Below are 139,237 nucleotides of genomic sequence, written 5' to 3'. Positions count from 1 at the left end.
TAAGAAAATGGGACTTTCTGTTCTAGACCAAATTGAGGCATTGAAAATCATTTTGGATAAGCCCCAAAATATCTCTGTGTTCATGTCCTTAGATGATGAAGTGAGAAAAGTGTATGTGGATAACTTGCTTGCGGGCACTGCTAGAGGATCTACCTAACTGCTGCATGAGGATATGTTCTTTTTTTTTGTTTGGAAAACTGCAAGAGTTGCTGCAGTAGCTTATGTTGGACAAGCTCCTTCTTTTGCTAGATTAACATTCATTTTTGTAATTGCTAGATGGAACTTGTGAATGTTAAATATGTGTGTTAGGGACTTGTGAATGTGTAAAAACTAACTACAAGTATGGAACTTTATTAGCATGTGTTGTATTAATAGGTGGACATGTGAATGTGTAAAAACTAACTACAAGTATGCAGATTGTGGTTGCTCTTCTCAAGCTATTTAGTTATTAGATTTCTTCTTGCTGTATATGAACTTTGCCACAAAACAAGCTACAACAGTTTCTCACGTTTCTACAAATTACCAACTTTTAGTCCAATACATAAACAAACATGGGATAGGACTATTTTGACTATTCTGCTCTTTAGTCCTAAGCAGTACCAAACATGAGTCAGATATTAACATAGCATATCCCAAGCTAGAAGAGTCCTAGACTATTATAGGAAATAAGGTGGGGGATAATAGTCCCCCGTAACAAACATAGCCTAAAATCGTTAAATCAAAAGTAATGATATAACATTTGAAATCCAAAATGTAATATACAATTTTCGGATCTCTAGCATATTCCCCCAAATCCCAATATGATCAGATTCCTTGCCGACGAGGCCCATATTCCCGGCCCAAATACCCTTCTCCCGGATCGCACGCTATAAAACCCGCCACAGTTTTTTTTTCACAGTTACTCTTCAACTGTAAACCCTAGAATTTACTCCACATTTCCCCCAAAAATGGGCGGCAAGAAAAAGCACAAGCAAGCCTTCCGGCCACGACCGCCACCCAAGCAAGTCTGGGTAGTCAAACGCCGAAACTGGCTGGAAATCCCGGACGACGTCACGGCGGCGATACTGACACGTGTCGGCGCAATCGGGATGCTGGAGAGCGCTCGGAAGGTGTGCACGAAATGGCGCAGAATCTGCAAGGACCCTCTCATGTGGCGCGAAATCGATATGCGAAACGACGGCACGCACCACGAGATGGAGGAGCTGGAGAATATGTGCCGCCACGCCGTTGATCGGAGCGCCGGGAAATTGGTCGGCATCACCGTCGAGCACTTCGGCACCGATGATCTGCTTGAGTACATCAGTGACAGGTAGTCCGTCACCTTTTGTGTTTTCCGATTCGTATTGTTTGATTGATAGTGAAATTTTTCTGCAGCGGAATTCTGTTCATCATTTTTTTTTTTTTTTTTACTTTTACTTTGTTTGTTTATGATCAATTTTGTTTCGAGTAGCAATTAAAGGTGTATATGTATATTTCTCGTAATCGGAAATGAATTGTGTATATCTGCAGTGGCTGATCATAATTGTAGTGAAAATTCACTCTGTTTCTTGTTTTCTCATCAGTATTGTTTGATTGGTTGATTGTTTGTAATTGTGTTGTGTATTGTGATCAATCTAATGATTTATGCTAGAGGTGTTAACTTTCGAATGATTGTGTGGTTGTACAATCTTTTGTATATAATACTGGAGAACATGACTGAATCGCATGCTTTGTGTTATATGTACCTACCTTTTCATCAGGGGCATGTCATTTGAAGATTTTTTTTATTCTCTGGTATTGTTTAGAAGTTTAGATTGTGTTGGAATACTTTTGCAGAAATGCCTTTGTATGTGCTAACGTATTTATTTAAAACCTTTTGTAGTTCAAGTGGCATCAGACACCTCCGACTGTTGTCTTGCGAGGAGGAAATAACAACTCAGGGATTGGCGAAAGTGGCTTCCAAACTTCCTCTTTTGGAGGAACTTGAGATTACATTGTGCTTTAATATCTCACATGAAGCTCTAGATGTGGTTGGGCGCTCTTGCCCTCTTTTGAAATCATTCAAGTTGAACAAAGAGTGGTGCACAAATTTAGATATGGAGGATTGGTTTGAGGATGATGCACCTTCACAAGTTGAAGACGATGTAGATGCGCTGGCTATAGCAAGATCTATGCATGGTTTACACCACCTCCAGCTTTACGGGAATAAGCTTACAGATGATGGCTTGAGAAAAATTCTTGATTGTTGTCCTCATCTTGAGTCACTTGATCTGCGCCGTTGTTTCAATCTTAATATGGGTGGAGATTTGGAAATAAGACTTGAACAAATTACAAAATTGTGGCTTCCTCATGATTCCACCAAGGGAAAAGGCTTTGCCGCTGATTCTGACCATTTCTGCTTTAAATGGACGGAACTCCCTGATGATGTTACCTTGTCAATCCTGTCACGGGTTGGAGCAATTGATATCTTAGTGAATGCTCAGAAGGTTTGCATGAAGTGGCGCAGAATCTGCAAGGACCCTGTCATGTGGCGCACCATTGACATGCGAAATCGTGGTTATGAGGTGTATGACTTGGGCAAGATGTGTCGCCATGCAATTGATCGTAGCTGTGGTAATTTGGATGATATCAGTATTGACCATTTTGGCACCAATCGGCTCCTCAAGTACATCACTGACAGGTATTTTATTCTATTTTCTTCATTTTTATCTTTGATTTATACATAATGTAGGACTTTGAGCCTAGTTGACACCTTGTCGGAGGGTGATTCTTGGGTTCAACCCCATTGGACTATCTAGTTTACCATTGGTGGGTGACTTCAACCTTCTGAAATTTCTTAGTATTGCGGTTCTACTAATTTCTTAACTTGGCTTATCAATATTGTGCATGTTGTCATCATCAGGTATTTTCTTTGTGTGTTTATTCTCCTTTGCATTGTTAACAATATACACACAAGTAAAGCACATCTACACATTTGTATTTACATGCATGTATTGTTTTCCATATGTTCATCCCAATGAGTGATTAGTCTTCTTTGAGTGAGTTTTGGTCTTTATGTAGAACTGACTTATTCATATAAAACCTTTCAACAGTTCAAGCAGAATCAAACGCCTCCGACTAGCACTTTGCAAGAGAATATCAGATCAAGGAGTGATTGAAGTGGCCATGAAACTTCCGCTTCTGGAGGACCTTGAAATTTCATTATGCCGACTCTCACGCAAATCCCTAGAAGTAGTTGGTCGCTCTTGCCCTCTTTTGAAATCTTTTAAATTGAACCGGCGAACAGATGATGATTATGATGAGTCCATTGCTTTTACAAAGAAAAATGATGAAGCACTTGCTATTGCAAGAACAATGCATGGTTTACACCACCTTCAGCTTTTTGGGAACGAGTTGACTAATGAGGGCTTGAAGGAAATTCTTGATGGTTGTCCTCATCTTGAGTCACTCGACTTGCGATGTTGTGAGAACCTTAATCTGAAGGGTCCTTTGGGAATAAGATGTTCTGAGCAAATTAAAAAATTGTGGCTTCCTCGTGATTCTATTGCTGACTATGACTTCCGTTTTACTGTCCGTGGTTATGGATCCCCACGTAAGTTTACTGTATCTGACCTGTTTGGATTTCCCAGAATTGATAATGATTATGACCAATATGGCTATGGTAATTATGGCGGATGGTGCTCCGATGATAGTGATTGGTATGATGATTTCACTAAACCTCCATTAGAAGAGCTTCTTGGACTTGATGAGGAAGATCTTGAATTTTTCAGACTTGGGAAGGGACGTAGAAGGGATTATCTTGAAGATTTTTATGATTTTGAAGATTATGGAGATTATGAAAGTGATGATGAGATGTTCTATTAGCAGGCTGAAGTCCAGGATCAAAAAGCTTCAAGCATCCAAGTGACTTTTAATTTCTCCACATAAGGCGTTGGTAGTTATAGTTCCTCCTTGGGAAGCAGAGCTATTACTGGAAACCCCTTCCTTTGCAGCATGGCCTTTATCAAACATATGAAGTTTCTATGTTTCATCATGCATGGTTGACTACGTACTTTTAGCTTTTTTAGGGACTTTCTACTTATCTTCGTTATGCACATGTATATGTGCTTTTGCTCTGATATTCTCGTGACTATTTATGCTTTTACTAGCGGTGGGCACTGTTGATCTAAGTTTTGTTTTAGATGAAGTTGTCGAGATCTTCGTTACAAGGCTTTGATCAAATCTTCAGACTTTTATCGTGTTTTTCACAGTTTATTGTCTGAAACAATACCCTTTTTCACAAGGCTTTAGTTAATTGTGTTTGCGGACTATTCTCAGTTATTTTATTGCTGGTAAAACCCATTTTCACCGGTTAAACGGACGAGCCATCGGCGAGATTCTTACGCATTTATCATCTAGTTTTCCTTTGAATTCATTTTTTAAGTACATTTTCTTTGGCAATCATAGTCCTAAATCAAACTATACGTACAAGTAGTTATATATCGTCCTCAGATCCTTAAAACACCAAAATAATACTACAAGTAAAATGTCTGGCTAAAGACTTAAAAGACTTAAAATTTAAAGTCCAGTGACTATGGAAGTTTGACTATGCTAAGTTTTTTCCTTTAACTATGGTGACTTGACTATTTTTCTTGATTAGTATAAAAATAACTTTTAAATTGATTAGTAGTTTTTTTTTTTTTTTTTTTTGTTCTGAATGACTTATTGTATAGCCCATTTTTTGGCCATGTTTATGATTCAGCAATTACACTAAACCAATCCAACGTTCGTACTTAAAACGCGAGAGTTTCACATTTTTAATGTTTATGTGAGTGACTCGATGCGAATCATTTGCTGTGGTTATCCCGTTATGGTAAGTTTATTTTTTGGTCTTGACTCTTGACTCTTGACTCTTGACTATGGTTTGTTAACCATATTAAATGCAACTGCAACTGCAACTGCAACTGCAACACCCACATCTCTAGAAGTAAAACCACGAGCTCTCCATTTTCCCCCAAACCTTTCAATCAAGCTCTCCTCTTTATGTCCTCACCTTCATCTCCAAAACGACCATGCGGAGCCCCGATCCGAAACTGGACGGAGCTCCCGGAGGACGTCACGGCTGCGATCCTCTCCCGTCTCGGAGCCATCGACATCCTCGAGACGGCTCAGAAGGTCTGCAAGACGTGGTACAAAGTCTGCAAGGACCCTCTCATGTGGCGCATCGTCGACTTCCGCGACGATGATCTCCACAAAGTTCATGACTTGGGGAAGATGTGCCGCTACGCCGTTGATCGGAGCGATGGGAAATTGGCTAGTATCAATCTCGATTCCTTCGCCACCGATGAGCTCCTCAACTACATCACTGATAGGTATCCGGAAATGTTTGATGAATTAACTGAAGTGTCATGTTTGAGTGCAAAGTTATGGGTAGATTATTGTGTTTAAGTTTGGTTACATTATTGTGTTTTGACAAACCAATCATGATGCTGATTTGTATTTGGTTTTCCATGATTTTAAAAGAAAGACAGAAGGTGAAGCTGTCTTTTAAAAAAGTGTGTTGCAAACTTTTATGGGCATGAATACATTAAAGAATTTCATAGTAAGATGGTTTTACTAATTTAATAACTTGCATAGCTTCAATGACACCTTCTACCGCTGTAAGAATTATTTGTGAGAGGGATGATTTTGCATTTCCTATTCCCTTTCCTTCCTTATGGCCTCGACTGGGAACACCTATCACCAACGAAATGACATCAATGAATTTCCTTGACCATTACCTGCAATACATTTATGGAATTTCTTGGCATGGTGATTTTACAAATTCTCAACTTGGATTTTACCTGCAATACATTAGATTTGTTCCTTTTCTATGCTTATAATTTGCAAGAGTAAACTGGGATATATCCTTGAGCATTTGTTTTCTCTGGTATTGTTCACAGCGCACACACAAATACAGACCTCACAAATGTGTTTTCTCTGGTATTTGTAGGTCGGAATTTCCATATGTTCATTTTACATGAATTACTATTGCAGAATTCCTTCAAGCCTAATTCCCTAGTTTGGGTAAATGCTAATGTATTGATTTGTTACTTTCAATAGTTCAAGTGAAATCAGATGTCTACGACTTGTGCGTTGCGACATAACAAGTGAGGGACTGAGTGCAGTGTCTTCAAGACTTCCACTGTTGGAGGAACTTGAAATTTCACATTGCTCGCTCTCACATGAAACTCTGGAAGTGGTTGGGGCCTCTTGTCCTCTTTTGAAATCACTGAAACTCAACAGTCGATGGTACAGTTTCGCCCATGAGGAGTGTAACAAGCATGCACTTGCTATAGCAGGAACAATGCATAATTTACGCCACCTCCAAATTTTTGCGAATAAGCTGACTAATGATGGCTTGCGGGCTATACTTGATGGTTGTCCTCCACTTGAGTCACTTGATCTGCGCCAGTGTTACAATCTTAATCTGGAGGAAGATTTTGAGAAAAGATTGGTGGAACGAATTAAACTATTACGGCTTCCTGATGATTCAACTGATGACTATGAGTTTGATGCTACGGTTCTCGAGTACGGATCAGATAATGCAGAGCCTGAAGTCGATTTTTTTGACGAAATGTTCATGGTAGATGATGCAGATGGTGAAGTCTTCCCCTGGAATGGTTTCGTTGAGTTTGAGGATTTCTATTACTTTTTGTGAAACTGGGATCTAGTGCTCTTGAGTTTAAGGATAATTAACAGAAGAGCCTTTATCCATCCAAAGGGTCTATAGTTTCTCTGCAGAAGGCCTATTTCTTTCTGAGTTGCGAAGAACAGAGATATTGTTGCCTTTTTTCTTTTGTGTGTTGTGTTGTAACATGTAAGAGAAAGGTTGCTATTAGCAAATCTGTATTGTCCAGGATACAAAGAGTTTTAGCTTGTTTGATTACAGATTACAGATTTTTTGTTTTTTTTGTTTGTTTTTTTTTTTAAATCCATGCTCATATTTAACCATTATACGCTAGATAGATGTTTCAATTTCCCACAAGAAGCCATCGAAAGAGTTCATCCTCTTTTGGTGCTTCTTTGTTAAAGAGTGTTAGTAATTGATCAAGAAGCTGCCTTAACTGAAGGAGCGTTCCGTTGTCGCAGATCTGTTCAAAGATGGGCTGCTGCACCAGACCCTTTCTTCTTCGACTCATCAGGTGCATCATAGAAGTAGTTAAGATAGCGGTGCCATACATTATTTTCAGCCCCAATTCCATGTGATTTTGGATGAGTAACGTTATAAAAAAGCGGCTATTCTCGAGTTTTCGTTAATGAAACTGCTGAATACAATAGGGGACGTAAAACCTAAAAACCCTTAATTACAATAAGTACCAAGAGAACATCCTGAATAATAACAGCAGCGTCCGCATTCATAGTTCTTTAAGGGTTCGTTTTCCTTATCAGCTTTGGTTTGGGCGAAATTGTAACCCAATACAAATAGTAAACCTATTTTGGGCCGCATGTATCCGTCTAGTGAATTGAATACTCTTCATTCTCCAGCCAAAATACCTTTGGGCTCAAACAACTTAGAGAATATTCAGTATCCATCCAATTGAATCATACAACAGAAAAACGGTACAACCTTATAAAGGCCCATAAGTAACGATAAAACCTCCAAGACACACACACCCCTGACCCCTCCAAAGCAAAGAAACAAACCCTAGCCGCGTTATCAATGGCCGAGTCCTCAAACAAAACCTGGCGACGCCGGCGGAACGTGACTAGGCCCAGAAAAGCAAAGAAACAAACCCTACCGGCGTTATCAGAGTCAGAATCACTGCGAGGAGGCCGGAACTGGATTGACCTTCCGGACGACGTCACCGCTTCGATTCTGTCACGGCTGTCAATGTTCGACATCCTGGAGAGGGCTCAGAAGGTGTGCCTGACGTGGCGCAGAATCTGTAAGGACCCTATGACTTGGCGCGCCATCCACATGGAGTTCCATATTCATCTGCGCCAACAAAAAATTGAAGGAAATTTCACTTCCGCCAAAAGAAAAAAGCATCTGCGCAAATTCCACAACTTCAATGTACATAAGATGTGCCACCACGCCATTGATCTTAGCTGTGGCAATCTCGTAGATATCAGTATCCGGAACTGTGGCACAGATGAGCTCCTTGAGCATATGACTGATAGGTATTTGATTTCTTTATAGTGTTTATATTGTTTTGCATTATGTGGGTCTGCATTTGGAATTTTTATATGTTTATTTCGATGAATAGTTATGTGGACCTAAGTGGACGGAGAGTTTTTTCGAGTGCATTTTGTCTTTTTTGTAACGGCTAACATATTCATCCATAACCTCCTTTCAATAGTTCGAGGGGAATCAGACGCCTCAGTATTGTGTTTTCAGCTTACATAACAATGAAGGGACTAAGTAAAGTGGCTTCGAAGCTTCCGATGTTGGAGGATCTTGAAATCTCATACACCCCACGGATTAGTAAAAGTTTCGGAGTCTTGCGCAGTTGTGAATATTATCTTGAAGTGATTGGCCGTTCTTGCCCTCTTTTGAAATCTTTGAAATTGAACAAGCACCCCGGGGATATGTTCAACAACAAAGACAATGGTGATGCATTTGCGATAGCCAGAACAATGCATGGCTTAAAGAACCTCCAGCTTTTTGGAAATTGGATGAATCATCAGGGATTGCACGCCATTCTTGTAGGTTGTCCGCATCTTGAGTCACTTGATCTCCGTCAATGTAGACATCTTCATCTGAATAGTAAGGGATGGGGATGGCGCGCCATTCATGAAGGTTGTTCATCACATCTTGAAGATTTGACAAGAAGATGTTTTGAACAAATTACAAAACTGTGGCTTCCTGACGATTCTGTACATGACTATGAGCATCTTGCCATTGATAAAACTGAAAACAGACAATACGAAGAGTATACTAAAGATATGATGATCTAGCCTAGATATAGGTTAGAAATATTTTTGACTATGAGCATCTTGCCATTGATAAAATTGAAAACAGACAATACGAAGAGTATAATAAAGATATGATGATCTAGCCTAGATATAGGTTAGAAATATTTTTGAATCATTTAATAGATATTGGTGAAGCTTAATCATGCCCATGCAAGCATAATTTTTTGATGTGAATTTTCTGAATGTCAAGCTCCCTAGCTTGTATGCTTTCCAAGCTGATGTTAAGACTTGCATAAACTTTGGTTTTACTTGACAGATTCAGCTAATAATATTTACAGGGTGATCAATCATCTTAATTTAGGAAGGTATTTTGAAGAAAACAAGACAGAAACTTTGTGGAAGGTTTTCTGATATTACTTCATTACTAAAACTGATTACAAGCTTTTCCTATATATACACAAGGAAGAGAAAGAGAAACAGAAAAGCTGATCCTTAATTTAAGGGACAACCCAACCATAACTTAGCTAAACAACTCTAACAACTAAGGTAAGCTATTAACAGTAAAAAATAAGGATAATGACAGTGACCAGAAATAGCCATGCTGCAACCATACTTCCAATACTCCCCCTCAAGCTGGATCAAGGGGATTCATTGCTCCAAGCTTGCCCAAAATTCTATGAAACTGAGCAGTGGGAAGGGATTTGGTGAAAATATCAGCTAACTGATCATGGCTTCAGGTGTAGTGAGTATCAATGATCTTGGATTGGACTTGAGCTCGAATGTAGTGACAATCAACTTTTAATGCTTATTGTATATATGATATGCTTCATTGATTACCTACAAGGCTACAAGTACGTACTTATTGAGCATTACGTTAGGTTACTTAGAGGTTATATGTTCCTTATATGTTGATCCGGAAGACTATGTTTTTGGACTTTTGAAGAAGACTACAATTTTTTAATGGGATCATTGCAGCCATCTGCTGCTATATTCCTTATTACTCATCTTTTGGTTTTGCCATCAGGGGAATCGCAAACACCATGTACAAAGTCACGAAACCGAAAACGAAATGCTCCTTGTTGCACATGTCCTGATCCCAAACCCCGACGCCCTGCCAAAACTAGGAAACCTCCTCTACCAGAGGGATATGATTATGTTCCTCTGGCAACTTGCCTGGATAAGAATGGTAGCTACTTTCCAAGATTTTCTGATCGTGTTGCTTACATGTCTTGTCTCCGTTGTGGTATGAATGGCGACCACTGGGATCCATTTTTCCCGAACTCGATCAATGATCCGCCAGACTCAGGAGAAGCTGCTCCTGCCCGTAAGTCGTCGTGGAAGTACTATATATTGAGGAATTTCAATCTGAAAGAATATCTTGACAAAAAGATTAAGACTCAAGGTATGCTACTGATACTTTTTCATTTGGTTTGTTGGGTTTCTAATTCTTGCATTGATGACTTTTATTTTAGAATTGTTAAGATGGCATTATCATTTTTTGGAGGATGGATAAACCATGAAGTTCCCAGATTTTTAGTTTACTTCTGTGGTTTTTTTTTTCCTCAGGTTATTATTGTTGATTTGGACTATGCATATCTTACAGGCCAATATCCACCCAAAAGTTTGAAAATTTACTAATACATATATAGTGCGGCAGAGATTGTTTAGTACTTAGAAATAGTAATTGCTAATATATGCATCAACACACACACACACACACACACACACACACTATTAAATTACTCAGTTGAGCAGGGTTTTGCGGCTGAGATGAATTCTGCAAATGATGTTTTCTTTTTAGTTTTTTTTCTTTCCAAGAATTATGCATGTATCAAGTCTGTGCACAAAAATTGTCCTTTAATTTCTATATTGAAAAGTAGTTATGTTGATGGGGTCATTGATGCTGTCTTTGCATCCATCGACATCTAGCTTCCCTATAATATGTTTCGTTACTGCTCATTTGCTTTTGTCATCTCATCATTCCCTGTTTTGTATTTAACAGGGAAACCAGAACCACCACGTAAGAAGGCAGTGAAATCAAAAGCTCCTGCATGTCCAATCCATTGCCGAAACTAAACCCGTGCTAGAACTGAGAAGCCTACTTGACCACAGGCTGCTGCTGCCAGTAAGTTGTCGTACGTGGAAGTATATATTGAGCGGTTTCAAACTTTCAATCAAAATTCAATTAAATTCCTTATTTAAATATGAAGTAGTCCACTAAATATTTTTGCTTGTTATTTGACTTCCCCTGTTATTACTCTTTTTGTAGCTATGCAACCACAGTTTCTCAAAGTGTACTTTCTCAGCCTAATCTGCTTTCTAAAACTCGGTTGCTTGGTGAAATTGGGAATTCTTGTTTCATGTTGGGTTAAATTGCCTGTAAGCACATGTGGTGTTCATATAATCTCCCCAGTACATGAAAACAAGGAAGAACATTATTAAGAATCTAGCACTATTATTCGTATTTTTCATTGAAAACCCATTTTTTGCTCTTGTTTGTCATGCTATAATCATCAATCTTTGTTTTCATCATGCTTTTACAGTACATCACATGATAGAAAATCAATGTGCTAGAGCTTCGCAAACTCTACTGTGTAGTGTCTGAGATCTGTTGTTATATGTTTCTTCTCTTTAGGGAAGAGAAGCATTTGAAGCTCATGAGAGTTTTCTTGGCTGATATGTTCAGAAGCTAGCTTTTTCAGATTTCCGGCTCTTAAAGTTCTCCTGTGCAGAATTTCAGTGCTACACTACAGAATTGAAGTTACTGATGCATTACTATGCAATTCAATGTTCTTCACACCTCAACTGAATAGTAATGGCATTCACTATGTTGCCTCTCTTCTCTGTCCTCCGACTCCTTAAGTCTTTGCTCTCAATTTTTCTCCGTAAACAAACATCGTTGGGATTAATATTCTTATCTCAAAGCATGGATATTGATCATATCTGAATTGCATGGGCACTCGATCGGTTGCTTTTGACTTTACTGATTGTCCTAACTAAATTTCTCATTAAATTGACAATGCAACGACTTTGGATTATGGCTGATCTCATTTCCTCTTGTAGTGTACTTAGTGCTCTCCAACGATATTGTTAGCTTCATAGCCATCAGTGCGGGCAACTCAAACATAAAGACCACATTTTTGGTCACCATCAGTAAACCAGTCTTTTTTTTCCATGACGATGGTGCTGTTTTGTCATAAGGACCCTTTTCCACATTTTTGGTCACAACAAAATATCAAAATGGGTGAAGAAACCGACTAATGATGACCCAGTTAAGATAATAGAAAATTCCTTTCAAAAAAAAAAAAAAAGATAATAGAAAATTACTATGTCTATCTTTTCCCAACCAATAAAGAGTTAATTGAATTATAATTAGCATAAAGATCCAATCTATGCAACTTTAGTTAAAACAAGTGCACACACACACACTGATTCAATAAAGCAAACGCTATTATACATTGTACAATAGTCTTTTTTATTAAAATAATTCACTTTATGAGCCAAAGTGAACGTGAAAAGACATAAAAATCGTCTCACCATATATTTTTTAAATAAATTTTAATAGAGTCCTTATTAAGGCTCCTCACCCTTTTCACTATTTGAAGGAACCAGATAATGAGATAAAAATGAATTGTCATGCTACTTGTCAAAAAGAAAGAAAACAGAAATAAAAGAAAAGAAAAGAAAAGAAAAAGAAAAAGGATAATCCGGCCCAGAAGGAACCAGACCCTACTGACTACAAATAAAACCTCCAACAAGTTTAGGAGGATGTCCCTGGCTAAACAAGCAAACCCTAACAATGGCCGAACCCTCAAACAAAACCCAGCTGGCCAGCTGCAAGACGAAATCAAAACCACCGGAACTGGATCGACCTCCCAGACGACGTCACCGCTTCGATACTGTCACGGCTGGGAGCGATTGAGATCCTGGTGACCGCTTTGAACGTGTGTACGACATGGCGCAGAATCTGCAAGGACCCTAGAAACTGGCGCACCGTCGACATGTGTGATGTTTCGGTTTATGACAAGTCGCCATCGCGCTACCGCTTCGACGTTTTCTGTGCGAAAGCCATTGATCTTAGCTGCGGCAACCTTGTCGATATCAGTGTGCAGAACTTCGGCTCCAATGGTCTCCTTAAGCATATCACTGATAGGTATTGTAATTTTCTGCAAGTACATATGCATGTTGAAGTTTCGGTACGTATTATATATATCCCCAATAGTGAATGTTTATGTCGATTGGGATTTTGGATTTTCTTCTAGTTGGAACCGCTAACATGTTCTTTCATAACCTTTTTCAATAGTTGTAGGGGAATCAGACGGCTCTGTTTTGTGTATTCTGACGTAACAAGTAATGGACTGATTAAAGCGGCTTCGAAGCTTCCGCTGTTGGAGGACCTTGAGCTTTCATACTGCGACTACAGACTTAAATTTTTTGAAAACTTACCCGGGAAACAGATACATGGCTATCTTGAAGTGATTGGCCGTTCATGCCCTCGTTTGAAATCATTGAAATTGAACAAGTACAAAAGTAAATGCCTCTGTGATGAACGTGATGGCGATGCGCTTGCTATAGCAGGATCAATGCATGGTTTACACCACCTCCAGCTTTTCGGAAATAAGCTCACTAGCGAGGGCTTGCGTGCCATTCTTGATGGCTGTCCGCTTCTTGAGTCACTTGATCTGCGTCATTGTTTCAATCTTAATGTGGATCAGCGTCTACCTCATGGTCGTAAACTGGATGTAGAATTGAGAAGAAGATGCAGTGACCATATTGAAAAATTGCGGCTTCCTTATGATTCTAAACATGACTATGTCTTGCCACAGAAAAACTTGTCCACAAGGAGTTCGAGGCTGAAACCAAGAACTCGAGCTAGCTGTGAACAGAGTTTGATTTACCGATATTGGCTTCGTGGAGCCCTTCTTGCTTCCCAATGTGCTGAAGTAATGTTTTGTATGTGTCTGCCTCCCAACATACAAAACATTGCGTAAAATGAGGAGTGTTAAACATAGAGTTATCCTCTATTATTATGGTCGCCAAATAAAGGATAATTGTTGCTATAATATTTCTTTGATCAGAGAATAATTGCGCAAAGAGTAATACTATAGAGAAATGCATAACTAAGCAACGCCGCTTTCTTGAGCGTCGCTGCCCTTATTGCGTCCTGCTATTGCTATACTGCTTCCATGCAGCCGATCAACATCCTTGTGTGGAATTGTAGAGGTATCGTGAACAGAGAAACTCAGCATGCCTTGGTGGATCTAGTCAGAGCGAAGAGGCCGAGCCTTATTTTCTTGGCAGAAACCCTAGCACAACCAAACATCATTGACTCCCTCACTGGGCGTCTCGGATTTAAAGGTCATATATGTTTCGCTCAAGACAACGAAGTTCAGTCTCAAGGAGTGGCGCTGATATGGAACCATAATCTGCATGCTAATCTGCGTTCATACTCTCCAAATCACATTGATGCAGACATCAGCTAAGCACCGGGAGAGCCAGCTTTATGGCGTTTTACTGGAATATACGGAGTTGCATCCCGGACGAAGAGACGTCGCACCTGGGATCTAATCGAATCCTTGGCAGCGGAGCCATGTTCCTTGCCTTGGATTATGGCGGGTGACTTCAATGAGATCATTAGCAATTTAGACAAATCAGGGGGTGCTCCGCGTGCTGAGGCACCAATGCTCCGCTTCCGGAAAACAATGACAAACAGTGGCCTTTATGATATGGGTTTTGTCGGCAGCAGATTCACATGGTCAAACAAGCATACCAAAGAGAGGCTTGATCGGAGCTTCCAAAACATGTTATGGCAAACGTGCTTCCCTTTTAGCCGAGTGATCACTTTGAACCCCTCCGACTCGGACCACATTCCCCTTCTTGTTGAAGTAAAGCAAGATAATGCCAAGCAGACCAAGCCTCCAAGGCATTTTCGCTTTGAGGAGATGTGGCATGGTGATGAAAGATGTCAAAAGATCATTCAACAGAATTGGTCGACACCCCTTACGGGTAATGCTTTGCAACAGTTGAGTACAAAAATCCATGCAACGGGCGTGGAGCTTCTGCAGTGGCATAATGTCGAGTTTGAGAAAAAGAAGGTCGACATGCGTGTGGTGCAGGAAAAATTGAATGATCTCATGAAAGCACCATACTCCCTTGACCAGTATGAAGAGCAGCGAGGGTTACATGTTCGATATAGTCAGATGTTGGCACAGCAGGAACAGTATTGGAGACAACGTTCTCGCTCGTTATGGTTGCAGGAAGGAGACCGAAACTCGGCTTTCTTCCACCGACGAGCCACTAATAGACGAAACCATAACTTGATTAAGGGTTTAAATGATGCGCACGGGGTTTGGAGGGCTGAACCGGATAGCATCCATGATCTACTAGTCGAGCACTACAATCAGGTTTTTGCAACTGGAGGAACGGTTTCTGAAGCAATTCAGGAAATTGTTGAAGCTACGGCCCCAAAGGTAACAAATGAGATGAATGTAGCCCTCCTGCAGCCCTATACTGATGAGGAAATAAAGAAGGCTCTCTTTCAAATGCACCCATCCAAGAGTCCAGGACCGGATGGCATGTCCCCATTCTTTTTTCAGAAGTATTGGCACATTGTGGGCATGGATGTATGTCTGGCTATCCGAAACTTTTTAGAGAAAGGTGAAGCATGGGAGGAGTCAAACTTCACATATCTTTGCTTGATACCAAAGGTACCGGAACCACTTGATGCAAATCATTTTCGTCCTATTGCACTTTGTAATGTCATTTACAGGATATGTTCGAAAGTGGTGGCTAATCGACTGAAGCTATGGTTGCCAAACATTATTTCCCCTTTACAAAGTGCTTATGTTCCTGGGCGTCTCATCTCTGACAACTCTCTGGTTGCCAATGAGGTTGCTCACTTCATGCATCAACTGAGACACCAGGCAGAGGGTTTCTTTTCTTTGAAGCTTGATATCAGCAAGGCATATGATCGTCTGGAATGGAGTTTTCTGCAGGCCATGTTGATGAAACTTGGTTTTGTTGACCAGTGGATTGAGATGATTATGAGTTGTGTTAGGTCGGTCCGGTACGCCATCTTAATAAATGGACAACCTTCTTCTGATATTATTCCAACAAGGGGTATTCGACAAGGGGATCCCTTATCACCCTATCTATTTATTCTTTGTGCTGAAGGACTCTCTGCCTTAATCACAAAAGCTGTGTTGCAGGGTAATATACAAGGTTTACGTATGAGCCCACAGGCGCCTATTCTGCATCATCTATTTTTTGCAGATGACAGTTTCTTCTTTGGGTCCGCCACTGAGGGCGAGTGCCTTAATGTTAGAAGAATTCTAGATACCTATGCCAGAGCCTCGGGACAGACAGTCAATTTTCAAAAAAGCAGTGTGGTGTTTAGTAGGAATGTGCCTCTGGATGAACAACATAAACTTTCTGCTTTATTGGGGGTTCAACGCCGTGATGAGCATGACAAATATTTAGGTTTACCACTGCATGTTGGTAAATCCAAAACTGCAAAGTTCTTGTACCTCAAGGAGAAGATAACCAAGAAGCTTGTCGGCTGGAAATCCAAAATTCTAAGTTGTGCCGGAAAGGAAGTCATGATCAAGGCTGTTGCTCAATCCATGCCCCTGTATGCCATGAACTGCTATCTATTACCCAAGAGCCTCTTTGATGATATTCACCAGCTTTGTGCCTCGTTCTTTTGGGGAGATACTGAGAATAAGAAAAATATACATTGGAGGAGTTGGGAGCGGCTCTGTCTTACCAAGCAAGAGGGAGGCATGGGTTTCAAAAATTTACATGCCTACAATCTTGCTATGTTAGCTAAGCAAGGTTGGAGACTGGTGACAAATCCTGAATCTCTTATTGCTTGGGTTTACAAAGCGAGGTATTTTCCAGATGGCACCTTTTGGGATGCTGAGATAGGTGACTCCCCTTCCTTCTCTTGGCGTAGTATTCTAGCTGGTAGACCCACGCTCAAGGCAGGTATTCGCTGGAAGGTTGGAGATGGATCTCAGATTAATATTTGGCACCACCCATGGATCCCTCACTGCCCCAACTACCTCATTCACCGCCCTAGCAACACTGAACTAGAGTTCGTCTCTAGCCTTATAAACTCAGACCAGCGGTTATGGAACAGTGAGGTGGTGCAATCTCTTTTTAGTCCGGATATTAGTCACAAGATTTTGGCAATCCCTTTAAGTAGACAATATGCTCCTGACAAGCTCACTTGGAGTCCCGAGAGGAGAGGACAGTTCTCTGTGAAATCAGCGTACTGGACAGCGCGCCAATCTGTTATGGGGAATACCTTGGCTTCTTCTTCGACTGGTAACCCTTTTCAACCCTTATGGAAGCAGATATGGAATGCAAAAGTCCCGGGAAAGGTTCAAATCTGTGTTTGGAGAGCCGCAAGTGACTTACTGCCTACGAGGGACAGGTTATGTACGAAGGGCTACGATGGAGACACTCACTGTCTTCTATGCATGCACAGGAGAGAGGACGCACTGCATCTCTTCTGTAAGTGCCCTGTTGCTGTGGAACTCCTGTCCGACCCTTCTTTACAGGTACAGCATACTATAGTATCCTCCACCAATTTCAAAGAATGGCTTCTTGAGTGTGCGTTACGAGTTGGCAACGACACTTTTGAGAAGATAATGATGATGATCTGGGCACTCTGGAAAAATCGAAACACCATGTTATGGGATAATAATTCTCAAACAGCTCAAAGCATGGGCCTGCATGTGCTTGCATGGTTAGCGGATTTTCAGAAAGCTCGATCTAGTAGGCACAGCCCTATCAAAGAATCAAACCCTTACTGGCAACCAGAAGTAAGTACCCGAGTGAAGTTAAACGTTGATGGTGCTTTTGTGCCTCAATTGCCAAAGTGTGGAGTGGGAGGAGTACTCCGAAACTCCCAGGGACAGTTCTTGGCTGCTTTTGCACATATGGAGCAGCATACGGTTTCTGCAAAGCAGGCAGAGCTGCTAGCTATCAGACGCGGTTTGGACTTGGTTAAGGAACTTGAGCTGCAACGTGTCACCATTGAGAGTGACTGCCTTGATGCAGTGCAGCTAATTCTTAACAAAGACCATGACTTAGATGACCTAGGAGCTTTGGTCGATGATATCTTGGTTCTTTTGAGTAGTATGCCGCAGGCACGTATTCAGCATGTGTTGCGAACTAGAAACAACGTGGCACACAGGCTTGCTGCTTATGCTTTTGATTCAACTATCTGTAATGAGGTTTGGCATCAGCGACCTCCTAGTGTTATCCTTGATGTACTGCAATATGACGTTGCCCATATTGCTTAATCCATGATCAATGAAAGCTCTGACATTTATTCTCAAAAAAAAAAAAAAAAAAAAAATAGAGAAATGCATAATATTGCCAAATTACTTATTGGCCAAAGTTTTTAATTTTTAATTTTTTTAATTTTTTTTTACTTCCAATGCTGCTTGTTCTTGTAACAAATGGTCAATCCAATCCAGTATTTTAATCAAACCACTCTGAGAAGAAGAATCATAAATAGTAGACTTGAGGTCCTGAACAACTTGCAGACTATCAGCTGCCTTCAGAAGTGGTTAATTTCAAGATGCAAGAGAAATGAATTACCTTTGTTATATAGCATTTCGCTATTCAAGAGGAGACTTTAATTTGAAGCATTTGCACACATGAAGAGAAATTACATATCCACAAGCTAGTAGGTTGTAGCAATCACTTGATTATAAAAGCGTTTTTTTTTAGCCAAAAAACATTATGGATAGTTTCCTTTGGAATATTATTTTTTTAATTTTTTTTTTTTATCGGAGTGAGGTTGCAAGCCACTTCAGTTTCGTTAGCAAGTTGATAACACACTCTCCCATTCAGTATTCGGAACGAGATTCACTAGGGTATTCTAACAAAATCAGACAAATCTCCCGCCGAGTATCTCAATTTAGTGTTTTTATGCAGTTAATCAAGTTTTACCACTCATATTTTTGGCTTTGCAACAAAAGACAACGTTCTCACTTAATATTTCACAACTGAGATAAAAAAAAAAAAAAATTTACTTTTCTTTACTTTGAATATTAATAGTAGAATTGGTACATGTTGAACAAAAGAGTGAATGGTCAATATTCTTACTCTCATAGGGTAATTGTGATTTTTAACCTACCACAACAAGTGAATAGTACGAATGGTCGAGCCCACGGGTCCTCGAATCGGGTTTGTAATAACCCACAACCCAATACAAAAGCCCACGCAGAGTTTTAGTATAAATTGCTACCAACGGTTTCCTATTCTCTCAGAGTCCCCCGACTCCCAACTTCCCCCGGGAAAAACCCCCAAATCGAAACCAAACAAACCCTAACCTCCTCCGCCATGGTCAGATCCTCAAAGCGAAACCGCCTAAACCCGGCGGAGCTCCCCAATCGAACCCGACGAAACTGGTCGGAGCTCCCCGAGGAAATCACCTTTCAGGTCCTGTCTCGGCTCGGAGCCATCGATGTTCTGACCAGCGCTCAGAAGGTGTGTACGCAATGGCGGCGAATGTGTAAGCACCCGATGGTCTGGCGCACCATCGACATGGCCAACGATCACTTTTTCCACGAAGTTCACTACGATTTGGACAAGATGTGCCGCCACGCCGTTGATCGGAGCTTCGGTCGAGTGGAGGATATCAATGTTGAGTACTTCGGCACCGACGAATTGCTCAAGTACATCACTGATAGGTATTCAATTTGAAGAGATTAAGCTCTCTAATCTTCTTTGTTATTCTATAGCTCGTCGGAATTTATATAAAATTACCGGAATTTTATTATGACTAACTATGTGAAAATGACGTTACGATTTTCTATACATCAGTATATGTAAACTCTGAAATTTTGATCTAGAAAATGAGGAACAAAGGGATTAGTACTGGAGAGGAATGATGAAGTCTTGTTTCCTAGAGGAATAGATAAGTAGGAGAGCCCTTTTGGTATGTTGGATGTTTCGAAAGCGCGAGTGTTTTGGTGAATCCTTCTTTTTAGTTCATGATAGTTTTTTAGATATTGGTTACGATAAGTGTTTACTTACTATTAGTACTATGCATAAGTGTCTCTCAATCATATATACAATTAATACAAAGTCCTCTGGACTCTGGAGTGGAAGAGCCTTGATACTCCAGAGCCTTGATGATGCAGGGCAGATAATATGCTCCTGCATCGCTTGAGGAAAAGAAGTAAAACAATTTAAAATTGAATAGCATACAAATACATATGTAGTAGTAGTCCTTCGCAGTAATAGTGACTGGCTGACTGCAGATATTCAGGGTATATTTAATCAAGTCTTTGTTCTCTGATATCGTTTGCAATACGGTTGGATCTGTGTTGGAAATTCTGCATGGTAATTTTGATGAACGATTATGTTGTAAAACTTAACTAGGGCATTTGTGTGATCACTCATGTTTGTTTCTGAAACTTTGCATCAGTTCAAGTGGAATCAAACGCCTCCGCTTGGCACATTGCCCTAGAATAACTGATAAAGGACTGACTGAAGTGGCTCCGAAACTTCCATTGTTGGAGGACCTTGACATTACGTCCTGCAAAAATATCTCACATGAACCTCTGAAAGTGATTGGTAGCAGTTGCCCTCTTTTAAAATCATTCAAATTGGACACGTGGTTTAAACTACCAGAAGATGGGGTTTATGATGATACAGTTTTCAATATCGAGGAAGGTGAAGACACGGATGTGGAGGTAGAGGCAAATGCCAATGCGGTTGCGGTTGCGGTTGCGGAAGTGGTTATGGATAGGGAGATGGATGCAGATGCGCTTGCTATAGCAGGGTCGATGCATGGTTTACACCATCTTCAGCTTTTTCGGAATGAGCTGACTAATGATGGCTTAAGTGAAATTCTTGATCATTGTCCTCGTCTCGAGTCACTTGATCTGCGCTATTGTTACAATCTCAATCTGAAAGGAGATTTGGGTATCAAATGTGCTGAACGTATTAAGAGATTGCAGCTCCCTGATAACTCCACTGATATTCCTAAAACTGATCTTTTAAAAAAGGATACAGTTTGGTTCACCTACCGTTCAGCTGATGATGTTGAAGGTCATGTGGCTGACGTCATTATTTTCAAAACAATTGATTTCACTGATGATTATGAGTGGTGAGTTGTCATGTGGGAAGTGTTTCTATGATGGATGATTTTACTTTGTTAAACTGGAGATCTTCTAGTTGCTGCAATACTTGGGATCTGGTGGTATTCAATCTGGAGGCGATAAAGAAAACAAACAGATTTCTCCATCAAAAGTGATCGCTGGCATTTCTCTAAAAGAGGCATTTTTATGGGTCGGTAGTAAATTGATCTTTGCTTATTTGAACAGATCTGAAACATTTTGTATGCTTTATGCTTTCATTAACTAAATGAGACAAGTATGAAGTTTCTATTCCATCATGTACAGCATTCACAGTTTTATTTAACTCGACCAATCTAGTCATCTGGGAAATGTTTACTTTTTATCATAATGTTAAAGTTACAGCTTTGTAAGTTTGTAACATAATAGTCTATGGTTGGATTATGTTAATCATCTTATGCTAGGGTGATTGACAGTTTGCATATCTACTTGAACATTACCTAAACATTTCTTTGGTTTTACTCGCCTGCTGTTTTGTTATCCATGCCTCTGTTATTGTCTCTATAAGAAAAGTTCCAATTTTACCCAAGCTTCCTAACCTCACCTCCACGATCCATTGCTCATCTTTTTCTCTTTTGTTTTAAGAATCACCTGGAGCTTAGATCTGCTTGCAGGAGACAATTTAGGTCTGCAAAAAGGTTGGCTTTTATACAAGCCGATTACAGGAATGGGAAACAAACTAAACACCATGAACATTATCCCTAAACGTGATTCAAGGTCTAAGATCAATTCAACCAGTTACAACACTAACAGCACTAACTAAAAACCCCAAGAAATAGGGTTTGGTTATTAACAGAAAACACAGTAAATGAAAGCAGTAAATATAAGAAAACTATATGCTTCACATATCCTCCCTTAAACGGCATTGCACAAAAGTGCAAGCAGTTTACTCCAACTCCAACCTCCTTCCCAGCCTGTCACGATTCTGTTCTCTCTATAGGATCAGATTCTGGCTCGACCGGTTCAGCTTGTGTTCTCTCAACAGGATCAGATTCTGTCTCGACCGGTTCAGTTTGTGTTCTCTCAACAGCATCATATGTATTCTTGCTAGTGACAGCAGCTGTAACCCTTGATTCCAAAGCAGAAGCATTTTCTGGGCACGTATTAGCCCAATGGTCACCATGCTTGTGACAATGAAAACAAACAATGGGACCAGCTCTAACAGCAGGCCCTTCATAGTATTCACCATCCTTCGTCATACCAATGTACATAGGAAGCATTCCAAATCCCTTTGGTACATAAGGTTTTGGCTTACTCCTCGTCTTTGTAATCTCTCTTTTTCTATGGAAATAAGCAGCCTCTGGTTCTTCGGCCTTACTACCTGTTTGGCAACATTGTTAGATACAAAGAAAAAATTCTATATACTTGCAATCCTACACATATGAAAGATATTCCAGAAACAAGAGCAAAATTGAATCCGTGATGAAACATGTCTTGGAAAAACTATGGAATTGATTCCACAAAATTTGACACAAGAGTTTTTCTAATTATATAGCCATCGATTATCCTGTAAGAAACATACAACAATGGGTAATTCAAAAATAACCAAACTGAGCGACAAACTCGAAAGAGTTTCAGACACGCATAAATACTGTCATCCAGAAGCACTCAGAATTGAGAAACGTTTGGTCATCATCGCCCTGTACTATTTAAAATTTCAGAAAACCCCAAAACAAATCCAGATCATATTCCCACAAACCCTAAAACAAAGATCAAAAGCATACCATGAGCCAAACTGCTATCGAGGACTATCTCGTCGAGATCGAGATCGAGATCAACCAGTATCACCATAGCGGCCTGGGATTAAAAGAGAGCAATAGATTGTATAAATACGTTTAGGGCAGGATTCCAATATAAACATTCGTCACGATCCAGGTCGGTTTATGTACGTGGCATGACTAGTGATTGAGCTTCGGACCTGATTTTATTCCCCGATATCCCCCGGAAAATTTTCCCCATTATGGTCGAATATTCAATGCGTATCAAAGGGCCGGGGATGGAAAGTTTTTGTCAACCCTAATGTAAAACAATTTTTGTCACCTTCCCCTCTTGTATATGGTAATCTTTGTTATGATTCTTGATATCGGCTAAGATTCACTTGTATCTATAATGTAATTTTACTTGTGTCACAATTCCAAGTTGAAAAGAAATTAAAAAGGGCTTTTCAAAAAAAAAAAATTGAAAAGGGAAAAAGAAGTACCTTAGATAAATAAATAAAACAAAAAAAATATTTAGAGTAAAGTCTCAGTGTCATTTGGTCTTGTGGAATATCGCGAGTTCGACTCACTATATTGATAATAGAGTAATTGTTATATATGAGTTAAATTTGATCAAAAAAAAAAAAAAAAAGGGGGGGAAAGATCAAGACTTGTTGTCCAAGATGTAATCAGTCTGTCTAAAGTTGAGAGTTAATATTTCTTTCTCTCAAATTTGGCGATGAACAAGTGTAGCGGATGAAATAGCAAAATTGAGTGTAGCGGATGAAATAGCAAAATTAGGTCACCCTGTCAATGAGTGTCTTTGGCCTAGATCAACTGTGACAGTGGCTCTGCTAGGGGTTTTTCTATTTACTTATTTACCCACATCCAATAAAAAAATAAAATTTATAATTATACTCAGCAATTTTTCCAACAATACCCTTAACAAAACTCACACCCAGCAGAAGTCATACCCAGCAAATCTCACACCCAGCAAAACTTATCTCCGCATCGATTTTTGATGTTGATTGTTGCAGACTTGCAGTGTGCATTTGAGCCATGTCCCACCGCCGCTTCTCCGCCTCACTCTCCCTCTCCGCCTATTAATCATCGTCGCGACAACCAAGTCAGTCCCTCACTCTCTTCCCCGCTCCAATCTTTACACCTCTTCTTCTCCATCTCTCCGATTACCCAGCCAGAGTCAAACCCCTAGTTTGGGTCTTCGTCAGAAGAGGTGTTGTAAGGATAATTGGTATGAAGTATGGGGTGTGGGACTTCTTGTTGTTTTGAATTCTGATAGCTTAGTTTCGAATTGCTCTGGCTTGTTCAGTTTCTGCGGTGAGATTGATGAGAATAGAGATGGGAGGTGCTTTTGCTAATCTTCTCAATGAGAAAGGGAAGGGCTCTGGTGAATTGATGGTTGTGCTAGTTGATTTCCGGCTTCTATTTATATATTGAACTTGAACTGATTTTCAATCATGCTTCAAATGGGTTTGTGGTGAAGATGGAAATCAATGAAGAATTGGGTGCAGAACTATCTCAATCTGGGTGTCCTAAACAATTAAGAAGTTTGATCGATTTTCGTTTTGGGAATATTCAATATGGAGAACTTGGGTGGAAAGCAACTAAGCAAGAATTGGATAATTTAAGGTCATAATTTAAGGTAATTTAATGTCTCCCAGAGAATCCATTCCGCCATTAGTCCCGCCTCCGTTTTGGCTCTGGCTTGCCATTTCTTGCTTCTGGTCTCTTCAGCCATCATTCCCAGTTTTGGGTTTTCTAGTAATTAATCTATGCCTCTGGCATGTTGATTTTGGAAAGGTTTGCTCTTGATGCGGAGATAATCCAAGTTTTGCTGGGTATGACTTCAGCTGAGTGTGAGTTTTGTTAAGGGTATTGTTGGAAAAATTGCTGAGTATAATTATAAATTTTATTTTTTTATTGGATGTAATAAATTTGCTGGGTCTATATAGAAATTTGATGGGTACATTTAGAAAGACCCATAATAAAAATAATAATCTCAAAAGAAACACTATTTAAATTGTGATAATCAGTTAAACAGGTTATTTTTTATTTTGTTTTTCGAACAATTTGAAAGGTAGAATGTGTAGTACTTTTTAGGGATAATGACCACTTACCCAGAAAATACCAAATACTACCCCATACACTCCACCAACTTATTTTAAACCCCATTCACACAAAAGTTTTCTCTTTTTCTCCCAACTATTCATTTCACTTATATGTTTATCCCATAAGTACCCCTCTCTCTTATTCCATTTCTTGCTTTTACTATTATTTTCCTTTGATGAAACGTGGTGGGCCCATCTTGAATTTATTTGTCTAGACAAAATTGCAGCTAAAAGTTCATCCTCTACTCGACGGTAAACAGTATTTGACTATTCATAATTTCGATCATTGATAGACTTGAGTTAAATGTTATCTGTAAAAATACTAGCAAAGAATTGCATAAGGAAAGAGAAAAATTGAGAAAATTGAAAGAATATAGAGAAGGTCTTAATAGAGAAACTCCCAACTATTGGGATATTATCTATAGACTTCAAACCAGAATTTATAAATTAGAAGAAGATATAGATAATCTTCTATATATTCTGGAAGAGGAACAAAAACCTCTTGATTATTTGAGCATTGGTTAGATCCGCAAATCACTGGTATCAGAGCTTGTAAAGAGCTCAGCAGGGGAATCCCCAATGGGGACAATGTCTGATTTAATAATAGAGAGACTGAATTCTCTATTAAAATCTTCTGATGAAAAATATCAGATCCTGCAACAAGAAATATCTAGATGTCAAGATCATCTAGAACAAATTCCTGTTATAATCCACCAATTGGAAAAATTGGAAAACAAACTGGATTGTATCAAAGGACTTCCAAAAACGGAAGAAGAAAAGCTAACAAGTGTTAGTAGAAAAATCAATGAACAGCAAAAAACGCTGGATTCTATGAAAACTATACTGAAGGACAAGAAAGTGCCTACAGTAAAAAAGAAAGCTAATGGATTCAAACCATTAGAAAGATCAGAGAATCCTGTTCCAAACTTGATTTTTCTGGATCCTTCAACTAGTTCTACTAGTATTCGGTATGAAAATCCGAAAGAAACTCGAGATGTCAATATGATGAGCATCTTCGGGAAAAAGAAAGGAGTTCAACTCCTAAATGCTGAAGAATTTGAGTACAATGAAATCGAGCATGAGGTAAAAAACGCCTCAATTCCAAAGCTAGATTTCAAACAAATTTACAAAAGGGGAACGTTTGACCTGATGGATAGCCATCATTTCAAATTACTTGAATTCACAACCCCCTCTACAACAGGAGAAACAGATTTACTCCTGATCACTCCTACAGAAGTCGCCAGAGCAAAAGCAAAAAATTATCAATTTATGCATATTGGAGCAGTCCAAGTAGGCATAAAACTTTTAGCTCGAGAAGGCATAAACTGTTCAGTTCTATGTGTCTTACAAGACAATAGACTGGAAGATTTTCAAGCTAGTCTTTTGGGTACCCTTGAAGCATCTCTGTGCAACCAAGTAGCATATTTCAACTGCTTCCCCAACTTCTCTACCAGCTTGAAAGATGCAGCTCACTGTCTCCGACTGAGAGTCAAGACAGATGGCATATCTATGAAAAATGATATGCAAGAATTGGCAATAGTATACAGAATATACTATAAACTGATGAGTACCACAGTAGAGCCAAAGACAAGGATATCCAATATCCCTGGTCTTACTACTGGATTCCTCACCAGTCAGAAGAACCATTCACAACAGATCCACAAGGTTACTTGGAATGAAGTAACGTTTCCTATTGAATGGAAATTATCTGGTCCGAAGCTACTAGCAGAAAGTGCAAAAGCTAAAATTTATGAAAGCAGAAAGACTGGAGAAATCAGTCTAAATTTTGACAATCACAGAAAAAGTGATGTCTGTCCTGAGAATATCAGGATAAACAAAAATCTTCTCAGAAGAAGCTATAGCACTAGAGAAGCTAGTGTTAGTGGTACAAAAAACTCTGAAGAACCATCAGAACCCATCACTGAAGAAGAATTAGAAGCTGATCTAAACAGACCAGTCAATATGCTTGGAGCACAAAAGCTCTATGATCTATACGAAGAAGCAGAATTCTGTGAAAATCCAGAAAGATTAGAAAAACTAATCGAAGAAATGAAAATTTTCAATCCAGGAAAGGAAAGAAAACTCCTTCCCTACTAGGATGTTGAAATGGAAGAAGGAGAAAGCTCCAAAACTTCCATCACCAGAGAAAAGGGAAATGTAAAACTCCCTATACAGAAGGCCCCTACGGGCAGAAATGGAGAAAGAAATTCTCAAAGATTTGTCCCAGAGGACAAGATACCCAGAGTACCAATTACCAATTTTGGTATCTGGTTAGATCTGGATAAAACTCTAGACAAGAGAAAAACTCTTGACCAATGGGTAGACAGCCTGATGATGGCATCTGCTCTCACCTTTGGAAAATTCGAAGCTCCTGATCTTCAGATGTACTTTGAAACTACTCTCACAGGAGTAGCAAAGAAATATTATTTCTCTTTCAAAGAAACGGCCAGAGGAAAAGAATGGCTTGAAGATATCAAAGCTTCAAAATCTCCGTATGATTTTGCAGTACCCTTGTACGATCAGTTCTGTGGAGATTCTGCAAATATGAGTGAAAAGGCCAGAGAAACGGCCAAATCAAATATCTATGCTCTCAAAATTTGTGACATGAGATATTTTGAAGAATACTTGAATGAATTTCAAGAATATTACTGTACAATTGGTGAACTAGAAAGCACTGATCTAGTCAACCTGTTGCACAGGAAACTCCCTGAACCATGGAGAACAGCTGTGCGAGAAAGCATAGCAGAAAAACCAATTGAAAGATTTTCAGTTGGAAGAATTGCCGATAGAATCCGGCAATTACTGAAAGAACAATGCAAAGCCAATCTTAGAGCTAAGATGGCCAAGAAACAACTCAAAGGAGTTGAAAATTTCTGTTACGGAATACTGGATATGCCAACCAACTGGGGATGTCATGAATCCAAGTTCCACAGAAAGAAGAAAGGAAAATATTACTCTAAAAAATTCAAAAAGAGTAATCAAAGAAAAGATTGGAAATTCAAGAAAAGTTCCAATTACAAGAAACAACAGGATGAAGATCCAAAAAAGAAATTCTTCAAGAAAAAGAAGAATACTCATCAACATAAACAACCAAGCAAGAAAGCTTGCAGATGTTGGTTATGTAAAGCTGAAGGGCACTATGCCAATGAATGCCCGGAAAAGGGTAAAAGATCTACTAAAGCTCTCTTCGAAGAATATGAGCATATAGTAGAAACCGCCAACATGAAAGGCTACGAAATAGCCTATACTGATGATGAAGAAGACGACAGGTCAGTTTACTCTGCCTGGTCTGAAGAAGAAGATTCATCTGAGTCTGAGACAGATTCTGAAGTAGAGTACTTCGAATCCAGACAAATGAATGTTTTGAGAATCAAAAACTGGGAAGAAAGCAAGACAGAATCCTTAATGTCTTCTTATCAGGTGAACCCTGGTACATTTGTTTGTGACTACTGCTTATGTCACGAAAAGAATGGTCTCCCTATGTTTTGTGAAGAGTCAAAAAAGACTTATCACAAAGAATGCTTCATAGCTGAAGCAAGAAGAAAAACCAAGAATGGTCTTGTCGGCCAACTGGTTGAACAAGAATATGAAGAATATTTCTCTGAACAAAAAGAGAAAGAAGTAGAAACTTTGTTCCAAGAAATTGTGGAACCATCTTCCTCAAAAATAAAGGAAGAAATCATCGATGAAGAAAAAATCGATGCAGATATTGAACTGGTTGAACAACCACCAGAAATTGTTCCAGAAGAATGTAAACCATTCATTCCAAAGGAACAAGCTCAAGAAAATGAGCTTCAACAATCGAAAGTCGTCTCTACGAGTAGATACAGCAACTACATAGAGATTGGACTAAAATTCCCTGATCACAAAAAATATCATCTACATGCCTTTGTAGATAATGGATCGGGATTTACAGTTGCAAAGAGATTTGCAATTCCAGAAAAACTCTGGAAAGAAGAAAAGAAAACAGCTACTGGTGTTACTTTCGATGGAAGCCATCTCACGATGAATAAAGTAGCAAAAAATGTTCACATCACCATTGGTGGAGGAACATTTATCATCCATAACGTCTGGCAATCTGAAGGCCAAGGCGCAGATTTATTGTTGGGTAATGATTTCATTCTCCAACAGAGATTTATTCAGGATGAAGAAGCAATAGGTTTCAGAAAAGGAGAACGGGTGTTCTGGGTTGATAGGCTTACTCAGGCCAAAAGTATTGTAGGTCCAAACTTTACTACCCAATATCAGAGATCGCAACAGAATAGTGGTGATCTTACCCCCTACAAACCCAAATTTGAACCCATACTCCAAATCAAACAACAAGAAGAATTACTTGTTGAAGAATCTTCTGAAGAAGAAGAAGAAGCAGAAACTAGTGAAGAAGAAGAAGCTAGTTTCATCCACGAGCATAACCTCAAGCACTTTCAGAATAAGCTTGAGTCTTAGAAAATTCCCACTCTTGAGAAAATCAAGAAACTACTCGAGCAGAACATCGATGTAGATCCTCAAAAGTTTTGGGAAAAAGACCCAGTGGTCTGTGAATTAAGATTGCATGACATGAATGCCATCTGTCATGTAAAAGCCATTCCTCAGTACAAAGAGGAAGACCAAAAAGAATTCAGAAAAGATATTAAAGATCTCCTGAACAAGAGATTAATTCAACCTTCCACTAGCCCTCATCATGCTCCAGCATTCTACGTGAGAAATCATGCAGAAACCCTTAGAGGAAAAGCTAGAATGGTTATTGACTACAGAGATGTCAATAAGAAGACTGTCAAAGACGGCTATCAAATTGCTCAAGTACGAGTATTGATCAACCAGCTCAGAGGAGCCAAGGTCTTTTCAAAATTCGATGCAAAGTCGGGGTTTTGGCAGGTCAAGATGCATCCTGAGAGTGTACCTCTCACTGCATTTGGAACACCTCAAGGACATTACGAATGGTTAGTAATGCATTTTGGTCTAAAGCAAGCTCCCTCCATCTTCCAGAGAAAAATGGATAATATCTTCAAACATATTGCGGAGTTCTGCGTCGTCTACATAGATGACATTCTTGTCTTCTCCAAAAACAGAGAAGAACACATGAAACACCTCCATGAGGTTGTAAAGCTGATAGTTCAGCATGGAATTATCCTAGGAGAAAAGAAAATCTTCTTTATCCTTGATGAAGTTGATTTCCTAGGAATAAATATCAAGAATGGAGTGATAAAACTCCAACCTCACATCCTTGAGAAAATCTGGAAATTCCCAGATAGAATTCCTGATGCCAAAAGTCTAGAGAGATTCCTTGGTGTCATAAATTATGGAAGAGATTTCATCCCCAAGATCTCAGGGTTAACAGCAATGTTATCGCCTAAAACGAGTTCCAAAAGAAAATGGAACTTCATAGAAGATGATGAAAAAACTGTGAAGCAGATAAAAAATCTCTGCAAAAACCTCCCTCCGCTTCAACAACCCGAAGAGAATGACGAGATTATCCTCCAAATAGATGCGAGTGATAATTACTGGTCCGGTGTAGTTCTGGCGAAAGCGCCTGGAACTAACATTGAAAAGATCTGTAAATTTTGTAGTGGCAAGTTCAGCCCTGCAGAACTAAATTATCCCACAGGGGAAAAAGAAATTTTAGCTGTTAAGAAAACTATTTTAAATTCTCCAGCTTTTCTTGGAAAACCCTTTACTGTCCGCACCGATTGTGCCAGAGTAAAGAATTTCAAAAATTTTAAACTTGATAAAGCTGCTGATAGAGGAAGATTAGCCAACTGGCAATTATTTCTTAACCAATACGATTATGTTGTTGAATTAATTGCAGGAAATAAGAACTATCTTCCAGACGCCTTAACAAGAGAATTAGCCATGTTCAACAGAAGAGATGATGACGACAAAGGTCGCAATCCCAGAAGTAGAAGAGCTGGGAAAGAACATGAAGATCCTGAGGATCACAAAGAAAAAATCCTCAAAAGATTCTTGCTAAGTCCAAAAGGACTAGCCACAACTGATCAATCCCAGGGTAAAGGATTGGCTAGCCCGTCTCAAACGGCAGACGGTAAAGGCTCATCAAGACCGTTGACGGCTGTTGCTTTGCCAAAAAGCAAACCTACTCCAACTGGAGTACTAAATGTCTTTAACTATGAACTTCGAACCTTCGATACTCCTGTGTTCAGAACTGGCAGGAGACTTGCTTACCACCAGAAGGCAATTCTAGATAACCTTTTATTTGCCTTTCAGGAAAGAAGCAGTGGTCTAATGTTTCCAGCTCTCTTTGCCTTAGCTGAGGAACTATATGAAAACGGCAGGCCACAGTTCGAAGAATTACAGCAGAGTGCTGTCAAGAAAGAAAAAATTAACTTCCTTGAACATCCAGAAAGTGCTAGCTAGGGTCCCTATCATGGCACTCAATGAATCAGATTGGCATGATTTCCACAATCTGATAGGAAGACACAATTCAGAAGACCTTGTTCCTCCAACCCTCTTCATTGTCTCAGGAGCATATGTTGGAAGATACCTGGTTAATGTTCAGAGTGAACATCCTCAAGAACACAAGCTTTGGCTTGTTGAAAATGGTTTTGTCCATAATCTATGGAGCAAAACAAATGATGATCTAAAAGGTTTGCCGCCCATCATCTTCAACACAGTCAAAAATATCAGAAGAAATGACTGTACACTTCGACTGAAGTTCAGATCCACTCCTCCAGAATGGATCCAGAAGGCAAACGGTGAGGTTGAATATATTCCTCCATATCATTATGTGAGAATTATTCAAAGAAAATATCTTCAACCAGCCTGTGTAGCATACAATGGCCAACCAAACTCAAGCATCCCGTGGATGAAGGCCATGGCCTTAGACTACATCAAGAAGATCATCTCTGAAGATGTCAACAATACCTTCCTGGCAGCAGGAGAAAAGACAATCATCACTGCTTACGATCATCCTGACGTAGTCAGCAGTGACCTATTCCTATCTCTCACCAGAAAAGAGATAGACTCGACGATGGCATGCATGGAATGGGTGGAAAGACTTGAAAATGACAACCACTACAAGATGTATGTTGATACAGACGTCGAGGACAATGCGACAACCACTCGTATGGCCCAGGCAGACAACAACTCCTTTGTCTTTGGCCACCACTCTGAAACAGATGAGAACATGTGAAGCAACAGGTGAAGAATCAGCACCAAATTTGCAACTGTAGACCTTTAGACTTTTCTAAAAGCTACTTTTGCTTTGTCCTTTTTCAAAAAAGGAACAAGTAAAAAACACTTCACTCCTCACCTAACTTCCTTTTGCTTTTCCCGAACGACCTCTACCAACAAGAGCACTCAGAAAAGCAGAAGATCACGGAGTTGTCCTGTACATTTTGTGTTTTGAATTCTAGTTTGAGTTCCGCTCTCTATATAAAGAGCTTTAGTTTCATTTGTAAGGCATTCGAAAAAACGGAGACATCAATCCGAGATTCGAAAAAACGGAGACATCAATCCGATATTCGAAAATCTCCATATCAGTTCTAAATTCGAAAGTAGTATAGCATAGCAGTGTGCTTCCTTCCTGTTTAGTGTGAAGTAGCGTGCTTTCATTACAAGTAAGTACTGTAACTCAGTCTCATGGATAGCTAAACAGCTTTTAGCTGTTTACCTGAGAATGAGGCTCTGGATTCTTAGCTTGTGATTATGTTTATATAAATAATTTCAGTGTGTTCACCCACTTCATCAAATTTTTAATTTCAATTTCAACAAAGTTATCCGTTATCTGTTGTTTTACTAATTGTGATCTGCCATTATCATATACTCTCTTTAGGCTCAGATTTCCTTTAGCTTAGTAAAACTTTGCCACAGCTTTGGATAGAAACAAGCAGCAATGATTCCGCCTGTTAAAGTAACCGTTAGGTGAAAAACTTAGGCATGTTGAAGGCTAGTTTTGTTTTTCTCAGAAGTTGGAACAGGGTTTTCTAAGAAAAAGTGAATTTTGAACCCAAAAGTCAGCATAAGATATAGTAGGCACTACTTTAGAAAGGACTATCCTTATGAGTCTTTTCCCCTAAGAGTTGTGTAATTGGGCAAAATACATGGATGTTGGATCAAATGGGCAAAATACCATGAGTTTTTGGGCATACGGGCTTAACCCCTACTTTTTACTTTTTTAGTATTATTCCTGTCATCTTCAGCTTTGAAAAGTATATACATTACCAGATCTGTGTGTCCTTATACTTTTTCCATGAAACTCTAGAGCTTGTTGTCTGCACCGTGGATATATATCGACTAGATTTTGAATAAGATTTCCACCATATACATGTTCTAAATGAGAACTATCTAGCGCTTTCTCTTAGCCAAAATCTGTTAACATGCAGCTCGTCTGTGCTCATTTAGTACACGTATGAAACAATTTTCGAAGAGTACGTATTCAAGAAGGGGCATATGACAGTCATATATTTGGATTTTTTATCTTCGCAGAGTATCAGGATCAAAATGCGTTTGAGAAAACCAATCAAGCTAGAGAAGGGGACAATCGATATCACTCTTGCTTTTCCATTCAAGGAAGGCATTATGATTGGGGTTGATTCTAGAATCACGCGGAAACAAACTATAGGTAAGTAAACTCAAAATTTTTTCTTTGTTTTCAAGTATACTCACCATGAGTTTGCACTTGTATACTTAAAATCCTATCTCATTATATTTCATATTTTCAGTTTCAGACAAGAAGCAGAAGTTTTTTGAAATATCATCTAACATATTTTGTACAATGATGGGGAGAGTTCATGTCTGGGAAACCATGGCCCTATATGTGCAGCAAAAGGTAAAGGCACTTATGATTGTCCAGCTCTAGAATTTGACTTAAATTTTGAACAAAAACAAACCAAGTACTGGCTTGATACAATACAGGTAAAGAGCGAAGAACGTCTTCGCAGTGCACCTGCAACAGTTTCATATGCAGCAGAAAAGGCGCTTGAACATTTAGAGTATGAATTCAGTGACTATGAATATATGGAGGATGATGAGGATTTAGTATTTGGCACTATCATCGCTGGATGGCAAAAAACAACGGTAACCAACTGAATTAAGAGTCTCAGTTTGTTCATTAATTTGTAATGATTTAACTTTTAGCCTTTTTTGGGTGCAGGGTTTTGAACTTTATAGTGTTAACCTGGATGGCAACAGGGCTTGGAAGACAGACTGTAAAAGTTCAAGTTCAACAATACTAGGATCTGGTGCTAAATATGCTTTTTTTTTTTTGGAAAGCTGGAAACATCCATTAAAAGACCCGGAGAAAACCAAGGCCCAAGAAAGCAAATACAAGGAAAATATAAGGCTTTAACAACTCCACCTAGTTCACTAAACCAGGGAGTAGAGAGTTAAGACCAGTCCAAAACCATAACTGGAAAGTAACCGAGAGAAAAATTACAAAGCTGGAGGGCAGGGGAGGCCATCAGACTTGAGGACATGAAGCAGAGATGGTGGTGGCGTGCTTGCCCATCTGTGAAGACCCACCGTCTCTTTGGCAAGCGAGGCCGCCGTGTGGGCAGCTGCATTCACTTTTCGGGGAATCCAATCCTAGCTGATCTCACTAAATCGGAGACTCTTTCTTCTAATTTCTTCAATCAGAGGGTAAGTCATCCAATTTTTGTTCTTCCTTTTTGATTGAATCTCTGAAACCACCTCTAAGGCATCAGATTCCACAATCACCTTAGTAATGTCGTGCTGCAAAGCATAATTAACTCCATCTAAAATTGCTTTCGCTTCTGCAACCAATGCAGAGCCACACATATCTGATCTGATAGAACCACCTACTACAGCTCCCGGGTGATCCCTAAGCACAACACCTAAACCACAGGCTTTTGAGGCATCGGACCAAGCTGCATCAACATTGATTTTTACAATACCAGGAGGGGGTGGGATCCATTTGGAGGAGTGAGAGTGATTTGGAAGAGGGAGGCGTGAAGCAATCCATCTCTTTGCTTCCCCAAACTCAGAAGCCAGATTACTCCCACTCAAGATAATCGACTGAGGAAGTATCGGCTTCATTTGATAAATGAACTCACATCTAGCAGTCCAGATCTTCCAGCAGAAAAAGCTAATCAAGGTAAGCAACCACTTTCTATCAGCAGCTGTAGAACTCGAACTGTGAATTTCTTGTAACCATTTATCAAATTTTGAAATTTTTTGTTTATCAATTCTTATGCCTAGAGGAGATCCAAACCACACCATTTCTACCCATGAACAAAGTAGCAATGCATGTTCTATTGTTTCTTCAAAAACACCACATATAGGACAGATGGGAGAGAGAGAGAGATTTTTCTTCTGTATAGGTTTAGAAAGGTCGGAATGGCCCCAGACAAAGCTCTCCAAAAGAAGATTTTGACTTTTGGTAGAGTGTCTATTTTCCAAACTAGCTTCCAAACCCGGCTCTCCACAAAGTGTGATGTGTGGCTAGTGCTTGGTAGAGCTCTGTGCCGATAAGAATGAATCCAATGGTACCCGGATTTAACAGAGTAGGTTTTGGACTCAGTGTGAATCCAATGGTACCCGGATAAGAATGAATCCAATGGTGCTAAATATGCTGAGCATGTTATGGACTCAGTGTAAGTTTTTCTTCAAATGTACGCACACAAACACTTCAGTTGCACTGGTTAGCCGGCCTATGTTTCACTGGTTAGCCGGCCTATGCATGTAAGAATAGCAATTGCCTGCGATAATGAAGTTCGATCGATTCTACTAACGTGGGCTGCTTTTATATGCTAGTAAGAACTTCTACGACATGTCTAGTGAAGATGCTGCCGACTTTGCCCTAAAAGCACTGTTTATGGCAACCTTTTATGATAAGTGGTGTGGAGGGACTCTACATGGTAACAGATCGATCTGTATCTTCTCTTTAAATCGGATAAACATATGAATTCACCCCTCACATTTTTTCACCATCTTTTTCTTGGTTTTGTGTTTCCATCCAGTTTATCATGTGCATGAAATGGATATCAAGAGAAATGCAGCCTCGATGCTTTAGAAGTCTACTCGCGATATTACAACATTTACGACCTTTACACATATGAACCAATGACGTTTTTGTTGCTGTATTCTACAGATTACCAACCCATTGCTGGCGATGATCTCATAAACCTCGGGTAAATATAAATCATAATCTTTCTTCCCACCGTTTAGACTTGTTAATTCATTGAATATCATCCTCATTTTTAATTTTAACAGATCAGATGAAGGGCTTATGGCAGCTCATCTTGTAGCAAAGAAGCGAGACTTTAACATCCACCGCCTCGTGTTCAGCTCTGAGAATGAGGCTTCAACAGCATACGAAGCTATTGCTAAAGTTGAGCCTAGAGGTGCATCTAGGTTCCCGCGTCTGCAAAATTTTCGTCTTTGTGAATTAAAAATAAAGAGTAAAAGAGTTCCAATATATGTCCAAAAAAGCTCAAGCGAATTGTTGCAAAGCATATGCGAATTGCCTCCAGCTCCAGAGACCAACCAATGTTGGCGGCCACGCATAATCAGATTGCCTTCATGCTTGGGGTGTGCATGAGATACATTAGCTGTCTACCATATTTGAATAGCCACCTGCCCACTTCCTAATATCCATCGTCGATCAAAGATCTTCTTAAAAATAAAAAATAAAATCTTCGATCAAGGATGGATATCAGGAAGTGCGCAAGCAGTGTTGGAATGATATTTGTGTAACATGGTGAAAATTAATTTAAAATCTATAATTTCAAAATTTATCCGAGTTGTGCATGCTAAATTGCTAATTAAAATTTCGTGCATTACTTAATCTCGAGTCTCACACCCATTCACACTCTAAACTTCTCTTAACTCGGTACTATTTGGTCTGGTCTCATTAGTCTCTCATTTGTAAGTAAGAGGTGATGAGTCGAACTCATGAATAAGTAGTTCTGAGAATATTAATGTAAGAAAGAACAAAAGAATATATATCGAACATAATTTTTTTTCTTTCCTTTCTTTGTTAGTTTCAAGTTTTTTGCTCCGTTTAGGGTTGCTTCGCTTTAAAAAAAAAAAATTGTCTAAAATTTTACATTTTTTTGTGTTTGGTAAATAAATAAAAAATAATTTTAATTAGAAATTATAAATCAGTGACAGCAGATTTTAAAAGTAATCCAAATGCTACTTTTAGAAACTACTTTTAATTAGAGCATAATCTGAAATTATTTTATATACTGACAATACTTTTAAAATGTATTATTTACCGATGCGAGCGAAGTAAATCCACACTCCCTCAAGACCGCTCACTCCCTTCACTTCTCCATTTTCCCTGAAACAAACCGCGTTGTAATCCCCAAAACCAAACCACTCAGAAACCCTCAAACCAAAGCAATGGCCGAATCTGGCCGGTGTAGAAAGCGAAACTGGACGGAGCTCCCCGATGAGTTAACGGCGGCGATTCTTTCACGGCTGGGAGCGGTGGAGATCCTAGAGAGCGCTCAGAAAGTTTGCATGAAGTGGCGCAAAATCTCCAAGGACCCTCTCTTCTAGCGCAAAATCGACATGCGCAACGATGACTGGGACTATGAGTCCATGTTCCGCCACGTCGTTGATCGGAGCTCCGGCAATGTCGTCGATATCAATATCGAGCACTTCGGCACGGACAAACTACTCACCTTTATCACCAAAAGGTACTTCATTCTTTTCCTATCAAATGCTAGGGCTTTAGAAATTTGAAATATTTTTTACTCAATTTCGAAGTATTATTATCCTGTGGTGTTTTTTATGTGATGATTAAACTGGTTTAAGGCTTTGTATTACGGTAGAGTAATCATAGCTCTGTATTTGATTAAATCTGTGTATTTGTCAATTTCGCACATTTCTTTGGGCATTTGTTCACTGTCATATAGTTCAAAGTACAAAGATGAGATATATGTTGAATTTTATGCATTTGCATTGTGAGGAGTTATTATGTTGATTTATAGTTTTGAAGGTAGATTTTCTGGATTTGTGCAACAGCTAACATGTGTGTGTAATATTTTTCGATAGTGCGAGTACAATCAGGCGCATCCGACTATTTTCTTGCGGTGAGGTATCAGATATGGGATTGAGTAGAATGGCTTCGAAACTGCGGCTGTTGGAGGAACTTGACATTTCATTGTGCGCTTGTATCTCACATGAAGCTGTAAAAATGGTTGGGCGCTCTTGCCCTCTTTTGAAGTCATTCAAACTCAACAAGGAGTGGTGCAGATTCTCTGATGATGAGTCTGACTCTGATGAGTATGGGTCTGACTTTGATGTGCATGACTTTGATGATAGTGATGACGATTATGCACATGCTCCTTTTGCTCATGCTCCTGTTGCTCATGCTCGTGTTAGAAAAGATGACAATGCAGATGCACTTGCTATAGCAGGAACGATGCAAGATTTACACCACCTCCAGCTTTATGGGAATAAGCTTACAGATGATGGCTTGAGAAAAATTCTTGATTGTTGTCCTCATCTTGAGTCACTTGATCTGCGCCTTTGCTTCAATCTGAATGTGGGGATAGATTTAGAAACAAGATTGAACGGATTAAAAGGTTGTGGCTTCCCCATGATTCCACAGAGGGAAAAGAATTTACCGCTAGATCAGATGGGTACTGCTTTAAATGGGTTGAACTCCCAGATAACATTACTATGTCAATACTGTCACGGCTTGGAACAATTGATATCCTGGAGAGTGCTCAGAAGGTATGCATGAAGTGGCGCAAAATCTGCAAGGAACTGAAGTGGAACACCATAGACATGCGCAATGATAGTGCTCCTGACATTTCCTTCGACTTGGATAAGATGTGCCGCCATGTTGTTGATCTTAGTTGTGGTAATTTGGTCGATGTGAATGTTGAGGATTTTATCTCGGATGAGCTCCTAGAGTATATAACTGATAGGTATGTAATTTGCTGCTTTTATTAATGCTTTGGTTTCTTAGTATTAAGCTGCAAGTCGGACATGGAATTTTATTTATCTAGTTTTGTAGTATGTATAGGTTTAAATGTTTATTAATAAGTTTACTAGAACCCTAAACCCTAGATGTTCTTCACTGTTTTTGTGGGTGCAATATTTCATAGCAGATGCAATTGTGCATATAGGTGAGTGGATTCCATATGTAATGATTAAACTGGTGGAATGGCATATATTTGGTATGATTCATTAGATGTCTTATTGATTTGTGAAATTGAAGAGTTAGAGGTAATCAAATCTGTGAAGGTGTACATGTAATGATTTAGAGAAAAAAAAAGACCAGGAAATATTTTTAATAGGACTACTAACCTCTGAAGTCATCCCTGTAGGCTTCTCTACTATTAAAGTAATATAGTATATATGAAGTGAATCATATAGAAAGGACTTAAATCTTACTGTTGAGTGAAAGCTTAATGTTTTTAATAGGGAACCCAGGTTGAAAAGAAAATACCAAATATCTATGTTCATTATTTGGTATTCTCTTTTTGAATTCGGTTCTCTCTTAAATCTGTTGGATGCTCCAAAATTTTTGAAGGGATGAGATTGATTGGGAAAGAAGAGCATTGTGAGAAATAATTTTGTGCAGTGAGCTGTTACTCATTGTATCCTCTACAATATAGTTTTGCTCTTAGTTAATTATTTATTGTGCAGTGATCCTCCCAAGCGGAAGTGCTGGGAGAAGTGTTACAGAAGTTGAAAGAGATAGCACATGAAAACAGAGTATCCCTCCCTGTAAATGCATAAGACATTGTGGACTGTAGATCATCTAGGATGTCCTGGAGCTTCTTTTTTCTCTAATATTGTTCTCCGCCCCACACACACACAAAAACAAAAAAACAAAAACACACACATACATATATCTTTGAATTTATGTCAGTTCCATATTTGTGTGTTTCTGCCTTTTTGCTATTGTTTAACACATTCCTCTTCAACTTTGTAGTTTGAGTGGAATCAGACGCCTGCGACTTGTGTGTTCTTATTACATATCAGATGAGGGATTGATTGAAGTTGCATCAAAACTTCCGCTGTTAGACGACCTTGACATCTCATTATGCGAAAATCTGTCAAATAAACCTGTGAAAGTGCTTGGGCGCTCTTGCCCTCTTTTGAAATCATTCAAATGGAATAAAAAATGGCACTACCATTCAGACAGCTTTTTTGAAGAGATTATTGACGATGAAGGTCCTTGGAGTAAAGATGACGATGCACTTGCTATAGCAGGAACGATGCATGGTTTACACCACCTGCAGCTTTTCGGGAATCAGCTGACCAATGATGGCTTAAGGGCAATTCTTGATAGTTGTCCTCATCTTGAGTCACTTGATCTGCGCCAGTGTTACAATCCTAATCTGGATGAAGATTTGGAGAAAAGATTGGTTGAACGAATTAAAATATTACGGCTTCCTGATGATTCAACTGATGACTATGAGTTTGATGCTACAGTTATCGAGTACGGATCAGATGTTGCAGAGAATGAAGTTGGAATTTTTTACGAAATGTTTATGGTAGATCACGAAGATGGTGACTTCCCCTGGAATGGTTTGGTTGAGTTTGATGATTTCTATTACTTTGCGTGAAACTGGTATCTAGTGCTTTTGAGTTTAAGGGGGATTAATAGAAGAGCCTTTCTCCATCCAAAAGGGTCTATAATTTCTCTGCGGAAGGCCTATTGCTGAGTTGCTAAGAACAGGGATATTGTTGCCTTTTTTCTTTTGTGTGTTGTGCTGTAACATGTAAGAGAAAGGTTGCTATTAGCCTATTAGCAAGGATATTGTGTTTCTGTATTGTCCAGGACTACAAGGAGTTTTAGCTTGTTTAATTACAGATTACGGAAATTTTTTTTTTTTTAATCCATGTTTATATTTAACGATTATACGCTCGATAGATGTTTCAATTTCCCACAAGAAGCCATCGAAAGAGTTCATCCTCTTTTGGTGCTTCTTTGTTAAATGGAATTAAGAAAAGAGTGTTAGTATTTAGTAATTGATCAAGAAGCTGCCTTAACCGAAGGAGCATTCCATTGTCGCAGATCTTGTTCAAAGATGGGCTGCTGCACCAGACCTATTCTTTTCCAACTTATCAGGTGCATCATAGAAGTAGTTAAGATAGCGTTGCCAGACATTATTGTCAGCACCAATTCCATCTGATTTTGGACGAGTAACGTCATAACGTCCCCTTGTTATATCCATCATCATATAACAACAAAAACGGTACGACCTTATAAAGGCCCATAAGTAACGATAAAACCTCCAAGACACACACACACACCTCCAAAGCAAAAAAAAAAAACCTAGACGCGTTATCAATGGCCGAGTCCTCAAACAAAACTACACAGTAAATGAAAGCAGTAAATATAAGAAAACTATATGCTTCACATATCCTCCCTTAAACGGCACTGCACAAAAGTGCAAGCAGTTTACTCCAACTCCAACCTCCTTCCCAGCCTGTCACGATTCTGTTCTCTCGATAGGATCAGATTCGGCCTCGACCGGTTCAGCTTGTGTTCTCTCAACAGGATCAGATTCTGTCTTGACCGGTTCAGTTTGTGTTCTCTCAACAGCATCATATATATTCTTGCTAGTGACAGCAGCTGTAACCCTTGATTCCAAAGCAGAAGCATTTTCTGGGCACGTACTAGCCCAATGGTCACCATGCTTGTGACAACGAAAACAAACAATGGGACCAGCTCTAACAGCAGGACCGTAGTATTTTTCACCATCCATCGTCGTACCAATGTACATAGGAAGCATTTCAAATCCCTTTGGTACATAAGGTTTTGGCTTACTCCTCGTCTTTGTAATCTCTCTTTTTCTATGGAAATAAGCAGCCTCTGGTTCTTCGGCCTTACTACCTGTAATACCCCGAAAAAAATCCAAATTAATTTCCGTGGATTTTTAGAAATGATTTCACAATAGTGGGAGCGAGTACGAGGCTCGGAGAAGTTGTGGAATTAGTTCGAACGATTAATTTTCGAAAACGTACGTTATTTAGGGGCACGCGAAAATCGACTTTTTATATGTATGGAATTTTGGAAAACTCCCTTCATGAAAGTTGTAGAGCTCGTCGATACGATCGCGTGCATATGTAGAACGCAAAAATCGGAGTTCGTATGAATTAGTTATGATTTTTTGAAAAAGTTTCCAATTTAGTATAAATCTTCCATTTTCGGAAATTTCCGAAAATAATTTCAGAAACTTCCAAAAATGGAAATTGAGCTGCAGCCCCTCCCCCGACCGGAAATCGCCTTCGATTTTCTTCCGGCTATTTCTTCCTCCTCCGGCCACCGATCCTCACCAAACTTCTTCCATTGGCTTCGTATGGTCCTTGCGCACCTGTCTGTGGCAGCCTTGCACGGTGGCGCGGCCTGTAGCGGCGGCGGCAAGCCCGGTCCGATTTGAGTTCGATTTTAGTCAACGCCGGTTTTCTCCTAGCTCCGGCCACCAAAACTTTCGATCCTTAGCTCTATGAACTCGCCTCAACCTGCTGATCATCATACTAGAAGGATCGCACCTGGAGTGACCGGTTTCACGTTCGTCGGAGCTCGGTAAGTTTTCAATCCGAAACGAAAATCTTTCGATCGGTATATCTCGAGCTGTAGTGCATCGTTTTGATTGATTCTTTTTCCAGTGGGTTCCCCTTGATGTTATTAACAACTCTCTAGAAGGAATCGAGGCCTGAAATTGAAGCTTTGACGTCGAAATCGAGCCTTGCCGGATTCTGCAAAATTCTGGAATTTTTCCGACCACCGAAGCTTTCGATCGGTATATCTCGAGCTACAGACCATATTTTTCTGTGATTCTTGAACCAGTGAGTTCTTCTTGAGTTTCTTAACAACTCTTCAGAAAGAATCGAAGCCTTAAATTGACGTTTTTACGTCGAACTGGAACTCGCCGTTTTCTGCAGTTTCTCGCCGGTTTCTGGAACATTCCGGCCACCTTCATACTGTTCAAGGTAATTTTCGACCCCTTCTGGTCATTTTCAGACTTTGTGTTAGTTATGAAAGTTGTTAAGCATGATGAGAGGAAGAAGAGCAGCCCGGCCCCGACACCATTGGTGGTGGTCGGCGGCGGCTCTGCCACTAACTCCGGCGGCCCTTTCCGGCCACCTCCGGGGATCAAAAATATGGTTTCTGTACATTTTCAGATTCTATATTTCAATACGATCATTTCGATATATTATACGCAATTTTTGGATATCGTATGATTAAGTTATGAATTTTTAAGTTTAGATCGATTTCGATCGTTAGATTTGTGATCTGTGAAGTTAGGACCGTCAGATGGACTTGTAGTTTTGATATGATGATCTTATGACTGTCCCAGTGGCTTTGTGTGGTCATGGGCGAAGATCCGACCGTTGGATCTTCGTATAAATGCAAAACAGTGATTAGGAAGGCGATCCGTGAGGATCCGACCGTTGGATCATCATTTAATTTCAATCCGACCGTTGGATTGTCGTTTGATTATGTTTTTGAGTTATTGGCTAAGTTAAGGTCATGTTTGATTAGGTGATCGACAGTTTGATTTGGCGGACGATTCGTGAAATTGTATTTTGAGCTGTTAAGAAGACGCAGCGGGAATTTAGAGGTGAGTAAACCTCACGTGGTTCATATTACGAACCGAATAAATTTAATTACCTTATTTTGTCGTAATTGCGTGAAAATATTTATGGAATAAATATTTGTTTTAAAATCATATGGACTTGATCAACTACGGTCCATGGGTAAGTAAAATGATTTTTACGATACAAATGAATTTCTCGGTTTTATTGCATGTGAACTATAGTTGGTATTAGTGATTATCCCTGAGCGGATAATTACGTATATATATATTTACGTGATTATATGTGAATGGTGTGACATTGAAGAGTGTGGAAATTGGGATGATTAAATTATTATGAATTGACATGTGACTTACCATATTTATATGTGATGAACATGATTGATGAGTTCTTGTTAATATTCATGATTTACATTGGAGGATGTATAGAGTTAGAGAATGTAAGGTTCTGAGGATGAGGTGTCCGAAGTTCGACGGTTAAGGATAACCGGAGTGTTTGTGTGCTGAGGACGGGGATGTCCAAGGTGCGACGGTTTATTATTAACCGAAGTTGTGTGCTGAGGACGGGGATGTCCAAAGCGCGACGGTTTATTATTAACCGAAGTATATGGTGCTGAGGATGGGGATGTCCAAAGCGCGACGGTTATAGTGTTAACCGAAGTATTTTTGCCGTTGCTTGACCCTAGGCCAAGGTGTCAGAGGTAACGAGGCAGTTAGAGCTCTAACGTGTTATTGGGATGGACCAGAGTGGTGTTATGTGGGTTGGGTGTTTGCAGGACCAGTGTGGTGTATTATGATTTGAGGATTGTGAAAATGTATTCCTTGTGGTTTTCCATGAGTGGTTTGATGTCTCTTTGCAGACGTAATACTGTTGAATTTTACTTGAATTGTAATTTAATAAATCAACAGTTCTTTCTTGTTTACTCATACTGGCTGTAAAAAGCTTACCGGGTTTTGTGTTGTTGCAACTCCCGGTACACTATTCAAATTGTGTAGCGGGTAATCTTACAGGACAGGAGAACCAGGACGGTGATCGTGCGGTTAGAGCAATGATTATAGTTTTACAGCAATTGTAATAGTGAGGCGAGTTAAGCTCATTTGAGCCTTACAATTTGATTTGGTGGGAGTGTGCTGTAATAAATAACTTGAGGAATTGGGTTATTGTAAATTTGAGAGTTGTGAAGTGTGGTTGTTTGTGAGAAAAAAATTCAGGATGTTAGTTGTAATTTGTTATTATTCATGTTTCGGATTTGAATTGATTATTCAAAATTCGGGGCGTGACAGTTTGGTATCAGAGCGTAAGGTGCATATTTGGTGATAATCAGTACTCCCCGAGTGATGGCCCGTCTGCAGCGGATCCCCATCATATACTCTTCGGTACTGGTATAATCATTGGGTATGTCTTAGTATGGGGTCTAGACAGTGTGTAAGTCCGTAGGACGGTAGAATGGCCTGGTAGGTTCGTTTTAGAATAAGTTTTGCTTCCGTGAGTTGCAATCTTCGAGGAATGGAAACCTCCGGATTTAACTCTGATGAGTCGGTGAGGATTGTTTATGGAAATGAGTTTCTTTTGGATGTTGAAGTGTTTGGTTGAAGGCATGATGTGGACCTATGCACGTACCTAGTGTGGATACGAGTATTAATGGATAGAAAGTTTGTCTTCTTAAGTTGGACGTACATATGTTTTTGGATGAGATGTACATGTCAAATAATAGATATCTTGTTTTGTAACGAGATGTCTTAGTGGGGTTTTGGTAATTGGCATGGGTGATGTGTTTTAAGTGACTCTGAGGCAACTATGCTGACTTTGTGTGAGATTGAATTCTTAGTGTAGACTAAGAAGGTTGTGTGGTGATTCTATATACACTACGTGATGAGCTTTTAGAAGGAAACGTTATGAGTAAAAGTATGGGTTTTTCCTGATGTCTATAGAAGACTTGTGCATATGGCAGCCTTTGTGGCAGTGCTTGTAGTGCTTTAGTGGTAGTTTGTGTGATAAAGAATTTTTTGGGGGCTAGATAAAGCTAGACCTTATCTTGATTGTATTCTAAAGTGGTAGGACACCTGTAAGCAGGGATTAGACGATCCATTGATATCGTGATAGGGTTTTGTGTAGGGACAGGATCCTTATATGTAGACAGTTGATGATGAGGTGGAGGCTTCAGAGGTTGAGTTGCCTGTTCCACCTGTAGTTGATGTGATGGATGTTATTCTCGGTTTGAAGTCGTGAAAGAGATTGAGAATCTAGGAGTAGTTGGAAGGAGAATTGATTTCACGAACTCAAGATGATAGGAGTGTGAGAGATTATGAGACAAAATTCTCAAGACTATATTGGTTTAGGAGATAAATGGATGCAAAGAGTTGACCATAAAGTCTCAGCTGGGGCTGGATACTTCCCTTTAGCATGACGTAACCATTTAATAGAACTTGTTTTGGTTAGGGTGTTAGCCATTGAATAGGATTCTTGACTTATGTGGAGCTTGTGAGTAGTGTTGCGGTTAGGGAAGAGATTGTTGTGGTTTTCGAGCTTAGTGATGTAAATATGGAAATACTTATGTTACCTCTAAGGAGGGTAGTAGAGTTTGTTATCGAGGTGATACTAGGTTTGATACCCATATTAATGGCGCCTTATTGGATGACACCAACTAAACTTAAGGAGTTGAAGTTCAAGGTGAGAGTTTACTTGAGTGGAGATTCGTTAGAGCTAGTACTTCTCCATGGATCGAGATTAGGGATACCTACTAAGACATGACGTACGAACGCGGAGAAGAAGAAGAATATAGTTATATCTCATCTTTAAGGTGAAGCATGACCATGATGAGATTTGGTACTAAGGATATGTTAGTGTTCTAGTTCTAAAGATCACGAGTGTAAGAGGTGTTAAGTTTGGCGCTCTATAGATGTTTTTGAATAGGAAGTGTTTAGCTTTATTAATCCCTGACTCTAGCGACGAAATTGTTTTGTGTTTGGTTTGACTCAGATGATGCTAGCTAGACTTCTGTGTGACTTAATTGATTGTTAGGTTTTGATTGATTGTTTGTGATATATCATTATGAAAGAGGCGTGCAGCAGAGTTGGCGAAGGTTTTGAAAGAGCAAGGAGTGACCAAGGTTCGACCCTTGGTGTCGTTGTTGGTTTGTTTTAAAGAAAAGACTACCACATTCATTCAGTCTTATTACAAACCAGAAGCAAAATAAAGTTATTGTCCAACGAAAGTAAAAATGCAGAAAAAGAAATACAATAATTAAATGATGAATTGTTTTTACTTCTTCCCCTTTGATTGGGAAAGCTCAGCAATCTCCTCCCTGAGTTTGGTGACTTGATCATCGACCTCTTCACTGCCCTGCGAGTCACTACTAGTTGAGTCACTACTGGTTGAGTCAAGAGCTTCCCAAGGAACATGAGGAGCGGTGCGCGGGCGAGTGGCAGCCCTCTTGCTGGTTTCAGCCTCAGGAGGAGGGTCCTTATGGAGTGACGCAGCAACGTCCTTGCAAGGAAACCCAGGAGGATGACCTTGCATGTTATTGACCTCCTGAGCAAGCTTGTTCATGGCGGTCTGACAGCTGATCAAAGAAGAGTTCAGGTCAGAGATGTAATCGATCATGCATGTGACTCGCCAATCCGTCACCGTAATACCATCACGGAGAGAGGAACGCAGAGCATCAATTGAGTCAGACAAGCTTTCCAGGGTGGCCACAGGTCGAGAAGCTCGAGCAGCCGAGGAGGAAGGGGACTCGCTAGGATGCAGTCTGGGAGAGCGACGAGGCAGAGGAGGGGGACTGCGGCTACGCTCACGTATAGGACGATGGTCCCCAGGACGAGTGAGGCCAGCGCGAGTGGCCGCTTGACGACCTTCTTCTTCTAGAGAGAGAATGCGGCGTTGATTGACGCCCATGCGAGAGGTAACCTTGGTTCGAACCATGAGGAAAGAGAAGGAGAGAATTGAAGAACGGTGATGATGAGTGTTTAAGAGAGATTGCTGTTAGAAGGATCGAAGTTGATGAAATGGTGTTGGGGATTTGAGTTTATCAGATGGAAGAAGAGATTTGAGTTATCGGATGGAAGAAGAGAATTGAGAGAGAATGGCTAAAACTCTGGGGAAATTTTCTTTTCTTTTGTGTGAACAGTCTCTTCCCCAGAATACACCTATTTAAGGAACAAGGCGTACAAATCTCCACCGTTGGATGGACAATCTCAGAGATTCAAACTACGCGTTGGATTAAAGTCGCCCTAAAACACGGAAAAGTTGTTGACGCGTGGAGGGCGCGTGAGGGAACCGAACGAATCTCGAGGTGCTGTGCCAGGCAAGCTTTAGCCGAAAGTGAATCTGATTTCCGTAAAGCACGGAAAAGATAAGTCGTGGCAGGTGGACCGTGCAAGGCTTGTCTCGGATCAATGCCCTCACTGTAGTTGTGGGTGGAGGCCCGATGGGCTGGATTTCTGAAATAGTTTTGGAGTAATTTTGGGCCGGATTGTTGAAACAGTTTGGTTTAAATAAAAGGATTTGTATGGATAACAATGAGAGCAGCTTGTGCTCGAGTGGTTGAGAGCGAAGTTCTTGAACAAGAGGTCTGAGGTTCGAACCTTGCCTCCTACAAAAAATTTTCTTTTTTTGGATCGTGTATATGCTCGGAATACGGATGTATATACGGACAGTACAGTATACATGACAGTATGTAAAGCTTCATACTGTAGCCGAGTCGAGCCGAAGGTTGGTGGGCCGAGTTTTCAGCCCAAATTGGTTTGGGCCGATTCGAATAGCAGTTGGTTCAGTTTCTTTGGCCCAAACTGCTAGCCCTAGTGCTTAGCCCAAGGATTGAGCAAGCCCAAGTCATCATCACTGGGTGACATAATTTATTGGCGTGCTTTTGGGGATGATTTGTTTTGTGTGATGCATCTCTATGGTTGTGAAGAGTGGTGCATGCTTAAGTTTTACTATGGAGATTTACCGTGATGCTAATTGAGTAGCGAAACACTTTGTGGGAGTGTTTACTGTGCTTGTATGCCAGTACAGAGTGATGATCTATGTGAAGATCTATGTGAGGATCTATGAGATGATCCATGTGACGATTTTGTGTATTTGATGTGGAGTGTTGTTGAACAGTTGTTGTGTGAGTTTACGTTTGTGATGAAAGGATTTAGTGGCCATAGAAATGTATTTTTATACAAAGGGCTGAGGCTTTGTAGATTACTACAGATTTGGAAAAGATGGAGATTCTATGGTTAGGTCAACCTTAATCAAGAGGGATTGACTTACGCTCAAATTTCGGGACGAAATTTCTTTAAGGAGGGTAGATTGTAATACCCCGAAAAAAATCCAAATTAATTTCCGTGGATTTTTAGAAATGATTTCACAATAGTGGGAGCGAGTACGAGGCTCGGAGAAGTTGTGGAATTAGTTCGAACGATTAATTTTCGAAAACGTACGTTATTTAGGGGCACGCGAAAATCGACTTTTTATATGTATGGAATTTTGGAAAACTCCCTTCATGAAAGTTGTAGAGCTCGTCGATACGATCGCGTGCATATGTAGAACGCAAAAATCGGAGTTCGTATGAATTAGTTATGATTTTTTGAAAAAGTTTCCAATTTAGTATAAATCTTCCATTTTCGGAAATTTCCGAAAATAATTTCAGAAACTTCCAAAAATGGAAATTGAGCTGCAGCCCCTCCCCCGACCGGAAATCGCCTTCGATTTTCTTCCGGCTATTTCTTCCTCCTCCGGCCACCGATCCTCACCAAACTTCTTCCATTGGCTTCGTATGGTCCTTGCGCACCTGTCTGTGGCAGCCTTGCACGGTGGCGCGGCCTGTAGCGGCGGCGGCAAGCCCGGTCCGATTTGAGTTCGATTTTAGTCAACGCCGGTTTTCTCCTAGCTCCGGCCACCAAAACTTTCGATCCTTAGCTCTATGAACTCGCCTCAACCTGCTGATCATCATACTAGAAGGATCGCACCTGGAGTGACCGGTTTCACGTTCGTCGGAGCTCGGTAAGTTTTCAATCCGAAACGAAAATCTTTCGATCGGTATATCTCGAGCTGTAGTGCATCGTTTTGATTGATTCTTTTTCCAGTGGGTTCCCCTTGATGTTATTAACAACTCTCTAGAAGGAATCGAGGCCTGAAATTGAAGCTTTGACGTCGAAATCGAGCCTTGCCGGATTCTGCAAAATTCTGGAATTTTTCCGACCACCGAAGCTTTCGATCGGTATATCTCGAGCTACAGACCATATTTTTCTGTGATTCTTGAACCAGTGAGTTCTTCTTGAGTTTCTTAACAACTCTTCAGAAAGAATCGAAGCCTTAAATTGACGTTTTTACGTCGAACTGGAACTCGCCGTTTTCTGCAGTTTCTCGCCGGTTTCTGGAACATTCCGGCCACCTTCATACTGTTCAAGGTAATTTTCGACCCCTTCTGGTCATTTTCAGACTTTGTGTTAGTTATGAAAGTTGTTAAGCATGATGAGAGGAAGAAGAGCAGCCCGGCCCCGACACCATTGGTGGTGGTCGGCGGCGGCTCTGCCACTAACTCCGGCGGCCCTTTCCGGCCACCTCCGGGGATCAAAAATATGGTTTCTGTACATTTTCAGATTCTATATTTCAATACGATCATTTCGATATATTATACGCAATTTTTGGATATCGTATGATTAAGTTATGAATTTTTAAGTTTAGATCGATTTCGATCGTTAGATTTGTGATCTGTGAAGTTAGGACCGTCAGATGGACTTGTAGTTTTGATATGATGATCTTATGACTGTCCCAGTGGCTTTGTGTGGTCATGGGCGAAGATCCGACCGTTGGATCTTCGTATAAATGCAAAACAGTGATTAGGAAGGCGATCCGTGAGGATCCGACCGTTGGATCATCATTTAATTTCAATCCGACCGTTGGATTGTCGTTTGATTATGTTTTTGAGTTATTGGCTAAGTTAAGGTCATGTTTGATTAGGTGATCGACAGTTTGATTTGGCGGACGATTCGTGAAATTGTATTTTGAGCTGTTAAGAAGACGCAGCGGGAATTTAGAGGTGAGTAAACCTCACGTGGTTCATATTACGAACCGAATAAATTTAATTACCTTATTTTGTCGTAATTGCGTGAAAATATTTATGGAATAAATATTTGTTTTAAAATCATATGGACTTGATCAACTACGGTCCATGGGTAAGTAAAATGATTTTTACGATACAAATGAATTTCTCGGTTTTATTGCATGTGAACTATAGTTGGTATTAGTGATTATCCCTGAGCGGATAATTACGTATATATATATTTACGTGATTATATGTGAATGGTGTGACATTGAAGAGTGTGGAAATTGGGATGATTAAATTATTATGAATTGACATGTGACTTACCATATTTATATGTGATGAACATGATTGATGAGTTCTTGTTAATATTCATGATTTACATTGGAGGATGTATAGAGTTAGAGAATGTAAGGTTCTGAGGATGAGGTGTCCGAAGTTCGACGGTTAAGGATAACCGGAGTGTTTGTGTGCTGAGGACGGGGATGTCCAAGGTGCGACGGTTTATTATTAACCGAAGTTGTGTGCTGAGGACGGGGATGTCCAAAGCGCGACGGTTTATTATTAACCGAAGTATATGGTGCTGAGGATGGGGATGTCCAAAGCGCGACGGTTATAGTGTTAACCGAAGTATTTTTGCCGTTGCTTGACCCTAGGCCAAGGTGTCAGAGGTAACGAGGCAGTTAGAGCTCTAACGTGTTATTGGGATGGACCAGAGTGGTGTTATGTGGGTTGGGTGTTTGCAGGACCAGTGTGGTGTATTATGATTTGAGGATTGTGAAAATGTATTCCTTGTGGTTTTCCATGAGTGGTTTGATGTCTCTTTGCAGACGTAATACTGTTGAATTTTACTTGAATTGTAATTTAATAAATCAACAGTTCTTTCTTGTTTACTCATACTGGCTGTAAAAAGCTTACCGGGTTTTGTGTTGTTGCAACTCCCGGTACACTATTCAAATTGTGTAGCGGGTAATCTTACAGGACAGGAGAACCAGGACGGTGATCGTGCGGTTAGAGCAATGATTATAGTTTTACAGCAATTGTAATAGTGAGGCGAGTTAAGCTCATTTGAGCCTTACAATTTGATTTGGTGGGAGTGTGCTGTAATAAATAACTTGAGGAATTGGGTTATTGTAAATTTGAGAGTTGTGAAGTGTGGTTGTTTGTGAGAAAAAAATTCAGGATGTTAGTTGTAATTTGTTATTATTCATGTTTCGGATTTGAATTGATTATTCAAAATTCGGGGCGTGACACTACCTGTTTGGCAACATTGTTAGATACAAAGAAAAAATTCTATATACTTGCAATCCTACACATATGAAAGATATTCCAGAAACAAGAGCAAAATTGAATCCGTGATGAAACATGTCTTGGAAAAACTATGGAATTGATTCCACAAAATTTGACACAAGAGTTTTTCTAATTATATAGCCATCGATTATCCTGTAAGAAACATACAACAATGGGTAATTCAAAAATAACCAAACTGAGCGACAAACTCGAAAGAGTTTCATCTATTTCTTTTTAAAGGCTCAGACACGCATAAATACTGTCATCCAGAAGCACTCAGAATTGAGAAACGTTTGGTCATCATCGCCCTGTACTATTTAAAATTTCAGAAAACCGCAAAACAAATCCAGATCATATTCCCACAAACCCTAAAACAAAGATCAAAAGCATACCATGAGCCAAACTGCTATCGAGGACTATCTCGTCGAGATCGAGATCAACCAGTATCACCATAGCGGCCTGGGATTAAAAGAGAGCAATAGATTGTATAAATACGTTTAGGGCAGGATTTCGTCACGATCCAGGTCGGTTTATGTACGTGGCATGACTCTAGTGATTGAGCTTCGGACCTGATTTTATTCCCCGATATCCCCCGGAAAATTTTCCCCATTATGGTCGAATATTCAATGCGTATCAAAGGGCCGGGGATGGAAAGTTTTTGTCAACCCTAATGTAAAACAATTTTTCTCACCTTCCTCTCTTGGATATGGTAATCTTTGTTATGATTCTTGATATCGGCTAAGATTCACTTGTATCTATAATGTAATTTTACTTGTGTCACAATTCCAAGTTGAAAAGAAATTAAAAAGGGCTTTTCAAAAAAAAAAATTGAAAAGGGAAAAAGAAGTGCCTTAGATAAAAATAAATAAAACAAAAAAAAACTCTCAGTGTCATTTGGTCTTGTGAAAGATCGCAAGTTCGACTCACTATATTGATAATAAAGTAATTGTTATATATGAGTTAAATTTGATCAAAAAAAAAAAGATCAAGACTCCTTAGAGGATAAGTTTGTTGTCCAAGATGTAATCAGTCTGTTTGGCCTAGATCAACTGTGACAGTGGCTCTGCTAGGGGTTTTTCTATTTACTTATTTACCATCCACAAAAAAGGGGGGGGGGGGGGGGGGGGGGGGTTTGTATTTACTTTTTTTTGTATGTTTGTTAATTGTACTTCTTATCCGGTGATCAGGTAGGATCCTATGTATATTCGAAAAACATTTTTGTTATTGAGATATAGCTGATGAAGTTCTTCAGACTATATAGATATACAGCTATACACACACACACACATATATATATATATATAATAAAAAAAATAATCTCAAAAAACACTATTTAAATTGTGATAATCAGTAAAAACAGGTTATTTTTTATTTTGTTTTTCGAACAATTTGAAAGGTAGAATGTGTAGTACTTTTTAGTATTATTCCTGTCATCTTCAGCTTTGAAAAGTATATACATTACCAGATCTGTGTGTCCTTATACTTTTTCCATGAAACTCTAGAGCTTGTTGTCTGCACCGTGGATATATATCGACTAGATTTTGAATAAGATTTCCACCATATACATGTTCTAAATGAGAACTATCTAGCGCTTTCTCTTAGCCAAAATCTGTGAACAGCTCGTCTGTACTCATTTAGTACACGTATGAAACAATTTTCGAAGAGCACGTACTCAAGAAGGGGCATATGACAGTCATATATTTGGATTTTTTATCTTCGCAGAGTATCAGGATCAAAATGCGTTTGAGAAAACCAATCAAGCTAGAGAAGGGGACAATCACTCTTGCTTTTCGATTCAAGGACGGCATTATGATTGGGGTTGATTCTAGAATCACGCGGAAACAGACTATAGGTAAGTAAACTCAAAATTTTTTCTTTGTTTTCAAGTATACTCACCATGAGTTTGCACTTGTATACTTAAAATCCTATCTCATTATATTTCATATTTTCAGTTTCAGACAAGAAGCAGAAGTTTTTTGAAATATCATCCAACATATTTTGTACAATGATGGGGAGAGTTCATGTCTGGGAAAACATGGCCCTATATGTGCAGCAAAAGGTAAAGGCACTTATGATCGTCCAGCTCTAGAATTTGACTTAAATTTTGAACAAAAACAAACCAAGGTACTGGCTTGATACAATACAGGTAAAGAGCGAAGAACGTCTTCGCTGTGCACCTGCAACAGTTTTATATGCAGCAGAAAAGGCGCTTGAACATTTAGAGTATGAATTCAGTGACTATGAATATATGAAGGATGAGGAGGATTTAATATTTGGCACTATCATCGCTGGATGGCAAAAAACAACGGTAACCAACTGAATTAAGAGTCTCAGTTTGTTCATTAATTTGTAATGATTTAACTTTTAGCCTTTTTTGGGTGCAGGGTTTTGAACTTTATAATGTTAACCTGGATGGCAACAGGGCTTGGAAGACACACTGTAAAAGTTCAATAATACTAGGATCTGGTGCTAAATTTGCTGAGGAGGTTATGGACTCAGTGTAAGTTTTTCTTCAATTGTACGCACACAAACACTTCAGTTTCACTGGTTAGCCGGCCTATGCATGTAAGAATAGCAATTGCCTGCGATAATGAAGTTCGATCGATTCTACTAATAACGTGGGCTGCTTTTATATGCTAGTAAGAACTTCTACGACATGTCTAGTGAAGATGCTGCCGACTTTGCCCTAAAAGCACTGTTTATGGCAACCTTTTGTGATAAGTGGTGTGGAGGGACTCTACATGGTAACAGATCGATCTGTATCTTCTCTTTAAATCGGATAAACATATGAATTCACCCCTCACATTTTTTCACCATCTTTTTCTTGGTTTTGTGTTTCCATCCAGTTTATCATGTGCATGAAAATGGATATCAAGAGAAACGCAGCCTCGATGCTTTAGAAGTCTACTCGCGATATTACAACATTTACGACCTTTCCATCCAGTTTATCATGTGCATGAACCAAAGACGTTTTTCTTGCTGTATTCTACAGATTACCAACCCATTGCTGGCGATGATCTCATAAACCTCGGGTAAATATAAATCATAATCTTTCTTCCCACCGTTTAGACTTGTTAATTCATTGAATATCATCCTCATTTTTAATTTTAACAGATCAGATGAAGGGCTAGTGGCAGCTCATCTTGTAGCAAAGAAGCGAGACTTTAACATCCACCGCCTCATGTTCAACTCTGAGAATGAGGCTTCAACAGCATACGAAGCTATTGCTAAAGTTGAGCCTAGAGGTGCATCTAGGTTCCCGCGTCTGCAAAATTTTCGTCTTTGTGAATTAAAAATAAAGAGTAAAAGAGTTCCAGTATATGTCCAAAAAAGCTCAAGCGAATTGTTGGAAAGCATATGCGAATTGCCTCCAGCTCCAGAGACCAACCAATGTTGGCTGCCACGCATAATCAGATTGCCTTCATGTTTCGGGTGTGCATGAGATACATTAGCTATCTACCATATTTGAGTAGCCACCTGCCCACTTAATTTCTGATATCTATCCTCGATCAAAGATGGATATCAGGACGTGCGCAAGTGGCTATTAGAAAAGCAGTGTTGGAATGATATTTGTGTAACATGGTCAAAATTAATTTAAAATCTTAGATTTCAAATTTTGTCCGAGTTGTGCACGCTAAATTGCTAATTAAAATTTGGTGCATTACGTACTTAATCTCGACAACAAAACCATTCGAGTCTCATACCCATTCACACTCTAAGCTTCTCTCTTAACGTACTCAGTACTATTTGGTCGTACCATTTGGTCTAGTCTCGTTAGTCTCTCATTTGTAAGTACGTAAGAGGTGATGAGTCGAACTCATGAATAAGTAGTTATTATGATTCTCAGTTATTAATGTGAGAAAGAACAAAAGAATATATATCGAACATTATTTTTTTCTTTCCTTTCTTTGTTAGTTTCGAGTTTTTGGCTCCGTTTAGGGTTACTTCGCTTTAAAAAGAGCAATGCTACCGCCACCAAAAAATTATACCAAAAAGCAATACCAAATGACATGGTGTCTGAGTTGGCGTCTTACGTGTCATGACATTCAATTTAATAATTTCTAGCAAATTTCATTGATTTTATCTAGAAAACTAATTAATCAGCAAAAAAGAATAACGTGATTCACCAAACAACCAAATCTCCTACCACCCTTCCTCAAACAAAACAACCACATCTGCAGAATCAAAAGAGCAAGAAATCAAGTGAATAGCGCAAAGAAATTACATCAAATCTGGACGACTGTATATATAATAGTACAACTATTTCTTTCTCCCTCTAACAATATGAGAATTCATATTAAATTCATTTAAAACTCATTTGAAACCCAGTAGAGATGGATCTGGCCATCAATTAAAAATCACCATTTCTCATTTACTCCATCACTATATATCTCTATTTCCAGCCGGATGAAACCCACCCCCACTAACAGTATATAATAGATCATAAATAGAACTAATGAATTAAGCCATACACAACTTTGTATTCTATTTACTCTGTTTGGTTGATGGCATTTTCTTACCGTTGCATGTTAAAGTCTCCATGATTTAAGGGAACGTTTAGGTTCTTCATTCCGTTTGTTGTTGTTTATCATATACATTTTTTTTTCTAATTAAACAACAATAACTTTTACTTATTGATCTTTCCATTTTAAAGAATAAAAATAAAATATAAGAATACATGCTAAAAATAGTTTGATGATATGGCACCTGCCACATCATTTGGTATTGATATTTGGTATAATTATTTGGAATCTCAAGCATTTTTGCTTTAAAAAAAATAATAATAATAATAATAATTGTCCATTTACCCCAATTTTAGAGATTTTTTTCCCACTTACTGCATTAAGTTTTTTTAATTCCCCCTTACCCAAAACACTCTAAGGAGGTCTTCCTTGATACCCAAGTGTTTTTTTTTTTTTTTTTTTGTTATTTTATTTATTTATTTTTGAGACTATGTTACCCTCACCTCTTTGTTATATATATATATATATATATATATATAGAGAGAGAGAGAGAGAGAGAGAGAGAGAGAGAGAGAGAGAGAGAGAGAGAGAGAGAGAGAGAGAGAGAGAGAGAGAGAGAGAGAGAGAGAGAGAGAGAGAGAGAGAGAGAGAGAGGGGCCATATAAGACTTCGCCGGATTCAGATCACCGATCGCCGGAATTCGGTCACCTGCCATCACCCACGGGATTTCTCTGAAAACCTCGCCGGAGATCCCCAAAGAGGTTGTCGGAGATCTCATATGGGGCTGGAGAGGTTTATTACCCCCTGAATAAACCTGTATTGCCCCTCAATAAAACTTTCAGTTGCTGGAATGAAAACTAATTTCCGTAAAATTAGACAAATAAAACTTTAATTAAGGAAAAAAACGAGGAGATTTCATTAATTCAAAACATTTATTGCCCCCCAATAAACTTTAATTTTGAACATGAATACATGTAGAGCAAAATAGACCTAAAATCATCAGTAACAAAAATCTGTTGTTTTCCATTGTCAATCATAAAGCAAAAATAGTTGCAAAACAAAACAGCAACTAAACTTTATTACCAGAAATGACAGTAGTAAATGGTAGGCCCAAGTAGTACTAATAAGGTCAAACTGTCACAGTAATTAACATCACTAATTCAAAACATAAGCCTGTACTATTTTTTTTTCCACCAAAGTTAGTTGATTAATTGAGCAAACAATACACTCAACAGAATACTACCCGCATCGATTGCTGTAATTAATATCTAATTATGCCTCCTTACATTGAATAATGAATACCTGAGGTTCTTGATGCACTACCTGGTGCATGACATGACTTGAAGCTATATTCTTTAACATTCTTGTTGGGCACGGAGGACCTGACGTCATCGATCTTCACCGCCAACACAATGCAATCAAGTATCGCCAGACTCAATTGAGTCTGATACTCTCTCAATTGATCTGCCAGACTCGATTGCGTTGTCATCTCTTCCAATTCCTTCGCTTTGCTTCTTCTATCTATTTCTTTTTTAGAGAGATCGGAGTCGGAGGTCTTCTTCAACGGCAGGAATTGCACGTCGCTGTCCGCCGGAATTCAACGTCGTAGTGTTTCACAACCATCGTTGGCTTCACAACGGAATTAGCTTTTATCTAAAATTTTAAATTTGATTGTGTTTAGTAAATAAATAAAAAATAGTTTTAATTAAAAATATAAATCACTAGCAGCAGCAGATTTTACAAGTAACCCAAATGTTATTTTTAGAAACTGCTTTCAATTAAAGCATACTTTAAAGTTGTTTTATATACTGACAACACTTTTAAAAAGTATTATTTACAAAGGGAGTGAACTCCCAATTTTACAATTCACACTACCTCTTTTCTTTTTTTGATACCTTAAATTTTGTCTTTAGTTACTTGAATTTTGTCTTTTTATGAGAATTTGGACCAAAGAAGGAAAAAAAAAGAGTATGGATTACAAATTATGAAGTGTGGATTTCAATCTACTTTACCAAACACAAAACTGTTTTAATTCAATAAGCTGTTTTAATTCTTACAACAAAGCAATAACGATTTTTTTTTTTTTTTATAAGTCACGACAATCTCCAAGGACCCTCTCTTCTGGCGCAAAATTGACATGCGCAACGATGGTGATCTTGATGACCGGGACTATGAGTCCATGTTCCGCCACGTCGTTGATCGGAGCTCCGGTAATGTCGTCGATATCAATATCGAGCACTTCGGCACCGACAAACTACTCACCTTTATCACCGAAAGGTACTTCATTCTTTTCCTATCAAACACCAGGGCTTTAGAAATTTGAAATATTTTTCGCTCAATTTCGGAGTATTATTATCCTGTGGTGTTTGTTTGTTATGTGATGATTAAACTGGTTATAAGGCTTGTATTACTGTGGAGTAATCATAGCTCTGTATTTGATTAAGTCTGTGGATGTGTCAATCTCGCACATTTCTTTGGGCATTTGTTCACTGTCATATAGTTCAAAGTACAAAGATGAGATATATGTTGAATTTTATGCATTTGCATCGTGAGGAGTTATTATGTTGATTTATAGTTTTGCAGGTAAATTTTCTGTATTTGTGCCACAGCTAACATGTGTGTGTAATATTTGTTGATAGTGCGAGTACAATCAGGCGCATCCGACTATTTTCTTGCGATGAGGTATCAGATAAGGGATTGAGTAGAATGGCTTCGGAACTGCGGTTGTTGGAGGAACTTGACATTTCATTGTGCGCTGGTATCTCACATGAAGCTGTAAAAATGGTTGGGCGCTCTTGCCCTCTTTTGAAGTCATTCAAATTCAACAAGGAGTGGTGCAGATTCTCTGATGATGAGTCTGACTTTGATGATAGTGATGACGATTATGCACATGCTCCTTTTGCTCATGCTCCTGTTGGTCATGCTCGTGTTAGAAAAGATGACAATGCAGATGCACTTGCTATAGCAGGAACGATGCAAGATTTACACCACCTCCAGCTTTATGGGAATAAGCTTACAAATGATGGCTTGAGAAAAATTCTTGATTGTTGTCCTCATCTTGAGTCACTTGATCTGCGCCTTTGCTTCAATCTCAATATGGGGATAGATTTAGAAACAAGATGTGCTGAACGGATTAAAAGGTTGTGGCTTCCCCATGATTCCATAGAGGGAAAAGAATTTATCGCTAGATCAGATGGGTACTGCTTCAAATGGATTGAACTCCCGGACAATGTTACTATGTCGATACTGTCACGGCTTGGAACAATTGATATCCTGGAGAGTGCTCAGAAGGTATGCATGAAGTGGCGCAAAATCTGCAAGGAACTGAAGTGGAACACCATAGACATGCGCAATGATAGTGCTCCCGACATTACCTTCGACTTAGATAAGATGTGCCGCCATGTTGTTGATCTTAGTTGTGGTAATTTGGTCGATGTGAATGTTGAGGACTTTATCTCGGATGAGCTCCTAGAGTATATGACTGATAGGTATGTAGTTTGCTGCTTTTATTAATGTTTTGGTTTCTTAGGATTAAGCTGCAAGTCGGACATGGAATTTTATTTATCTAGTTTCATAGTTTGTATAGGTTTAAATGTTTAATTAATAAGTTTACTAGGAGGTGCTATTCTAGATGTTCTTCACTGTGTTTGTGTGTGCAATATTTCATTGCAGATGGATTTGTGCATTTAGGTGAGTGGATCACTAAAAGTGGATTCTATTTGTAATGGAATGGCATATATTTGGTATGATTCATTAGACGTCTTATCAACTTGTGGAAGAGTTAGAGGTGATCAATTCTGTGGAGGTGTAAATGTCATGATTTAGAAGAAGAAAAAAAAAGACCAGGAAATATTTTGTAATAGGACTACTAACCTCTGAAGTCATACCTGTAGGCTTCTATATTAAAGTAATATAGTGTATATGAAGTGAATCATATCGAAAGGACTTAATTCTTACTGTTGAGGGAAAGCTTAATGTTTTTAAGAGGAAACCCAGTTTGAAAAGAAAATAGCAAATAATATATTGTCTATGTTCATTATTTGGTATTCTCTTTTTGAACCCGGTTCCCTCTTAAATCTGTAGGATGCTCCAAAGTTTTTGAAGGAATGTGATTGATTCCAAAAGAAGAGCATTGCAAGAAATAATTTTGTGCAATGAGCTGTTACTCATTGTATCCTGTTTTTGTTTGTGGTTAACTGGTTATTGTTTACCTCTACAATATATTTTTTTGCTCTGAAGTTAATTATTTATTGTCTTTGATCCTCTGTATCGAAAGTGCTGGGAGAAGTGTTACAGCACTTGAAATAGATAGCACATGAAAACAGAGTATCCCTCCCTGTAAACTCATAAGACATTGTGGACTGCAGATCATCTAGGACAATCTAGAGCTTCTGTTTTCTTTGATATTGTTCCCCACACCCACACACGTACATATATCTTCGAATTTATGTCAGTTTGTATTTGTGTATTTCTGCCTTTTTGCAACTGTTTTACACATTCCTCTTCAACTTTTGTAGTTCGAGTGGAATCAGACGCCTGCGACTTGTGTGTTCTTATTACATATCAGATGAGGGATTGATTGAAGTTGCATCAAAACTTCCGCTGTTAGAGGACCTTGACATCTCATTATGCGGAAATTTGTCTCATAAGCCTGTGAAAGTGCTTGGGCACTCTTGCCCTCTTTTGAAATCATTCAAATTGAATAAACAATGGCACAAATATTCAGACAACTTCTTTGAAGAGATTATTGACGATGAAGGTCCTTGGAGTAAAGATGACGATGCACTTGCTATTGCAGGAACGATGCATGGTTTATACCACCTGCAGCTTTTCGGGAATCAGCTGACCAATGATGGCTTAAGGGCAATTCTTGATGGTTGTCCTCATCTTGAGTCACTAGATCTTCGCTATTGTTTCAACCTTAATCTGGAGGGAGATTTGGGAAGAAGATGCACTGAACAAATTAAAAGATTGTTGCTTCCCAAAGATTCAATTGCTGGATATGGATTTCTGCCTTCTACTGATTGGCAATCTCCCAGATCACCTAAATATATTATTGATGGGCTTTTCTCCTGGTTATGAGGATTGTGAATTGTCATGTGGGATTGATGAAGTGACACCCTCTAGCTGCTGAAATACCTGGGAGATAGTGGTCTTGAATTAATTTGAAGGGGAAAAGAAACTTCATCAATCCAACTGGTTTAGACCTCCTCAGCGTCAGGCGTAGTTCTGGGATAGTACTTCAAGACCTTTTGAATTTTGTGGTTACAGCTGTGGCTGTAGGCACTTTCCTTGGGAAGGAGATGAGACTAGTGTTTTCTTTAGTGCTGATTCCTTTTGTAGTTTTCTGACATCTCTCCCTTGTATGCTTTGCAGACTGTTTAATGTTAAGTTTTCTATTCCATCATGAAAGATTTAACTAAATTTCATATAACTTGGCATATTTAGCTTTTAGACATTTTAGATGATGAAATGTTTTATGTCTACAGTGCTATTGGTGTCATATGCTCATTAGTCATGACTAAATTCTCTGAAGATGTACCTGTTCAAGACCTAAATGATATAGCTTTATAAAGTAACTATACTTTTGATTTTAAATTTTTGAAGAACAGTGATAATTCTTGTTTTTTCTTTTACTAATTTTGAATTGTTTGCTAATAGTGATAATCTCTGTTCGGGAATTTATCCCACTAAATTTTTAAAATTTTTGAAGAATAGTGATAATCCTTTTTTTTTTTTTTTTTTACTAATTTTAAATTATTTGCTAATAGTTTTAATCTATGTTCGGGATTTTATCCCACTAAGTTTGACTCAATTATAATTTTTTGAGAAATCAAATTTTTTCTTTTGGGTCCTTGACCCAAAGCACCAAAATTGGCAAAAATTAGCCCACTTACCCCAGCAACAGTTTTTTATTCCCACTAACCCAATTATAAATGAAATGACAGCTTTGCCCTTAGCATAATTAAGAAAGCACAACCGAGTCCCTCCATCTGCAGATGCGATCCTCTCTCTCTCTCTCTCTCTCGGCTAGAGCACAGCCTTCAGCGTCTCTGGTCTAGATGGCCGGCGGCGAGACGATGACGTCAACGGAGAGTTTGTGCAACAGTGAAGGTGCAACCGGCGATCGTCCTGAAGACCAGAAGCCACCGCCTGAACCCGAATCGAAACCATTTTCGATTACTTTCTCCGAACTCTGACCGGAATCTCTCTAGATTGCGATCTCGATCTGAGCTAGAGACGAAGCTCCGGTTCAGCAGTCACCGCGGCGGCGATCGGATAACCGATCATGTCGTCGAAGCTCTTCCTTACTCCAACAAAGATATCCACAGCTTGAGATCGGAGCTTTCTTCGCAGCTAGCGTCGTACGCAGCGGAGGAGAAGATGAGGGCCGAGGTTGTGGCGGAGGAGAGGATGAGGCCGGAGGTCGTGGTCGACGTAGATGAGGTAGGGCGGCGCGTGGCCGCAGGTCTGCTCGTAGGTGACGCGCTTGACGACGCCGTCCGGGTTGAGACGACGGTGAAAATGGGTTGTGGCCTGAGTCGAGCATCTCTGCCGGTGAGATTGGTGATTGGGTGCCCAGAGCTTTTCTCTGGGTGCCCAAGATGAGTTTTTTTTGTTTTTTTTTTTTTGTGGTAAAATGCGGCAGAAGCCCAGAAAGAAAGAAAAAAAGGTTTTATTGAGGGGCAATAGATGACTATTGGGGGGCAATAGACGTCTATTGCGGGGCAATAGATGTTTTAAATTGATGTAATCTCTTTTTTTTTTTCATTAATTAAAGTTTTATTTGTCTAATTTTAGGAAGATTAATTTTCATTCCGGCAAACGAAAGTTCTATTGGGGGGCAATAGACGTCTATTGGGGGGCAATACATTGCTGATAGTCGTCTATTGGGGAGCAATACATGGCTGATAGTCGTCTATTGGCCTCCAATAGACGTCTATTAGGGGGCAATAGACGTCTATTGGGGGCAAAAAAACTTTCCGGTGAGATTTTCAGCAAATTCCGGTGGGCGGCAGCCGGTGACCGGAATCCGGCGAAAGTTGGCCGGTGACCGGATTCTGGCGGCCGGTGACGGGCTCCGGCGAAGTTTCCTATAGTTTCTCTCTCTTCCATTTTCTCTCTCTCTCTCTAAGTAACAAAGGGGTGAGGGGTAAAATGGTATTAAAAAAAAATTAAAAACAAAAAAAAAGATCTTAATGGGGTATTAGGGAAGACTCTCTTAGAGTGTATTGGGTAAGAGGGAATTAAAAAACACTTAATGAGGTAAGGGGGAAAAAAATCCCTAGAAATGGGGTAAATGGACAAAACCCCTTTTCTTTTTTGTTTTTCTCAATCAAATAAAAGAACTTTGGCGCCAAAAGCCCATGGGCCTAGAAGAAACCAAACTAGTCCAGCCCAACACACCAAAGTCCAAACACAGCATTCAAAACGTCTCACCCGCTCATTCCTCCTCCATTTACCAAACAGTGAAACCCTAACCCCACCATCACAATGGCCAAATCCTCCCGAAGACGCAAGAGAATCTGCCGAAACTGGACGGAGCTCCCTGAGAAAGCTACGGCGTCGATACTCTCACGGCTCGGAGCGATCGAGATCCTGGAGAGCGCTCAGAAAGTGTGCATGAAATGGAACTCTGCAAGGACTCTTTCATGTGGAGCAAGATTGACATGCGAAACGATGGTGAGATTAACTATGACTTGGAGGAGATGTGCCGCCACGCCGTTGATCGGAGCTCCGGTAATCTTGTTGATATTAACATCGAGTATTTCGGCACCGATGAGCTTCTCGAATACATCACTGAAAGGTACTAATCTTTTTGTTGGATATTGTGATTTATGTCTGGAGAACAGTTCAATTTATCTATGTATCATGTATGATGTTGATTTTCCGGAGTTGTTCTTCATTCTCTGTTATAAATTGTAAAACCATGGAATGGGGGTCTGGTGATTTAACTGGGTAAAACTTTCTTTCTCATTCGCAAAGTGTACTGTTAACGTCTGCAGTGTCACCTGTCATGTATTGGTTAAACTGGTTACATAAGGCCGACATTGTTTTTTGAGTAAAATGACTCCACCGTTACATTTATACTTAAAGATGTTTGAGGTTTGAATTTGACCCATTTCGAAGCCATACCTGTAAAAACCTCTTATTTTACAATTCTATATGTGTATTAATTGGACAGTTTTATTTGTGGTTGTTTTCTATGAACACAGAAGTTGTAATGTTGTAAGGCTGCAGATAATGGGGGATATAGTCTAATGTCATTCAAAGCTTGCATATGTACAGTTATATATAGATAGGGTTCATCTAGTCACTTGGTCACCAAGGAATATTTCTTTGAGCAGATGTTCTCTCTGATATCATTCCAAGTACGTGAATATTTACATTCATTTGCATCTAGGGTAGTGTTCACGTGGTCACTTTTGGATTTAATATCAAGATTGAGATTAAATGATTATATGTGTTATAATCTAACTCTTGATATTAAAGTCCAATGATAAGTGTTTAATATTATGTTGATGTTGAATTTCTTAGACTTCATTTATGTATGTTTAACAACTTACATAGTTATCTAACGCCTTTCTTAGTTCGCGTGGAATCAGACGCCTCCGCCTATTATATTGTGATGACATATCTGATGGGGGATTGAGTAAAGTGGCTTCAAAACTTCTGTTGTTGGAGGAACTTGACATTTCTCTATGTCAGAATATCTCGCATAAAGCTGTGGAAATGGTTGGGAGCTCTTGCTCTCTTTTGAAATCATTCAAGTTCAACAAAGAGTGGTGTCAGTTCTCACATGATGGACGTGGACCTTATGAGTTTCATTTCAGTAATCATTATCCACGTATTCTTAAAGCTTACCGGAAAAGAAATCAAGTAACTTTTCATGGGATTTTAGATTACGATGCAGAGGCACTTGCTATAGCAGGAACCATGCATGGTTTACGACACCTCCAGCTTTTTGGGAATAAGTTGACAGATGATGGCTTGAGAAGTATTCTTGATTGTTGTCCTGATCTTGGCTCACTTGATCTGCGCCATTGTTTCATTCTTAATATGGAGGGAGATTTGAGAAGAATATGTGATGAACGAATTGAGAAATTGTGGCTTCCCCATGATTCCACTGAGGGCAAACAATTTGTTGCTAGATCTGAAGCTTATTGCTTTAAATGGACAGAACTCCCAGACCATGTTACAGCGCTGATACTGTCACAGCTGGGAGGGATTGACATCCTCACCTCCGCTCAGAAGGTCTGTTCGAAGTGGTTCTGAATCTGCAAGGACCCGCTTATGTGGTGCACCATTGACATGTGCAATAATTTTGATATTAACAACTACAAGCCCTTCTTCTTCCATGAGTTGTGCGAACATGCAATTGAACGTAGCTGTGGTAAGATGGTCGATATCAATGTTGAGAACTTTGGAACCAATGAGCTCCTTAAATATCATATCGCTGAGAGGTATTTCATTATCACCGGTTTTGGATTATTTATAATAATGATAAGTCTGTAGTACTACATTTTAACATGATTCTGGGGAAGTCTGTTACTTTATTTTTAGTTGTTTGGTCTAGATGTTGCTGAATGGTTGATTGGTCTTGCTTAGTATTCTCCTTATGTTGATTGGCTGTTAACAATTACTACTAAACTGAATTTGCCTCAAATTCTAATTAAATTTTTTTTGGGATAGCTTAGAAAGAAGTTGTGTTCTGGGGTTCAATCTAAAAGACATTTTAACTGCTAAAGTGCATTAGAAATTTGAAATTACATCAGCATGTTAAAAGATGAATGTAAAATGCTTCAGTGTTTATTTCCTTATCGAAAAGTTTTTGCGGTAGGCATGAGTAACTCATTCACATCATACATAGGTATAAACATCCTCCGCAATGTTGACAAACTTTTAAATTTTTTCCATCTCGTGTGTAATTCTTTGGAATTAAAACTGAAATTCATTTCTGAACTTGCAACAGTTCTACTGGACTCAAACGCCTCAGGTTAGTGACTTCTTTTAGAATAACAGATGAAGGATTTCGTGAAGTGGCTTCAAAATTTCCGCTGTTGGAGGACCTTGACCTTTCAATACATGAGGATATCTCACATGAAACTCTAGCATTGGTTGGACGCTCATGCCCTCTTCTGAAATCATTGAAATTTAACAAAAGGTGGTTTGATGAAGGCCGATATAATAACCGGTACAAGCTTGAGCGGAATGACTGTGCACTTGCTATAGCAGGGATGATGCATGGTTTACACCACCTCATGCTTTTTAGGAATACACTGACTAATAAAGGTTTGTGTGCCATTCTTGATGGTTGTCCTCATCTTGAGTCGCTTGATATGCGCCAGTGTTTTAATCTTAGATTGGGAGGAAAGGTGGGAAGAAGATGCGCTGAGCAAATTAAAGAACTGCGGCTTCGCCATGATTCTGTCGATGACATTGACCCATCATATCAATTTTTCTTTGATCAGTAGGGATTTTGTTATTGGGATAGAGATGTATTCATGGAGATGTATTCAGAGTTGGAAACTTTGTGTCCTCTTATGCTTTACATGGTGCTGTTTGTTCAGGAGACAAATGTTAGTTTCACATTTTCCTCATGGTAATATGATCACTACATACATTTATGTTATTACTACAACGATTTAGCTATATGATAATTCCCGTTTCTTATTCAATATAATATATATGATGATATGATCTATTTTCTCTATTATATACATGGCTTCTTTTGTCATTCTCAATTTCTCATGATGACAGTTAAATCATTATTTCTTTGGAGCGATGATAATCATCTTCATTTCAGTCTTGTACCGGAATATTTGCTATTATGGTCGTCTTCGAGGAAAAATGCCTATATTTTCACTTTGTACTGTCTTAATGATTAGAAAACCATGAATGAAAAAAGAAAAAAAGGAAAGAAAAAAAAAACAGTTTATTTGACCGAGTTGTGGATGCTCACACAATATGTCAAATAAAACTGAAAATGGTGATATGAGAGAGTTCAAGTACATGACATCTAAAGAGAGTTCAAGAAACAATTTCTCTTCTCCACGCAGAAGTTTATATAAAGAGCAAAGTGAGTACGAAGGTTGGAAGTTCTGATCGTCATTCGTTTGGTCTCATATGAACTGTTGTTGGTCCCGGCAGCAGATTTTGATTTCGTGTTTTTTTTTTTTTTTTTTATCAAATCAAACAACTCATATAGAGTAACTAGCCTATTGTGAGTCAAACTTACGACCTTCCACTTACAAAAGAAAATTTTATGCCACTACACCAAATGGTACTGGATATTTTGATTTTGTTTTTGGTCCTAATTATGGAGTACATTGATCCCGATTCGGATAATGTCAAAGCCAGTGGGTGAGACCATAACAGTTACAAGTCATAACAGCATAATGAGTAGAAGGTTTTGCTTGGTGGCCATTGCTATCCACACCCATTGTGCAAGAAAAGTAACCAAGTCCCTTTGCATTCCTTTTTAAAGGAGGAATCTCCTTGTTTCTGTTGGTTTCTCCGGTGTAGCCTGACAAAATGCAGTAGCCGTTGACTGACAAGAAGATGAATTCGGGACCTTGTCAAAGGAAATACACAGCGTTAGAGGTATAGACCGAGTTGGTCGGTTTATCCATCTCCGATGCTTAAGTAAGGCTATGTATGTAATTTGATAGAGTAACAGTAAAAGATTTAGAAGTTATTACCTTTGTGAAGGTGGTTGAGCTTTATTTATATACTCCCAGCAAGGGAAGGGTTTTTCCACATCTTCGATGTGGGATGCGGTTCCCCTATTTGATAGGTTCTGGGGATGGTTCTGATGCATACTTTGGGGAGCCCTACTGGGCTGAGTGTTGCTCTGAATCACTCAAGGTGCAGCCCTTTGTGGAGAGCACCTGGCTAGGTATTGTTCCGTCCCCTAAACCTGGCATTTGGGTAATCCTACGGGGTCTGGTACTAGTAAGAAGACTATGTGATAGTCCAAAGTATGTGCTGGTATGTACACTCCTTATTAAGACATTCATGAGTTCAGTAACAATGAATGATGAGACTGAGAATGAAGGTGTCAGGATGTAACTATAAATGATGAGATTAGGGCTGGGCGTTTGAGGCCGAAAAATCGAGGAACCGATCCGAAAAACCGAGGAACCGACTGTTCGGGACGGGCTGTGTAGTCACCTTTTACGGTCCGGGCTAGAGACCGAACCGATAACATCAACTACGGGCCGGTCTCGGTTTGTAACTTCTCTAAGTTCAGGTTATCCGAACCGACCCGATTATACAGCCTTGTATACGTGTCAGTGTGCCATTGGCCCATAATTATCCCAAACACCCGAGTCAAAGCACGACTGATAGGAGCATTTTAAAGTGGTATTTTAATAGTTAATTCCTCACATTTTGCTTAGTTAATTCCTTAACGAATCGATTTTTAACTCAATTTCTATTTTCTTAGGTACATTGGAGTAAATGATGGTGAAATGAGCATTAGGTCCACACTTACCTATAAATGGTGGAGAAAAATGGAAATGTACTAAAATGTCAATTTTACACATTTTCCTACTCCGGCTAGGAAAAACCAAGCCAAGCAAGGAAGAAGGAGCGGCCGCCGGACCAAATGAACTTCAAATGAGCTGAAACTTTCCAGATCCATTCTACACATCCTAAGGATCATTTCTTATGAAGAGTGCCAAAGCTATAATTGAGTGGAAGGCCTTCAAACAGTCAGCCCAATTTCCTGCAGAAGCAAAACTGGAAAACTGGATCTGTAAGAGGTCCAGCAGCATTTTCGGCCCAACCACATGGAATAAAAATCTGAAATTTTACCAGGGTGATCTACACTCATAATGGAACATTTTTTATGAAGAGGTCATAGTGAAATTGGGAATGCTTGTTGGAGAAATAATTGAAGGAATAAAGGGGCAGAAACTGATCTAAAAACAGCTCAACACCACATGTTCAAGTTTCCTACCCACATGAAGAAAGCTAGATGCTTTTCTCTTTTTCCTTGGATATATTTTTCTGCTCCAATAGATCATCATCACTTCCATACTTCTACACCTTCATGCCTTGCTTTCATTTCATCATTACTCCATCTTTTCCATATTTTACAAACCACTTTCATTATTTTTCTTCCATTTATCATTTCACTCTTCTTTTTCTTCCCTATATAAACACCTTCTCCTCTCACTCTAAACAACATTCCTTCATCCATTTCATCTTCTTTGTCTCTCCATTTCCATTCCATTTTTCTCTCCATTCTCTAGTTGCAAAATTCTGCGTTTTCAAGTAAGAAGAAGAAGAAGAAGAAGGAGCCGGGAATATCATATCCTCCATCGTCCACCTTGAAGGCTTGCTTCCAAGATTCAAGATTTCAACGTTTCAAGCACTCCATCTCCATCTCCAACTCACGGTGTAATTCATTCTTTTTCCTTATTTAATTTCGTAGGAATTTGTTTCTAGTTAACAATAACATTAAGGGCAAAGTTTAAGCCCAATTTCTATGTTTGAATAAAAATTGTGATTTCTTTATGTTGATTTTTATGTTGCTTATGTGAGATTGCTTAATTGATTTTGGATTATGGAAAACTTTTATATGTATGTGTTCTTTGATGGCCAACTTAGGATATATGCATGTAATTGGTGCTAGATTTAAGTAGTAAAGGCTTTGGACAAAAGTCGAAATCAATTAAGGAGGATTGCAAATAGATGGACTTTTTCATACTAGGTTGTGCACTTTGGTTGACATCCTTTCTTTGTTCTTCATGCATTGAATGTGTTCTTGATTAGCTAGTTTTCTAGACTATGATTGCATGTTCAATAGGTTTAATTTAGGTGCTTTCACTTAGATTAAATATTCAAGGAAAGTAAAATATGGGAAATCATTTGCTTCGAATGTTTCACATGGTCAACTTATTTCTCATGACATAGATAATCAACTATAGGAATTGTAATTGGATTTCATTCATATGATTGTAGTTTTGATCTTTGTTTCTTGTGTTCCACCCTTGTATATGTGTTTTTACACTTTCTTTATTTCATTTAATTTTAATTCCAATTCTATAATCTCAAAACCCCCCTTTTTATATTAACTTGTATATATTTTTATTCTTTATTTTATTTTTGTACATAATACTTTTTACTTTATTATTTTAATTCTTTATTTGTTTTTGACAATGACAGGTGTACCCTCAATCCCCGGAATAGAACGATCCCTATTTGCTTATACTACTAACGATGTTTTCAGGGTTAAATTATGCGCTTGCTTTGAGCGTATCAACGACCTCAGCCTCATTTTGCCTCATTTGTTCGATCAGAACCCTAGTTCCCAATCTTCTTCCCCAAATTCCACCTCAATCAGTTAGTCCACCAAAAGAAACCACTGACCCCGATTTCTTCCTTCCATGAGTTCCATCCACTATCATTCTCTGATTTCTAGTTTCTTGATTTTCTTTCTTCCATCCACTGACCCCGATTTCTTCGACCAAAAGAAGCCACTGACCCCAATTCTCTGTCTCTCTGATTCGCATTCTCCGTTTTCTTCCTTCCATCCACTGACCTCGATTTCTTCTTTCCCTCAAATCCTCAATCCACTGACCTCCGATCCGGCAAGTTCGCTGCCAAGCATGACCTCAGGTGAGACAACAGTCAAATCAGCAACAAGCATGGCTTCGGGGGGGCGTCGGAAATGCTATAGTTCCGGCAACTTCAACAGCGGAAGCAAGCCAATCCATTCCGGCGAGTTCAACAGGTATACCACCTGTTGACCCAAAAGGGAATGGGAAGAGGAAAAAGGGTGACAAGGCTGGAAAGTTTCGATCCGAGGTTTGGCTGCATTTTGAGAAGATTGAGAAGTCAGTGTTCGAAACAGTTGATGGGAAGATGCAGCAAGTTCGAACTGTCACTCGTGCCCAATGTAAGTATTGTTCAACTTATTTGGCTTGTGATCCATATGAAAATGGGACTAGTTCTATTAGGAGACACATTCAAGATGTCTGTAAGAAGTATCCGGGTAGGGATAACATAGAGAAAGGGCAGACGCTATTGGGTGGTGATGGGAGTGTAAGTGTTAGTGGTGAATCTAGTCCAGCTGTTAAATTGTGGTCGCAGGATCGGTGTAGGGCAGCTGCTGTTGAGATGATTGTGATGGATGAATTGCCATTCAGCGCAATTGAAAGAAAGGGTTTTAGGCATTTTTGTTCAGTGGCTGTCCCAAAGTGGGATATTCCATCTAGGAGAACAATAGTGAAACTGTTTTTGAAGATGTATGATGCAAAAAAAGTGGAGCTGAGGAAGGAATTACATAATCATAGTGTGTGTTTAACCACTGATACATGGACATCAGTGCAAAACATAAACTATATGGTGCTAACTGCACATTTTATAGATTATGGATGGAAGATGCACAAAAGAATTCTCAACTTTTGTGTAATTAGTAATCATTCGGGCAATAGCATAGGGAAGCTTATCGTATTATGCTTGATTCAATGGGGTATCGAGAGGGTTTTGACAATTAGTGTCGATAATGCCGCGGCTAATAAGCATGCAATTGATTATGTTAGGAAGAAAATGGTAGATTGGTCGAAGAAGCCGGTTTTAGGAGGGAAGTTTCTGCTTGTGAGGTGTTTGGCTCACATCCTCAATCTCATTGTGAGATCAGGACTCAAAATGTTAGATAGGTCAGTGGGTTCTATTAGGAATGCAGTTAAGTATGTTAGGAGCAGTTCATCGAGGCTTGAGGTGTTCAAGAACTGTGTTGAGAAGGAGAAGCTGGAATCTAAGAAAATTTGTGTCTTAGATGTCCCAACTCAGTGGAATTCGACATTTATTATGTTGGAGACTGCCCTAGAGTTGAAGAAAGCCTTTTATAGGATGGCTGACGAAGAGGACAGCAAGTACGATAGCTATTTTGATGAACCTGAACCAGAAGACAATGAAGCGGAGCTTGAGGATGGTTTTGTAGTGGTTGATCCGAAGACCAGAAAGAGGATTGGACCACCAAATGAACATGATTGGGAGAAAGCTGCAATATTTGTGCAGTTCTTGAAGGTTTTCTATGAGGTAACCTTGAGGGTTAGTGCATCAAATAAGCCTACCTCACATCGAGCATTCCATGACATTGTAAGCATTCAAGCTGAGATAGAGGACCTGTTTGATAAAGATGAAGAAGATTTTGAGCATGAAGCACATCGAACCCTTCAACAGATAGCTGTGAAGATGAAAGCCAAGTTTACAAAGTACATTGCCAAGTTGGAGGACATGAACCAGCTTCTTTTGGTAGCTCTCGTGTTGGATCCTAGGTATAAGCTTAGGAATTTTGGCAGTACTTGTCGGGATATGCTTGGATATGATGGTTCTCAAGTAAAGAAGGCATCGGAGGAACTTAAGGAGTTAGTTGTGCAGCTTACTGACCTGTATGCATCTTCAAATGGACCTCAGAAAGGTAGAACCAGTTCAGAGAGTTGCATTACTGGTGGAAGGACTGGAAGCAACAGCTCTAGTACAAGGACCTTGAGAGGTAAAAGAGCTGACATGTTTAAGAAATGGAAAACAGAGTTAAGGGAATCAGAAGAGGTGGTTGTGCAACATGAAGTGGACAGATATTGTCTTGATCCAATTGAAGATCCACCTGAAGAAGAGGATTGGGATCGACATTTTGATGTGGTGGAGGCTTAATGGAGTGAAGTACCCAAATCTGCAACTTGTGGCCAAAGATGTGCTTGCTGTCCAAGTTAGTACAGTGGCTTCCGAAAGTGCCTTTAGTACTGGAGGTAGGGTAATTGATCCTTATAGAAGTTCAATGACTCCAAGAACTGTGGAAGCCCTCATATGCATGCAAAATTGGATCAATTCTACCAGCATATCCGAGATCGAGTACTTTCCAACTACCGAAGAGTTCGAATTCTATGAAAGAATGGAAAAAGGTGCTCGATTGTTTCAAACTTTCAGTACATTGCTTGTGTAGTTTTTGTTTTTTGTTTTTTTTTTCCTGCATTAAACTATTAAAGTGAACTAATTGTGAGTACTTTTGATGTAGAACATCAACTTGAGGATACTGCCTCAAGTGAAAAGGCTCGTGCAGAAAAGCTCTCAAAGGCTGCAAAGATAACAATCGATTGTCATGCAGCAGGGGCTTCAAATACTTCATCTTGAATGCTTGATGCAGGATTGCAGGTTACTTACTGTGTTTATTTTTGTTAATTTTTGTTGTTGTTGAACTGCATTACTGCAATGTGTGGACTAGCATTCTAGCAATGTATTTTGCTCTGGAACTGCAATGTTTTCAACTTGTATGTGTTACTTTTTAATTGTGAACTTTGTTAAAGACAATGTGTTCTGAAGAGATTCAAAAGACAATCGATTCCATGACAATGTGTTACGTTTTAATTCTGAAGTGTGTAATGTTGTAGAACTGCAATGTGTTAAGGGAATTCATAATTGAGATGTGTTGTAGGCTTGGAGCAATGTGAATGTGCTTGCTGCATTACTTGTCAAGACAATGTGAATGTGCTTGTGAAGTGTGTAATGTTATGTTACAATGTCATGTGTTACAATTTTCAATTTTGCAGGCTGTTGGAGGCTTGGAGCAATGTGAATGTGTTTGCTGCATTACTTGTTTGAGTGTTTGTTGTTGCTGGTGGAGATAGTAAAGTTGTTGTTATGTACCAATCCTTTGTGCCTATTGCTTCTCAATTCTTCCTGCCCATCAATTGATTTAATTCTATTGGACAATTTCAGTTTGTTCTATTTTTTTGTTTTCAGTTCAAACTTGTAGAGTTGTAATAATTTGCTTTCTCAATTTCTGAGTTTGGAACTTGGATTATGGAATGAGTTCAGTTGCTGGAACTTCGTGAGTTTACCTTCTCAAATTATGGTATTCATGTGCTGTGTAATAAACTAATAATCTCATTATGAGTTTTGTTATGTTATGTATCTCATTGTGGTTGACTGATTGTATTACATTGTCACAAGAAGATGTTGGAAAACAGGAAAAGGTCATTTCCCAGAAGGCAGTGGCTAGAAATTTGGTGTAATTTGTGTTAAAGGACCGAGAGCCCAAGAGCCCGGACCGATTATAAACGGTTCGGGTTGCAGTCGGTTTTGGTATGAAAATACTGAAGCCCGAACCGAGACCGATTAGTCTGGTTCGGTCTCGGGTTCATACAAATTCGGGACCAGACCGACCCGCGCCCAGCCCTAGATGAGATTGAGAATGAAGGCTTGATATAGTTGCAAGTGTTTTGTAGGATAAAATGAAAATTAAGTATTATCTCCAATGGTAATTTTGTAATAGAGTATACTTTAGTCTTGGTTTAATAAATGAGGTATACGTAAGGTAAATAACATATTTAGTAGGGTGGCAATAGCCGTACTTTAATAAAATCATTAAAAAAAGTAAAGAAATTATTTAAAATTCAGTCAAATTATGATTATTGAATTCATTAAACTAAGTTAAAGTTATTTCAAAAAAAAAAAAACTAAGTTAAAGTCAGTATGAAAGTAATAGAATCCATAAATTCTGCAAAATTCATTAGAATTATAAAAACTAAATACAATCTTTTAAAACCATTTAAATTGAATTCGCGCGCCCGTTTAGTTTTCTTTCGGTAATTTATGTTGCTTGTGATATCTTTTAGACAATTGTTTTATTTGATTTCTTTTAGGCGATTGAAATTGGTACCCATCTTTTAGAAATAACACCCCCCTCCATGAGTAATACAGTCGAGGGGTGCTGGTTTCAACTTTCAACATTCAACTCCCTTTTTGATCCCTTTATGTTCAAAAATACACTTGGGGAGAAAAATTGCCGCCCAAATATCTATGGGCCGATAGCCCAAAAAAATTAAAAAATATATTGCCCAAATTAGGCATTATCGGGCCCAAAATCGCTCAGACCCCCAATTTAAAAGCGAGCACCCGCTCACTTGCTCTCTCATTTCCCAAGAAATACCTTTTGCTCTCCCCGAACACTGAAACCCTAAGTCCCGCCATGAGCGTATCTTCTCATGGAACCACCCCTGGACGAAAGAGGATCTCCCGAAACTGGACGGAGCTTCCTGATAATGCTACCGCGTCGATACTCTCACGGTTGGGAGCGATCGAGATCCTGGAGAGCTCTCAGAAAGTGTGCATGAAATGGCGCAAAGTCTGCAACTCTGCAAGGACCCTCTCATCTGGCGCAAGATTGACATGCGCAACGATGGCGATCTCGAAGACATAGACTACGACTTGGAGGAGATGTGCCGCCACGCCGTTAATCGGAGCTCTGGTAATCTGGTCGATATTAACATTGAGTACTTCGTCACCGATGAGCTGCTTGAGTATATCACTGATAGGTATGAACTTGTTTGTGTTGGATGTTTTGATCTGTTTAGAATTTCTTGGTGAGTTTGATTGGATTTTTTGTTTCGGGGTTCCAAATAGTTGGAAGGGGGTTTTCATAGTTGTTGTTGCTGATATGTATCTGTTTTTGTTAAATGCATTTGGTGATTTAAGTGGGTGATTGAAGTTTTTGCTTGTGAGCCTGTGAAAATGAGGAATTCAAGGTTTGTATCTGATGATGTCAGTGCAGAATCCCTCCCTATAAAGTTGCAGGACATTCTATTTGACATCTCATGCCATTTATAAGTGTGTATGGGAGAACTTTATAGTGACCTCATAGTTTTTTTTTTTTTCTTTTATTCTTCTTTTGTGAAAATAGAATTACAGTAACATACAAGTTGATGAATTTACTGATATCCTTGACTTTCTAGCATCTGTCCTCTCTGATATTGTGTAAAATAGACAAGTTTATACATGTAGTCATGTACAATATGTTTCTTCCAATTAATTATTATTTTCCTGTAGAATTACTTTGAGTGGATTTTTATATGCGTGACCATTTAACACATGCATCTAATACCTTTTATAGCTCGAGTGGAATCAGACGTCTCCGACTGTTGTGTTGTGATGACATATCAGATGCGGGATTGAGTAAAGTGGCTTTAAAACTTCCATTGTTGGAGGAACTTGACATTTCTCTATGCGATAATATCTCGCATGAAGCTGTAGAAGTGCTTGGCCGCTCTTGCCCCTTTTTGAAATCATTCAAGTTCAACAAAGAGTGGTGTCAGTTTTCACAAGACTGCCGCGGGCCATACGAGTTTCATTTCAGTGATTATTATTCACGTATTCTTGATGCTTACCGAAAAAGAAATCAAGTACCCTTTCATTGGAATGTGGATTATGATGCAGAGGCACTTGCTATAGCAGGAACCATGCATGGTTTACGACACCTCCAGCTTTTTGGGAATAAGTTGACAGATGATGGCTTGACAAGCATTCTTGATTGTTGTCCTGATCTTGTCTCACTTGACCTGCGCCATTGTTTCATTCTCAATATGGAGGGAGATTGGAGAAGTACATGTGCTGAACGAATTAAGAAATTGTGGCTTCCCCATGATTCCACTGAGGGCAAAGAATTTGTAGCTAGATCTGAAGCTTATTGTTTTAAATGGACAGAACTCCCAGACAAAGTTACGGCATCAATACTGTCAAGGCTTGGAGGGATTGACATCCTCACTTCCGCTCAGAAGGTCGGCTCCAAGTGGTTCAAAATATGCAAGGACCCTCTGAAGTGGCGCACCATTGACATGCGCAATAATTTTGATTTTGACGACTACAAGCCCTTCTTCTTCCATGAGTCGTGTGAACATGCCATTGAGCGTAGCTGTGGTAATCTGGTTGACATCAATGTTGAGAACTTTGGCACTAATGAGCTCCTTAAATATTATATCGCTGAGAGGTATTTCATCATCACCTATCTGAGATCATTTGTTAGTACTACACATTTCAACATGATTTCATTTTTCGTGACGTACAGTTGTTGTAGGTATCTTAAACGATCTCCATTAAATGGTGTATTTTATGAGTGGATTATTATTAATAAGGTGGTGTCTTTGTGAGTGAAAGAGACTGTTTGCAATAATCCCAAATTAAGTCTTAAACTCTAAACATATCCAACCAGTGTGGATTCAACACATCTAGGATTTTGGCTCTTAGTAATTAGTAGTTGAGTAGCAAACCTCTAACTGATCAACCTCGATCAGTAATAAATACAGTATATCTTCTCCATAAAGGACTTCCAAAAATTGACTTAATAATTTTATTTTACATAGTTGGGATTGGGGAAGGAAATGCACGAGTCTCTGAGGCTTTGGATTGGTAGAGTTGAACTATTTCTGAATTGGTCTTGTTCAATACTCTCCTCCTGTTGATAGTCATTACTCTGCTGTTATAGTATTTTGAGGCCTTAACAATCGCCTCTAAACGCTCCATGTCCAATACATCTCAGAATCATCTATCAAACAAATCATTCAAGCTTCTGTTTACTTCACTTGATTGCTTTTAAAATTTTGCTTTCAAAATTAAACAAACCATAAAGTTTACCCTTCCATATATATCACCAACTGTTTATAATGAAATATGATTAACTGCGAAAGTTAGTTATTAGGGGTTCAGTTTATTTGTATGACTTCTAACTGTAAAAGACCAATTAAACTTGCTAGCTGTACGTATTTGGCCAAAAATAAAATTGCAGAACTGTATTACAAAGTTGAGATTTAGCATGTTAAAGTAATGAATGCTACAGTTTATATTATTGTCATAAAGTTTATGGAGCATGTTGAAATCTCATACACCCCACGGATTAGTGAAATTTTCGGAGTCTTTAACAGCTGTGAATATCTTGAAGTGATTGGCCGTTCTTGCCCTCTTTTGAAATCTTTGAAATTGAACAAGCACCCCGGGGATATGTTCGACAGCAAAGACAATGATGATGCATTTGCGATAGCCAGAACAATGCATGGCTTAAAGAACCTCCAGCTTTTTGGAAATTGGATGAATCATCTGGCGTTCTTGTAGGTTGTCCGCATCTTGAGTCACTTGATCTCCGTCAATGTAGACATCTTCATCTGAATAGTAAGGGATGGGGATGGCGCGCCATTCATGAAGGTTGTTCATCACATCTGGAAGATTTGACAAGAAATTCTGTACATGACTATGAGCATCTTGCCATTGATAAAATTGAAAACAGACAATACGAAGAGTATAATAAAGATATGATGATCTAGCCTAGATATAGGTTAGAAATATTTTTGAATCATTTAATTAGATATTGGTGAAGCTTAATCATGCCCATGCAAAGCATAATTTTTTGATGTGAATTTTCTGAATGTCAAGCTCCCTAGCTTGTATATATGCTTTCCAAAAGCTGATGTTAAGACTTGCATAAACTTTGGTTTTACTTGACAGATTCAGCTAATAATTTTTACAGGATGATCAATCATCTTAATTTAGGAAGGTACGTATTTTGAAGAAAACAAGACAGAAACTTTGTTATGTTTGAATAGTAAGGAATGGTCGAGCCCATGGTTTGAACCCGGGTCCTCGAATCGGGTTTGTAATAACCCACAACCCAATACAAAAGCCCACGGAGAATTTTAGTATAAATTGCTACCAACGGTTTCCTAATCTGTCAGAGTCCCGACTCCCAACTTCCCCCGGGAAAAACCCCCAAATCGAAACCAAACAAACCCTAACCTCCTCCGCCATGGTCAGATCCTCAACAAAGCGAAACCGCCTAAACTCGGCGGAGCTCCCCAATCGAACCCGGCGAAACTGGTCGGAGCTCCCCGAGGAACTCACCTTTCAGGTCCTGTCTCGGCTCGGAGCCATCGATGTTCTGACCAGCGCTCAGAAGGTGTGTACGCAATGGCGGCGAATGTGTAAGCACCCGATGGTCTGGCGCACCATCGACATGGCCAACGATCACTTTTTCCACGAAGTTCACTACGATTTGGACAAGATGTGCCACCACGCCGTTGATCGGAGCTTCGGTCGAGTGGAGGATATCAATGTTGAGTACTTCGGCACCGACGAATTGCTCAAGTACATCACTGATAGGTATTCAATTTGAAGAGATTAAGCTCTCTAATCTTCTTTGTTATTCTATAGCTCGTCGGAATTTATATAAAATTACCGGAATTTTATTATGACTAACTATGTGAAAATGACGTTACGATTTTCTATACATCAGTATATGTAAACTCTGAAATTTTGATCTAGAAAATGAGGAACAAAGGGATTAGTACTGGAGAGGAATGATGAAGTCTTGTTTGCTAGAGGAATAGATAAGTAGGAGAGCCCTTTTGGTATGTTGGATGTTTCGAAAGCGCGAGTGTTTTGGTGAATCCTTCTTTTTAGTTCATGATAGTTTTTTAGATATTCGTTACGATAAGTGTTTACTTACTATTAGTACTATGCATAAGTGTCTCTCAATCATATATATACAATTAATACAAAGTCCTCTGGACTCTGGAGTGGAAGAGCCTTGATACTCCAGAGCCTTGATGATGCAGGGCAGATGATATGCTCCTGCATCGCTTGAGGAAAAGAAGTAAAACAATTTAAAATTGAATAGCATACAAATACATACGTAATAGTAGTCCTTTGCAGTAATAGTGACTGGCTGACTGCAGATCTTCAGGGTATATTTTATCAAGTCTTTGTTCTCTGATATCGTTTGCAATACGGTTGGATCTGTGTTGGAAATTCTGCATGGTAATTTCGATGAACGATTATGTTGTAAAACTTAACTAGGGCATTTGTGTGATCACTCATGTTTGTTTCTGAAACTTTGCATCAGTTCAAGTGGAATCAAACGCCTCCGCTTGGCACATTGCCCTAAAATAACTGATAAAGGACTGACTGAAGTGGCTCCGAAACTTCCATTGTTGGAGGACCTTGACTTTACATCCTGCAAAAATATCTCACATGAACCTCTGAAAGTGATTGGTAGCAGTTGCCCTCTTTTAAAATCATTCAAATTGGACACGTGGTTTAAACTACCAGAAGATGAGGTTTATGATGATACAGTTTTCAATATCGAGGAAGGTGAAGACACGGATGTGGAGGTGGAGGTGAATGCAGAGGTAAATGCCAATGCGGTTGCGGTTGCGGAAGTGGTTATGGATGGGGAGATGGATGCAGATGCGCTTGCTATAGCAGGGTCGATGCATGGTTTACACCATCTTCAGCTTTTTCGGAATGAGCTGACTAATGATGGCTTAAGTGAAATTCTTGATCATTGTCCTCGTCTCGAGTCACTTGATCTGCGCTATTGTTACAATCTCAATCTGAAAGGAGATTTGGGTATCAAATGTGCTGAACGTATTAAGAGATTGCAGCTCCCTGATAACTCCACTGATATTCCTAAAACTGATCTTTTAAAAAAGGATACAGTTTGGTTCACCTACCGTTCAGCTGATGATGTTGAAGGTCATGTGGCTGACGTCATTATTTTCAAAACAATTGATTTCACTGATGATTATGAGTGGTGAGTTGTCATGTGGGAAGTGTTTCTATGATGGATGATTTTACTTTGTTAAACTGGAGATCTTCTAGTTGCTGCAATACTTGGGATCTGGTGGTATTCAATCTGGAGGCGATAAAGAAAACAAACAGATTTCTCCATCAAAAGTGATCGCTGGCATTTCTCTAAAAGAGGCATTTTTATGGGTCGGTAGTAAATTGATCTTTGCTTATTTGAACAGATCTGAAACATTTTGTATGCTTTATGCTTTCATTAACTAAATGAGACAAGTATGAAGTTTCTATTCCATCATGTACAGCATTCACAGTTTTATTTAACTCGACGAATCTAGTCATCTGGGAAATGTTTACTTTTTATCATAATGTTAAAGTTACAGCTTTGTAAGTTTGTAACATAATAGTCTATGGTTGGATTATGTTAATCATCTTATGCAAGGGTGATTGACAGTTTGCATATCTACTTGAACATTACCTAAACATTTCTTTGGTTTTACTCGCCTGCTGTTTTGTTATCCTTGCCTCTGTTATTGTCTCTATAAGAAAAGTTCCAATTTTACCCAAGCTTCCTAACCTCACCTCCACGATCCATTGCTCATCTTTTTCTCTTTTGTTTTAAGAATCACCTGGAGCTTAGATCTGCTTGCAGGAGACAATTTAGGTCTGCAAAACTCATTAAATAGTATGAAAAATGGCAACATGTTAGGAATTGTAATACCAAATCAGAAGACAGTTTTGAGGATGAAGCACACTTTTATTGAATTGCAAAGGTTGGCTTTTATACAAGCCGATTACAGGAATGGGAAACAAACTAAACACCACGTTGAACATTATCCCTAAACGTGATTCAAGGTCTAAGACCAATTCAACCAGTTACAACACTAACAGCACTAACTAAAAACCCCAAGAAATAGGAATGAAAGCAGTAAATATAAGAAAACTATATGCTTCACATATCCTCCCTTAAACGGCATTGCACAAAAGTGCAAGCAGTTTACTCCAACTTCCTTCCCAGCCTGTCACGATTCTGTTCTCTCGATAGGATCAGATTCTGCCTCGACCGGTTCAGCTTGTGTTCTCTCAACAGGATCAGATTCTGTCTCGACCGATTCAGTTTGTGTTCTCTCAACAGCATCATATGTATTCTTGCTAGTGACAGCAGCTGTAACCCTTGATTCCAAAGCAGAAGCATTTTCTGGGCACGTATCAGACCAATGGTCACCATGCTTGTGACAACGAAAACAAACAATGGGACCAGCTCTAACAGCAGGCCCTTCATAGTATTCACCATCCTTCGTCTTAAAAATGTACATAGGAAGCATGTCAAATCCCTTTGGTACATAAGGTTTTGGCTTACTCCTCGTCTTTGTAATCTCTCTTTTTCTAGGGAAATAAGCAGCCTCTGGTTCTTCGGCCTTACTACCTGTTTGGCAACATTGTTAGATACAAAGAAAAAATTCTATATACTTGCATCCTACACATATGAAAGATATTCCAGAAACAAGAGCAAAATTGAATCCGTGATGAAACATATCTTGGAAAAACTATGGAATTGATTCAACAAAATTTGACACAAGAGTTTTTCTAATTATATAGCCATCGATTATCCTGTAAGAAACATACAACAATGGGTAATTCAAAAATAACCAAACTGAGCGACAAACTCGAAAAGAGTTTCATCTATTTCTTTTTAAAGGCTCAGACACGCATAAATACTGTCATCCAGAAGCACTCAGAATTGAGAAACGTTTGGTCATCATCGCCCTGTACTATTTAAAATTTCAGAAAACCCCAAAACAAATCCAGATCATATTCCCACAAACCCTAAAACAAATATCAAAAGCATACCATGAGCCAAACTGCTATCGAGGACTATCTCGTCGAGATCGAGATCAACCAGTATCACCATATAGCGGCCTGGGATTAAAAGAGAGCAATAGATTGTATAAATACGTTTAGGGCAGGATTTCGTCACGATCCAGGTCGGTTTATGTACGTGGCATGACTCTAGTGATTGAGATTCGGACCTGATTTTATTCCCCGATATCCCCCGGAAAATTTTCCCCATTATGGTCGAATATTCAATGCGTATCAAAGGGCCGGGGATGGAAAGTTTTTGTCAACCCTAATGTAAAACAATTTTTCTCACCTTCCCCTCTTGGATATGGTAATCTTTGTTATGATTCTTGATATCGGCTAAGATTCACTTGTATCTATAATGTAATTTTACTTGTGTCACAATTCCAAGTTGAAAAGAAATTAAAAAGGGCTTTTCAAAAAAAAAAATTGAAAAGGGAAAAAGAAGTACCTTAGATAAAAATAAATAAAACAAAAAAAATATTTAGAGTAAGGTCTCAGTGTCATTTGGTCTTGTGGAAGATCGCGAGTTCGACTCACTATATTGATAATAGAGTAATTGTTATATATGAGTTAAATTTGATCAAAAAAAAAAAAAAAGGGGGGGGGGAGAGATCAAGGCTTCTTGGAGGATAAGTTTGTTGTCCAAGATGTAATCAGTCTGTCTAAAGTTGAGAGTTAATATTTCTTTCTCTCAAATTTGGCAATGAACGAGTGTAGCGGATGAAATAGCAAAATTAGGTCACCCTGTCAATGAGTGTCTTTGGCCTAGATCAACTGTGACAGTAGCTCTGCTAGGGGTTTTTCTATTTACTTATTTACCATCGACAAAAAAAAGGGGGGGGGGGGAATTTATTTCGTTCGAAAATAAGAACAAAAAACAAAAAGGGGAAGAAGTTTATGAACAGGAAACATAAGATTTTCCCTACTTACATGTCTGAAAGCCTTTTCCCTTGTGGTACAAGGAACTGGCTCTAATTAACTCCTATTAATACCAGCGTACTAAAGCTAAGATAGCATTGGTCTCAATCGTATGCATTGCAGATTTGTAGTTGCAGGTCCATCTCTGTCACTTTTTTTTTGTATGTTTGTTAATTGTACTTCTTATCCGGTCAGGTAGGATCCTATGTATATTTGAAAAACATTGTTGTTATTGAGATACTTGTTCTTCAGACTATATAGATATACCGCTATACACACACACACACACATAATAATAATAATCTCAAAAGAAACTCTATTTAAATTGTGATAATCAGTAAAAACAGGTTATTTTTTATTTTGTTTTTTGAACAATTTGAAAGGTAGAATGTGTAGTACTTTTTAGTATTATTCCTGTCATCTTCAGCTTTGAAAAGTATATATACTACCAGATCTGTGTGTCCTTATACTTTTTCCATGAAACTCTAGAGCTTGTTGTCTGCACCGTGGATATATATCGACTAGATTTTGAATAAGATTTCCACCATATACATGTTCTAAATGAGAACTATCTAGCGCTTTCTCTTAGCCAAAATCTGTGAACAGCTCGTCTGTGCTCATTTAGTACACGTATGAAACAATTTTCGAAGAGCACGTACTCAAGAAGGGGCATATGACAGTGTCATATATTTGGATTTTTTTTATCTTCGCAGAGTATCAGGATCAAAATGCGTTTGAGAAAACCAATCAAGCTAGAGAAGGGGACAATCACTCTTGCTTTTCCATTCAAGGAAGGCATTATGATTGGGGTTGATTCTAGAATCACGCGGAAACAAACTATAGGTAAGTAAACTCAAAAAAATTTCTTTGTTTTCAAGTATACTCACCATAAGTTTGCACTTGTATACTTAAAATCCTATCTCATTATATTTCTTATTTTCAGTTTCAGACAAGAAGCAGAAGTTTTTTGAAATATCATCTAACATATTTTGTACAATGATGGGGAGAGTTCATGTCTGGGAAAACATGGCCCTATATGTGCAGCAAAAGGTAAAGGCACTTATGATTGTCCAGCTCTAGAATTTGACTTAAATTTTGAACAAAAACAAACCAAGTACTGGCTTGATACAATACAGGTAAAGAGCGAAGAACGTCTTCGCTGTGCACCTGCAACAGTTTCATATGCAGCAGAAAAGGCGCTTGAACATTTAGAGTACGAATTCAGTGACTATGAATATATGGAGGATGAAGAGGAATTAATATTTGGCACTATCATCGCTGGATGGCAAAAAACAACGGTAACCAACTGAATTAAGAGTCTCAGTTTGTTCATTAATTTGTAATGATTTAACTTTTAGCCTTTTTTGGTGCAGGGTTTTGAACTTTATAGTGTTAACCTGGATGGCAACAGGGCTTGGAAGACAGACTGTAAAAGTTTAAGTTCAACAATACTAGGATCTGGTGCTAAATATGCTGGGCGTGTTATGGACTCAGTGTAAGTTTTTCTTCAAATGTACGCACACAAACACTTCAGTTTCACTGGTTAGCCGGCCTATGCATATAAGAATAGCAATTGCCTGCGATAATGAAGTTCGATCGATTCTACTAACGTGGGCTGCTTTTATATGCTAGTAACAACTTCTACGACATGTCTAGTGAAGGTGCTGCCGACTTTGCCCTAAAAGCACTTTTTATGGCAACCTTTTATGATAAGTGGTGTGGAGGGACTCTACATGGTAACAGATCTAGCCTGTATCTTCTCTTTAAATCGGATAAACATATGAATTCACCCCTCACATTTTTTCACCATCTTTTTCTTGGTTTTGTGTTTCCATCCAGTTTATCATGTGCATGAAAATGGATATCAAGAGAAACGCAGCCTCGATGCTTTAGAAGTCTACTCGCGATATTACAACATTTACGACCTTTACACATATGAACCAATGACGTTTTTGTTGCTGTATTCTACAGATTACCAACCCATTGCTGGCGATGATCTCATAAACCTCGGGTAAATATAAATCATAATCTTTCTTCCCACCGTTTAGACTTGTTAATTCATTGAATATCATCCTCATTTTTAATTTTAACAGATCAGATGAAGGGCTAGTGGCAGCTCATCTTGTAGCAAAGAAGCGAGACTTTAACATCCACCGCCTCGTGTTCAACTCTGAGAATGAGGCTTCAACAGCATACGAAGCTATTGCTAAAGTTGAGCCTAGAGGTGCATCTAGGTTCCCGCGTCTGCAAAATTTTCGTCTTTGTGAATTAAAAATAAAGAGTAAAAGAGTTCCAGTATATGTCCAAAAAAGCTCAAGCGAATTGTTGCAAAGCATATGCGAATTGCCTCCAGCTCCAGAGACCAACCAATGTTGGCTGCCACGCATAATCAGATTGCCTTCATGTTTCGGGTGTGCATGAGATACATTAGCTATCTACCATATTTGAATAGCCACCTGCCCACTTAATTTCTGATATCCATCCTCGATCAAAGATGGATATCAGGAGGTGCGCAAGTGGCTATTAAAAAAGCAGTACTGTTGGAATGATATTTGTGTAACATGGTCAAAATTAATTTAAAATCTTAGATTTCAAATTTTGTCCGAGTTGTGCATGCTAAATTGCTAATTAAAATTTCAGGCATTACTTAATCTCGACAACAAAACCATTCGAGTCTCATAGCCGTTCACACTCTAAGCTTCTCTTAACTCAGTACTATTTGGTCGTACCATTTGGTCTAGTCTCGTTAGTCTCTCATTTGTAAGTACGTAAAAGGTGATGAGTCGAACTCATGAATAAGTAGTTATTATGATTCTCAGTTATTAATGTGAGAAAGAACAAAAGAATATATATCGAACATTATTTTTTTCTTTCCTTTCTTTGTTAGTTTCGAGTTTTGGCTCCGTTTAGGGTTGCTTCACTTGCCCAATATAATTTATTGGCCCAGCCCAGCATTCCAATATTTCATGTTCTTAAAGAGTAGAGACCGCTCACTCCCTCACTCCTCCATTTTCCCTGAAACAAACCGCTGTAATCCCCAAAACCAAGCCATTCAGAAACCCTCAAACCAAAGCAATGGCCGAATCCGGCCGATGCCGAAGGCGAAACTGGACGGAACTCCCCGACGAGTTAACGGCGGCGATTCTTTCACGGCTGGGAGCGGTGGAGATCCTGGAGAGCGCTCAGAAAGTTTGCATGAAGTGGCGCAAAATATCCAAGGAGCCTCTCTTCTGGCGCAAAATCGACATGCGCAACGATGGTGATCTTGATGACTGTGACTACGAGTCCATGTTCAGCCACATCGTTGATCGGAGCTCCGGTAATGTCGTCGATATCAATATCGAGCACTTCGGCACCGACCAACTACTCACCTTTATCACCAGAAGGTACTTCATTTATTCCTATCAAACGCAAGGGCTTTAGAAATTTGAAATATTTTTCGCTCAATTTCGGAGTATTATTATTCTGTGGTGTTTGTTATGTGATGATTAAACTGGTTATAAGGCTTCTATTGATGTAGATTAGTCATAATCTGTGGATGTGTCGATTGCGCACATTTCTTTGGGCATTTGTTCACTGTCATATAGTTCTAAGTACAGAGATATATGTTGGATTTTATGCATTTGAATCTTAAGGAGTTATTATGTTGATTTAGAGTTTTGCAGGCGGATTTTCTGTTTTTGTGCAACAGCTAACATGTGTATGTAATACTTGTCGATAGTGCGAGTACAGTCAGGCGCATCCGACTATTTTCTTGCGATGAGGTGTCAGATGAGGGATTGAGTAGAATGGCTTCGAAACTGCGGTTGTTGGAGGAACTTGACATTTCATTGTGCGCTGGTATCTCACATGAAGCTGTAAAAGCAGTTGGGCGCTCTTGCCCTCTTTTGAAGTCATTCAAATTCAACAAGGAGTGGTGCAGATTCTCTGATGATGAGTCTGACTCTGATGAGTATGGGTCTGACTTTGATGTGCATGACTTTGATGATAGTGATGACGATTATGCACATGCTCCTTTTGCTCGTGCTCCTGTTGTTCATGCTCCTGTTGCTCATGCTCGTGTTAGAAAAGATGACAATGTAGATGCACTTGCTATAGCAGGAACGATGCAAGATTTACACCACCTCCAGCTTTATGGGAATAAGCTTACAAATGATGGCTTGAGAAAAATTCTTGATTGTTGTCCTCATCTTGAGTCACTTGATCTGCGCCTTTGCTTCAATCTCAATATGGGGATAGATTTAGAAACAAGATGTGCTGAACGGATTAAAAGGTTGTGGCTTCCCCATGATTCCATAGAGGGAAAAGAATTTACCGCTAGATCAGATGGGTACTGCTTTAAATGGGTTGAACTCCCAGATAACATTACTATGTCGATACTGTCACGGCTTGGAACAATTGATATCCTGGAGAGTGCTCAGAAGGTATGCATGAAGTGGCGCAAAATCTGCAAGGAACTGAAGTGGAACACCATAGACATGCGCAATGATAGTGCTCCTGACATTACCTTCGACTTAGAGAAGATGTGCCGCCATGTTGTGGATCTTAGTTGTGGTAATTTGGTTGATGTGAATGTTGAGGACTTTATCTCGGATGAGCTCCTAGAGTATATCACTGATAGGTATGTAGTTTGCTGCTTTTATTATTGTTTTGGTTTCTTAGTATTAAGCTGCAAGTCGGACATGGAATTTTATTTATCTAGTTTCATAGTTTGTATAGGTTTAAATGTTTAATTAATAAGTTTACTAGGAGGTGCTATTCTAGATATTCTTCACTGTGTTTGTGTGTGCAATATTTCATTGCAGATGGATTTGTGCATTTAGGTGAGTGGATCACTAAAAGTGGATTCCATTTGTAATGATTAAACTGGTGGAATGGCATATATTTGGTATGATTCATTAGACGTCTTATCAACTTGTGAAAGAGTTAGAGGTGATCAATTCTGTGGAGGTGTAAATGTCATGATTTAGAAGAAGATAAAAAAAAAATCAGGAAATATTTTGTAATAGGACTACTAACCTCTGAAGTCATCCCTGTATCCTTCTATATTAAAGTAATATAGTATATATGAAGTGAATCATATCGAAAGGACTTAATTCTTACTGTTGAGGGAAAGCTTAATGTTTTTAAGAGGGAGCCCAGTTTGAAAAGAAAATAGCAAATAATATATTGTCTATGTTCATTATTAATTATTTGGTATTCTCTTTTTGAACCCGGTTCCTTCTTAAATCTGTAGGATGCTCCAAAGTTTTTGAAGGAATGTGATTGAATCTGAAAGATGCAAGAAATAATTTTTGCAATGAGCTGTTACCCATTGTATCCTGTTTTTGTTTGTGGTTAATTGGTTATTATTTACCTCTAGAATATATATTTTTTGCTGTTAAGTTAATTAGTTATTGTCTTTGATCCTCTCTAGCGAAAGTGCTGGGAGAAGTGTTACAGAACTTGAAATAGATAGCACATGAAAACAGAGTATCCCTCCCTGTAAACTCATAAGACATTGTGGACTGTAGATCTTCTAGGATGTCCTAGAGCTTCTGTTTTCTTTGATATTGTTCCCCACACCCACACACATGTACATATATCTTTGAATTTATGTCAGTTCAGTATGTGTATTTCTGCCTTGTTGCAACTGGTTTACACATTCCTCTTCAACTTTTGTAGTTCGAGTGGAATCAGACGCCTGCGACTTGTGTGTTCTTATTACATATCAGATGAGGGATTGATTGAAGTTGCATCAAAACTTCCGCTGTTAGAGGATCTTGACATCTCATTATGCGGAAATCTGTCTCATAAACCTGTGAAAGTGCTTGGGCACTCTTGCCGTCTTTTGAAATCATTCAAATTGAATAAAGAATGGCACAAATATTCAGACAACTTCTTTGAAGAGATTATTGATGATGAAGGTCCTTGGAGTAAAGATGACGATGCACTTGCTATTGCAGGAACGATGCATGGTTTATACCACCTGCAGCTTTTTGGGAATCAGCTGACCAATGATGGCTTAAAGGCAATTCTTGATGGTTGTCCTCATCTTGAGTCACTAGATCTTCGCTATTGTTTCAACCTTAATCTGGAGGGAGATTTGGGAAGAAGATGCACTGAACAAATTAAAAGATTGTTGCTTCCCAAAGATTCAATTGCTGGATATGGATTTCTGCCTTCTACCGATTGGCAAGCTCCCAGATCACCCAAATATAATGGAGGTTGGGGCTGGGACCCTTTTGATGATTATTGATATGCTTTTCTCTTGGTTATGAGGATTGTGAATTGTCATGTGGGATTGATGAAGTGACACCCTCTAGCTGCTGAAATACCTGGGAGATAGTGGTCTTGAATTAATTTAAAGGGGAAAAGAAACTTCATCAATCCAACTGGTTTAGACCTCCTCTTCGACAGGCGTAGTTCTGGGATGGTATTTCAAGACCTTTTGAATTTTGTGGTTACAGCTGTGGCTGTAGGCACTTTCCTTGGGAAGGAAATGAGACCTGTGTTTTCTTTAGTGCTGATTCCTTTTGTAGTTTTCTGTCATCTCTTCCTTGGATGCTTTGCAGACTGTTTAATGTTAAGTTTTCTATTCCATCATGAAAGATTTAACTAGATTTCATATAATTTGGCATATTTAGCTTTTAGACGTTGCCTGTATATTTAGTTTATTCTGGATGATGAAATGTTTTATGTCTACAGTTCTATTGGTGACATATACTCTTATGCTCATTAGTCATGACTAAATCTGTTCTGTTTTGTTCTCTGAATATCTACCAGTTCAAGCCCCAAATGATATAGCTTTATAAAATAACTATGCTTTTGATTTTTAATTTTTGAAGAACAGTGATAATTCTTGTTTGTTTCTTTTACTAATTTTGAATTGTTTGCTAATATTGATAATCTCTGTTTGAGATTTCATCGCACTAAATTTTTTAAATTTTTGAAGAGTAGTGTTAATTTTTCTTTTTTTCTTACTAATTTTCATTATTTGCTAATAGTTTTAATCTCTGTTCGAGATTTTTTTTGGAATAATCTCTGCTCAGGATTTTATCCCACTGAGTTTGACTCAATTATAATTTATTGAGAAATCAAATTTTTTCTTCTTTCTTTTTTCTCAACCAAATAAAAGAATTTTAGCGGAGCTGAGCCTCTCAGTTAGGCTAGGTTTCAAACTCCTTTAAAAAAAAAAATTAAAAAAAAAAAAGAACTTTGGCGCCAAAAGCCCATGGGCCTAGAAGAAACCAAAGTAGTCCTGCCCAACACTCCAAAGTCCAAACACAGCATTCAAAACGTCTCACCCGCTCAATCCTCCTCCATTTCACAACTGAAACTCTCAAAACCAAACAGTGAAACCCTAAACCCCACAATCACAAATTCACAATGGCCAAATCCTCCCGAAGACGCAAGAGAATCTGCCGAAACTGGACGGAGCTCCCTGAGAAAGCTATGGCGTCGATACTCTCACGGATCGACGGAGCTCCCTGAGAAAGCTACGGCGTCGATACTCTCACGGCTCGGAGCGATCGAGATCCTGGAGAGCGCTCAGAAAGTGTGCATGAAATGGCGCAAACTCTGCTAGGACCCTTTCATGTGGAGCAAGATTGACATGCGAAACAATGGTGAGATTAACTACGACTTGGAGGAGATGTGCCGCCACGCCGTTGATCGGAGCTCCGGTTATCTTGTTGATATTAACATCGAGTACATCGGCACCGATGAGCTGCTCGAATACGTCACTGAAAGGTACTAATCTTTTTGTTGGATATTGTGATTTATGTCTGGAGAGCAGTTCAATTTATCTATGTATCATGTATGATGTTGATTTTCCGGAGTTGTTCTTCATTCTCTGTTATAAATTGTAAAACCATGGAATGGGGGTCTGGTGATTTAACTGGGTAAAACTACTTTCTTTCTCATTCGCAAAGTGTTAATGTCCGCAGTGTCACCTGTCATGTATTGGTTAAACTGGTTACATAAGGCAGCCATTGTTTTTTTGAGTAAAATGACTCCACCGTTACATTTATACTTAAAAGATGTTTGAGGTTTGAATTTGACCCATTTCGAAGCCATACCTGTAAAAACCTCTAATTTTACAATGTTATATGTGTATTGGACAGTTTTATCTGTGGTTTGTTTTCTATGAATACAGAAGTTGTAATGTTGTAAGGCTGCAGATAATGGGGGATATAGTCTAATGTCATTCAAAGCATGCATATTTACTGTTTATATATATGGGGGTAGGGTTCATCTAGTCACTCGGTCACCAAGGGATATTTCTGTGAGCATTTGTTCTCTCTGATATCATTCAAAGCACGTGAATATTTACATTCATTTGCATCTAGGGTAGTGTTCACGTGGTCACTTTTGAATTTAATATCAAGATTGAGATTAAATGATTATATGTGTAATAATCTAACTCTTGATATTAAAATCCAATGATAAGTGTTTAATATTATGTTGATGTTGAATTTCTTAGACTTCATTTATGTATGTTTAACAACTTACATAGTTATCTAACGCCTTTCTTAGTTCGCGTGGAATCAGACGCCTCCGCCTATTATATTGTGATGACATATCTGATGGGGGATTGAGTAAAGTGGCTTCAAAACTTCCGTTGTTGGAGGAACTTGACATTTCTCTATGTCAGAATATCTCGCATAAAGCTGTGGAAATGGTTGGGAGCTCTTGCCCTCTTTTGAAATCATTCAAGTTCAACAAAGAGTGGTGTCAGTTCTCACATGATGGACGTGGACCTTATGAGTTTCATTTCAGTAATCATTATCCACGTATTCTTAAAGCTTACCGGAAAAGAAATCAAGTAACTTTTCCTGGGATTTTAGATTACGATGCAGAGGCACTTGCTATAGCAGGAACCATGCATGGTTTACGACACCTCCAGCTTTTTGGGAATAAGTTGACAGATGATGGCTTGAGAAGTATTCTTGATTGTTGTCCTGATCTTGGCTCACTTGATCTGCGCCATTGTTTCATTCTTAATATGGAGGGAGATTTGAGAAGAATATGTGATGAACGAATTGGGAAATTGTGGCTTCCCCATGATTCCACTGAGGGCAAAGAATTTGTTGCTAGATCTGAAGCTTATTGGTTTAAATGGACAGAACTCCCAGACCATGTTACAGCGCTGATACTGTCACAGCTGGGGGGATTGACCTCCTCACCTCCGCTCAGAAGGTCTGTTCGAAGTGGTTCTGAATCTGCAAGGACCCGCTTATGTGGCGCACCATTGACATTTGATATTAACAACTACAAGCCCTTCTTCTTCCATGAGTTGTGCGAACATGCAATTGAACGTAGCTGTGGTAAGATGGTCGATATCAATGTTGAGAACTTTGGAACCAATGATCTCCTTAAATATCATATCGCTGAGAGGTATTTCATTATCACCGGTTTTGGATTATTTATAATAATGATAAGTCTGTAGTACTACATTTTAACATGATTCTGGGGAAGTCTGTTACTTTATTTTTAGTTGTTTGGTCTAGATGTTGCTGAATGTTTGATTGGTCTTGCTTAGTATTCTCCTTATGTTGATTGGCTGTTAACAATTACTACTAAACTGAATTTGCCTCAAATTCTAATTAAAAATTTTTTTGGGATAGCTTAGAAAGAAGTTGTGTTCTGGGGTTCAATCTAAAAGACATTTTAACTGCTAAAGTGTATTAGAAATTTGAAATTACATCAGCATGTTAAAAGATGAATGTAAAATGCTTCAGTGTTTATTTCCTTATCGAAAAGTTTTGAGAAAATCAGAAAAAAACCCAAAAAATGAAGCTCCTATTAAGAAAAACTCATTCCTATATTTTCTTTTAATCTACATCCATTCACATTATTAAACCTTCCTTATAGGTTTTAAGTCTATAATTAAGTTTTTTCACGTTTTTTTAGTTTGACTATTTTACCCTTCTGATTGAATAAGGAAAATATTCCTCAAATATAACTGTTTTTTTTTTTTTTGAATTTAAATATGGCATCAGTTTAAAACACAAATTAGAATTTAATACAATCAATTTATTTTCCCTTATTTAAAAACGATTAATTGCCTTAATTATTGTATATCTCTTCCTTTATGATTTGATCTATATATTTGCCATTTTTCAGTAGATATGTTTGTGTAGATTTTCCTATTATTAGATATCTCAACGTGATTAATCGCCTTAATTATAATATATAACTGATGCCATATTTTAGGAGATATGTTTGTGTAGATATTCCTTATTTTTAAAAAGATTAATTGCCTTAATTATTGTATATCTCTTCCTTTCAGATATTTGCTAATTTTTAGTAGATATGTTTGTGTAGATATTCCTATTAGATTTCATAGATTTCTCAACGTGATTAAACATTTTTTTGTGGAGATATTTCTATTATTTGATAGCACCTAAACTCTAGGTGGGAGTATTCTTTAGCCATCAAGAACTTGTAGAATCTATTGAGAAACAATAAGAAGAAAAAGAAACATGCAATCAAGAACTTGTAGGGTCTATTATACCTATTCAATAGCATAAACCCTGAAAAATAACAAAACAAATACCTCTTCGTCAAGAAGACACACACCTATTGAATAGGTAGCAAACACAATGCTCATCAACCGTGCCAATCGGATTAAAGGGATATGCAGTTGAACAAAGGCAACCCACCAACCTCTAATTGTGCGATCCATTTATATCACAATCACAATTTGAAATCAAAAACATAATCGCATGATTGCGGCGAAGGTCGCACCTAAACTCTAGGTGGGAGTATTCTTTAGCCATCAAGAACTTGTAGAATCTATTGAGAAACAATAAGGCCCCGTTTGGTTCGCAGGAATGTCAAAATTGGAAAAGGATTTATTTTCCTTTCCAGACGGATATGGAGTGGAATATGTTTTGGTATTTCCATGTGAGTGTTTGGAATATTACTAGAAATTAAATTTTGGAATTAGTTTTTCATTTCTATTGTAGTGTTTGGTAAGTCATAAGAATGAAATATGAAATTATAATTTTCAATAATGCCCTTTTACTAATTAAAGTACATCAATTTATAAGGAATACTAGCAAGTAAGCCCGCGCGATGCTGCGGGATTGTTTTTCTGAATTTCTCTAAGAAGCGTTAACTGAAATTGTTGTTATTTTACAAATTGTGAAAAGAGGATTAGTATAAAGGGTCCTTGACCCAAAGCCCCAAAATGAGTAAAAGTTATCCCACTTACCCCAGCAACAGATTTTTATTCCTCCTTACCCAATTTAACATAGAAAGACAATTTTACCCTTAATCAAATTTATTAACTCCACATATGCCTTCGATCTCTCTCTCTACCCCCTCTCTCCTCCGATCTGAAACACACTCTCTCTCTCTCTCCACCTCCGGCAGGCGTCGATCCTCTCTCTCTCTCTCTCCACCTCCGGCCGGCGTCAATTCACTCCCCGATCTCCAACTCCTGCGCGGTTCGACCTCTAGCCCAGATTCCGCTGCAGCTCGCCAGTGAGCTCGGCCGCGTCCAACCGCCGTCGTGATGAGTTATTTTTGTTCGGCCGAATTCTGGTCATGTTTGTCCTCGAGCTAAGTTTAGCTCTGGATATGGGTTGGCTCGGTTCTCATGTTTGGCACGACACTCTGTATTGTGAGGGAATTGGAAACTGAAAACTGAAGTTACTTTGGATATGAATTTTTATTGATTTGTCCTTCACTTATTTTGCAGCATGTCGGTGGAGAAAAATCCCGGAAACCGAATGCTTGGTCGTCGTGAGACTGTGAATGGGAAGGTATATCATAGTTGCAGACTATCTATGACCTTCCTGTGCATGGCTAGCTATCTGGCTTGCTCTTTAAGTTTGTAGCTAATAGGAATTTTTGGCGCTGTTTGCAGGCTGGTAAATATGTGTGGTTAACTTACAAGCAATTAAGTATATGACGTGGTAGTAAAAGTTGGCAATTCCATGCGCACTCTTTGGTTTGGCAGAAGTATGTCATCATCTGCTTTGATTGGCTAGTGTCGTAGTCAAAAGTCTTGTTCCAGAGGAATATGTGTAAATTTCAAATTAATGAATTTATTGCTAAATGCAGGGAGACAAATGTGGTATATTTGGTGCCAATTGCCCAGAATGGATTATGAGCATGGAGTTATATTGTCTTTATTGAAGTTTCATTTTCATGTGTATCTTCTTCTAAACGAACTGCATATGTTTCGAGCCATGGATCATTTGAATGACCTTTCGTCATCTTTGAGCTTTGCGTCTTCTTATCTATCGAATGGATCAAGTGGTAACTATGTATCTGACGTTTTCAAATTGATATAATCTCTTCGTTTTTTTCTTTAATCAAAGTTTTATTTGTCTAATTTTAGGAAGATTAGTTCTCATTCCGGCTACTGAAAGTTCTATTGGAGGGCAATAGACGTCTATTGGGGGGCAATACATGGCCAATAGTCGTCTATTGGGGGGCAATAGACGTCTATTAGGGGGCAATAGACGTTTTGAATTGATGTAATCTCCTCATTTTTTTTCTTTAATTAAAGTTTTATTTGTGTAGTTTTAGGAAGATTAATTACCATTTTGGTAATCTAAACGTCTATTGGGGGGCAATAGACGTCTACTGTGGGGCAATACATGGCTGATAGTCGTCTATTGGGGGGAAATACATGGCTGATAGTCGTCTATTGGGGACCAATAGACGTCTATTGGGGGCAATAGACGTCTATTGGGGGCAAAAAAACTTTCCGGTGAGATTTTCAGCAATTTCCGGTGAGCGGCAGCCGGTGACCGGTGACCGGATTCCGGCCAACTTTTTCCGGAATCCGGTCACCGGTCACCGGATTCCGGCAAAAGTTGGCCGGAATCCGGCGACCGGTGACGGGCTCTGGCGACCGGCGGCTGGTGACGGGCTCCGGCGAAGTCTCTTATAGTTTCTCTCTCTTCCATTTTCTCTCTCTCTCTCTCTCTAAGTAACAAAGGGGTGAGGGGTAAAATGGTATTAAAAAAAAAATTAAAACAAAAAAAAAATCTTAATGGGGTATTAGGGAAGACTCCCTTAGAGTGTATTGAGTAAGAGAGAATTAAAAAAACTTAATGGGGTAAGGGAGAAAAAAATCCCTAGAAATGGGGTAAATGGACAAAACCCCTAGTATAAAAAAGAAAACTCATCCAAAGAATAAAAGAAACTTGAACTTTTTTTTGAAAGGAGAAACTTGAGCATTAATCTAACAGTGATTTGAAGAGTCCGAGAATTCCAAAACATGCTGCAAACGTAAAACTTAAAATGGGCATTGTTTGGACCATCCTTTTCTAGACCAAAGAGATCAAACATATAGAGGTTCAAAAACACAGTATATTAAACCTGAAAGTGAATCCAAGCTATTAAAATCAATTGTACAGATGAAATGTTAAATAGCTAAATAATCGCATGCAACAAAAGGTTATCTATCATTCTCATAAAAGATGTCCTGGTCCTGACACTCTTCCTGAATCGGTAAATCCCATCTTCAGGTACCACTATATCTGGATCTCTATCCGCTCTCCAGTAGTTTCATTATCTAGACCATATGGCTTGACTTGGTTTTTAGGTTTTTTATCAATGCCAATAACTATATCAATGTTGGCACATTCTTCTTGAGACAACCTATGTCATTGAAGCTGGTCTATGATTTCTTCCGAGTTGGCTCCATTACTCGATGTTCTTAACACCATACCAAAGCCCATCAACTGAGATGAAAGTACACTGGAGATAAATATTACTCGTCAAAAAATATTTAAGATATTGCAAAAATGATACAGGATGTCTAAAAATTTATTAAACTCTTGAGCATATCAAATAGTTTTACATACCCTCTGACTGAGGCGTAATAAGTAGTGAAGATAGTGTGGCAGTCACCAAATAGCACATGATCATACTGCATAAACACAACCTGACATCTCAGGCATATCACTGATAAAACTTAATCATAACAATGAAAATGCTAATAAAGAGCTTTGGATATTATTAACAACTATGGTTATAAGAAAATGTAAGACTTTAAAATAAGTGTTTCAATTGGACAAACTAACAACAATAGAAGATCCAAACATATCAATCTTATCTGCATTATCTATCTGTCAAAATTTCCCAATAATAGGAAAAACCAAAAAGGACCAAATGTTCAGAGATTGATCATTTTAATTTATTTGCAGAGATAATCCAGTAAGTTCAATTACCTTGGTGGTTTTGCTGCCTCGATATATATAAACTGCAAGCCTACAAATTTGAAAGGGCCAAGGAATGAAATCAGAAGATCATGACACCAAAACATAAAAAAAGTAACAATTTCAGCCTCAAAAGCACAAAAACTTGCATGACAACAAACAAATCCCAATGTTGATCAACAAAAAATGGAAATAACGACATCCCAACAACAAATAACATTAAAAAAAAAAAGATTGAAAAAAAAAACACTAAGAAATCGAATCAAATATAGGAGGGGATTCAGTTACCATACTATTTTCAGCAGGATTTTCCTCTGGCATGTTTATGATTGTATCAATGAGTGCTTTAAGCTGGCAAAGATATTAAAGGTGACTTGTTCAGCATACCAAAGATCCTATCTTTAAAAGTTGTGCATGCTCACACCATTATGTTGGAGACTAATCTATTAAAAGTAAATAGGAATGCAGATACAAATTTTCTGATGAGTGGACCAGTACTCACGTACTCTTGCTTAGTAAAACAGTGTAATTAAAGGAAAAGATATCTAGAAGTTGCAGGAGCTCTATTATTGACACATATAGTCAAGGTCAGGGAATGGCTTCAACTACTCCTCTCATTCCTACTGTCCGAAAATTGCAGGCATATTTGTCTTCTATAGGCTTACCAATTATAAACGATTAATTCGTAATAGGATGGTAGATACAGATAATGGCTCATCATGGCACCAATCTTATTTGAAGAGTAATCTAAGTCCCTCTCTGTCTGGCCACCTTGTGAGGAACTTTTAGAAGTTGCATTGTGTCTTCAGCTCATATATGACTGCAGCTCTCTATATCAATGCTTGTGGGTTTTCGCCTTTAGGATTTGGCTTGGTTTCTGTTAATGCCAACAGCCTAGATAAAAAACAATGGTATGTAAGGATTACAATAAGATAAATTAGCTAGCTTGTAAACTACATTTCGATTTAGTTTCTTAATCCACAAACAGATAGAATCGCAACTATTACTTTTGTTGCAGATCACACCCCTAAAAGTATACAGCTTCTAATATTGATGTCACTTTCCTTGCTGATCATAAATTTTCTATGTTGTGAAATTAGTTATGATGATGTCTTCATGAAAAATCTTATTCTCAATTGGAGGCTATAACCTTTGGGAGTGAGGGCTTCCTGCTACTTTCATTTCAAAAGAACTGAAGTAGCTGTTGCGATATCTTTAAGCTTGCTAAAGGTTATTTGGATTTTAGGACTACTCTGAAAAGCTTAATGAAGGAGAGAAAAACAAAGCAATGCCAAGACCTCCGTCAATCCGCTGTTCATCGATAGACGAAGCTCTCTTTATCATCTCCCACCATTATTACTCTTGTTCCAATAGTGAGTATAAGTGGCTCTCTGTTGACAGATAACTTAGGAAAACATATTGCCGCTCCCCTTAAATACCCAGGCCACCTATCGATGATGGGGAAGTCCAAGCCTGCCTTGCTTATTGGAAATGTGAAACTCTTTCTATGGAAGGTAGACTTAATTAACTGGGTTACCTCCTTCATTCCAGTTTACTAATCAATTGAAATGTATAAATTTTGTTTATGCATCCCTCTAGCATGCTAAAGGAACGAAGAAAACAATACAGAAACAATATTTACAATCTAAAATCAGAATAAGAAAGAAAAACTTTCGAATTATACAATCAATCAAAAGAAACCAAAGGAAATAAAGCGCAAACAATATCAAAGGAGACTTGCTACAGTTTTGCAGCTCAAAAACATTTGAAAGGTCACAACCAAACTGCGATTTAACTATAGGACGCAACTCTCATTACAATATACAATTCTAGAATAATCGAAGTTATCAATATAATCACCATTATCATTTATCAGAGCAAAAAAGAATATTTGCTTCCCAAAATAGGGTCCAATAACAATGATTAGTCAGGTACCTCTGCAGCTATCAGATATATTGAAGGAAATAGAAGGAAACAAAAATAGAAGGAAATAGTGAACTTAAGTGTGAGCCAAGTATGTAAATGGAAAATCTACATGAGTACAGGATCACAGCTTAACTGAAATTTTTCTGAGGTCTAACTACCAAAAGATCGTATGTGCATTTCCAAAAACAAAGACAGAGATCAGAGTTAAGTTGCTCAGCCATAAACAGAAGGAAGCCCCATAAGCTAGATCCCGAAACCTCATAAAGCATCAGTTTAAATTTGGTCAAATAGCAAGAACAAAGAGATGTGTGTCGGTATAATCGGAGCTTCAGCCATATCATTTCATACGTGTTAAGAAGAACAAAAAGTTGCTGCTCATACTTTGTGACTCATAAATAATAGCAGTTTCAATACACTAATGTGTATAAAACAAAATACAATAATGTGGCACAACTCATAGAATGAAGATTGTTGGAAAAGTACCTACAGATATTTCCATATAATTCCTAATTGTACTCCACACAAATAAATTGATCAGCTGAGCATGTGTCACGAACAGAGAGAAAAATAAAGACACAGTCAATCCTTTCCCACATCAACTAATACTTCCTAAAACTGAAATTATATACGTACAAATTTATTACCATTTCAAGTGCATTGAATTATATTTATACATAACATGCCAAAACTCATAGTCCTGCAAGCCTGAGAATATACACGACCCTTCAGGCATGAGCATGGAGAAAAAGGAACCAATCAAATCAATGAATCAACACAAACATTATTGATGAAGAAAAATTACCAGCTAAGGAATCCTTTCGCTCCAACCAAATAGTAGCCAACTGCAAGACAACCATAATAAACAGAAATCAGATAAATTGTTAGCAGAGTAGAGATATATCCATTAAAGAAAAAATTAAAAAGAACAACAATTAGAGTGAAAACACATCCTTAAGGTTGAACCTAAGATTGCAAATCTTAGTTTTTTTGGCATCGATTCAGCACATAAAACAATTGTAAACCATCAAGACATGACATTTCAATTCTTTGCGCATCCAATCATATGTCTTCGTACTTTGAAACTTTTATACCCATAATCATAGTAAAAGTAATGAGTAATTGTAAATAAAGATATTATTACACAGCATCCAAACCCAGAAGCTAAGAACACCAAGGCTACCTCAACAAATGCAGAACAAATTCAACAAAAATTACATGCAACCAAAGACCAAAAACGAAAAATTCACCGATTTCTATAAACTGTCCAAGGAAAAACTCACCTGATGCTTTCGGCTAGTGAGTGGTTGTAATTCAATCCATGAGCATCCATTTCGGCTTGTGAGTGGTTGTAATTCAATCCATGAGCATCCATTTATCATAGGACCAAGCACAGGATATTGAGTTAGAGCCGGTTGGGAAGCTTCTAATCCTGATTGATGAGCCAAGATGAGCCTCTCTGTCTTCCCATCGTCAAGAAGCACCTGCAATCAATGATGAAATAAATACAATCACACTATTTCTTCACAACAGAAATCTGAAACTTGAATTTAGAGATAGCGACTATTTCTTCTCGTCCCTCTGTTCTTCCTCCGTCTCAACCAAGCTTCTGATGAGAATATGTTTGTTTTTCAAGTTTCTAAGCAAGCAGATCGGCGAGGAAACTTTAAGATCGGGATTACCTCTTAAAACCCAGAAGCCAAAAACTTAAAAAGATGAAAACTTTTAACATCGGGATTACCTTTTAAATGCTATAGTACGGATTCTAATCTGAGAACAAATAGACTGCAGGTGAGTTTCACTTGAGCTATTGGAGTGTTGTGGTTAAAGCAAAAGAGCAGCCTCTTCGCTCTCAGAGTCTCTTTCGATCTCTATCACAGTCCCTTTCCTTCTTATCCGCAGCAAACTCTCTCTTCTCACCACTTACACTTATGGAAGTCAATCTTGGTTATACGGTCGTAGAAGAAAGAAGAAACCGATGGAAGCATCTAGTACCTAGGTCAATGGCAGCCAGAGATTGTGGGGGAAAAGCAAGGGCAAAATCGTCCTTTCGACACCCAATGAACAGGTGTGAATAGTAAACCGACCTTTCGTATATTAGTAATTGGTGGGGAATATAAATTTTTAGAGGGATAATTAATGTAATTTTGCCTTTGACAGTGGGAAATGGAAATAGAATACCACCCCTGACTAGGTAATTATTCAGGCTTTATGAGGGAGTCAATTTCCAGTCAAATTTTATTTTTTATTTCCTTTCCAATCTTTAATTACAACCAAACGGCACATCTGAATGGAAAATGAAATTAATTCTCATTCCATACCATGATTTCCTGCCATCCAAACGGGGCCTAAGAGGAAAAAGAAACATGCAATCAAGAACTTGTAGAGTCTATTATACCTATTCATTAGCATAAACCCTGAAAAATCACAAAACAAATACCTCTTCGTCAGGAGGACACGCACCTATTGAATAGGTAGCAAACACAATGCTCATCAACCATGCCAATCGGATTAAAGGGATATGCAGTTGAACAAAGGCAACCCACCAACCTCTGATTGTGTGATCCATTTATATCACAATCACAATTTAAAATCAAAAACATAATCGCATGATTGTGGAGATATTGATACCGGCTTTGAATGTAGAGATTAGGCTTTTGAATGTGGAGATTACATAACCTCCAACGTAGAGGAGAGTTTTCAATTGTTGGAATCAAGGGTTGAGTAATTCCATCGGCAACAAGACTGGATTTTAATATTAATGGTGAATGGGGAATTTGATAGTGGCAGCTTTAGTAATTCTTAACAACATTCAGTTTTAATATTTATCCTATTTAATAGGTTTTTTTTTATTTTGAATAAACCTAATTAATTGGTTTGGGTGTATATTAAAACACTATTATGGATGGATTTATTCTAAAATGGGTGTGTGAATTTGGGTGTAGAATCAAATTCCCCAAAAGTTTTTGCGGTAGGCATGAGTAACTCATTCACATCATACATACTTACATAGGTATAAACATCCTCCGCAATGTTGACAAACTTTTAAATTTTTTCCATCTCGTGTGTAATTATTTGGAATTAAAACTGAAATTCATTTCTGAACTTGCAACAGTTCTACTGGACTCAAACGCCTCAGGTTAGTGACTTCTTTTAGAATAACAGATGAAGGATTTCGTGAAGTGGGTTCAAAATTTCCTCTGTTGGAGGACCTCGACCTTTCAATACATGATTACATGAGGATATCTCACATGAAACTCTAGCATTGGTTGGACGCTCATGCCCTCTTCTGAAATCATTGAAATTTAACAAAAGGTGGTTTGATGAAGGCCGATATAATAACCGGTACAAGCTTGAGCGGAATGACTTTGCACTTGCTATAGCAGGGATGATGCATGGTTTACACCACCTCATGCTTTTTAGGAATACACTGACTAATAAAGGTTTGTGTGCCATTCTTGATGGTTGTCCACATCTTGAGTCGCTTGATATGCGCCAGTGTTTTAATCTTAGATTGGGAGGAAAGGTGGGAAGAAGATGCGCTGAGCAAATTAAAGAACTGCGGCTTCCCCATGATTCTGTCGATGACATTGACCCATCATATCAATTTTTCTTTGATCAGTAGGGATTTTGTTATTGGGATAGAGATGTATTCATGTAGAGTTGGAAACTTTGTGTCCTCTTATGCTTTACATGGTGCTGTTTGTTCAGGAGACAAATGTTAGTTTCACATTTTCCTCATGGTAATATGATCACTACATACATTTATGTTATTACTACAACGATTTAGCTATATGATAATTCCCGTTTCTTATTCAATATAATATATATGATGATATGATCTATTTTCTCTATTATATACATGGCTTCTTTTGTCATTCTCAATTTCTCATGATGACAGTTAAATCATTATTTCTTTGGAGCGATGATAATCATCTTCATTTCAGTCTTGTACCGGAATCTTTGCTATTATGGTCGTCTTCGAGGAAAAATGCCTATATTTTCACTTTGTACTGTCTTAATGATTAGAAAACCATGGACTGCATCTTTTTGTTTCTCAATCTATAACAAATACTACAACAACCCTATGAGAGCAGCGCCGCTCTTCCTCAACCCTAGCCCACCGAGGCTAGGCTATCTACCTCCGGCCACCAACAGCCGATCTCTAAGCCAGCCATGGCTCTGGCCATTACACAGCAACAAAGGATGGAATATGATGGTGCGGGTTCCGACTCAACACCATGGAAGTGCAGAGCAACCTGATTGCCCTCTGCCTATTGCTTTACCTGATCTGGGGAACCTAGTCTTCTCCGACGAAGGACGGAACAAGATCGATCAACCCCAAATCGAGGCACTCCTTGTCAAGATGATCTCAATCAGATCTGGCGCGGGGTGTTGGGATATGGGCGATCGCATTGGAGGTCTACTAGGATTGCGCCCTTGGCCTCTCCTCCATCATCGATGGCAACCTATTCCAATCTCTTTGTCATCGGACTCATTGAGCATGACGGCTACTGTCTCCTCCACGAGGCCAAGGCTAGGCCTCTCTCAATCCCAATTTGCTGCTGAAGCCCTGGTTTTAATGGGGACTGTGGATCGATCTACTTCGTCCTGGCCAGGGACGTCAAGGCGAGGTGAGAGTCTCCGCTTGGGCGCTGCCGGCGGTGAAGCATGCAGAGATGGAGTGGGGCTCTCGATTGCGGTGGTGCACAGTGGTGGATGGCTCCTGCTCTGGTGGATGGTTTTAACGCTATCGGCGCTGATGCTGTTGATTTGGCTGATCAAACTCCTCATCCAGCCTTTCTCGTCAATCTGGTTCCGATCAGATTCGATGTTCAATGGCTTGGGCGGGGATGTCCTGATGGTGCAACTGTCTCTATGGTTGCACTTGGTGGTCGTCGCAGCGTCAGGTGGCAGTGGAGTCCGAGGCACGGAGCTGCTAGAAGGTTGCGCGGCGCCGAGATTGGCTGGGCCTTTTGGGCTTGCTTACTCTTTTTGGGACTTGGATGAGGTCTTTGGGCCTTATCTTGGGCCTCATGAGGAATGGGTCAGCCTTCTAGGGCTGAGTCTCATTTAGGTTTTATTTACCTAGCCTATTTACTTGTCTTTGTAACATAGTTTATAGGCTTTCTTGAATAAGTGAGCATGGGTACCGTCAAATGATCGGACCTAATCTATGTATCGCTGTGGTTTTACCACAAACTCTTTATCTGCCCAGAGATGGTAGAGGGAGGATATGTAATGGTCCTTTCTGGCCTGAGTAATATTAATATATCGACATGATATTTTTCAAAAAAAAAAAAAAAATGATTAGAAAACCATGAATGAAAAAAGAAAAAAAGGAAAGAAAAAAAAAAACAGTTTATTTGACCGAGTTGTGGATGCTCACACATGTCAAATAAAACTGAAAATGGTGATATGAGAGAGTACATGACATCTAAAGAGAGTTCAAGAAACAATTTCTCTTCTCCACGCAGAAGTTTATATAAAGAGCAAAGTGAGTACGAAGGTTGGAAGTTCTGATCGTCATTCGTTTGGTCTCATATGAACTGTTGTCGGTCCCGGCAGCAGATTTTGATTTCGTGTTTTTTTTTTTTTTATCAAATCAAACAACTCATATAGAGTAACTAGCCTATTGTGAGTCAAACTTACGACCTTCCACTTACAAAAGAAAAATTTATGCCACTACACCAAATGGTACTGGATATTTTGATTTTGTTTTTGGTCCTAATTATGGAGTACATTGATCCCGATTCGGATAATGTCAAAGCCAGTTGGTGAGACCATAACAGTTTCAAGTCATAACAACATAATGAGTAGAAGGTTTTGCTTGGTGGCCATTGCTATCCACACCCATTGTGCAAGAAAAGTAACCAAGTCCCTTTGCATTCCTTTTTAAAGGAGGAATCTCCTTGTTTCTGTTGGTTTCTCCGGTGTAGCCTGACAAAATGCAGTAGCCGTTGACTGACAAGAAGATGAATTCGGGACCTTGTCAAAGGAAATACACAGCGTTAGAGGTACAGACCGAGTTGGTCGGTTTATCCATCTCTGATGCTTAAGTAAGGCTATGTATGTAATTTGATAGAGTAACAGTAAAAGATTTAGAAGTTATTACCTTTGTGAAGGTGGTTGAGCTTTATTTATATACTCCCAGCAAGGGAAGGGTTTTTCCACATCTTCGATGTGGGATGCGGTTCCCCTATTTGATAGGTTATGGGGATGGTTCTGATGCATACTTTGGGGAGCCCTATTGGGCTGAGTGTTGCTCTGAATCACTCAAGGTGCAGCCCTTTGTGGAGACCACCTGGCTAGGTATTGTTTCGTCCCCTTAACCTGGCATTTGGGTAATCCTACGGGGTCTGGTACTAGTATGAAGACTATGTGATAGTCCAAAGTATGTGCTGGTATGTACACTCCTTATTAAGACATTCATGAGTTCAATAACAATGAATGATGAGACTGAGAATGAAGGTGTTAGGATGTAACTATAAATGATGAGATTAGGGTTGGGCGTTTGAGGCCGAAAAACCGAGGGACCGATCCGAAAAATTGAGAAACCGACTGTTCGGGACGGGCTGTGTAGTCACCTTTTACGGTCAGGGCTAGAGATCGAACCGATAACATCAACTACGGGCTGGTCTCGGTTTGTAACTTCTCTAAGTTCGGGTTATCCAAGCCGACCCGATTATACAGCCTTGTATACGTGTCAGTGTGCCATTGGCCCATAATTATCCCAAACACCCGAGTCAAAGCACGACCTCAGCCTCATTTTGCCTCATTTGTTCGATCAGAACCCTAGTTCCCAATCTTCTTCCCCAAATTCCACCTCAATCAATTAGTCCACCAAAAGAAACCACTGACCCCGATTTCTTCCTTCCATGAGTTCTATCCACTATCATTCTCTGATTTCTAATTTCTTGATTTTCTTTCTTCCATCCACTGACCCCGATTTCTTCGACCAAAAGAAGCCACTGACCCCAATTCTCTGTCTCTCTGATTCGCATTCTCTGTTTTCTTCCTTATTCCATCCACTGACCTCGATTTCTTCTTTCCCTCAAATCCTCAATCCACTGACCTCCGATCCGGCAAGTTCGCTGCCAAGCATGACCTCAGGTGAGACAACAGTCAAATCAGCAACAAGCATGGCTTCGAGGGGGCGTCGGAAATGCTATAGTTCCGGCAACTTCAACAGCGGAAGCAAGCCAATCCAATCCGGCGAGTTCAACAGGTATACCACCTGTTGACCCAAAAGGGAATGGGAAGAGGAAAAAGGGTCACAAGGCTGGAAAGTTTCGATCCGAGGTTTGGCTGCATTTTGAGAAGATTGAGAAGCCAGTCACTACTACAAATATGACATTTAATGACAATATTTAGATGACATTTGCTCAAAAACGTCATTAAATACCCTTTCTATGACGTTTTCTAAAGGAAACGTCATGGATCAAAATTTCGTCTCAAGTTTATGACGTTTTCGAAATGTCATTGTAAGTCTTACTATTTAATGACGTTTTTAAACTGTCATCACTCTTATGACGTTTTTCAAATGTCATGAAAAATGTTTTCATGACGTTTGGTAAGTGTCATGAATGAGAATAGACCATGGCATTCTGAAAACGTCATGAAAAATGTTTTCATGACGTTTGGTAAGTGTCATGAATGAGAATAGGCCATGGCGTTTTGAAAACGTCATTATAAATGTTTTCATGACTCATTATAAATGAGAATAGACCAAAAAAATTAAAAAAATGTAAAATCTAATTAAAAATATAAAAAAACTCAGTAATTCTCTAGATGTAAATCTATGTGAAGAGAGATCTCCTCAAGGGAAATCTATGTGAGGAGAAATCCCCTCAAGGAGAATCCAGGTGAGGTGAAATACCTTCAAGGTGATGTTGTGTGAGAAGTAATTCTCTAAATGCAAATCCGTGTAAGGAGAGATCTCCTTAAAACGAATATAGGTGAGGAAAAATCTCCTCAAAGCGAATTTGGGTTTTCCCTTCGAAGGAAAACCGAGTGAGGAGTGGAATCCAAGTGAGGGCAGAAATTCCCTGAAGACGAATCTAGACAAGGAGTAGGTTTTCTAGTTTTAAGTGAAATGTAGATCTTTTATTCTCTCATATGGAGTAGGTATTCCGTTCGGTCAAATTATTATCAAGCCGAGAAATTAATCCCATTGGTCAGAGCAATAGCACGCGGATCGCGATCTCCACCACCTTCTCTTACAACATCAGCTGTCCATTAGAGTCCTCATCAACGGCCCAAACTCCCTCTCCACACCATTCTAAACCTCCCTAAAGTTTTACCTCTCCCACTCTCCACTATAAACCCCGCAAATCTCATCCCTTCCCACCATCACCATTTCAACCTTCTCCGATTCTCAAATCTCAATCTCATCCAAAAACCCATCAACCCCTTCTCTTCTTCTCAGGGAGATCAAGAAGTACCAGAAGATCAACCTTCTCCGATTCTCAAATCTCAATCTCATCCAAAAACCCATCAACCCCTTCTCTTCTTCTCAGGGAGATCAAGAAGTACCAGAAGAGCACTGAGCTTCTGATCCGCAAGAGGGCTTGAGAGAGATCTAATGGCAATTTGGGAAATGTTTAATCTTTTAGATGTAGATTTTGTGTTTCAATTCTCTGGTTTTGGAGTTCCTAGATCTGGAATTGGAGTATTTTCTCTCTGTAATTTGTTAATGGCAATCTAATGGGTAGTTGGATTTGTGATCATATTGTTGGCTTCTGTTTTGCTGGATGTAGTTCAAGGGGAGTCTGTATATATGTTTTGTTGAAACATATTATAAAGATCAGATTTTTGATGCTTTCTTAAGTTTGCGATGATGACGATGATTCGCTTTCTATTGAATGTGAAGAATCTGTAGTTTAGCAGTGTAGGAAAATGAATGGAAGAAGTGGTAACTGTGATGTTTGCCTCACTGGTTTCAAATCAAGTGTCGGGCCAAAGCTCAAGGCTCTTTGCTTATATGGTGATTTACTAATGTAACTTTTGCGCATGCATTTAATTTTTTCCTGTATTAGTTTGGGATAAAATTGAACATAGGAGAGAGGTGTTCAGAGATCATTGAGGGGAGTTCATAGGGTCATTCGCTTCACTGCTTCTTGCCTTCTTTCTATGACGTTTTGCAAATGCCATAAAAATGTTTACCATGATGATTTCTAATGACGTTTTAGCAAATTTTCTATGACATTTTCTAATCGTCATGGAAATATGTCATATGACGTTTTCTAACTGTCATGAAAAACTTTCTATGACGTTTTCTAACCGTCATGGAATTCCTTTTATGACGTTTTCTAACCGTCATTGAAATACTTTCTATGACGTTTTCTAACCGTCATTGAAATACTTTCTATGACGTTTTCTAACCGTCATGGAAATACTTTCTACGACGTTTTCTATCCGTCATGGAAATACTTTCTATGACGTTTTCTAACCGTCATGGAAATACTTTTTATGACGTTTTCTAACCGTCATGGACATACTTTTCTATGACGTTTTCTAACTGTCATCGATTCATGCCACATAAGACGGCACCAGTAGAGACGACGTTCTGCATGACGTTTGAAAAACGTCATGAAAACCATTTTATGACGTTTTTCAAACGTCATTAAAAGTGTTCTGTGTAGTAGTGAGTGTTCGAAACAGTTGATGGGAAGATGCAGCAAGTTCGAACTGTCACTCATGCCCAATGTAAGTATTGTTCAACTTATTTGGCTTATGATCCATATGAAAATGGGACTAGTTCTCTTAGGAGACACATTCAAGATGTCTGTAAGAAGTATCCGGGTAGGGCTGACATAGAGAAAGGCAGACACTATTGGGTGGTGATGGGAGTGTAAGTGTTAGTGGTGAATCTAGTTTAGTTGTTAAACTATGGTCGCAGGATCGGTGTAGGGTAGCTGCTGTTGAGATGATTGTGATGGATGAATTGCCATTCAGCGCAATTGAAAGAAAGGGTTTTAGGCATTTTTGTTCAGTGGCTGTCCCAAAGTGGGATATTCCATCTAGGAGAACAATAGTGAAACTGTTTTTGAAGATGTATGATGCAAAAAGAGTGGAGCTGAGGAAGGAATTACATAATCATAGTGTGTGTTTAACCACTGATACATGGACATCAGTGCAAACATAAACTATATGGTGCTAACTGCACATTTTATAGATTATGGATGGAAGATGCACAAAAGAATTCTCAACTTTTGTGTAATTAGTAATCATTCGGGCAATAGCATAGGGAAGCTTATCGAATTATGCTTGATTCAATGGGGTATCGAGAGGGTTTTGACAATTAGTGTCGATAATGCCGCGGCTAATAAGCATGCAATTGATTATGTTAGGAAGAAAATGGTAGATTGGTCGAAGAAGCCGGTTTTAGGAAGGAAGTTTCTGCATGTGAGGTGTTTGGCTCACATCCTCAATCTCATTGTGAGATCAGGACTCAAAATGTTAGATAGGTCAGTGGGTTCTATTAGGAATGCAGTTAAGTAAGTTAGGAGCAGTTCATCGAGGCTTGAGGTGTTCAAGAACTGTGTTGAGAAGTAGAAGCTGGAATCTAAGAAAATATGTGTCTTAGATGTCCCAACTCAGTGGAATTCGACATTTATTATGTTGGAGACTGCCCTAGAGTTGAAGAAAGCCTTTTATAGGATGGTTGACGAAGAGGACAACAAGTACGATAGCTATTTTGATGAACCTGAACCAGAAGACAATGAAGCGGAGCTTGAGGATGGTTTTGTAGTGGTTGATCCGAAGACCAGAAAGAGGATTGGACCACCAAATGAACATGAATGGGAGAAAGCTGCAATATTTGTGCAGTTCTTGAAGGTTTTCTATGAGGTAACCTTGAGGGTTAGTGCATCAAACAAGCCTACCTCACATCGAGCATTCCATGACATTGTAAGCATTCAAGCTGAGATAGAGGACCTGTTTGATAGAGATGAAGAAGATTTTGAGCATGAAGCACATCGAACCCTTCAACAGATAGCTGTGAAGATGAAATCCAAGTTTACAAAGTTTTTTGCCAAGTTGGAGGACATGAACCAGCTTCTTTTGGTAGCTCTCGTGTTGGATCCTAGGTATAAGCTTAGGAATTTTGGCATTACTTGTCGGGATATGCTTGGATATGATGGTTCTCAAGTAAAGAAGGCATCGGAGGAACTTAAGGAGTTAGTTGTGCAGCTTACTGACCTGTATGCATCTTCAAATGGACTTCAGAAAGGTAGAACCAGTTCAGAGAGTTGCATTACTGGTGGAAGGACTGGAAGCAGCAGCTCTAGTACAAGGACCTTGAGTGGTAAAAGAGCTGACATGTTGAAGAAATGGAAAACAGAGTTAAGGGAATCAGAAGAGGTGGTTGTGCAACATGAAGTGGACAGATATTGTCTTGATCCAATTGAAGATCCACCTGAAGAAGAGGATTGGGATCGACATTTTGATGTGGTGGAGGCTTAATGGAGTGAAGTACCCAAATCTGCAACTTGTGGCCAAAGATGTGCTTGCTGTCCAAGTTAGTACAGTGGCTTCCGAAAGTGCCTTTAGTACTGAAGGTAGGGTAATTGATCCTTATAGAAGTTCAATGACTCCAAGAACTGTGGAAGCCCTCATATGCATGCAAAATTGGATCAATTCTACCAGCATATCCGAGATCGAGTACTTTCCAACTACCGAAGAGTTCGAATTCTATGAAAGAATAGAAAAAGGTGCTCGATTGTTTCAAACTTTCAGTACATTGCTTGTGTAGTTTTTGTTTTTTTTTTTCCTGCATTAAACTATTAAAGTGAACTAATTGTGAGTACTTTTGATGTAGAACATCAACTTGAGGATACTGCCTCAAGTGAAAAGGCTCGTGCAGGAAAGCTCTCAAAGGCTGCAAAGATAACAATCGATTGTCATGCAGCAGGGGCTTCAAATACTTCATCTTGAATGCTTGATGCAGGATTGCAGGTTACTTACTGTGTTTATTTTTGTTAATTTTTGTTGTTGTTGAACTGCATTACTGCAATGTGTGAACTAGCATTCTAGTAATGCATTTTGCTCTGGAACTGCAATGTTTTCAACTTGTATGTGTTACTTTTTAATTGTGAACTTTGTTAAAGACAATGTGTTCTGAAGAGATTCAAAAGACAATCGATTCCATGACAATGTGTTACGTTTTAATTCTGAAGTGTGTAATGTTGTAGAACTGCAATGTGTTAAGGGAATTCATAATTGAGATGTGTTGTAGGCTTGGAGCAATGTGAATGTGCTTGCTGCATTACTTGTCAAGACAATGTGAATGTGCTTGTGAAGTGTGTAATGTTATGTTACAATGTCATGTGTTACAATTTTCAATTTTGCAGGCTGTTGGAGGCTTGGAGCAATGTGAATGTGTTTGCTGCATTACTTGTTTGAGTGTTTGTTGCTGCTGGTGGAGATAGTAAAGTTGTTGTTATGTACCAATCCTTTGTGCCTATTGCTTCTCAATTCTTCCTGCCCATCAATTGATTTAATTATATTGGACAATTTCAGTTTGTTCTATTTTTTTGTTTTCAGTTCAAACTTGTAGAGTTGTAATAATTTGCTTTCTCAATTTCTGAGTTTGGAACTTGGGTTATGGAATGAGTTCAGTTGCTAGAACTTCGTGAGTTTACCTTCTCAAATTCTGGTATTCATGTGCTGTGTAATAAACTAATAATCTCATTATGAGTTTTGTTATGTTATGTATCTCATTGTGGTTGACTGATTGTATTGCATTGTCACAAGAAGATGTTGGAAAACAGGAAAAGGTCATTTCCCATAAGGCAGTGGCTAGAAATTTGGTGTAATTTGTGTTAAAGGACCGAAAGCCCGAGAGCCCGGACCGATTATAAACGGTTCGGGTTGCAGTCGGTTTTGGTATGAAAAATACTGAAGCCCGAACCGAGACCGATTAGTCTGGTTCGGTCTTGGGTTCATACAAATTCGGGACCAGACCGACCCGCGCCCAGCCCTAGATGAGATTGAGAATGAAGGCTTGATATAGTTGCAAGTGTTTTGTAGGATAAAATGAAAATTAAGTATTATCTCCAATGGTAATTTTGTATTAGAGTATACTTTAGTCTTGGTTTAATAAATGAGGTATACGTAAGGTAAATAACATATTTAGTAGGGTGGCAATAGCCGTACTTTAATAAAATCATTAAAAAAAGTAAAGAAATTATTTAAAATTCAGTCAAATTATGATTATTGAATTCATTAAACTAAGTTAAAGTTATTTTTTAAAAAAAAAAAACTAAGTTAAAGTCAGTATGAAAGTAATAGAATCCATAAATTCTGCAAAATTCATTAGAATTATAAAAACTAAATACAATCTTTTAAAACCATCTAAATTGAATTCGCGCGCCCCATTAGTTTTCTTTCAGTAATTTATGTTGCTTGTGATATCTTTTAGACAATTGTTTTATTTGATTTCTTTTAGGCGATTGAAATTGGTACCCATCTTTTCAACGAACATATGCAAGGACCGAGAGTGGTTTGTATTACGAGGGCGTCGAGGGGTGCTAGTTTCAACATTCAACTCCCTTTTTGATCCCTTTATGTTCAAAAATACACTTGGGGAGAAAAATTGCCGCCCAAATATCTATGGGCCGATAGCCCAAAAAAATTAAAAATATATTGCCCAAATTAGGCATTATCGGGCCCAAAATCGCTCAGACCCCCAATTTAAAAGCGAGCACCCGCTCACTTGCTCTCTCATTTCCCAAGAAATACCTTTTGCTCTCCCCGAACACTGAAACCCTAAATCCCGCCATGAGCGTATCTTCTCATGGAACCACCCCTGGACGAAAGAGGATCTCCCGAAACTGGACGGAGCTTCCTGATAATGCTACCGCGTCGATACTCTCACGGTTGGGAGCGATCGAGATCCTGGAGAGCTCTCAGAAAGTGTGCATGAAATGGCGCAAAGTCTGCAACTCTGCAAGGACCCTCTCATCTGGCGCAAGATTGACATGCGCAACGATGGCGATCTCGAAGACATAGACTACGACTTGGAGGAGATGTGCCGCCACGCCGTTAATCGGAGCTCTGGTAATCTGGTCGATATTAACATTGAGTACTTCGGCACCGATGAGCTGCTTGAGTATATCACTGATAGGTATGAACTTGTTTGTGTTGGATGTTTTGATCTGTTTAGAATTTCTTGGTGAGTTTGATTGGATTTTTTGTTTCGGGGTTCCAAATAGCTGGAAGGGGGTTTTCATAGTTGTTGTTGCTGATATGTATCTGTTTTTGTTAAATGCATTTGGTGATTTAAGTGGGTGATTGAAGTTTTTGCTTGTGAGAGCAACTCCAACAGCTTCTCTATAATTTTTGTATTATAGGGAAGCAAAAGTCAAAGCTTTAAGCAATTTTTCTTCTTCAACTCCAACAGATTCCCTAGTTTACAGCGATCTCTAAAATCTCCAAATTCTTCCTTAAAATTTTAGAGATTGCTGTAAATTTAGGGAATTTTGTTTTCTCTCTCCTTACTTTCCCTAAAATAGAGAAAGTTATAGGGAATCTGTTGGAGCAAAAGAGGCTCATTTTTCCCTAAAATAGAGAAAAACTAAAATATGGGGAAGCTGTTGGAGTTGCTCTGAGCCTGTGAAAATGAGGAATTCAAGGTTTGTATCTGATGATGTCAGTGCAGAATCCCTCCCTATAAAGTTGCAGGACATTCTATTTGACATCTCATGCCATTTATAAGTGTGTATGGGAGAACTTTATAGTGACCTCATAGTTTTTTTTTTTTCTTTTATTCTTCTTTTGTGAAAATAGAATTACAGTAACATACAATTAAGTTGATGAATTTACTGATATCCTTGACTTTCTAGCATCTGTCCTCTCTGATATTGTGTAAAATAGACAAGTTTATACATGTAGTCATGTACAATATGTTTCTTCCAATTAATTATTATTTTCCTGTAGAATTACTTTGAGTGGATTTTTATATGCGTGACCATTTAACACATGCATCTAATACCTTTTAGGGTAAATTCCTCCTATGGTACCTGAGGTATTGCTACTTGGACAGTTTGATACCTGATGTATTAAAGGGGACAGTTTGGTACTTGAAGTTAGACTTCGTTTGACACTTTGGTACTTCTGTTAATTTTTCTGTTAAATGTAAGGATAAAATTGACATTTAGAATATATGTATAAAAACATAATAAAAAAACATGAGTTTGTGAGTTGATTTTCTTCATAATTTTATAGGTATGAAGACCTAAAATAATACCAAATAATATCATCGCATTGTGTTTATGAAGAGGAGGAAAAATCCAAGTTTTGGAGGAAAAATCAGTGGATTCATAGAGAATAATAGTACAAAAAAAAAATCTGATTATTATATTTTTTTAACATAAAATTCGAATATTTCACCTTCAACATAACTCATAAACATTAATTCATACCTATAAAATTATGAAGAACGGCAATCAACCCACAAACTCATGTTTTTTTTAGGGCAAATTACTGGTCACACCCTCATCTTTTTGGGATTCGACAGTTCAGTCCCTCGTATCGTAATTTTAACAAGTAACTCCTCAGACATTCAAATTTCACACAATTTGGTCCAAAATGACAATTTTACCCCTCACTTCCTTTTTTTTTTTTGGTTATTTTTCTGCTTCTCTCTCACTCTGTCTCTCTCTAACATCACCGCCGAATCCAATCACCACCACCACAACAACAACAACCACTCCACCCCTCCCTCCATCGCATCCTCAACCCCTCGCCGCCGCCACCACAAGGGCTTCTCCCAGCTGGAAAGCTTCTGAATCCTCGCTGCGCTCCCCGAACGAGAATCCTCCTCTCCGAATGCCCGGAGCAACTCTCACTTCTACCACAAGGCCTCGGCATCGCCGTCCTCCTCGTCTTCGTCGTCATACGTGCATATGATTCCGACGATTCCGAAACCCGGACCAGAAGAGAAACATGAAATCTAGAGGAGGAGAGAGAAACTAGATCTGTGTTTCTCTCTCTCCTCCGACACCCACTTTCGGTCACCACCGTGACTCACCTCCACCACCACGGACTCACCTCACCGACCTTCGACGAGTTCAACGCAGCCTCCATGACATCCGACAGCAACCCACGAGTAGAGGCCGGCGAGACCAAGATCTGATTTGGGCACCCATAGGCCATAGTGCCCTCCCACCGTCTCCGCCTCCCTCCCCAACCTCAAATCCACCGTCCATTTCCTCACCTTAGTGGGCTTCTCCACCGATTTTCGCCGCCTAGTCGGTATGTGCCCCGTAGCCTCCATGACATCCGGCAGCAACCCACGAGTCAGAGGCCGGTGAGGCCAAGATCTGATTTGGGCACCCATAGGCATAGCTCCCTCCAACCGTCTCCGCCTCCCTCCCCGACCTCAAATCCACCGTCCATTTCCTCACCTCAGTGGGCTTCTCCACCCCCGAGTTCCGCCGCCTAGTCGGTATGTGCCCCGAAATCCTCGCCTCCATGGTCATTCATCCATGGTCTACTTTGGAGGGGGAGAGCGAGAGGGGCGAAGTGGAATTGGAGAAGAGAGAGGGACGACAAATGAGGCTCAGGCGAGTTGCCGAGAGAGAGAGGAGAGACATAGTGAGAGAGAAGCAGAAAAAAAAAAAAAAACAAAAAACAAAAAAAAAACAGAGACAGAGGGAAGAATTAAAAAAAAAAAAAAAAAAAGGAAGTGAGGGGTAAAATTGTCATTTTGGACCAAATTGTGTGAAATTTGAATGTCTGAGGAGTTACTTGTTAAAATTACGATACGAGGGACTGAACTGTCGAATCCCAAAAAGATGAGGGTGTGACCAGTAATTTGCCCTTTTTTTTATTATGTTTTTATACATATATTCTAAATGTCAATTTTATCCTTACATTTAACAGAAAAATTAACAGAAGTACCAAAGTGTCAAACAGAGTCTAACTTCAGGTACCAAACTGTCCCCTTTAATACATCGGGTATCAAACTGTCCAAGTAGCAATACCTCAGGTACCATAGGAGGAATTTACCCTACCTTTTATAGCTCGAGTGGAATCAGACGTCTCCGACTGTTGTGTTGTGATGACATATCAGATGCGGGATTGAGTAAAGTGGCTTTAAAACTTCCATTGTTGGAGGAACTTGACATTTCTCTATGCGATAATATCTCGCATGAAGCTGTAGAAGTGCTTGGCCGCTCTTGCCCCTTTTTGAAATCATTCAAGTTCAACAAAGAGTGGAGTCAGTTTTCACAAGACGGTCGCGGGCCATACGAGTTTCATTTCAGTGATTATTATTCACGTATTCTTGATGCTTACCGAAAAAGAAATCAAGTACCCTTTCATTGGAATGTGGATTATGATGCAGATCATGAGGCACTTGCTATAGCAGGAACCATGCATGGTTTACGACACCTCCAGCTTTTTGGGAATAAGTTGACAGATGATGGCTTGACAAGCATTCTTGATTGTTGTCCTGATCTTGTCTCACTTGACCTGCGCCATTGTTTCATTCTCAATATGGAGGGAGATTGGAGAAGTACATGTGCTGAACGAATTAAGAAATTGTGGCTTCCCCATGATTCCACTGAGGGCAAAGAATTTGTAGCTAGATCTGAAGCTTATTGTTTTAAATGGACAGAACTCCCAGACAAAGTTACAGCATCAATACTGTCAAGGCTTGGAGGGATTGACATCCTCACTTCCGCTCAGAAGGTCTGCTCCAAGTGGTTCAAAATATGCAAGGACCCTCTGATGTGGCGCACCATTGACATGCGCAATAGTTTTGATTTTGACGACTACAAGGCCTTCTTCTTCCATGAGTCGTGTGAACATGCCATTGAGCGTAGCTGTGGTAATCTGGTTGACATCAATGTTGAGAACATTGGCACTAATGAGCTCCTTAAATATTATATCGCTGAGAGGTATTTCATCATCACCTATTGAGATCATTTGTTAGTACTACACATTTCAACATGATTTCATTTTTCTTGACGTACAGTTGTTGTAGGTATCTTAAACGATCTCCATTAAATGGTGTCTTTTATGAGTGGATTATTATTAATAAGGTGGTGTCTTTGAGAGTGAAAGAGACTGTTTGCAATAATCCCAAATTAAGTCTTAAACTCTAAATATATCCAACCAGTGTGGATTCAACACATCTAGGATTTTGGCTCTTAGCAATTAGTAGTTGAGTAGCAAACCTCTAACTGATCAACCTCGATCAGTAATAAATACAGTATATCTTCTCCATAAAGGACTTCCAAAAATTGACTTAATAATTTTATTTTACATAGTTGGGATTGGGGAAGGAAATGCACGAGTCTCTGAGGCTTTGGATTGGTAGAGTTGAACTCTTTCTGAATTGGTTTTGTTCGATACTCTCCTCCTGTTGATAGTCATTACTCTGCTGTTATAGTATTTTGAGGCCTTAACAATCGCCTCTAAACGCTCCATGTCCAATACATCTCAGAATCATCTATCAAACAAATCATTCAAGCTTCTGTTTACTTCACTTGATTGCTTTTAAAAGTTTGCTTTCAAAATTAAACAAACCACAAAGTTTACCCTTCCATATATATCACCAACTGTTTATAATGAAATATGATTAACTGCGAAAGTTAGTTGTTAGGGGTTCAGTTTATTTGTATGACTTCTAACTGTAAAAGACCAATTAAACTTGCTAGCTGTATTTGGCCAAAAATAAAATTGCAGAACTGTATTACAAAGTTGAGATTTAGCATGTTAAAGTAATGAATGCTACAGTTTATATTATTGTCATAAAGTTTATGGGATAGGTATATTAATGGTAGAATAAGCATGTCCTGAAATTTCTATAAAATCTTTGAAGCTTCTCCCTTAGTTGAGTGTATTTCTCTATGTTATGGCTAACATATTCATTTTTTAATTTTCAAACAGTTCAAGTGGACTTAAACGCCTCCGTTTAGTTGGTTCTCATAGAATAACAGACAAGGGCCTCCGTGAAGTAGCTTCAAAATTTCCAGTGCTGGAGGACCTGGACATTTCATTGATCGAGGATATTTCACATGTAACTCTTGCATTAATTGGGTGCTCATGCCCTCTTTTGAAATCATTCAGATTTAACAAACGTTGGTTCGAAGAAGACCAATATAGAAATGTGCGTTACAAGCTTGAGCGTAATGACTGTGCACTTGCTATAGCAGGAACGATGCCTGGGTTACACCACCTCATGCTCTTTAGGAATCAGCTGACCAATAAAGGCTTGTGCGCCATTCTTGATGGTTGTTCTCAGCTTCAGTCACTTGATCTGCGCCAGTGTTTCAATCTTAAATTAGGGGGAAAGCTCGGAAGAAGATGTGTAGAACAAGTTAAAAAGTTGCGGCTTCCACATGATTCTGTCCATGACATTGACCCATCATATCAATTTGTTTTTGATATGTAGGGATTTTTGTCTTGGGATAGAGTTGGAAGCTATTCACAATGCCCTCCCTCAGGCTTTGCTTGTTGCTGTTTGTTTATCAGGCAATGCATTATTTCTTTTTTATTATGGGAGATGAACTTACTACATGAAGTTAGGTTCAAATCTGAGATTGCCTGTTTACTTGATTATATCTCCTGTGATGAAATATTAGTCTGCATTTTTCATGCTCATGGAGTTAAACATTAGCATAATTAGGAGGTGATGATCGATAATCATTCTACGTACTTCAAGTTTGGTCCGGTAAATGTGTTATTAGATTAGGTTCCCATCTATGATCTCTTTGCATATTCAGAAACATTATTTGTAATAGAGTAGTGCTACATACACCAAAAAATTATATAAAAAACTAATACTAAAGGATGTGGCATCCTACGTGGCATGAACCAAGCATCCGACCCCTCTCCTCCGGCACTCCGCCGCCGGCCTATGACTGACGTCGATCCACCCAAAAACAAGGCCCAGAGCCCAACTTCCGCCCTTGAAAGCAAGAAGAAACCGACGGAGAGAGAACCCCACCCCTTCAGCTTCCATATTATAACCAGACAGAGAGAAATCAACTCTATCGGTCAAAATTCCGGTGCTGCTGTCAACAAACCCTAGCAAGACACCCATCCTCTCAGAGAGAGTTTTTATATATATATATAATTAGTTATGTATATAGTTATCCTTACATATTTGAATTTTAGAAAATTAGTGCACTTATTAGTTTTGCACTTGGATAATATAATCTTTCAGTAACTCAAAATTTGTAGGATGAATTGAGAAAATAGTAGGGTGGCAATAGCCGCATCCATTGAGCAATTAGGATTATAAATATTTATTCTTTTTTATTTTTAATAAAGGGCTGGTGCGGCTGCCATCAACCCTTGATTTCATTAGTCGAATACATGGGGGATATTGAGCCTGAACTCCTGGTTACAATAAGCATTTAGAGAACATCTTGAAATATTATCAAGAGTTTCATTCAATGAGATACCAACTAACAAAGAGCGCTCTAATGACTCTAATAGTTATTCTTTTCTTATTAGGCATCCAAGGGTTTAGAGAAACTAACTCCTCCTTCATCTTGTTTTTAAAACGATATATACCGATAAATCGATAATTTCTTCTTCCCGAAAGTTTTGAACTTTTGATAGGCACACCCTAATTTCAAACTTTTCGTCTAGTACAGCCGAGCCAAACAACCCAAAATTCTGAATGCGCAAATCATCCAGAAGAACCGCCCACGGTGGCCGACACCGAAACTGGACGGAACTCCCAGACGACATCACGGCGTCGATACTGTCACGGCTGGGAACGCTCGAGATCCTCAGGACGGCTCAGAGGGTATGCATGACGTGGCGAAGAATCTGCAAGGACAACTCTCTGGTTTGGCAATCCATCTACATCCACGATGAACATTACATCGACATGAGCTATTTGGACAAGATCTGCCGACACGTCATTGATCTTAGCTCTGGTAATCTTGTGGATATCAGTATTGAGTACATCGGCACCGATCAACTCCTCAAGTACATGGCTGAGAGGTATTGAAATTTTTGTTGTGTGTTTTTTTTTTCTTTACTTATTTGGTGATAGCTAGGGTTCATAGTTTCAGACATAAAACTCGAATTTTGTGTGCTGGGATTTACTTGGATTTTAATTTTTAGCAGTGTATTATTACAAGGGTATATGATCGAGTGAAAGAAAATTATACAGATTGATCCAAGCAAATCCTAGCACCCAAAATTATGTGTGTCCGGGTCAAATGTCTCCGTTGTTTGAGGGCTAACATGCATACCTCTAAAACTGTTTGGCAGCTCAAGCGGAATCAAACGCCTCCGATTCGTGAATTGCACTAGCTTAACAGACGAGGGATTCAGCGAAGTGGCTTCGAAACTTCCCTTGCTGGAAGACCTTGACATTTCGAAATGTGATAACATCTCATCTAAATCTCTACAGGTGGTTACGTGCTCATTCCCTCTTTTGAAGTCGTGCAAATTGAATTCACTCAAACTCAATATATCAAGTGAAAGCAGGTGGCTTTGTAAGGTGGATTATTGTCATGGATAAACACATGCAGGACTGAGTTAATCAAGTGACTTCGAAACTTCAGAAATAATGTTGGAGAACCAGGATGACATGTATTGATCAAGACAAAAGTTCCATTGTTGTCTACATCATTATCGGATTGAGGTTGACCTCAGTGATTTAGGTTTTACTTACTAATCAATTTAGCTATTTCAGATTTCCGGCATGTTTATCCAATTAGTATTTTAATGTTTAGTTTGTCATGATCCCACATTTTTCTTCCAAAAAAAATATTTGAGTAACAGATGTTTATCTTTCCGGATATAGGTGTATCATCATACTCATCACCTACCTCATATTTTTTCTATGCAAAATATTCACCTACCTATTCAGCGTTGAATTTCAAGCGTACTCTAATGAACTATATGTTTTTTTTTTTTTTGACGATGCTAATAAACTATATGTTGGAAATTAAGTGAGTTGTGGATGTTATATATGTTTGTCATTACAATATAAAGCATTCAACATGTCTGTAGAGAGTAGTCTTCTACTGTTCATTATTTGATCTGACTTCAAATTTCCCGAGTGTGAAGAATAAAAACCTCTATTCCAGTTTGTGTAAGTATACTAGAAGACTGACGCTTATATTTTAGTTTGTAGTGAACAAGTTAGGAGCTTGCTTGTTTTTAGATAAAATCTTGCTTTGATGATCTTCTTTGAGATTATTATATACAAATGCTATCAAGAATTATGGAAATACTAAACTTTACTCACCAAGTGTGGGTTGTCTTTGGTTGGGGAGATGGAGATATGGTAAAGCCGTAAAGGAATGAGAATGGGAAAGATGCACGGCAACGAAGGTAGAGCCTTTGGTGAGGGCACACAACTCCTTAGATATGCACCTCCCAGTGCAATATGATTCCATCGTTACACTTCATACACTTGACACAGTATCTGGACCCCGAACTTGCGCTTAGACGTTATGACCTCCGTCGCGACCTGAAAACCCTAATCCAAGTCAACAACTAGGACTCAGACCTTGGTCTAAAATTGCTAAGGCGCTGAGGATAATTGCTTTTGTTCTTAATGATAAACTTTTCACAACCGAACTAGGGATTAATTTCGACTTTGCCATTGTCATCACTCATTCCCATTCCAATTTATTTTTTGAAGTAGAAACGACAATTACTCCATCCACCCACCTCCCATTATACCGATGAGATTTGAACATGTAATATCTACAATGTCGGTTATTCACTTATTTTAAATAATCAACCGATCACAACTCGACATCATTATTATTTGTTCTCTCGAACTAATAATTTAAAATGATGTTTGATCTGGTCCATTACGTAATGATTGAGGAAATAAGGCTGTCTGATCGGCCCAATTGAGCTTTTACAAAGACATAACCTCAAGGCCCTCAATCAATGATATCCAACCAAACCAAGAACTTGGTTGGAACTTTGAATCCCCTCCCTACAAGTCCAAAACCAAAACCAACCTAAGTCTCAACTCTGATTCAATTCTTTAAAGCAACCGAAAAAACTCCCACTCCATTTTCCCAAGAGAAGTTTCACTCGAAAGGATCACAGTCTATTACATAGGCAGACAATGAGATCAGGAACTAGCCCTAATAGCACAGTTGCCTTATTCATTACGCTTCACCATTAATCTTTGATAGAACAGATCATAGCATATAGCCCGTGTAATCACTCTAGCCAAACAGGCCTATCATACTGTTAAATCTTCGAAGCAATAAAACTAATATTTTTTACCATAGTTAATACAACTCCGAATGACCAGACCACGTAAGAGTACTGTAAGCCCTGATCTGGGAAGCCTAAGAAGCTAGGGCAAAAGGTAGGCACAAGTTACGGTGGCTCACGTGGAGCCTTTCTCTGAGAAGCTTTACCATTTTTCAACCCAAGAAAAGCCGTGCGACGCCGTCTCGGGCAGAGCCGGAGCCACCTGGATCGGCGGGGCCCTCAGATTCTGGAGATTACGCGATTCTTACGCATACTCCTATCACTCCCTTATTGACTTGACCGGAATTCTTTAGGGGAAATGATCTGACACGACACTTCCATATTACTGTACGCCAATGAAATGAGGTTACGTGCTCATGCTGTCGTTGACGATTTTGGTTGTGCTTGGTTTTGCAGCTCTTGCTTCACTATTTCTCTGGGTTTTCAGTCTTTCAATGCCGACGTATTACATTTGCATTATCTTAAGACTTTAACGGTAATTCTTTCAAAAAAAAAAAAAAAAGACTTTAACGGTAATGCAGGATTAGAAGGAGAAAAATTCTTACATACGGTAGCCGCACAGGCATTCTTACATACGGCAGCCGCATCACGTGGTTGTGTGGCTGCTCAATCAGAACTCATTAAAAATTTCTTTCATTCCGAAACTGTCCTTGTTTTTTTTAAAGTGAAATACCCAAAATACCCTCTTGCTAAGGGTCTAATTGGTCAGCTCGTACGCAAGACTTTCTCTTAAAAGGAAATCTGCTAAGGGTCTGATTGGTCAGCCCATACCACGTGTTCATTGCGTCTGCCGTACGTAAGACTCTCTTAGAAGAAAATCTGCTAATGAATGATTATGAATGTCATGAAGTCTTTTGGTGAAAATCCAAACCCCAGTCGTAATGAATTTTATCTGAAGTAAACGTAGAAGATATGGTATAGAACTATACATCAACCGGAATAGGCATGCTTAGAAGTATTTGGACCATGGAGGAATCCTGGGATCCTCCCCTCCCCAGAGCTCTCCTTTAGTGTTGGTGTCGGCCTGGCGTAGTACTTTCGTTGTTATTTATCATCTCTCGCTCACCGACTCTGATTTTGCCAACCAAGTTGATTTTAAACTCGTTTTCCAATTGAGTCGAGCTGATCTCAAACTTGAGGAGTACATTTCCAAATCAAGCTAGCGGAGGTTGAACTTCAAAGAGGTCAAAAATATAGAAAATGAAAAAGCCTTCATCTTGTGTTTGTTTTGTTGTTACGTGTATTTTGTGTAACTATAAATAATGCACTAACATTATCAAGAGGTGTTGACCGTTGACGCATTGATAAGCTTCCCTCTTAATTAGTTTCATTATTGTTGGTAATCCCCTTTAGTTCATATGAAAAGAATATTGGTGATGAAATTGAAGCCATCACCATCAAATTCAAAAAGATGGTCATGAATGTTTTCCTAAAATGTTCATAATAATTAAGTTGCATGTTAGGTGAAGATGGCCCAAACCATTAAATAGGTAGCTGGCAATTTTGTATTGCTGCAACCATTACCATTACACCCTAACTTGCATTCTCTACTCTACCTCTCAAGTAGTACAAAACACCTCTCAAACCCAACTTTTTTTTTGTTGTTTTGATAAAATTACGTAAATGAGCACTTAATTTTTACCGAGTAATATTTTAGTCACTTACTTTTTTGAAAATATATATGAGGAATGCTAGCAATATTCCCCTCCAACCTTTCTTTTTCTACATTCCCCACTTATCTCGTGTCATGTGGATTCATTCATAATTACAATTTATGTATTAACTATCTTGAAAAAACAACTAATTTCATTCCATGTTTTACCTTTATTTATGTTTGACTTTATTAAATGTTCTCTATTAATATGAAAAAAAAAAAAAAACTCTTGACTCTTTTGTTGTTCTAATTTTTTCTAACGTTTTTTTTTTCATTTTTTATATTTCTTAAGTTTTTCAACCAAAATTTTTCTTTCATTTATTTGGTCATGTTCCATAATACCGAGTCTTTTTTGACATCTTTTTTTATATAAAACCCAAAAAAAACAAAAAAATGGCAAAGCTCACTAACATGGCAGCTGCAAACCTTTTTTTTTTCTTTTCATTAGAACACATGTTAGATTAAATGATTATATAAATTTTCTCTCTCTTTTTTTTTTGGGAAAAAAATTTGAAGTATGTTCTTAAATATATATGTACGTGTACGTAAGCCCACAAGAGTGATATAAATTGCAAATAAAAAGGATTCACAAAAGAAAAAAAATATTGAGAAACTAAAATTAATTGAATGGAGAATATAGAAATGGAGAAGTTGCTAACATTCCTCAACATATATTACATTGGCTAACACAACTCATCAGAAACTATTTGTGTAACTTTTTTTTATTTATTTATCAAATTCTAGATAAGCAATATGTTGACATTGCCCTACTACCAACCTTTTTAATAATCAAACAAAGTTAAGGACTCGAGAATATGTTTATTAGCCCTTAGATGATTATCCTAGTTAATTGTGCCCTTTGAAAAAAAACTGTTCCTACCCTAATGAAGGTCATCCCCAAAATCTCCCTTACCCAGAAAAATTTGTAATATAATTATACGTTTGCTTCCCCCAATCTTCATAACCCTTTTTAGGGTATATGACCTAACATACAAAACCATCTTAATCTACCTTCTTCTACCAACTATGAACATAAGCTACACCACCTATCCTTAACCATTGCCACCCATTTTTTTCCCTCTCTTGTTTAATCAGTCAACCCTTGTCTTTTCTAGTTTCTCATCTTGATCATCACAACGGCACTATCATTTCATCCAAGCTAAATCATATGTGTGTCTCTTCTTTTTTGCACCGACCACGCGTGTGACTCTTGATAGATCATGAAGGTGATTTGATTATGCAGAAGCCATGGAATTGCAGCATGATAGGAATGGGAACGTGGCCAGCAGCTAGAGGAGACACGTGGAAGGCTTGTTGGGGTAATGAGGAATCTGTAGGTATATTCTGTAGGGTTTTTGCAGAAGGGAGGGGACAGTTCTTTAAAGGGAGGTCGTAGGGTGCCTGGTTGGCAGGTGGTCATTTGGGCTACCCCCATGTGTTTATTGTTAATGGCCTTCTCTAAGTGACTAAGTCCATGTAATATGACTATTATCTGAGTAATTTATCCGTACTATTCAGTTTTATAAGGAGTTTGATGGTAGCAAACCAATAACGTACTGTTCGCAGTAGGCCAGTAGTGTTTTTAATTTTATACGCTGGTTGGCGAATTCTATACAGCGGCCGAGATAGTTCACACTTATATATATAGAGTCGATCTATATGAAGCTAATATACCGATCAGAGGGTTATAACATGCATTGCGTACTTTCGTTTTCATATAAATAGGAAGTTATTCATAACAGTTAAATTACATGTATGATAGGTTATCAATGTCTCGATACCTTGCCAACTATGAAAATATATACGACACATTAGAAGAAACACAACATTATCACATGCATGCACAAGATTATAGTCAGAGACGGCTCTAGTATTGTCTTCTAATAGTTGATCGCATGTTACTTGTTTAATATTTGATGTAATAACAAAATTTGGAGAGGATTTTCAGTTAAATTTCCAATTGCAAAATGACACAAACAAATACCGTTACGTATGTGATGTAAGAGTACGAATGTGAAAATATTGCGAATTTTTGTGTTAGTGTTTCATTTATGCCAATTTTAATTAGTAAGTTGGGACATGATTGTACCGCCTCATCCAAAACTTACTATCTCTCGATACATAAACATAGAATCCACATCCTACTAGCTAGGTTGATTAGGGTATCTTGTCATTTCTTCTTTTTAGTTTCTTTTTGGTTCTCTTTTACCAAAAAAGTTAAGTGGGTGACGATCCATACGACTAGTACAAACCTCGCCATATGCAAAACTGCACAAAAAGTTCACTTTGTTCTCTTTTTAGTTATTTACTTAAGAGTTATACGTTCTTTACAAAACAAAGAAATTTATTTTACCATGTAATATGTAGACTAGAGTCACGTATAGTCATTACTTATTGGTATTAGTAATGTGTCGGTCAATAATATTGCACGTTTACAAAACTGAAAGAGGCATAAAAGATTGACTACAGAGTTATATAATTCACATAGAAGTATAGAACAAAGATCAATGCATGATGCATATGATTCTCATATAATGTCATTTTAACCTTTTCCTAAACCATCCATACAAGGTAAAAATGTTATTGGGGCCAGAACAGTAAAAAGAGTCAAATTACCAAGTTTAATCCCATGTTGTTCATTGTTGTTGGTTTTGGATACTCGTACCATTTTTTTTTTCTCATTTTCTCTGATATATTTACCTAAATATTAGCTAAGAAAAAAAAAAAAAAAGGAGACAGCTCCGAGAATATACACAACTGTCACCAGTCACCCGCCAGTGACAAAATCTGGCAGGACTGTCTCAACACGTGGCGCGCATCCCGCCGTCAGTTCTCAAAAGTAATCGAACGCCCCAGACTGTCCGTTATTTTTGTTCTGATCATCAGACTTGGCGTGGTAATACGGCGTCGTGTTCTGCTTTCTCAGACCCGGGACCATCGGCGGCCGCAGCGACCGTATCAACGCCAAGTTGATCCCCTTGAAGAAAGGATGCTTCTTGACGTCAGCAGCGCCGCGCTTCGACCCGAGCCGCCGCTCCGGGTCCTTGTTCAGAAACCCGGATATCAGGTCCCGCGCGTGGCCCTCAAGCGCGCTGCAGGGCGTGGACGTCGGGAAGGTTAAGGGACTTTTCACGATGCTTCGCAGTGTAGTCTCGTTCGATGGAGCCGCAAACGGCGTCCGCCCGTAGATCATCTCGTAGAGGAAGATCCCAAACGCCCACCAGTCAACCGCGTTGCCGTGGGACATACCGGAAGCAACCTCCGGCGCGACGTACTCGTGGGTCCCGACGAACGAGCATGACCGGGCGGCGACCGGCTCAGCCACGAAGAGGCGGTTCGGCGTCAAAGTCTGAACCTTTCTGGACCGGAACAGCCGGTTTGAGAGGCAGGAGAAGGGAGTGAGAGTGCTCGGGTGGGGGCGGGCGTACGATGGAGTTGAGATGGACTCTAGAACCAGAGAGGAGTCGGGTGATTCAACGGCGGGAATTGCGTCGGAGCAGAGAGAGAGGTCAAAGTCGGAGAGCATGATGTGACCGTCGGATCTGACGAGCACGTTCTCCGGCTTCAGGTCTCTGTAGATGATTCCCAACATGTGGAGGTACTCCAAAGCCACCAGGACCTCAGCAGCGTAGAACCTGCAAATGGAAAATGAAAATATATCCGAGTTAGATACCCGAGTCAGTCGCGACTCAGCGAGTTAAAACCCAAATTTTTTTTGTTCTTTTGCTAAGAAATCTTGACTGAAGAAGACGTTGCAGAGAGCCGAAGCAGACAAGATAAGAACATCTCATGATCAAAAGCGCAACGATACAAAAATACACATGGGGTTGAAATAATATTTTTGTTTTTTCAAAATTATTTTTAAAATCAATCCAATCCGGGGGGGGGGGGGGGGGGGGGGGGGGGTTTAATAATTTATGATATTGCTGGATCATACAATGTAGTATTGATGAGCATCGGCCATGAATTTACCTTGCGGAGCTGAGAGAGAAGCGGCGGTTAGGCTGTTTATGGCGGAGGGAGTGCAAGTCGCCGCCGGAGCAGTACTCCATGACGATGCAGGAGAAATGCGAGGCCTCGAACTCGGCGTAGAGAGTCGGGAGGAAAGGGTGGTCAAGCATTTTGAGGATCTTGCGCTCCATCTCGGCTCTGGGCTCCTTCTTCTTGAGGGCCAAGGCATCCTTGTCGACGACTTTCATGGCGTAGGCGCATGAGGTTGAGGAGGATGAGGATGATGATGATGATGAGTCGGAGTCGGGACTGCGGAGGCTGCAGAGATAGACGGTGCCGATGTCGCCGGAGCCGATGCGGCGGTGGAGGCGGAAGTCGCGGTAAGTGAGGGCGGATTTCTTGGAGCGAATGACGGAGTAGGCGAAGTCGGAGGAGCGGTGCGGCTTGAGGGCGAGATTCTCGGTGCCGAAGAAGTCGGTTGCGGCGGTTAAGGTGGCGGTTGCGTCGAAGGAGAGGCGGCTAAAACTGCTACAGGTGTCACTACTCATTGAACTGTCTGAATCACGCGCGAGAGTAGTACTAATCGGACCAAGCTCTAACATCTTAGAAGCTCTTCGCTCCGGGAGAGAAAGGAGGTCGCCGTTTTGTTGAGGCTAGAATCAGAGAAACACCGACTTTGAGCTCGAGCGAATGGGATGATAAGAAGAAAGAAGATTCAATTTTTTTTTTTTTTTGGTGTGGATTGAATTCAATGAAGGCTGACAGAGGGTTTTGTGATTGTTAGGTCAGGAGTTGTAGGCAACAGTGGAAAGACTGTGAAGATTGATGGCCAGCTTGCATTGGAGGAACGCCATTAAAGGAGGTCTAGCTCTCTCCGTACAGCTTTGAATGCGAGCTCAGGCTTTTTCAGGTCTGGACCTCAAAATTAGGGTTTGTAAAAGAGAGAAAGAGAAAGAGAGAGAGAGAGAGAGAGAGGTTTCAAGCTAGTTTGGTTCTGTGGCTTTTTCTCTACTCGATCACTTTGAGATTGAGAGTGGTTGGGGTATTTATGCTACGCAGTAATGGTGCGTAGGCGGTAAGTTTTGTTACTGTTCAGTAATAATATCAAAACAACCGAGGAGTCTGGCACGTGCGGTATTGCTGTTTCACTCACGGCGAGGGCTGGTGCAAGCTATATTGTGGTTTTGTGCGGGAAAAGTCGGGAATGCCCCTGCGGAGGGACTGTAACGGTCAACTCTCATGAGCCATCTGCGGGAATATTGCTCTGGGTGTACGAGAATTGTCGACTGTAAAATGCTCAGAAATTTCTGGTGTGAAAGAGAGAATGAAAAGATGACATTTCGAGCTGTAAAGAGAGTGAATTTCCTCTCTCTCGAGAGAGAGCACTTATCACGTTGCTAATAGTAATTTTTTTTTTCCACAAACCAAAAGGACAAACTATACGAAGGATTAGATATCTTCACTATTAAGTCTTATTTCATTTTGCCAAAATCGTTTTAATACATTATCTTGTAAGTACACGCACACGTTATTGATTTATAATAACTCTCTTTCTGTCTATTATTCTTTCTTCGTACTTAAAAGCTCAGCGCAATGAATTGAGTTTAGCAAGGTGGGTTAGACTTGACCAAACCTAAATATTAGGCTTCAAAAAGCCCAATGTAACTCGTATTTGAATTTCAGAATGAGCCAATTAGTTTCGTGCATCGAGTTATTCATGAGTAATTTAATAGTACTTTAACAAATGAATTAATTTTTCAAAAATAAAAAAATTCAATCATGCATTTAAATCTCACTTCATTACGGAACATTTAAATACACGAGAGATTTAATACTATAAGAAATAATATTGCATATCATCCTTCCTAAATATAATTCGGACAATCCAAAATTGCTATGATAAGCAATACTGTTTCTTAAGATGCCGTGGTCCAGAGAATCCAAAGTCGCCCCTTTCATATTTGTACAATCAAAACCACAACCTCAAGGGAATTTAATTGAGTCAACAAGTTGGGTTATATTAGGCCTGAGTTGATCAAACTTGAATACTTAGGTTTACCTTACCTTTAGGGTATGATCAAGCCAACTCGTATTCGAATTAATCCGCATGGAACCGGATTAGTTTAGAGCATCAAGCTAGTCATTAACGAGTAATTCGATCATAGTAGTAGATCTAAATACAAGTCTTACACACCTTAACAAACCAGCAGGATTACCATAACAGATCGAGAAAATTAGGGATCGATTTAGTTAACGGTGTGTACCAGCAGCTTAGCTAGCTAGCTAGGTCGTATTCGTCGACACAAATCCAAAATGACATGATTGAACTTGAAATGACACAACTTGTGACCCCAACTGAAAACAAGGTAGCAGTAGCAAGCACAGCAATTCTTGTACGGATCGATCGCAGTGGGGTCTCGACCAACGTACCAACTTGATCAATTCTGAAGCATTCATCATCTTAAGCTTGGTGGTATTGCATGACAGAGATTCTGGAAACGTGTATCGTTCTTGAGCCTAGCCTTTCGAGTCACCAATAATAATCTCTCTTTGAGGTTAAAACTTAAAACCCGGATTGTTCAATGGCCCACGGTGCCGGATTTATAGCTTCTTAATTGTTCATTCATCTCTTCCACAAGTACCATATGATTTTAGAAATGGGAGAAAAAAACCAACTATATGCCGCTATGCATATATGGTGAATAGTTTTGAATCGAATGAGGTTTTGGGATGAGAAGGGACAATCATTGAGGGCTTTTAGAGTCGTTTAGGGGAAATGGCAGTACTCTTTCAAATGTTCGAGCTAACCTTTGCCATTTGAGATTTTGAATTTGTGTTTAAAATTTTGACATATCATTCGTATATTGTTAGAGAGACTTTCTAAAAATGTGTAACATGATGCATCAAATACAGTAGTGGACTATGTTATAATGATAGGGGACATGATTCGCTTTGCCGATTGCAATGCTAGCTACAAGCTAGTTAGAAACATACTTTCAAACCGAAAAATATATATAAGTGAATAGGCAAAAACATAATATATATTTTGCCCACAAAACTTGAATTCTTGAAAATTCATTTTATTTTATAAACTTACATCATTCATTTTTAATTAGACCATCTCTAATATTATGTTAAATTACGAGCTAATCTTGCGGCTTTTCCATTGATATGTCAAATGATTTGTAAGATGATAACTATACGGATGTCATTTGTACTTAGGAGATCGAGTTGGCTGATCGACTTCCCACTTATTTATCTCCCTCAAACTATTGGATAAAATCCATAAACAATTGTTTCTAATTTCTAAAGATGAAAGGTACAAACAGCAAATTTATATATGGAACTGAAATATGAATCAAAACCTTTTGATGCATCGCCCCCACATAGGGAAATTCATGAGCCCTTCACATGCCGAAAATCTGTCATATTTGGCACAACAAACGACTTTGCTTGATCTTAATGTTGGTGGGACTCTCATGTTTTTATGTATCAAATTATGATATGAACATTATTGGTGTATGTGACAGAATATAGCAGTAGCATATTGCACAGTTCAAGATGCTCTTTCACACATTAGCATCTTTCTGCTCCTGCACAAAGACAAGCATATGTATATGCGGAACTTCTCTTTTCTTTTTGTTGTTTTTGAATTGCATATGAAATATGGAACTTCTGATGATAATGGGTGTTACTTACTATATGTCACTGCATTAAACTACTTTGAATCTGAGAATGATGTAGGAGCATATTGCAAAGTTGGGGTTCAATTAGTTTCAAGTACTGCACCTTCACATATCTTTTGAATTTGATAAAAAATGTAACCAACAAGAAGGAGACAGCAGGTTAGATTGGTACTAAAATTCCACATGGCCTTAGAAAAACAGCGAATGGTGTTGGGTCCCCAAATTGAAAAGAACAAGACTCTTAAAAGGCTACATGATTTTTTATGGATTATTTCATACTCAAATGTATTGCAAACTTTTGGAGAAGAAGATTGATGAGAGGAAATTGATGAAGAAGGGACCCATGATAGTCTGCATGGGAACTAAATGTTATAGAAAAGGCCAGCAAAAAGTGTAGCAAGTGGAATTGTTTTTGCATTTTGATCATTGACATTTCTTCAAAAGTGCAAGCCAAAAACCCACATTTAAGATGCTTGTTTGTTTTTAGGTTTATAGTGACAAACTTGAACTAACAGAGAACCAACCTGTAATTGTTTGCTCACGTTATGCAAACCTAATTATATAAGATGAGGGAAATTCGCACTCGTTATTTTATGATCCATACTCCATATTTTATTTTTTAATATCTCGATTTTATATTTTTGTAGTGTGAATTGTAAAACATGTGATGTTAAGATACTAAAAAAGAAAACATAGAGTGTACATTATAAATAAAAAAAAGTGTGAATTTTATTCCCCTTAAATAATCATCTTTATTATAATAGAGTAATTAAAGAGTCATTTCCCAAAAAAATTCTTAAGATTAGACCGACTTAATGGATTGCATATAGAATTGATCTTACAGAGTGATTCACATGTAGCTTATGTTTTTGCAATACTAATGTGATATGTGTTGGAAAATGATGAATTAGATCATTGAATTATTTTGTAGATATAACAAACCTGTTATATTTCAAAATGGGTCAACTTAAGAGATATTTTTCAACTTCGTAGAGTGGGTTATCCTAATTTTACAAATGGAACATAGTATTGGTTAGTTCCACAATTAATCTTGAAATATTTTGGATCTAAAATGTGACAATGTTTTGCTTAATCATGCATGGATTCTTTTCAAATTTCATCTCTGCCTCCTAAGAAGTCTTATGTAACTAAAAGTTGAGAAAACTGTTGGTGCTCACCTCTAGTATTATTTTATGGAGCAGATCTTAACTTTAAAGAAGCAGATTCTAAAATACTCTTGTGGAAGAAAATAAGTATTTGAACAGGAAGACATTTGGACACACTATGAGAAGTGGACAAGAATCTAATTGTGGAATAATATTTCATCGAAGAAAGATCACAAATGGCCCAAAATTTGTGAACCTCAGATTTTCAGAACTTTGGGAGATTAAGTACTAATTAATCACATGTAAATCAGTGACCTAAATCCCACTTTAAAGATCTTGTGGGCCAAAGTCAATTTCAATTCTATTGTTGTCCTCTACTTCCTCTGATATTTGGAATTTTCTCAAGCATCTTTGTGTTACATCAACTAATAAGGAAACTTTTTTGGGTTAGTTAATTGGTGGCCTGCTTAAACGATAAGAGCATCTCCAACGGTGGTGTCAAAATCCACCGTGGAGCTCCAACGGATACAAAAGGCAAATCTCATTCTCTTCAACCCATCCTTCAAATCCACCGTGGATGGCAATTCTTGGTTTCATCTGTCAAATTTGACAGACTCAGGTCATCTATCATTTTATTTTTTTATTGTTTCTCCCCTTCTCCTCTATCATTCTCCTCACTTTCGTGCTACCCAGATCAGAGTCATTCGTGATCTTTCTTGTCTTTCTATTTCTTTCTACAATACCCAAATCTTCATACCTAAACCTTCAAAAAATCATTGATATCAAACGAAAAATTAAATTTTCATTCAGATTTGGGGAAAAAGAGAGGAAGAGAATTAGAGTTTGGAGTCTGAAAGAAAAACTGAAGAATTGGATTCAAGCAGCTCCGATTATATCAAATCCCCAGCAATCAGATCATAGTAGTGTCGCCATGGTCGATCACAGTGTTGAGGTCATGATTGTGTTTGCCATGTTGGAATCTGGGCTACTTGTGGTTGCTTGGATATATTCAAATTTGTTAATATGGTTGCTTTTCTAATCGCCCAGAAAAGCTAGAAGAAGGCGAAGAGAAACAGAAGAGAAGAAGATGGAGAGGAAGAAAGCAATAGTGTAATTGTGTTTTAATAAAATACATTATAATAATAATAATAAAATATTTATTTATTTTAACCTATGGGTTGGAGTGAAAAATTGTCAAAATTGACAATTCCTTATCAGCTGTCAAATTCGAACTTACCCCAAAATTTTTGACCTCTCCGTTGGAGATGGTCTAAGTAACTAGTCACTTACAAGATCAGTCACTTTGATTCACAAAGATCTCCAAAGACAACTCTAGCTCATTGAATTGTACATCATATTCACTATATTGTTATATTGCTTTTTCTTTTTGAATCACATTAAAAACTCATAAATTAATTACATTAGTTTAGATGAGATCGTTACATTAGTCTGGAAGTCTTAATTTCATCAAAACTATGAAGTTAAGCATGGTTGAGCAAGAGTAATTGCAGTAGTTCATCCATCATCAAGAATATGAATTATTTCTAATTTGAAAAACTAAGAAGAGAGCTAGTGTGGGAATGCATACATTAACTTGTGCACCTCTTACAACTAATAAACCAATGCAACAATAAGAACAGGCTGATAGCTAGCTAATTGATTCAACTTGTTTGAAACTCCAAACCAATCAATAAGAATTAAATCGGTCTAGGTTGGAATAGACTGAAAGTACGTACAGAGCAAACAATTATGTTGAGCCATCACCTTCAAGCTTTATCATTATCCACAATAATTTTCAATGTAATGTATACACTCTTAAACACAAGTTCAAAATGGTCCCCCATTTTACATATAAATCTACAAACAAGCCTCATGGAAAACAGTCACCCCTTACCTAATTTTTCTTAACCATTGTTCACGTCAATTTTTGGTTCCATGAGAAGCTAGAGAGCATAATGGCACTGATAGATATTCGTAGTCCATTATAATGATAGAGTACGATTTGTAATAAGCAATTTTGAGATTTTGAGTCATAGCTGATATTTTGAGCGTTTAAGACGAAAAAGAGAAATGTGGTTCTCTTCCTATGTACGTACCATATCAATTGCTTAGCCATTACTACCCTTGCCATTTTAGTTTTATGCAACACACCATATTTGAGTATGTAAACTCTTTTTTCTTATTGAGTTATTACATTACATTTGCATTCTAGCGATCAAAAATTAGAAAGTCCGCAACATATCTCTTTTGCAGACGTCTCTTTAAATTTTGACTTGAATATAAACAAACAATATGGCTCTGGAGACTTTAGACGATCGAGCTCAGGGAAGATAGAAAATCATTTGTAGCAGATTTTTTTATAATCATTGTACATACTGATGAATATTTCACCACTAAGGTTTGACACTATCAACTGGGGCCGTAGGAGAACCTAGGTACCATACCATGGGCCGGGTTCACGACCCACCATGATGGTGCTCATCGGATGCAACACCTCGGACGCCAAGAGCCCCGGAAAAGATCACCACAATCCATCTAAATTACACACCAGAAAGCTGATATAACTACAGAGGGACAACCTACGTCCCACATCGAAGAGATGGGAAACTCCTTTCCCATGCTCGAGTATTAAAAAGATCAGCACAACCACCTTTTGAGGGTAATAACTTCTTCCCTGACACTATTACTAAATTCATTTATATATTAGTATCTTACTCCAGCATCAGAGAGGCATAAACTGTCTGATATGGTTTATCCCTCTAACGGTGTGTTACTGGTACAGGATTCAGGAGTTGGATCGGTACCCTAAGCGGTATAGCATTCTGTGTGAGGTACTCGAAGAAAGCCACCAAAAACAATCATATTGGGGACTCTTAAAATCTTAAGGCCTCGTTTGGTTGTTGGAAAGGAAATTGGTTCTTTGGACTTTTCCATGAACATGGGAAAGTAAATTTCTCACTAGTTTCCCTATCAAATGTTTGGAAACGCCGGGAAAGTAATCGAAAAATGTATTTTACTTTCCTTTCTGATGTTTGGTTCATGTATGAATAGAAAAGAAGGTAACATCAATTTTTCAATAATATCCTTATTATCAAAACATAAACAGTTCAAGATTCAAAACACTCCCATTCATGCTGCTCAATCATACCTGGATGACATAGCCTCTGTGTCTAGAGCTAGAAGGAGTACTCACTCCAGTTCTTAGTTTTCTTGCTTTTTTTGTTTGGGCCTGCTAGGCCCCGTTTGTAACAAAAAAAAAATTGTTGGATAATTTGGTAATAACAGCCATTAAAATAATCTTTAGAGTATAAAATTAATGTATAATTAATGCAGGGAAAGTATGAAGGAAAATGAATAGGGATGGCAATAATCCCCATCGGGTAGGGTACCCATCGGGTATTCGAACCTCATGGGGAGAAATCAGGTAACGGGGATGGGGATCTCCAGTATTCAAATTCTGAAATCGGGTACGGGGCGGGGATGATATTTTGATCCCCATCCCCATACCCACCCAATAAGAATTATCTAATATATATATATATATATATATATATATATATATATATATATATATATATATATATTATATTTTTGATATTATTTATAAATAAATATCTATGTAATTAAACTTCATCTTTTTGTCAATATTTAAATTCTGTCAATATATTTTTGATATTATTCAATTCACCTTGTTGGAGTGAATGAGTAAGTTGTTAGGTTACACTAAGCAGTTGATTGTGGAATTTTTTTTGTCGAATGCAGACTTTTATTGTTCTTTTTTAAGCGAGACTTGTATTTGTTTTTGTTTGATTGAAATAAAGAATTTATTTTATGTTTTTTTTTTTTATCAAATAAGAACTTCATTAATAATGAACTGCTTACAACGAGTTTTAGGCGACATCTCTTATCAAGAAATGGCCTCTAGACTTCCCACTGGAACTCTATATACTGACTCTAAACTTGCACTACAACTGAATGACAAAGACAAAAGGCGCAGGAGCAGTGAATCCTTGACATCTCACCTCTCGTCCAGCCAGGAAGAACTCTAAAACTAGACAACTCATTTGTGTCGACACTAAACTCACCAACCAGAGTCCTCTTGACCAGCTTTTGATCGACCAAGCCAACACTCATTGTGACCTAAACTCAACCAAAAGGATTGCCGGACTTCCAGACCTGGGACTAAAGAAAACCCAACACCATCACCACCCTATTGTCGACACCATCCATCCACCACTGCTCCAAAACGCCATCGCCTCTGACCTGATCCCATATAGGAAGGACCCACTAGAAGGCCAAGGATGATTGTCTAGCCAGACTGTTTCGCCACCGCTGCTGACCCAACTCCAGAACAGGAACGATCCCTGAGACCGCGACAGAGAAGATCGTCTCTGCCACACCTTTAGTAGTGTCTTATTACCAACAATAAAATAAAATCAGACCCGAAAACACTAATGACAGCCAAGCCCGCCACCATGGCAAACCTTCGCCTACCATACTTGGATGGGGACTTATTGGAAACACTAACAAAGCAAAAACATAAGCAAAAACCTAACACACGCCCACCACAGGCCCAACACTCTAAGCCCGACCCATCCTCCAATCATTCCAGCAAAGGACGCCAGAGTTGCAGACCACCCATTCCACAGCCATCGAACCTGTAACACCACGCCGCCAACAATCAGAGATCACCGCTGAAATCGACGGCCGGACCCCAAAGTACAGCCAATCCTTGTCTGAATCGCCACTGCCAGGAGAAAGAACCCCCAATCCCAACCCAAACCCAGATCGTCAAGGCGTCGGTGACCCCCCATCCCATCACCGGTTGGCCACACCCCCACACTGCTCTGCACTTGCGATTTCCCACGACCAGAGAAGATCGGATCGGAATCGATCCACCCACCCCAACATCCTCCTTCCTGCCATCTTTCCCAGACCACGCTTGAGCCAGAAACCTGCTAGTGCGCACGACAACCTCACAAGCTCCATGAGGACAGTGCCCGTCCGGCTGCACGCGCCACACGCCGACGCGGCCAGAAGCCCACGCCGATGTAGGTGCGCCGCCGGACGATAATTTATTTTATGTTGATGTTTGATTTTAACTTCATACTTTACAATCAATAATTATTTATATGAATTTTTATATAATAAATTAGTAATATTGTTAACGGGCAATGGGGACGGAGACGGGGAATCCTTAGTTTCTTATTACAGGGATTGGGGCAGGTAAGGGGATGAGGAATGAAGTCGGGTAAGAGGATGGTAATTTAATCTCCTATTCTCTCCCCTATTTTCCCTTTGTGCAGGAAAGTTGTTCATTTCCTTAGGTGTGCCAAACACAAGAAAGGATAAAGTTGGCCTAAGACTATCCTTATATATGAAAATCCTTTCTAAATTAAGGTGAATTGTGTTTTGAACGTATGTATCTGATGTGGGATTCAGAAGCCTCTTTGCTAAGCCAACCGTACATAGCAAAAATTAGTCATCATATATAAACTTAGAATGCATATCGCATCAATGAAGGTACGGAAACAGAGATTTATGTAGCAAGATCATGCTTTTCACATCAACCCCAAAAATTTAATATCTATGACGAATGCATGCAGAATAAAATAACTAAGAAATCCTTGTAAGTACATAATTTTAAAGGAAGCATATATTAGGCATAAAAACATGGCCATTAGTTTCAAGGAAGTAGCAGATTGCAGAAAAAGAAGAAGAAAAAATATGTGAGAATTAGGGCAGAGTGATGAACACGGAGCCAATATTCCCGCTGTTTTGATAGGCCGACAAACGGACAAAATATGTCACATCGACAAATTCTTCCTCAACATTTAGAATATAAACTTTACATTAGTTGAAAATTATGACACCAATTTAATATAAATCTGACTTTAGGTCTATTATTGTATTAAGCTAGAGAAAAATAAGAATAAACCCTAATGGTGTGTGGTATATAATGGCTGTATCATGAACAACCCAAAAATAGAAAAAAAAATGGAAGTTGGGAATCCGAGTTGATATATATATCTTAATTAAATATTTGATTAGTTTTCTTGGTACCATAAAATATTGTATGAACACCCTGAATGGTGTTCCCGAAGCTGTTCACGTTGCTTCTATGTCTGCTTTGATCTGCTGACTGCTGTGGTTACTAATAAGTGGTTGCTCAGCTAACTCATAGATTCTGTCTCTCTGTCTCTACTTTAAAGGTTTGGATCTCAGAGTTTACGAGGTGCGGACATTTTATATGGTTTGATACTTTGATGTGTGAGG

The 139,237-nt window shown here is 38.8% G+C and overlaps 17 protein-coding genes, 2 long non-coding RNA genes, 2 other non-coding genes and 4 pseudogenes across 41 annotated transcripts in view; 17 read left to right on the top strand and 8 right to left on the bottom strand.

Annotated features, from left to right (window-relative positions):
- LOC133731254 (uncharacterized) overlaps positions 1-157 on the top strand; it is a 683-nt gene extending 526 nt beyond the window's left edge. The window contains exon 2 of the mRNA XM_062158672.1: positions 1-157. This exon is cut by the window's left edge and continues 350 nt beyond it. Coding sequence (XP_062014656.1) covers positions 1-157 — 157 coding nt within the window.
- A 740-nt stretch (positions 158-897) lies between these two features.
- Positions 898-4,289, top strand: LOC133729191 (uncharacterized). The gene is made up of 3 exons (XM_062156680.1): positions 898-1,309; positions 1,862-2,659; positions 3,072-4,289. The coding sequence occupies exons 1-3, from the start codon at positions 948-950 to the stop codon at positions 3,841-3,843; spliced, it is 1,932 nt and encodes a 643-aa protein (XP_062012664.1). The 5' UTR covers positions 898-947; the 3' UTR covers positions 3,844-4,289.
- Positions 4,290-4,900: 611 nt separating this feature from the next.
- LOC133732889 (F-box protein SKIP19-like) lies at positions 4,901-6,893 on the top strand. The gene is made up of 2 exons (XM_062160490.1): positions 4,901-5,330; positions 6,061-6,893. Exons 1-2 carry the CDS (start codon positions 5,002-5,004, stop codon positions 6,656-6,658), a joined length of 927 nt encoding a protein of 308 aa, XP_062016474.1. The 5' UTR covers positions 4,901-5,001; the 3' UTR covers positions 6,659-6,893.
- Positions 6,894-7,566: 673 nt separating this feature from the next.
- Positions 7,567-11,481, top strand: LOC133732888 (putative F-box/LRR-repeat protein 9). Of its 3 annotated transcripts, XR_009857372.1 has the most exons (4): positions 7,567-8,121; positions 9,881-10,258; positions 10,859-10,981; positions 11,126-11,481. XR_009857372.1 is itself a non-coding variant. In XM_062160489.1 (2 exons), exons 1-2 carry the CDS (start codon positions 7,661-7,663, stop codon positions 8,896-8,898), a joined length of 1,059 nt encoding a protein of 352 aa, XP_062016473.1. In that variant the 5' UTR covers positions 7,571-7,660; the 3' UTR covers positions 8,899-9,031. The 3 variants fall into 3 exon arrangements, 1 of the variants encoding a protein (XP_062016473.1); XR_009857371.1 differs by having other exon boundaries at positions 7,568-8,121; positions 10,859-11,481; XM_062160489.1 differs by lacking the exons at positions 9,881-10,258; positions 10,859-10,981; positions 11,126-11,481 and adding an exon at positions 8,301-9,031 and having other exon boundaries at positions 7,571-8,121.
- Positions 11,482-19,143: 7,662 nt separating this feature from the next.
- LOC133729189 (putative F-box/LRR-repeat protein 23) lies at positions 19,144-21,320 on the top strand. Its single transcript, XM_062156678.1, has 2 exons — positions 19,144-19,565; positions 20,306-21,320. The coding sequence occupies exons 1-2, from the start codon at positions 19,216-19,218 to the stop codon at positions 20,991-20,993; spliced, it is 1,038 nt and encodes a 345-aa protein (XP_062012662.1). The 5' UTR covers positions 19,144-19,215; the 3' UTR covers positions 20,994-21,320.
- Positions 21,321-21,644: 324 nt separating this feature from the next.
- Positions 21,645-23,041, bottom strand: LOC133729190 (uncharacterized). Its single transcript, XM_062156679.1, has 2 exons — positions 22,742-23,041; positions 21,645-22,338 (listed from the first exon to the last, which is right to left on the bottom strand). The coding sequence occupies exons 1-2, from the start codon at positions 22,806-22,808 to the stop codon at positions 21,935-21,937; spliced, it is 471 nt and encodes a 156-aa protein (XP_062012663.1). The 5' UTR covers positions 22,809-23,041; the 3' UTR covers positions 21,645-21,934.
- A 10,259-nt stretch (positions 23,042-33,300) lies between these two features.
- On the top strand, positions 33,301-34,034 carry LOC133731253 (uncharacterized). Its single transcript, XM_062158671.1, has 4 exons — positions 33,301-33,421; positions 33,522-33,628; positions 33,715-33,863; positions 33,953-34,034. The coding sequence occupies exons 1-4, from the start codon at positions 33,301-33,303 to the stop codon at positions 34,032-34,034; spliced, it is 459 nt and encodes a 152-aa protein (XP_062014655.1).
- Positions 34,035-34,383: 349 nt separating this feature from the next.
- Positions 34,384-35,037, bottom strand: LOC133731252 (uncharacterized). Its single transcript, XM_062158669.1, has one exon. It carries the CDS (start codon positions 35,035-35,037, stop codon positions 34,384-34,386), a length of 654 nt encoding a protein of 217 aa, XP_062014653.1.
- A 2,031-nt stretch (positions 35,038-37,068) lies between these two features.
- Positions 37,069-40,601, top strand: LOC133729188 (putative F-box/LRR-repeat protein 23; annotated as a pseudogene).
- Positions 40,602-41,013: 412 nt separating this feature from the next.
- Positions 41,014-52,333, bottom strand: LOC133728316 (uncharacterized). Its single transcript, XM_062155723.1, has 2 exons — positions 52,045-52,333; positions 41,014-41,626 (listed from the first exon to the last, which is right to left on the bottom strand). The coding sequence occupies exons 1-2, from the start codon at positions 52,103-52,105 to the stop codon at positions 41,223-41,225; spliced, it is 465 nt and encodes a 154-aa protein (XP_062011707.1). The 5' UTR covers positions 52,106-52,333; the 3' UTR covers positions 41,014-41,222.
- Positions 41,910-44,605, top strand: LOC133734433 (uncharacterized). The gene is made up of 3 exons (XR_009858270.1): positions 41,910-42,726; positions 43,280-43,358; positions 44,328-44,605. It is a non-coding gene; the product is annotated as an uncharacterized LOC133734433 (long non-coding RNA).
- On the top strand, positions 48,911-51,606 carry LOC133734422 (uncharacterized). Its single transcript, XR_009858260.1, has 3 exons — positions 48,911-49,727; positions 50,281-50,359; positions 51,329-51,606. It is a non-coding gene; the product is annotated as an uncharacterized LOC133734422 (long non-coding RNA).
- LOC133734960 (small nucleolar RNA snoR126) lies at positions 51,890-51,961 on the bottom strand. Its single transcript, XR_009858704.1, has one exon. It is a non-coding gene; the product is annotated as a small nucleolar RNA snoR126 (small nucleolar RNA).
- Positions 52,334-53,389: 1,056 nt separating the features above from the next.
- Positions 53,390-61,595, top strand: LOC133731251 (uncharacterized). Its single transcript, XM_062158668.1, has 10 exons — positions 53,390-53,504; positions 53,605-53,711; positions 53,799-53,960; positions 54,037-54,152; positions 54,293-54,396; positions 54,499-54,604; positions 54,767-54,897; positions 58,209-58,392; positions 58,755-59,603; positions 60,633-61,595. Exons 1-10 carry the CDS (start codon positions 53,390-53,392, stop codon positions 61,195-61,197), a joined length of 2,439 nt encoding a protein of 812 aa, XP_062014652.1. The 3' UTR covers positions 61,198-61,595.
- Positions 61,596-63,582: 1,987 nt separating this feature from the next.
- On the top strand, positions 63,583-66,590 carry LOC133731250 (putative F-box/LRR-repeat protein 23; annotated as a pseudogene).
- An 8,507-nt stretch (positions 66,591-75,097) lies between these two features.
- Positions 75,098-77,051, top strand: LOC133731249 (F-box protein SKIP19-like; annotated as a pseudogene).
- A 1,583-nt stretch (positions 77,052-78,634) lies between these two features.
- LOC133732879 (putative F-box/LRR-repeat protein 23) lies at positions 78,635-80,765 on the top strand. Its single transcript, XM_062160480.1, has 2 exons — positions 78,635-79,050; positions 79,793-80,765. Exons 1-2 carry the CDS (start codon positions 78,698-78,700, stop codon positions 80,484-80,486), a joined length of 1,047 nt encoding a protein of 348 aa, XP_062016464.1. The 5' UTR covers positions 78,635-78,697; the 3' UTR covers positions 80,487-80,765.
- A 443-nt stretch (positions 80,766-81,208) lies between these two features.
- Positions 81,209-82,609, bottom strand: LOC133734379 (uncharacterized). The gene is made up of 2 exons (XM_062162018.1): positions 82,324-82,609; positions 81,209-81,898 (listed from the first exon to the last, which is right to left on the bottom strand). The coding sequence occupies exons 1-2, from the start codon at positions 82,541-82,543 to the stop codon at positions 81,495-81,497; spliced, it is 624 nt and encodes a 207-aa protein (XP_062018002.1). The 5' UTR covers positions 82,544-82,609; the 3' UTR covers positions 81,209-81,494.
- On the bottom strand, positions 82,169-82,240 carry LOC133734959 (small nucleolar RNA snoR126). Its single transcript, XR_009858703.1, has one exon. It is a non-coding gene; the product is annotated as a small nucleolar RNA snoR126 (small nucleolar RNA).
- Positions 82,610-83,981: 1,372 nt separating the features above from the next.
- Positions 83,982-85,674, top strand: LOC133731248 (uncharacterized). The gene is made up of 7 exons (XM_062158667.1): positions 83,982-84,096; positions 84,197-84,303; positions 84,390-84,551; positions 84,627-84,748; positions 84,886-84,989; positions 85,093-85,264; positions 85,347-85,674. Exons 1-7 carry the CDS (start codon positions 83,982-83,984, stop codon positions 85,672-85,674), a joined length of 1,110 nt encoding a protein of 369 aa, XP_062014651.1.
- A 564-nt stretch (positions 85,675-86,238) lies between these two features.
- On the top strand, positions 86,239-89,939 carry LOC133729185 (putative F-box/LRR-repeat protein 23). Its single transcript, XM_062156676.1, has 3 exons — positions 86,239-86,639; positions 86,975-87,874; positions 88,918-89,939. The coding sequence occupies exons 1-3, from the start codon at positions 86,329-86,331 to the stop codon at positions 89,489-89,491; spliced, it is 1,785 nt and encodes a 594-aa protein (XP_062012660.1). The 5' UTR covers positions 86,239-86,328; the 3' UTR covers positions 89,492-89,939.
- A 6,608-nt stretch (positions 89,940-96,547) lies between these two features.
- LOC133729183 (uncharacterized) lies at positions 96,548-101,415 on the bottom strand. 19 transcript variants are annotated; one of them, XR_009856281.1, is made up of 8 exons: positions 101,083-101,398; positions 100,625-100,825; positions 100,147-100,186; positions 98,084-98,312; positions 97,707-97,769; positions 97,431-97,470; positions 97,065-97,144; positions 96,548-96,957 (listed from the first exon to the last, which is right to left on the bottom strand). XR_009856281.1 is itself a non-coding variant. In XM_062156669.1 (7 exons), exons 2-7 carry the CDS (start codon positions 100,721-100,723, stop codon positions 96,864-96,866), a joined length of 414 nt encoding a protein of 137 aa, XP_062012653.1. In that variant the 5' UTR covers positions 100,724-100,980; positions 101,083-101,415; the 3' UTR covers positions 96,548-96,863. The 19 variants fall into 19 exon arrangements, 7 of the variants coding, with proteins under 7 accessions (XP_062012653.1, XP_062012655.1, XP_062012652.1 ...); XR_009856282.1 differs by having other exon boundaries at positions 97,712-97,769; XR_009856284.1 differs by having other exon boundaries at positions 96,548-96,941; positions 97,065-97,129; positions 101,083-101,396.
- An 11,708-nt stretch (positions 101,416-113,123) lies between these two features.
- On the top strand, positions 113,124-118,746 carry LOC133731247 (putative F-box/LRR-repeat protein 23; annotated as a pseudogene).
- A 1,371-nt stretch (positions 118,747-120,117) lies between these two features.
- LOC133731246 (F-box protein SKIP19-like) lies at positions 120,118-120,837 on the top strand. Its single transcript, XM_062158665.1, has 2 exons — positions 120,118-120,311; positions 120,585-120,837. The coding sequence occupies exons 1-2, from the start codon at positions 120,118-120,120 to the stop codon at positions 120,835-120,837; spliced, it is 447 nt and encodes a 148-aa protein (XP_062014649.1).
- A 5,874-nt stretch (positions 120,838-126,711) lies between these two features.
- LOC133729182 (protein kinase PINOID) lies at positions 126,712-129,205 on the bottom strand. Its single transcript, XM_062156667.1, has 2 exons — positions 128,191-129,205; positions 126,712-127,853 (listed from the first exon to the last, which is right to left on the bottom strand). The coding sequence occupies exons 1-2, from the start codon at positions 128,769-128,771 to the stop codon at positions 127,052-127,054; spliced, it is 1,383 nt and encodes a 460-aa protein (XP_062012651.1). The 5' UTR covers positions 128,772-129,205; the 3' UTR covers positions 126,712-127,051.
- Between the last annotated feature and the right edge of the window lie 10,032 nt (positions 129,206-139,237).

The sequence above is a fragment of the Rosa rugosa genome, chromosome 2 (genome assembly GCF_958449725.1).
Source record: "Rosa rugosa chromosome 2, drRosRugo1.1, whole genome shotgun sequence".
NCBI lineage: Eukaryota > Viridiplantae > Streptophyta > Magnoliopsida > Rosales > Rosaceae > Rosa > Rosa rugosa.
This window is presented reverse-complemented; position numbering and strand designations above follow the sequence as displayed.

What these genes read in the sequence shown, in the direction of transcription:
- LOC133729191 (XM_062156680.1), top strand. Translation starts at nt 948, where the DNA reads ATGGGCGGCAAGAAAAAGCACAAGCAAGCCTTCCGGCCACGACCGCCA. An exon ending in CTTGAGTACATCAGTGACAG is followed by an intron (nt 1,310 to 1,861) that starts GTAGTCCGTCAC and finishes AACCTTTTGTAG; the next exon opens with TTCAAGTGGCATCAGACACC. An exon ending in CTCAAGTACATCACTGACAG is followed by an intron (nt 2,660 to 3,071) that starts GTATTTTATTCT and finishes ACCTTTCAACAG; the next exon opens with TTCAAGCAGAATCAAACGCC.
- LOC133732889 (XM_062160490.1), top strand. Translation starts at nt 5,002, where the DNA reads ATGTCCTCACCTTCATCTCCAAAACGACCATGCGGAGCCCCGATCCGA. An exon ending in CTCAACTACATCACTGATAG is followed by an intron (nt 5,331 to 6,060) that starts GTATCCGGAAAT and finishes TACTTTCAATAG; the next exon opens with TTCAAGTGAAATCAGATGTC.
- LOC133732888 (XM_062160489.1), top strand. Translation starts at nt 7,661, where the DNA reads ATGGCCGAGTCCTCAAACAAAACCTGGCGACGCCGGCGGAACGTGACT. An exon ending in CTTGAGCATATGACTGATAG is followed by an intron (nt 8,122 to 8,300) that starts GTATTTGATTTC and finishes TCCTTTCAATAG; the next exon opens with TTCGAGGGGAATCAGACGCC.
- LOC133729189 (XM_062156678.1), top strand. Translation starts at nt 19,216, where the DNA reads ATGGTCAGATCCTCAAAGCGAAACCGCCTAAACCCGGCGGAGCTCCCC. An exon ending in CTCAAGTACATCACTGATAG is followed by an intron (nt 19,566 to 20,305) that starts GTATTCAATTTG and finishes ACTTTGCATCAG; the next exon opens with TTCAAGTGGAATCAAACGCC.
- LOC133729190 (XM_062156679.1), bottom strand. Translation starts at nt 22,808, where the DNA reads ATGGTGATACTGGTTGATCTCGATCTCGATCTCGACGAGATAGTCCTC. An exon ending in CGATAGCAGTTTGGCTCATG is followed by an intron (nt 22,339 to 22,741) that starts GTATGCTTTTGA and finishes GTTGCCAAACAG; the next exon opens with GTAGTAAGGCCGAAGAACCA.
- LOC133731253 (XM_062158671.1), top strand. Translation starts at nt 33,301, where the DNA reads ATGCGTTTGAGAAAACCAATCAAGCTAGAGAAGGGGACAATCGATATC. An exon ending in CCCTATATGTGCAGCAAAAG is followed by an intron (nt 33,629 to 33,714) that starts GTAAAGGCACTT and finishes GATACAATACAG; the next exon opens with GTAAAGAGCGAAGAACGTCT. An exon ending in GGCACTATCATCGCTGGATG is followed by an intron (nt 33,864 to 33,952) that starts GCAAAAAACAAC and finishes TTTTGGGTGCAG; the next exon opens with GGTTTTGAACTTTATAGTGT.
- LOC133731252 (XM_062158669.1), bottom strand. Translation starts at nt 35,037, where the DNA reads ATGGTGTGGTTTGGATCTCCTCTAGGCATAAGAATTGATAAACAAAAA.
- LOC133728316 (XM_062155723.1), bottom strand. Translation starts at nt 52,105, where the DNA reads ATGGTGATACTGGTTGATCTCGATCTCGACGAGATAGTCCTCGATAGC. An exon ending in CGATAGCAGTTTGGCTCATG is followed by an intron (nt 41,627 to 52,044) that starts GTATGCTTTTGA and finishes GGGGTATTACAG; the next exon opens with GTAGTAAGGCCGAAGAACCA.
- LOC133731251 (XM_062158668.1), top strand. Translation starts at nt 53,390, where the DNA reads ATGCGTTTGAGAAAACCAATCAAGCTAGAGAAGGGGACAATCACTCTT. An exon ending in GTGTGGAGGGACTCTACATG is followed by an intron (nt 54,397 to 54,498) that starts GTAACAGATCGA and finishes GTTTCCATCCAG; the next exon opens with TTTATCATGTGCATGAAAAT. An exon ending in TGCTAAAGTTGAGCCTAGAG is followed by an intron (nt 54,898 to 58,208) that starts GTGCATCTAGGT and finishes TTTTTTTATAAG; the next exon opens with TCACGACAATCTCCAAGGAC.
- LOC133732879 (XM_062160480.1), top strand. Translation starts at nt 78,698, where the DNA reads ATGGTCAGATCCTCAACAAAGCGAAACCGCCTAAACTCGGCGGAGCTC. An exon ending in CTCAAGTACATCACTGATAG is followed by an intron (nt 79,051 to 79,792) that starts GTATTCAATTTG and finishes ACTTTGCATCAG; the next exon opens with TTCAAGTGGAATCAAACGCC.
- LOC133734379 (XM_062162018.1), bottom strand. Translation starts at nt 82,543, where the DNA reads ATGGGGAAAATTTTCCGGGGGATATCGGGGAATAAAATCAGGTCCGAA. An exon ending in CGATAGCAGTTTGGCTCATG is followed by an intron (nt 81,899 to 82,323) that starts GTATGCTTTTGA and finishes GTTGCCAAACAG; the next exon opens with GTAGTAAGGCCGAAGAACCA.
- LOC133731248 (XM_062158667.1), top strand. Translation starts at nt 83,982, where the DNA reads ATGCGTTTGAGAAAACCAATCAAGCTAGAGAAGGGGACAATCACTCTT. An exon ending in CCCTATATGTGCAGCAAAAG is followed by an intron (nt 84,304 to 84,389) that starts GTAAAGGCACTT and finishes GATACAATACAG; the next exon opens with GTAAAGAGCGAAGAACGTCT. An exon ending in GTGTGGAGGGACTCTACATG is followed by an intron (nt 84,990 to 85,092) that starts GTAACAGATCTA and finishes GTTTCCATCCAG; the next exon opens with TTTATCATGTGCATGAAAAT.
- LOC133729185 (XM_062156676.1), top strand. Translation starts at nt 86,329, where the DNA reads ATGGCCGAATCCGGCCGATGCCGAAGGCGAAACTGGACGGAACTCCCC. An exon ending in CTCACCTTTATCACCAGAAG is followed by an intron (nt 86,640 to 86,974) that starts GTACTTCATTTA and finishes ACTTGTCGATAG; the next exon opens with TGCGAGTACAGTCAGGCGCA. An exon ending in CTAGAGTATATCACTGATAG is followed by an intron (nt 87,875 to 88,917) that starts GTATGTAGTTTG and finishes CAACTTTTGTAG; the next exon opens with TTCGAGTGGAATCAGACGCC.
- LOC133729183 (XM_062156669.1), bottom strand. Translation starts at nt 100,723, where the DNA reads ATGATAAATGGATGCTCATGGATTGAATTACAACCACTCACAAGCCGA. An exon ending in AATTCAATGCACTTGAAATG is followed by an intron (nt 97,471 to 99,988) that starts GTAATAAATTTG and finishes TCAAATTTGTAG; the next exon opens with GCTTGCAGTTTATATATATC. An exon ending in GAGGCAGCAAAACCACCAAG is followed by an intron (nt 97,145 to 97,430) that starts GTAATTGAACTT and finishes CTGAGATGTCAG; the next exon opens with GTTGTGTTTATGCAGTATGA.
- LOC133731246 (XM_062158665.1), top strand. Translation starts at nt 120,118, where the DNA reads ATGACGTGGCGAAGAATCTGCAAGGACAACTCTCTGGTTTGGCAATCC. An exon ending in CTCAAGTACATGGCTGAGAG is followed by an intron (nt 120,312 to 120,584) that starts GTATTGAAATTT and finishes ACTGTTTGGCAG; the next exon opens with CTCAAGCGGAATCAAACGCC.
- LOC133729182 (XM_062156667.1), bottom strand. Translation starts at nt 128,771, where the DNA reads ATGTTAGAGCTTGGTCCGATTAGTACTACTCTCGCGCGTGATTCAGAC. An exon ending in TTCTCTCTCAGCTCCGCAAG is followed by an intron (nt 127,854 to 128,190) that starts GTAAATTCATGG and finishes TTCCATTTGCAG; the next exon opens with GTTCTACGCTGCTGAGGTCC.